We start from the raw sequence: 144,179 nt of genomic DNA, 5'->3' as shown, positions 1-144,179 counted from the left end.
ACAAGATTCGAACTTGCAACTTCCAGCTTGGGAGATCAATTCTTTAACAACTGTGCCAGTCAGCTGAACTGAGGCATATCGGTGCTACTTTATTCTCAGTGCGTTATCCTTAGTCTGTAGTCTTTGTTTGGCTCACCTGACAATCTCTCACATTACATGAAACTCACTGCCAGGTTCCAGCGTAATACGCATTGTCTGCATATGTAATATGCATGTAATATGCTCACCTATATATGTATATATGCGCTCATACATATACATGTATGTAGGTATACAAGCCTTGCAGTGTGACTCAAGTTCTTCGTGTATTAGAAACAATGATTTAATGCGCTTGCTGAATTCGTACTTATACATATATACATAGGTATATATGCCATGCAACGTAAATCATCATTAATAAGAAATGATGATGCAATGCCCTCGATGACTTTGGGAAAGATGAATCATTCAAAGAATGAGTCTGAGAACAATGAGTATAATAATACACATTCTCTATACAGTAGACGCGCCTACAATGTAAATAACTCCTAGCAATGTTTACGTTGTGGGGATTTTACATTATGCAAACAGTAAAATACATTAAAATTGCTTAATCCTTTCCAAAAATTTCTGAACTAATCCTTTTGACAATACAGAAGTAAAAACTAGACTTGGCTCTTTAAATTGTCTGAATTGTAACCGTAATATTATTAGTTTGTATCGACAACTTGCCTTCTTTTCCTGATCAAAATCCATGCTTTTATAGACTATGATTGTTGTAAATTTAATATAAGTTGATGGGAATGCACATATCCGACGTTCATTTACAACGATTTGTGTGTTTTTTCAAAACATCAAAGTATACTCTGCCAAATAAAGCTAATAACGGTTATTTTGTATGTCTACAATAAAGCAAAACACTAAGATATTTTACTATAAAAATAGTGGGCTCTACCTGTTTGTTGTCTACCTGAATCCAGGGGTCAACGTTAAAATAAAAAATAAATTTTAGCTACACTCCCAACTCATGACATTCAGATTGGTAGACCGACGCTGTAACACCTGCAATAGCGATTGCCTTTAAGTATTTTTTAACAACTTTGCAGCTACTTATTCTCAGTTTTATCGACACATTTGACGATCTATCACGACAAACTAAATGTCACAGAAGTTGTGTATATAATAGACTAGTGGAATGCTCGGTGCTAAACAGGCCTTAAAAATCAGCTTACCCACAGTGACAGGTGATGTAGTTGCCAGGCACTTGCCATCAGCCTGGCACATTGCTAATGGCTAAATTGGGTGAGCTGATACTTTAAGAACTTCCAAATAAAATCTGTGAGAACAAGCATGAAATCATGTTGCGCCGCCCAGACCGGTATGCGTATCTTTACTCACGTAGCAACATATATAACTATATGTGGGTGTGGATATATATAGATCAAGTCTTCTGCGATACAGATTCTTCTTTCCAATATTTTAATAGCTATAGCGGGACCAACTAAAGCGCGCGCACACGCACACGCACGCGCACGCGCACGCGCGCGGACACGCACACAAACTCTGAGATTTCTATATATAGATATAATGCTATATGTATATTGGTTTCTTCTCACAAGTTCTTCTCATATGTCACTATTCAAATAGATTTTGAGAAGTTGCCCCTACTGGACGTTTAAGTTATATAGAATTTTCTACGTAGTTCAAAACAGAAACTGCATATTTTTTCTCATTATCTGGAATTTACGTTATAGAAGGTATATATTATAGGAGTGTCTACTCTACGCTTTATTAGTATTAGTCAAATAATTATCTGTTAGATAACTATTTTCTACATCAGCATATATACATACAAATACAAAAAGAATATATAATTTATAATTTTATGGTATTAATCTTCTAGTTATCGCCTGATGAGACAATCTATATATATCTTAAACAAATTTGACTGACTGATTGACTAACAGAATAGAATATATTTAAAGTAACAAAATATCAACCTAAAAGTCTATGACTTTATAGAAATGACCTAACTAAAGGAATGGAGATTTCAAAATTTAAGCAGACAATCTCCGTGCACTCTGAATACACATAATATATGCATACATACATTCTAAATGCCCTTAATGCTGATGAGCTATCCGTGTTAATAGATATTTGCTATCCATAATACTCAATTCATATTTTCAATCTATCTGACCACCCAATGCATCTTACATTAAAACACCAAAAATTGCAAATTTACATTACATAACAGCATTATATAAAACAAACTTTTAACCAATACCTATCATTTTATTTTACCATGTTATTTTCTTTTATCTTTTGTCTCCTGTAATTTGCTTTAAACAGCATTGACTAGTGGCAGTACTGGTAATTGACCGTTTCATAACTACCTATTTATACTATTGAGGTACTCTACACAAATCCATATTTCTTTCTGCAGAAGTTCTACCCATAGACGCCGGTGGAATTTATGATAGAAAAGCTTTAGCCATCACTCCTTTGTACATCTCGACCCATAAAAACTATCCACACAAGTACAGTAACAACCTTAACTCAATGCTTACCTTGAATAACATTTTTCAACACAGCCTCATCAGATTGAAATTCACTGCTACAAGTAATATTGCCTTAGAAAACAACTGTGGTGATTATTTAAACATCACTGGAGTGAGTGGATATGACAACAACACAGTACAGATCTGTGGCACTGAGGCTTTCCAACCAACGCTCTACCTTCAGCCAATAAGAGAAAGTCTAACATTTACATTCGTCACAGACTACAGTGAAGATTATGCAGGGTTTGTCATGGAATATTCCGGTAAGTTTCTGTTTTCATTTAATTCTGCAAATATTTGTATCAGATCAGATAATTCAAGATAATAATAAATATTTAAATGCTATATACCAATAATATTGATCTATTATATAATAATAATACTGATTTACTATATATTACTAATATTGATGTACTATATATATTAATAATATTGATTTACTAAATATTGATAATTTTTATTGGCCATATATTAATAAGATTGATCGACCATATTTTGATAATATTGATTTAACATAGATTCACTTGGAATTATTGAACTACTGTTCATAAGAAGGTTGCTCCGACATGTCATTTGGGTTATTTATGCCATTTTACACTTTCATTGATTTCAGAAGTTGAAGGGATACCAAATGATGGGTACGATCCCGCTGCAGATATTGGTATGTGCTTTTTCGCCTTCTAATTAGAGCCTTATGCCTATGAATTATACATGGATGGAGTCAACTTGGTATATAATGAGTTCAGCACCTACTGTAGCTCGTCATCCTCAGAGCAGCAAGCTACAAAATTTTTTATGTCTATTGCTGTAATGTTGTTTGTGGGATGGTACACCTTAGTTTGTTTTATAGTGAGCATATGTGAGCATGTAAGCATCCGCAGAAGTAGCTTGCAGCTTAAAATGCACGTTTTCTTGTTAAAAATGAGGCAAGTCATTTGTTATTGACCATTTCTGGTGACCAGAAGAGAGAAGGGGCAATAAAACGGAGATGGAAAGTTCTTTATTTCATTTAATATACCCGGGAGTAAAAATATTTGTTTCAACGATATTAACAACATTTGTGTTATTAACATGTATATATATATTTATATATATTTATATATATACTAATAAATTATTTAAAAGCAGTACTTATCTTTTTTTCTCGGCTACTGTCAGTTTCATGACTTGCTCATTCATCAGGCTGTGTTGAAAAACACAGCCTGATGAATGAGCAAGTCATGAAACTGACAGTAGCTGAGAAAAAAGATAAGTATTGCTTTTAAATAGTTTATTAGTATATAGCTGCTCCAATATATTGTTGAGCGCTCTAATTTTAGTAATACTAGTTCATAATTCTTAAGAATTTATAGTTTATATTTATATATATATATATATACGTGTATATATATATGCACATATATATATATATATACATATGTATATATATACGTGTATATATATATATATATATATATAGATATATATATATATATATACATATATATATATATATATATATATATATATATATATATATATATATATATATATATATATATATATATATATATATATATATATAGATATATATATATACATATATATATATATATATATATATATATATGTTAATAACACAAATGTTGTTAATATCGTTGAAACAAATATTTTTACTCCCGGGTATATTAAATGAAATAAAGAACTTTCCATCTCCGTTTTATTGCCCCTTCTCTCTTCTGGTCACCAGAAATGGTGACAAGAAGAGAGAAGGGGCAATAAAACAGAGATGAAAAATAAATATATATATATATATTTATATATATTTTTATATATTTATTTATATATATATTTTACCGGTGTATATTTTAACCATATAGATGTTAATTATATATGTTACCAATACATATGTTAACAATATATATTAACTGTATAAATGTTAACAATATATATATATATATTTATATATACCTAATATATATGATAACTATGTGTATGTGAACTATATATACATTTTAACAATACACATGCTAACTGTAACCGTGAAAAGTAATGTAAAAATAATAAATGAATTTTTTGTTACACAGAGGTGATTCCCATAGAACGAGGTAGCAACTCCTACAGTACAGTTCCATCGAGACACATCATGCACATTGTTACCCACAAAGGCTACCCACTCTTACCTTATGGCCGCCACCTCGTTAGTTACCTCAAACTGACTGGTGTGTCAGCTTACCCTCTCTACAGAATTGACTTGACAGCGAGGTCAGGCATTGAGTTGGGCAGCAACTGCAGTGCCTATCTTGATGTGTCAGATACCACCTATGATAACTTGTTTAAAATCTGTGGAGGTGATTTGGAAGATTTGACATACTACGTAAAACCCAGATTAGAAAGTATGAATTTTTTCTTTGCTACAACCCTAGAACAAACCTATCAAGGATTTCTGCTTGTTTACTCAGGTAAGAATTGTTGTCACATAGCTCCCAAAATAAATTTCAATACCAATGTATAGCCTTTCTTAAAAATGAGGGTGATACGACAAAGAAAAACTAAAATAAAAAGGAAAAATGTTTCCCTAAAAATGCAAAGATCTAGATCAGGGGTGTCAAACTCATTTTCACCGAGGGCCACATCAGCGTAATGGCTGTCCTCAAAGGGCCAGATGTAACTTATAATTGTAATGAAATGTAATCGAATAATGTAAAATAACTTAAACTAGTCTTTGATATTAAATAACTCTGACTTTATTACTTAAAGTTGCAAACAGAACAGTTGCACAGCAAAACATGCAGAACACTTGTTTTCGAAAAAAAAAATCAGAAAAGTTACACAATACCCATCAACATGGGCATACTTTCAGTAAAATCAAAAATTGTGAGCTGCTAAAAACATGGATTTGTTGGCATACACACATTAAATCTGCAAACACTAAATAATTGCAACCGCAGCAACACAAAATCAATATGTAAGCAGCAAAAAATCCAAAAAATTATTTGCTATTTGCTGAAACAAAGTTAGACTTGCACCAAAAAAATTACAAAATATACAGTGTTTGACTAAAATTAGTAATTTATTTCATGCAATACAAAGTTATGAATATTATTTATACATGTACAGTTAGTCATGAACATGAAAATCACGAAACTATAATTTCGAATTTTTCCTCGCGAGTATTATCTTCATAGCAAATCTACATCCCAATATAACTCAGATAAACTGTCATTAACATGTTTCAAACAATGAAATTATGTTCAGTAACTCTGTTCTTGACTTTTCAGACTTCAGGGGCCGCTCTAAGAATGAATATGATCCTATCGAGATTGAATGATAACTTTTGTCTGACTACGGTTGACAGACTAAAAAGTGCATTTTTATTCGAGTGTAACGATGCAAATTGACAAAATTAAAAGTTAGTAAAAACTTTGAAACATTAAAAATAATGTTTCAATTTAATTTATGCAGTCTTTCACTGTCTTACCCCTTCTGAATCTGCATATTTACTTCTGGAGTTGAAAAAAATTGATCGCGAACGATAAATTTTAAAGTGACAGCGACGATTTTCGGTTCGGTAGATGTCGCAACGGGCGTAGTAATTTAGTTATAACTTTTGCCAGAGAGATAATTGAGGTATATATGTACGTTTGTTTGATTGGCCAGAAAATTTTTTTTACTGACTAATCGAAATTATTCTAATGTAATGTAAAAATAACAACACAAGGAATAGACAACTTTCAGAGGCAAGATAACTCGCGTTGGTGTGCCTAGCAACGTTATAAATACGGGAGAATGAGTCTCGGGCGAATGAGTAATGAAGCCCTCGCGGGCCACATAAAATGAGGTGGCGGGCCACATGTGGCCCGCGGCCCACATGTGGCCCACATGTGGGCCACATGTGGGCCACATGTGGCCCACATGTGGCCCGCGGGCCATGTGTTTGACACCTGTGATCTAGATTAATAAATCTTACTTGCAATTGTGTCTGTCTGTTAGTGTGTGTGAGTTTGAGGGTGTGGCATGCCTGTGGTGTGTGGTGCGCACATATGATGTCTGTTTGAGGGTGTGGCATGCCTGTGGTGTGTGGTGCGCACATATGATGTGTGTTTGTGTGGTGCGCACATATGATGTGTGTTTGTGTGGTGTGCGCATATGATGTGTGCGTGCGTGCGTGCATGCATGTGCGTGTGTGGGTGTGTGTGGGTGTGTGTGTGTGTGTGTGGGGCACGCATGTGTGTAGTGTGTGCGGCATTAGTGAGGGAGTGTGTATGCATGTGCGCACATGTGCGAGTGTGTGAGCCTGTATGTGTCTGTGCGAGTGCATGCGCCAGAAATGGTGTCTGTTTTTTGGGTTAAACGCTAACTATTACTCAATTTTGCTATAAATGCACATGTTCAGGGGTGTGTAAATGAGTATAGGTGTATTTTCATGACAAATATAGTTCTATCTTAAATAAAAGTAAAGAAACCTTGTTTGGGAAATTTGTAAAAACATGTTTAAACAAACGGTACTTCAATTCATTTGACTTACAATTCGATTGTATTACAATTCAATTGTAATACAATTCAATTGTAATATCATTCTTTTGACTTGCAGCAGATCTGATATTGCAGCATTTGCAAAAGCTTCGTGGGCAATTGTTTATATGGCAAGAAATAAAATGCTGAAAGTAGCTATTGCTTAACTTTTGTGAAAAATAAACAGTGTGTATCTGAAATTAGAAATGTAATAATTAAGTTATATGAGTGCAAAGTAGACAAAATATATAGAAAAAAAGCGAAATGGATTAAATGAATATCATAGAAAGCGTTCAAAAAGTTCTATGGATGATTAGGCCCAAGTACTTAACAGCATCATAGGCCTAAATTGGCATATGTAAGGCTTAAAAATATTTGTTTTTTATTTTCATCATTACATTTTCAATGATTTCATTGCCAAGGTCATCCGCGTATGTCTTTCATTAAAACACATCAGCTCTAAGCTTATGAATTCAATGAATTAACTCAAATTTGCTGCAAATTTTTTCCAAAATAGGAAACTTTAAATTCTCAAAATCCTCTTTTGAAGGTTTTTATTAATCCTTGTTGTTTTATTATTTTAAACCAAAAGCTAATCCACATTTTTCTGACAAATAAAGGTTTTTGGTATTTTTCATTTTGCATATATTGTACTGTATCATTACTACTGATTAACATGTTGGATGCCTTTCCTGACTTCTGATAACAGGTGTTAAATTGCAGACCTACTCCTTGCTAACCGCTACTCTTCTTTCTTCAGCTGTTTTTACTTTTCCAGCGGTGCTCCCCATACATTTTGGAAACCACTTAAACCGTAGAGCCTCATCACAAAATCTCAGGTACATCGCGACTCACCAAGGCTACCCATCCCAGTACAGTGATGATATAAACTCTGCTTTGACCATAACTGATATCCCACCAAAGTCTCAAATCAGACTAGATTTTACAGCTCAAGCTAACATAGCCTTAGAGTACACATGCCTGGACTATGTGAACATCACTGGAGTGATTGGATATGAGAATAACACAGTACAGATCTGTGGTATCGAGGCTCCTCAGTCGATGCTTTACCTAAACCCGATAAACCAGAGTCTGACCTTCACCTTTATAACCGATCACAAAAACAGCTACTATGGGTTCGTCATGGAATATTCCGGTAAGAGAAATGTAAAAAAGAAAGTGTAAAAATTGAGAAAGAGTAACAGAGTAAGTGTTTCTTGCAAGTAGGTGTGATGCCTTTAGGTAATATAAAAGTTTCTAAAGAGTTCTGATTAGTTCTTGACCTTATGACCTTGTTGGAGATACTAAATTTAGCAAGTAGCAAATACAGTTATATTTGACGTATGAGCTCAATGTGTTTTAGTCCTGAGCTTGTATGTTAATGTTTTTGTATTTCTATGCATAATTTCTATACAAAATAACTAAATACAAATAAGTTCGTTCTCATTATATGAAAGAACCACCAAAAACAGGATGTTACTTTATTAAATTAAGATAACATTTTAAAAGGTTGTAATTTAGTACTTACGCTCTAGACTCTAGAGTACTAAATTCCTAGTTAGTTGTTATATAATAAAATGCAAAATTAATGCAATAAAGTGTAACAATACTATTTACAATATTTCACAGAGTTCTCCAAAACAGACGTAGTTGCTAGCAGCAGTATGAGAAGCTGAATAAAATAACATTGGCATTAACTTGAATAAATTTAGCAAAAAAAACACTTGAAGCCAAGTTTTCATTTTTTACTAAATTTTAATTTTATCTTTATTACAATTTTTATTATTTGATTTTGGTTTAGCCTTTTTTTGCTTCACTTTCCCTGTAAATTCAAAGTGACCTCGATAAAAATTTATAAAATTGATTTTATCTCAGACTGAGTGATGTTTTTTTCAAAAATATCCTCCCGCATACCTGGCCATTTATTGCCCATCAAAAACTGGCTTGTATGCTCATATCCCAACTGTTTCTATAAGTCAAGACGGAAACTTGTTCGAAATCTTAATCGTGTTTCGATTTGCTCATTGCGTTGATTGAGGCACTCATACGTCAAGGTATGATTGTATATATATACATATATATATATACATATATATATACATATATACATATATATATATAAATTTGTTTCTTCACCCCGGATACCCCGTATGGGTGGTAATTTCTGCTCTAACTCGGGTCTGCTACCAGAGACCTGGGAGTTTAAGCACTCGCCTCAAGATCTTAGCTGTTCCCAATAGCACACTTTTCTGCAACTCACCTGAGTTGATTGCTGTTGGTGATTGGGCAAGCCACACTTTATGCGCCAGTGTTCTTGCCCCCAGTGCCCCAATGACTACTGGAATTACAGTTGTTCTTACATTCCAGCATTTTTCAATCTCTTCTCCAAGAGGGAGATATTTGTCTACCTTTTTTTTTCTTTGCTGGCTATATTGTAGTCATTAGGTACTGCTATATCTATTATAGTAGCTCTCTTGTTCTCCTTGTCCACCACCACTATATCTGGTTGGTTTGCTAGGACATGCTTGTCAGTCCGGATGTAAAAGTCCCAGAGGATCTTAACGCAGTAATTTTCATTGACCTTACCAGGAGCTTCCCACCAGTGTTGTGGTTTATTAAGGCCAAACTCATCACATAGACTTCTATACACAACACCTGCGACATGACTATATGCCACTCAGTGTATGCGTTTTCTGCGAGCTGATTGCATCCACTGATGATGTGTTGGATAGTCTCAGGTGCATCTTTGCACAGTCTGCATCTAGGATTGTCTCTAGTGTGATAGATTTTTGTTTGGAGTTGCCTTGTTGGGAGCACTTGCTCCTGGGCTGCCATGATTAGCGACTCTGTATTGGTCGTTAGGTTTCCTTTGTTCAGCCACATATATGTCTGGTGAAGATCGCCAACCTTAGATATTTGTCGGTAGTAAGCACCATGAACAGGTTTCGTGTGCCAGTCATCTTCCTCATCATCAGAGCGTAGGTCCGTTGTAATAGCAGCCGATTGAAATTCAGCTAGCAACTTATCTGAAGTGGCCATGGAGGCTGCATATGCTTTGATGCTTTGCTCTTCCTCTTTCACTGTCTGCTTTACACTTTTGAGTCCCCTACCGCCATCTTTCCTATCTTTCCTATCCTATGAACTGGGAATACACTTTAGATGGATCATTGATGAACAGTTTGTTCATTCTCTTGTTATCCCACTCTTTGGTGTACCGCTTCAGTCGTGCCGAGAGTGCTACTAGCTGCTGTTTGGCAGATTCTAAAGCTTCTATTGTGGCTTCCCTTTCTTGACGCTCCAAACTGTGGTTAGATCTCTCACTGAGCCTACTAACTTTCTTGCGCAAGTTCTTGATCTTATTTTGTAGCCTCAGCTGCCAGGATAGAATGGCTTGAAGCCTTGTTGGCAGTGGCTTAATACCCATCTCCTCCAAGATGACGATTGCTGTACTGTGTAGATTAGGGCATTAGTCTCACTGATCGATCCAGTTGAGATCGACTCCAGTGCCAATTTAATGTCTTCTAACAGCTTCTTAAGTATGGCCTTGCTAACTCTTCGTAGTGGTACCCTGCTTCCATAATCATTAGCAGCTAGCATCTTGTTGATGATATTTTCCGCAATTGCTCTTTCACACTTGGGTCAAGGTCCAAGTGCATGTCTTCTTCAACCCGTGAGTCAACACACGATTGTGTATGTGTGACAGTGTGTGTTGATATGCACTCCTCGTTGGTTGAGGTTACTTGGGTGAACTGTTCCCTAATTTCATCTACCTCAAGTTCCGATATGAGGTGCCGCTTGATTATGTTACTCCTCTGAGCTACAAGTTGCTTAGCGGTTAGTGGCAATTCAAGGCGCATGTTTATTCACAGTTGACGCATCCTTCCCATGTAGCCCCACTTTTGAGGTTCACTCATAAAGTAGCACTGCATGAGGTCCGTGTTATCAGTCCGAGTCCATTTCATCCGTTTTGAACCAGTAGCCCATTTTTCACTGCATTGTCCTGGTTCAGCTATAGGCAGTGCGGACCTTGTTTGACCGGGCGACGTCCGAGCCGGCATGGCTTTAGTTATTGCACACTTCCTAGAGGTTGTAGAATTTATACAAGCAAGGGTCTTATCTAAGGACCATCAGAAAAGTTCAGTTGTTGGGGCTTGAACCGAGGACCTAATGATCACTGTCTCAATACTTTACAAACTGCATTATCTGTCCTGCCTATGGACAGATATATTATATATATATATATCGTAAAACCTCTAATGGAATGCCATGGTGCTCTATTTCTCAAGACATTCTCTATGGTGGTGGTCAATTGGAGGCGGCGTTCAAACAGAGGCTGGCGAGGTATTTTTCCAATGGTTTATCAGAATTTTCTGAAGATAAATTTAGCCCTGTTACGGATGAAGCTAATGCCACTTATATTTTGCTCTCGTTTTTAGGAGAGCAATATTAAACCTTTTGGATGAAATAAATCTGCTAATTTACTTCCAATTTGTCAAATATCTCTTGATAAATATGCATCAGAAAACTGAAAAATATTTTTACTAGTTAATATCTATTGCTTGCAATTGACCTGCAATAATATGATAGACTGTTTTTTTTTCAATTTGTTGGCATTTTCAGTTTTTATTTCATTCTTAATTTGAAAACATATTTTTATTTTGTATCTATAGTTAATAATTTTGCATATAGACTCATTGCACTCATTGGTATGTTTGCTATAGCTTGCAGCCAAAACTAGCTTTATATGTGCAATAGAAGTGGAGTTATGAGCATCGATCCATTGTAAGCCGTGTCAAGAGAACCGCAAAGATGCTATTAAATAACACGCTATGAATCTGCACGTTTCAAAGTTATATAATCATAATTTACCAAATGATACAAATATATACTCATGAACAGGTGACATAAACGAACCATACATATATTACATGCAAAAACAAAAGTTTACATTTTTCAACAAAAATATGTCTTTCGATTGCTCAGATAGCTGGGTTCTGATTGTTGCTCCAAACATATTTTAGTTGTCCAATACCTTCCACAATATCTTCTAGCCTCAACTCTTCTTCTGCACTGCTGAGCTAGTTGATATTGGCATCAAAACAAATTTTTGAGAAAGAAAAACTTTTACGCGCTGCATTCAACGCAAATGCTAAGCGTAAAAGTTTGCACTCTGAGCGTAGACTTTGGCCCAAAACTTGCAAACTGTTTTTGTACGCGTGTTCTTCGAAGTATTAAGACAGCGTTAAACGAGGGACTACTATTAGCCTGAGACAGTAATTATTTCTATGGCGTTGCTTCAAAAGTTCATCTACAGTACCATCATAAATTTGAACCATTTTTCATACATGTAGGCTACTTTGAAATTGAAAAACCACATTATACAAGGAAATATTATTAGGCTGAGACAGATATTAATTATCTTTATGGTGTTGCTTTCAAAACTCATCTACCAATGTAAATTTGAATCCTTTGTTATATAGGTACATGTACTTAGAAGTATCAAGACCGCCTTAAACAAGGAACTAGTATTAGCCTGAGACCGTTATTGAATATTTCTATGGTGTTGATTTCAAAGATTTAAAAAAAAAAAGCGAAAAGCTCTGGAGTTGGACAACGAGAGAATTAATTGTTACTAATGTACATGTAAACAATAGATTATTAATATTATTTGGTAGACAATTCTGTAATGATGACCTGATATAAAATTAAAGATAATTAAAGTTGCGGTCACATGAAGGTGACGGTCATATAGAGAGTGGCGCTTTATTTTTCAAATTTCTCTCGTAGTGGGTTCAAATAAAGGTGACGCTCAAGTAGAGATTTTACGGTATATTTTTCGTATATATATTTTGTATATATTTCTCATATCTTCATATATTTTGTACACATATAACTCGAATATATGTATCTCCATATATATATATGCATACATATATATATATAAATATGTATATATACATATATATATATATGTGTATATATGTATATACATGTATATATATATATATATATATATATATGTATATATATATATATATACAGTGAAACTTGGATAACTCGCCCTCGGATAACTCAAAAACACGGTTAACTCAACGTATTTGTTTGGTCCGTTCCCACGCAATGATAAATGGCTTTAGATAACTTGACCAAAATTCCGCTAACTCGAACAGTTTTTTGCCAAACGGCTACCGAGATGGTTGTTACTATTGCTTTAAAATATCACGTTATTCCAAGCCATAGAGATAAACATTGACTTTTAGTAGTTTTTAGGCCTCGTTATTACCGACATCGGCAAAATATTTTCATTAACGACTTTTCTAAAGGTTTGCAAAAATCAAATTTTACCAAATATACGCTTAGCGATAGCCTTCCGAAAGCAAGAAAAGCGAGGTAAAATTTGGATAAATTTAAAGTAAAATCGTCAAAATTGATAATGGGTTTTTAATAGTAAAGCAGTTTTGTAATAACTGACTTACTGCAAAACTGATCTTAGTTAAAACGCTCGGTAGAAAAATACGTATGTATTTTTTCTGAGCGTTTTAACCGCAATCAAGTTTTGCCAATTTTAATCTGAGATTGTCCTGACAGTCACATCACCTAAAACAACAAACAAATCTCAAGTGATAAAAAATTATTTATACTTTCTGATTAAAAATATCTAAAACTTTACACGAGAGACCCTTTCACTTGCAACAAGCAATCTATGCTTTTGATTGATACATAGTTTGTATATGTACATGTATCTATTGATAAATACGTGCACGTATGACTGTCCTGATAACTTGAACGCTCTAATAACTGGAACACTTTTGCTCGCTCCCTTGAAGTTTGAGTTATCCGAGTTTCACTGTATATGTATATATATATATATATATATATATATATATATATATATATATATATATATATATATATATATATATATATATATATATATATATATTTATATGTGTGTTATCTAATCTCAATGCAATATTTCTTATATAAAACGACTAAATACTAGTTAATCCGTTCTCATACTAAAAACAACCACCTAAAACAGAATATTATGTTGGGAAGCATGCTTTTAATTGTTCTACTTTAACAGCTACACTCAAAAGTTAACAAATACCTATCTAATACTTATGTTATGATCTGTATTAAAATGTGACATTATAAGGTACAGTACTTTATGGGGTTCTTACCTTTGAGACAGACAGTAATGGCTAACGTTGGTGTGAGAAAGACTTCACAGCGACATGTTTCGGGAAGAGTGTACATTAGCTCAGATGGAGTGTACATTAGTTCAGAAGGAGTGTACAATAGCTCAGATGAAGTGTAAAATAATCTAGAAGAAGTTTACCGTGGCCTAGAGAGAATGTTGATTCAACTAAGCATGTGTACCAATTAAATAGTAGCTAATAATCTTCGTTAACTTTTAATAGATATGGTTTTATTGATCGGTCTAGCTTATTTTGTGAGCTAAATACATCTAAGCTATACATGCAAGCTATATACGTCTTTGTTGTAGTAATTCCACAAGCAGACACTGCAGAACTAGTGAGCACAACAGTTGTCACTTCTGATTCATCTTCCCTTGTCTCTATAGATCGAACAGCGTCAGCAACCTCTATAGAGACCACAAAGGTTGATCCAGTTGTAACTTCTGAGTCATTTCCCCTTGTCTCTATAGAGCCAACAGCCTCAGCAGCCTCTATAGAGACAAAAACGGTTGTTTTAGTTGTAACTTCTGAGTCATCTCCCCTTGTCTCTATAGATCCAACAGCTTCAGCAACCTCTATAGAGACAACAACGGTTGTTCTCATTGCAGTTGTCTGTGCTCTCACAATTGTCATCATTGTCCTGGTTGTCATTCTGGTGAAATACAAAAGAAAATCTGCTCCGTAAGTGCCTATAACAACCTGACATACATGTATAATACAGCAGCGAGTAGCAATTACATAGCAACATTATAACTTCTGCTGTTTCTACTTGAAGATCAGCCTCCCAGGCCATGGCTGTTGCATTGCCAGAAGTTAACGCACCACCAAATGTCGAGTCACAAGCCATAGAAAGTGAGTTATTTCAAACTCTAGCTGAGTTTTGTCAACCATTAGACATATGAAGTTAATCTGTTCAGATATTAGCTTCACTAGTTAGAGTCGAATATCTTGAAACAAAGAAATATGGACAAAGTATTTTAACAATGCGCTGCGGGTGTTTAATTCATTTCACAGATGAAAAACTTCAATAGATACTCCAAGAAATAAAATTCCAGCATTAAAAGGAATAGATTGTATTATGATATATTTAATAAAATATATTATGCAAAAATACATCAAAGTTTGGAAGAGTAAGCTAAGTATTATGTAGATACAGTAGTAGACTTAAAATCTTAGTGCAACTTGCTCTAACTTCCTTTAACTTACAGTAAATATAGCTAAAATTAGGTACATATTTTTAATGTTGTTGCATTTTATCTATAACTTTAGTGTTTTAATTTAAACTTACGGAGCTGTGATGCTTTGCGAAAATTCAGCCATCACCTGCTGAAAATTACTTTTATGTCAAAGCAAACATTTGCTCAAATTTTATCAGGTAACATGAAAGACTTGTAAGTAGAGGCTTGACTGTACTCATAAGTAGAGGTTTGACTGTACTCATAAGCAGATGTTTGACTGTACTCATAAGCAGATGTTTAACTGTACTCATAAGTAGAGGCTTGACTGTACTCATAAGTAGAGGTTTGACTGTACTCATAAGCAGATGCTTGACTGTACTCAAAAGTAGAGGTTTGACTGTACTCATAAGTAGAGGTTTGACTGTACTCATAAGCAGATGTTTGACTGTACTCATAAGCAGATGTTTAACTGTACTCATAAGTAGAGGCTTGACTGTACTCATAAGCAGATGTTTGACTGTACTCATAAGTAGAGGTTTGACTGTACTCATAAGTAGAGGTTTGACTGTACTCATAAGCAGATGTTTGACTGTACTCATAAGCAGATGTTTGACTGGACTCATAAGTAGAGGTTTGACTGTACTCATAAGTAGAGGTTTGACTGTACTCATAAGCAGATGTTTGACTGTACTCAAAAGCAGATGCTTGACTGTACTCATAAGCAGATGTTTGATTGTACTCATAAGCAGATGTTTAACTGTACTCATAAGTAGAGGCTTGACTGTACTCATAAGTAGAGGCTTGACTGTACTCATAAGTAGAGGCTTGACTGTACTCATAAGCAGATGTTTGACTGGACTCATAAGTAGAGGTTTGACTGTACTCATAAGTAGAGGTTTGACTGTACTCATAAGCAGATGTTTGACTGTACTCAAAAGCAGATGCTTGACTGTACTCATAAGCAGATGTTTGATTGTACTCATAAGCAGATGTTTAACTGTACTCATAAGTAGAGGCTTGACTGTACTCATAAGTAGAGGCTTGACTGTACTCATAAGTAGAGGTTTGACTGTACTCATAAGCAGATGTTTGACTGTACTCATAAGCAGATGTTTAACTGTACTCATAAGTAGAGGCTTGACTGTACTCATAAGCAGATGTTTGACTGTACTCATAAGTAGAGGTTTGACTGTACTCATAGGTAGATGTTTGACTGTACTCATAAGCAGATGTTTGACTGTACTCATAAGTAGAGGTTTGACTGTACTCATAAGTAGAGGTTTGACTGTACTCATAAGCAGATGTTTGACTGTACTCAAAAGCAGATGCTTGACTGTACTCATAAGCAGATGTTTGATTGTACTCATAAGCAGATGTTTAACTGTACTCATAAGTAGAGGCTTGACTGTACTCATAAGTAGAGGCTTGACTGTACTCATAAGTAGAGGCTTGACTGTACTCATAAGCAGATGTTTGACTGGACTCATAAGTAGAGGTTTGACTGTACTCATAGGTAGAGGTTTGACGGTACTCATAAGCAGATGTTTGACTGGACTCATAAGTAGAGGTTTGACTGTACTCATAAGTAGAGGTTTGACTGTACTCATAAGCAGATGTTTGACTGTACTCAAAAGCAGATGCTTGACTGTACTCATAAGCAGATGTTTGATTGTACTCATAAGCAGATGTTTAACTGTACTCATAAGTAGAGGCTTGACTGTACTCATAAGTAGAGGCTTGACTGTACTCATAAGTAGAGGCTTGACTGTACTCATAAGCAGATGTTTGACTGGACTCATAAGTAGAGGTTTGACTGTACTCATAAGTAGAGGTTTGACTGTACTCATAAGCAGATGTTTGACTGTACTCAAAAGCAGATGCTTGACTGTACTCATAAGCAGATGTTTGATTGTACTCATAAGCAGATGTTTAACTGTACTCATAAGTAGAGGCTTGACTGTACTCATAAGTAGAGGCTTGACTGTACTCATAAGCAGATGTTTGACTGGACTCATAAGTAGAGGTTTGACTGTACTCATAGGTAGAGGTTTGACGGTACTCATAAGCAGATGTTTGACTGGACTCATAAGTAGAGGTTTGACTGTACTCATAAGTAGAGGTTTGACTGTACTCATAAGCAGATGTTTGACTGTACTCAAAAGCAGATGCTTGACTGTACTCATAAGCAGATGTTTGATTGTACTCATAAGCAGATGTTTAACTGTACTCATAAGCAGATGTTTGACTGTACTCATAAGCAGATGTTTAACTGTACTCATAAGTAGAGGCTTGACTGTACTCATAAGCAGATGTTTGACTGTACTCATAAGTAGAGGTTTGACTGTACTCATAAGTAGAGGTTTGACTGTACTCATAAGCAGATGTTTGACTGTACTCATAAGCAGATGTTTGACTGGACTCATAAGTAGAGGTTTGACTGTACTCATAAGTAGAGGTTCGACTGTACTCATAAGCAGATGTTTGACTGTACTCAAAAGCAGATGCTTGACTGTACTCATAAGCAGATGTTTGATTGTACTCATAAGCAGATGTTTAACTGTACTCATAAGTAGAGGCTTGACTGTACTCATAAGTAGAGGCTTGACTGTACTCATAAGCAGATGTTTGACTGTACTCATAAGCAGATGTTTGACTGTACTCATAAGTAGAGGTTTGACTGTACTCATAAGCAGATGTTTGACTGTACTCATAAGCAGAGGCTTGAAGTTTTACCCTCACAAGTGAAGGTTATATTGTTTGACTTTTTAGTGATAACTCATACAATTTATATAAGAATGTAATGAATCATTTGAAAATAAGTTGACGAAGCCAAAAGGTTTTAATAAAAAGAACTGTCAGAGTGACATTCTAAGGATCAGAACCCACAAGCCTTATCAGTTTCTTAAAATGCTTGAGACCTTGACCCTCGAATTGTATAATAACTGGTGGATAAACAGAGCAAGTTAGTTCAAGTGGAAAAAATAAACAGCGAGGCACAATAGAAACACTTTTATCTTTTAGTTATATTTGTCTTTTTAAATGAACTTTTAGATTAAAACTCTTCGAAACTAAGTCTTTTAGATTAATCTTTTCAAACAATTTTTTTAGTGATATAAATAATAAAACACTGCTTAATGTTGTTCAAATTCCGTAAAACCCAACTATATGAAAAACTGTTGCATATCGGCCGATTATGAATTATAATTATAACTTATATTTTTGTAAGGCTTATTCTAATTTATGAAATTGTTATTGCACTTTTAGAGGTTATATTATTCCTATAAATATTATAATTTATAAAATTATAATAATTATATACTATTATAATTATAAATTATATTAGATTATAAAACTGTTTTAATTTTTGGAAACTCCAGATGTTGTAGATTACATTTACTTTGAATGTTATGACAAATAATTACTCAAATCTATGTCGAAGAGTTAGCATGATAAAGTAAATTCAAGTGCGCCCATGTTTTGAAAAACCTTAAATTTTAGCTTTTTATCATCGATTAGGTTAAAATAATTGCCAAAAACTCAAAAGGTAACAGAAGGTTGTGGTAGAATTTTAATTTATTTCAGTAAAATATTGTAAATTGGCTGATAATTATGGAAAATTTTCAAAAATTCGGGTCGATCAAAATTTTCCTTATTTTACCAATGACACTAAGAAAGAATTCGCATTAAAAAATGTTATATTCAAATTTTAATCTAGAACAAACTCTAAAATCATTTCATACTTGCCGGTAATTGTCCTCCCTCTATTACAGCGGACAGGGAACACTTGGAGTTACTCTCTGATACATACAGTCAACGAGGAGGTGGGTATTTGAAGATAAGAACATTTGCATGACATTGTTACTGTTAGTTCCTAGTAAAATGACAGGCATGAACAAATTGTTATAATAATTGTTTCATAGTAGGAGTTGTGACAAACTTCATCAGTAAATATAGGACAACTACAAACAATATCCAGTTTTCAGCCTATTTTGTCATGAACAGTAATTTCTGAGGTACAAAACTTTGGTAAAAAATTACTGTTTTACCAAAGATTCTTCAATTTAGTTCAAAGATCAGAAGGGGAGAAGAAAAAAAAAGCGAACAAGTTTGTGAGGCGTCCAGTGCATGACATTGATCAGGAGTACACCATTGTTTCAAATGTAGACAGGTATGCAAGTGTTTAACAGTAGACTTAAAAGCAAACTTTCATTTTAAATTTAACGTAATTAAAATTTTTGTGGTGTTCTTAGTTTTAACTTTTTTCTCACGGCTTAGCTAAGTTTTTTTCCATTTCGCTTTCACGATCGGCCTTTCGTTTTAGGAAAAGCTTTAACAAAAGACATTTGCATTTGTCGCTCTTCAACATGTTGCGAAAATGACAAACACAGGTGTTGTCGCAAAAGGCTAATGCATGACCACTAGCTAACTTGTCAGAATGTTTATTTTTATAGTCTTGATAGATAGCATTGGTCTTCTCACATAACATACTATCATTTCAGTTCCACTGTCAGTGGCCAATTGTTTGTCTTTTATCCAAAGCATGAGCAGTCTCTCCATCTCGTTGTGAAGATCGTTGCGCCATTTGGATGTCATGGTTAGTTCGTTTGCAGGCTTAACGCCCTTAATATTATCTTTCTGCTTGGTAATGTGCATATTTCAGATGTATTTCTGTCATATTGGCAAGCCAGTTCAATCACGCATACACCTTTTCGATATTTTTCAACAATTTTACGCCTAATACCAATTGTTATCATTTGCTTTTATTGCATTAATCTTCATATTACTGGTCGGCTTTTGGTCTACGCACAGTACTTTTAATTCAACTATTTCTGATCCGATAAACGCGCACAAAAAGCACGTTACAAAAGTATAACCTGAACAGTTGGAAAATAGCAGAGTGATGCTGTTCCCATAAGACACCTCCGACATACTTGGCCACTGAATTGCGTGCTCATATCTCAAAAGTGGCTCGTATGTTAATGCTACAACTTGCTTAAAAACTAGATCGTATCTAAAACTTCTCATATGTCTGGACACTCATAAGACGAAGTATGACTGTATATAGACTGCAGGTAGATGCAGGTAAAGGTAATATAAATCATTTCTTTTTAGGGTCAATAACCAGGATGACTCACAGACTTATGAAGATAGTTCTGTCTGAAGATTTTGGTCACCAGATGTTTTAATATTTTAATATTCTAAAGATTTGGTAGCGACACTTCATAAGCTACCAACCGTTACTTGAGACTAATTCTACTTTCTTGTTCCATATTTTACTGATTTTTGTCTATTATATTTTTTCCAAAAAACTAGACAGAGATCAGTACCTTTGTAGAGATAAAATCCTGCTGGTGTTTTTCAATATCAGTCAAGGAAAGACAACTTGGCGTTTAAGTATTTGCATTGAAGTTTTACCATTTTTTGTTGGTTATCTGTTAGATTCTTGCTTAAAAATTAATTGACTAAAGTGCATTTAATCGCATCTCCTGGTCATAAGAACTATTTAGAAATCGCTTGTCTCTGGTCTGCCGCAACAGATAGACAAATCCTAATAAAGTTAAGATAACGCCTTTTTTTCTTTTATCAAGCTTATTTATGCTGAATAAAAACAGTTCGTCAAAAATAATGCAAAGCAGCAAGTTTTTAGTTATGTTTGTGCTTATACTGAGAACAAACCTCACTACAACATCAATATACTTATATGTTTATGTTATAATGATGATACATCTCACTACTACATCGATGTACTTGTATGTCTATGTTATAAAGAGTATACACCTTAATATTACATCGATATACTTGTATGTCTATGTTACAAAGAGGATAAACCTTACTATTACGTCAATATAGATGTATGTATAAGTTATATAAAGGATACATCCCATCACAACATCAATGTACTTGTATGTCTATAATTATTATAATGAGGATACATCTCACTACTACCCCGATATACTTGTACGTCTATGTTATATTGAGAATACACGTCACTACATCATCAATGTAATTGTATGTATATGTTATAAAGAGGATACATCTTAATACTACATCAGTATAGATGTATATATAAGTTATAATGAGGATACATCTTAATACTACATAAATCTACTAGTATGTCTATGTTATCATGAGGATACATCTCACTACTACATCAGTGTACTTGTATGTTTATGCTATAGAAAGGATACACCAACTACTACATCAATGTACTTGTATGTGTATGTTATAATGATGATGCATCTCACTACTACATGTAAATCTGAGGGCGATTGCATCGATGAAGCAACGTGGGTACTTCGGAAATGTTTGTAACTGTCAAACTCTTCCGATATTTCATCGAGCATCGATGACAGCCTGTATAATGGAAACTATTTTGGCGATAGTAACTCATGGTCACATATAGCGTGATTTATTTATTTCCATTTATGAAAGTTGCTGCCGCCCCAGTATGTGATTCGAGCACTCGAAAACAAAGAGGTTTTTTCACAAAAAATTAACAAGAAAAATTATAGCAAAAAGTAACAGAGTATGTGCTGATACAAACATAGATTAGTTTGTTATAGGGTGAAAATTGTTATCATTAAAGATCGCTGAAATATTGTGGAATCAATGTTGAAATACGGCAATATTGTGTAACTTTATTTAAGCGGACGTCCAATATTTCCTTAAAGTTGGTTGCTTACAAATTTGTTATATTAACTACGTATGTGTTATTGCTTAATGATTTATTGATTTACAAACAGATCCTTTCATGTCACATCTTCAAGTTTTACAAAGTGTCAGCAGCTCTGCAATAGAGCTCAACAACTACATATATTTGCATCTGCGTCACAAGGTCAAAGTGCTCTGTTATACTGATTTAGGAATTTGCAATTTAAATTTAGATTCTTTTTTATTTTCTCTGATGTTTGCATTGCAAGCAAGTAGAAAAATTATGGTAGTTTTTGCAATGATTAAGGTACTTGAAAATGGGTCGAAGAAGCCAAATAAGAGAAATATGCCTATCCGTATATCATCCGATACAGCGGCCTGAAAATTTTAGAAATAGCTAATGCTTGCAGAGTTCAATAACTGATCGGTTGCTGTAACATAGACGTGCTCCATTAAACAAAAATGATTTATTCAAGTGATCAAATAAATGTATTTTTACATCGTTGAAAGGATAACTCCTAGTTTACAGATGCTTAAAGACCTTAATGATTGTTCATTGCTTACCGCTAATGTGTGTTATTTCATTGGCAGTATTGAACAATAGATATCTGTGCATGTAGACCTCAATGGTGATAGTAAGTCTGAAAGTACAGCAAAATTATATAAAAATGAGCTCAGAGGATAAAGAGGTAAATCATTGATTTTATTTCTAAAAAAAATAGATGTAGATATATAAATACATGTACATAATATATATATATATATATATATATATATATATTTGGATAATATATATATATATATATATATATATATATATATATATATATATATATATATATATATATATATATATATATATATATATATATATATATCTACCGTATATAAATATAAAACAGATAAGTAGTCAGGCCTACTGCTAACAGCAATTTACGCATTGAAATGTGTCGAGTGTTATAACTAACTAGTGTTGGAATAGATTAATGTTACTTATTTTAAAATCCAGGTTCTTGTTTCTTTCTTTGGTCATAGCAGGTCTGTTTTGTGCTTCTGCACTCATCAGGTAAATTGTATTATGTGGCTGTTAGAATTACCTCTCCTGGTGTTGCTGGTGTTGTTCATAGCTCCGCCTCTGCCTTGATCATATTGGTTAAGGAGATATTTCTTAGAGTGTCTGCATATATTGTTGATCTCATTTCTTTTCTTTAAATAAAGTAAATACATTTCTGTCTCTCTTTTATTGCACCTGCTGTCTGGCTGACACAAGAATTGGTTAATAGCAAATGAATTGCCTCATTTTAACAAATAAACCTAGACTGTTTTTCGCCCTTTCAAGCTGAAAGTTACTTTTGGCAATGTTCACATTTTTCTCTTGATAACATAGACCACCGATTGGCGATCATCAAAATTTAAGAAGATGACCCTATAAGTCAAATTAAGATGTACCATCTCACATGACAACAATAGCTAAATATCATTCTCCTGACTATGCCCTGAATGTGCCTATCCGTATATCCTCCGATACAGCGGCCTGAAAATTTTAGAAATAGCTAATGCTTGCAGAGTTCAATAACTGATCGGTTGCTGTAACATAGACGTGCTTCATTAAACCAAAAGGGTTTAATTAAGTGAGCAAATACATGTACTTTTACATCGTTGAAAGGATAACTCCTAGTTTACAGATGCTTCAAGACCTTATTGATTGCTCATTGCTTACCGCTAACAAATGTTACTTTATTGACAACATTTAACAATAGATATCTGTGCATGCAGACCTCAATGGTAATAGTAAGTCTGAAAGTACAACAAAATTATATAAAAATGAGCTTTTATATGTCGAAAATTAATATGTCGAATTTTAATAGGGACTATCACCATAAAACACTTTGTAAGTAGTTGTTCTGAAAATGATCAACTACCGTAGATGCTGATTTGAATCAGTAGAGCATTCCATTATACATCAGTTTTTAGTTTGTCTACAATCTAGCGTCGAAACCTCATTCTTTAAAAATTCAATCTATTCATTTATAATTCATACGCATAAGGTTCTAATCAGAAGGTCAAAAAGCACATACCAATCTCAGCTGCAGGATTATACCCATCACTTAGTATCTCGTCAACTTCTGAAATCAGTGAAAGTGTAAAATGGCAGAAGTAACCCAAATGACACGTTGAAGCAACTTTCTTATGAGCAGTAATTCAATAGTTTCAAGTTAATATTAATATATTAGTATACAGTAGATCAATATTATTGATATAAAGTAGATAAACATTATCAATATAATATAGTAGATGAGTGCTATTAATATATATAGTAGATGAGCATTGTTAATATGGTAGTAAATCAATATTATTAAATTAAAGTAGATCAATATTATTAATATATAATATACCAACATTATTAATATCTGGTAAATAAATACTATTAATATATTGTAGATCAGTACTACTAATACATAGTACATTAATATTACTAATATATGGCTGATCAATATTTATTGTTATCCTGAACTTCTTATTTGATACAAATAATTGCGAAGTTAAATTAAGACAGGAACTTACCGGAATATTCCATGACAAACCCTGCATAATTTTCACTGTAGTCTGTGACGAATGTAAATGTTAAAATTTATCTTGTTGGCTGAAGGTAAAGCGTTGTTTTCGAAACCACAATGCCACAGATCAGTACTGTGTTGCTGTCATATCCACTCACTACAGTGATGTTCAAATAATCATGACAGGTCTTTTTAACCCTTTCACTTCCGTAGACGCATGAATGCATTTTCGTGGAACGACCGCCATAAACGTTTTTTTTTTGCGACTTTCCCAGCAATTGTGTATTTACCTAATTTTATTATTCGTTGACAACATAACGTTCTTTAAGACTTTTATGAAATTGACAGTGTTGTTCGAAGATTTGTCTATAGAATTAGCCTAAAATAACGAACCAATTTTAAACTTTTGTTTGAGCAATTCTAGTTTAAAAACGGACATTTTTTGTGTGAGTTCATAAATTGACGCGCGCGAGTAAGAAAACAGGTAATTAGTTATGTTGATAACATTATAGCCAATTCAGATTCAGATTTTTGTGATTATACAGATAATTAAAGCAGCAACACTGTCTCTGATAATGGTGAAAGCAATAAGTCTGTAAGAGTAAGGAACATTATGGAGAATCGTTTTAGCTTCACATCGATCATAGCTTCACATAGCTTTATCATCGCACAAAGTATAGATCCATTGAATTTTTGCATAGCAATGTTGGTTAAAATTTTGGCAAAATATGTTACAAAAATGTTCTAGATAGAGATTGAAATTGGAAAAAACACTGCTTACATATCATGAATATCGGCAATTTTCGGTAAAATGGCTGGCACTTGGCAGATACCCAAATTTGTATATGGCTGGCAGTGAAAGGGCTAATACCACTTCTAGCAGCAAATTTAGCCTTTCACAAGACACTCTCAGTGATGAGAGTGTCTTGTGAAATGTCAGTCAAAGTAAGCACTGAGTTACAATTTTTGCCGAACATTTGCGAATAGTTTTTATGGGTTGAGATGTACAAAGGAGTTATGGCTAAAGCTCTTCTATCATAGATCCCTCTGACGTTTATGGGGAGAACTGCGGCAGAAAGAAATATAGATTTGTGTAGAATGTCTCAACAGTATAATTAGGTAGTTATGATCCGGTCAATTCGCTGGTATGTTTGTGGCTCAATGCCGTTCAAAACAAATTAGAGATTGAGACAGAAGTTAAATAAAAAAGTAAAAAGAAAGCCTTTTTTGCATAATACTGCTCTACAATGTGGATTGCCAAGATACAAGGTGTATTAGGTTTTATGAGAAAGTAAGAATGTAATGGATGGTCAGATAGATTGGAGATAGGAATTGAGTATTTTAAGCAGCAAATATCTACATAATAGCACGGATAGCTCATCAGCATTAAGGGCATTTAGAATGTATGTATGCATATATTATGTGTATTCAGAGTGCACGGAGATTGTCTGCTTAAAATCTAAAATCTCAATTTCTTTAGTTCATTCTTCTTTATGAAGTCATTGAATCTAAGGTTGATATTCTGCTAAATATATTGTCAAAGTGTGACAACCATTTATAAATTGTGATGATCTGTTGAAGATGCAGTTTTAAATTTTATAAAACCTTGGAATCCCATCATTAGCCTTATATTCTTAGCTCAGAGTAAAACATGAAAATAAGCCTTAAACTCTAACAATAATGTATTAAAATCTAAAGGTTGTTGTGCTTTAATGCTTTCACTAATTGTAAAAAACATTCTCAATCATACATGTATGCATTTAAATACGGATGTATCTTCACTATACATGTATATACACCTATACATACACCTAAATATACACCTACTTATATATATTATATATTTTATGCAGATGTATTGCATAATATTTATTATTGTCAGAAGTATTAATTTTATACAGAATAATAACAAATGAGCACTCAATAATGTAAGTGTAGAGTAAATTATACTTTAATATAAAATATAAAAATCACCTAACTGTTAATCAATTAATGCAAGTTTTTCTAAATGAATATAGATCTGTCTGATCAGGTGATAACTTGGAAATAATAGTGTTGTAAATTATAAATAATATTTTATTTACATATCTATATATCTTGCTGTAAAAATAATTGTCTAAAATATAATTACTTGACTAAAACTAATAAAGAAAATAATGATTGTTTATTAATATTAATATAATATATAATATAATTTAATATAATTAATATGATCATTTCTCTCAGGCTCGACTATAAAACGAGTTACCTCTCTGCTAAATTATCAAGCACATTGCATCATTATTTCTAATACACAGTGATCTTGAGTCGTGGTGCTTGGCACGTGCATCAGTTTACAGTTTGCTAGGCCTTCGGTGTTATTATTACATGATTGGTTGGTGTGAATGAACCTTACGTGTTAGTCAGTGATATGTGATTCATGAACTCGTCATTGACCTATATACGCTGTTTTAGCAGGCGAACAAGCAGTTAGTTTTCCTACTCAAAATGAGCAAGTCCGCCTTATTTGCAGGTAGTTATTGAAAAAATTCTTGTTATACAAAGTCTCAAAGTTATTTACCAGAAGGCAACAGGTACTAGTTATGATCTTTTATAATATATTTTTATCTGTTGAATACATACCTGCCAACTCTCACGCATTGGGCGTGAAACTCACGCAATCACCCCAAAGAAAAAATGAAAATGCATGAGAAATGCGTGAGATTTTTGCCCAATTTTCATAATGTTATATATACTATCATTGATACATCAATTGCCCCAAAAACAAATCTCACGCATTGCCCCAGGCTTGGGTCGGCAGGCCTGGTTGAATATGTTCTTGCTCTTTCATTTTCTAATGGTTGTACTGTGTAAACCTGGTCGCTATTCATTCAACTAGTTCTAGTTTTGAACCTTTGCATCGATTACCTACATTTGTGTTCAGACTTCACGGCGGTTTTGCAGTTGAAAACCAAAGTTTAAAGTCAATAAAGTTTTTTCAACCACGCGCATCAGTAAAGTCACAACCTCTTTAACAGTCCAATTCATTCCATTTTGCTAAAAAGAGCACTCACCACAATTTGTCTGAGTATAGACCAGATCCTTGAAACTAACATTAGTTGAGAGCTAAGTACACACTATTCCTAAAACACATTGATTTTTATATGTGTGTAGAATATACGTGCTTATATAAATACATAAGTTTATACACGTTTATCGGTATATACGTATGAAAAACATATGTATAGGTAAATACATTTAATACATATATACCTTTATATAACTATATATCAATATATGCCTATGTATGAGCAGGAATATACACATATACATGTAATTATGCATATTACAAGCATATTGTACATGCAGCATAGGCAAGTTGTTGATGCAAACTCATAATATTACAGTTAGAATACTGCCAACCGATTAAAAAGTCAAGTCTAGTTTTTTTAATTTTGTATGACCAAAGGGCTCAGTGGTTTGAGTAATTCATATGTGTGTTTCTAGTTTGTGTCTAGTTTGTGTCTCTAAAAATAATTTAATACTGTGTAGGAATATCTGATAAACAATACCAATACTACATAATTATGTCAGTTAGGTATGATTAGTCAAAGGAAGATGTCATAAATACCTCTCTCTGTTAATAGAACTAATATTAAGTAGAACATTGTTAAAGGATATAATGATAGTATTTTATTTACATGTATGTATAAACAGTTGGCTGAAGTAAGAAAAAGTAAAAGGAACATATTTCCCATTTTATTTTATCGTAAACAAAAACATTTTAATCTTTGTAGAAGTTTGGCAATTGCATTTATGCAATCTTTTGCATTTGAATTCTACTATGTCCTTCATCTTATTTATTAACTATGACTAGCATATCGACAGACTAGAGTAGGTGCTTTGATTAATTCATATGTGTCTCCAGTTTGACCTCTCACCTCTGACCAAACAATATATAGGTGGCATTAAAGATGTGAGTGCGTAAAATTTTAGTTAATTCTACCAAAAAGTATTGACTTTCTTCTATCAGTTGGTATGTTGTTTTTTGTTATAGACAATCTCATTGTCAAGCTATTTGAAGATTCAAACCGAGAAAAATTGATCACGGTAAAAATATGCAGAAAAAAAGATGTGCCCAGACTTGCCCAAAAAGATATATATAGTGAAACAATCGGTCTCTATCTCTCGTAATCACAACGGCTAATGCAATAAACGTCTACTCCTTCGTGGCTTTATTGGCATATATTTTTTTTGTTTTTGCTCATGATTGCTAGGCTAAACATTGAAATCTAGCAACAGATACATTATTATAAATGTCTCAAACACCTGAAATAATTGAAATCAAAAATTTTTCATTTTAGTTTTCTCCAAATGCTGTGTAAACATTTGAGTACCGACTACGATTCTGCCGGTCTACAGTAATTAGGTCGTCAACTTAACTTATTTCATCGCAGCTTTTGTATCAGCGAAGTTCTCAGTTGCTACCCACACTAGAAACTAAATGAAATAAGCAAGCCCCATCTTTGAAAAGACTATGCTCGAGAATATGGCGAAACCAACAGCATCCCTAAAAAAGTCATGTATAGTCAAAGTTAACTAGTCATTATTTGTATCAGTTGTAGAAAAAAATTTACTGGTCGCATTTGATTAGTTGATTCAAGTACAAAACAATTGGTTTTATGAGTTGACCAAAATAGTAAACACAACATCAATTTCTGTAAAATCAATTAACCTATTGATGCTGGGCTAATAAAGCCATTATTGCACCTGGTTGGTGGTTTGTGGACTTCAATGTTTTTACTTAGTAGTGTGGAGCATAAAAACTTTTGAGCTTTTAATTTTTCTTGCGTTGGAATTTAGTCAAGCTATGCAAAAGTACCTGTCGATACAGCTCTAATTACACTTAATAGAACCATAGACAAGATTTCAGAGGAGGTGGCAATGGAGCTATGATGTATTCAATATGTTCTGTAAATCAAGGTTGCATTGCCTTCAACATTTTTGTTTTACTATATAATTTTCACAAGCCAAAAATTTTTCATCTTGGCATAAAGTTTTTATTAGAAACATTCATTCAAGTCATAGCCACTCATGTAGTTTCAGTTCATATTGTAAAGGTTTGTGCGACCTTCACTTTTCTCCACTAGTACAAGACACGTGCATGAGTACAATACATATATTTCTGCTTAGTTCATCAAGGTGTACAAGAAAGAATCAAGTAACAGGCAATGAACAGACCCAGAACAGCTCTGCTCTTCTACACAAATGTTCGAGCTTATATAGCTAGTAAGCTTTGCCTCCGTTCTACTTGGCTGGACCCGGCATGGCTCTGGCTTGGCTTGGCTGAAATCTGACCTCGTTAACACGCCTGACTGAACACAGCTTGGCTCAGCTTAACTCAGCCCTATGCTCAGCTCCCAGTGGACCACATTCCACAACAATATAATAGGACAAATTAATATACTGCAGCAAACTCAAACAAAACGTATCATGGTTTGTGAAGCACACATTCGTGTCTCTCTTTCCCATATATGGCATTTTCCAGACTGAGGTAACTGCTCCGCTGGTGCCCTCACATAAACATTTTGTAATCAATAAAACAAATGTCACAAATATATGTCATGTATATATATATATATATATGACATATATATAGTAGATACGTGGTAGAACAACATATATATATATATATATATATATATATATATATATATATATATATATATATATGTTGTTCTACCCCGTATCTACTGAACGCTTTCAGTTTGGGAGTTGGATAGATTGCGAGTGTAATTGAAAATGAATAAATGTTTAAAAAAGCTTAAGTACGCCAAGCTAACAATTCAAAGCTTTGTTTCTGGGAGTTAAAGATGAGCATTGATCAATAAATTTTTTTCACTTTCTACAAGACTAGTGAGAAGTGAGAAATGAACATAAATTCTAATTGTAAATCTAATTTACTAGCTATAACTGCCAAAGGCAATTTGAAGCAAATATTATAGCTAGATAAAACGGTAAAAGAAATAATGAAACGATGATTGTTGATAGCAAAATTTATAATTTCATTAATTCGTAAAAGTATTCATGAGTACTAAAGTTATTACCTTTAGTATATTTAACAGTTGTTCATCAATCTAAGCCATTACATTGCTAGATGCTATAGATTGATTAGGAAGCCATAAATTTAACAATCAACAGAATTTATTTTGTAGCAAGAACTCACTGCGCATCGATATTACGCACTCGTGAACAGAAAGTTACATTATTGTCTCAAACAGGAAAATATAATCCGAATGTCAACACAACAGTATTTAGGAGACTCAAAGTTAAAGATAAATTTACCTCGATTCACCTATCTTCTTCTGCAGCATAATGCTGCTGATGCCTGTCAGCTCTAACCATAAGCTGTCTGCCCCAAACTTTAACCTCCTGATGCTCAAAGAACTGTTGAGTCACCTTGGCAGGAACTGGTAGCATTGTTACAATTCTATTGTTCATCAATAATACGTGTCGATCCAGTAATTCAGTGAATTAACGATGTCAATTAATTCAGTAAATATTGATGTCGATGTGCGATATAGTAATTGAGTAAAATCCTTAACTTTGAGATCACAGACAACGTGTTTTGCTAGCAATAACATTTATTATGAGCTATATAAAAATTTCGTGCTAATGATTGGCTAAATAAGAGATCTTATATTTATCACTCGTGGACTCTTTTCTGGTGTAAACAAACCTACAAATGTATGTGAGCTTTTACAAAGCATTTGAAATGTGTCAATGTATAAAAACTTTAGAAAAAGTTTAGATTAATTTTTTGAAAATAGATATAGAAATGATAATGATGAAAGTGCTTATGATGTTTAATTATAATGACTTTCTTACTGGTAATATATATTTTTATTACTGTTATGTAATTTAATTGTGTTGTAGAAATTTATTTGGAAGCATGACACCCATTTTTGTGAAAGTTAAAAGAAATGACTAAAAGTAACTAAAAATAGTTTAAAACTAAAGTTGCTTAAAAACATATTAAGAATTTTAAAAGTTTTAATGAATGTAACTAAAAAAATAAACACTTGGCTTACTGCCAAGTGTACTGGATTGCGCAAGCGCTTTTTGATAACACATGCAGACTCTATAAAACTTTGATCTTGTAATTCTGTTTGATGCTAAATAATCAACATAGTTGTATGTTAGTTATTTGGTTATTATAGGTGTTTACTAAACGCTTCATATAACGTTGTTTGGCACAGGACTCAAGCTTGTAACTAACACCCTACCAACTTTGCCAAACTGACCAACTTAAATCTGACCAATTGACTACTGATAGTTTTACATCAAATTATTTCCATAAACTTTTATAACTCTGAATTTGTAAACTCAGAATTTGTAAATAATAACAATAATTCATATATAAACATAAGTGTTTGCTTGTTGGTCTGTAGTCTGTATGTCCAGGTATAATGATAAGGTTTTAGAGATGAAAAAGAAATTGCTTTTCATTGGAATTGAACTCGGACACCCCATTTGTGTGTATCAGCTATTGACCCTTGTTTATCCTATCCTAGCCCAATATCAGCACAACTTTTTGTCATAATATGGAATAATTGTTTGGCTATACCTACTCGCACACATGAAGATCATGATTGCGTGTAGATCTTGAAACCTAACAATTAAAGTACAACTATTTGTGCCATTGCAAGACCTCACAATTACCAATTTACTGAAATGATTCTGTAAAAAAAAAGATAAATTGATTTTCAGGGCACCGAAGAGGCTAAAATTTATAATATTACTTCACTCACGCTTGAATACTCGCAATATTTAACAGCATGAAGTAGTGTGGCTGAGCGGTCTAAGGCGCTGGTTTAAGGCACCAGTCTCTTTAGAGGTGTGGGTTTGAATTCCTTCGTCGCGAGTCATTTTTAACTTAGTTTCATTTGCTGTAGTAATAAGAATGGAAATTCTATGATGCTAAAAGATTTATGTGTAAGGAAAGGTTTATAAAAGTGGACTGTCAAAGCTTCACACACTATCTACATGTATAACTTTTTTAATGTTAGAAAGTGGGCCTACACCAAGCAATGCCAGGCTATATCGGCAATCGTAATATTTATCTATTTATATTTATTATTTATATGTTGATCTATCTGAATACATACTCAACAATCTGTTTTTGCTGCATACTATAAGGACAATTGTCCTCAGTTAATACGTTTTAAATTTTTGTCGCAAAACAATTTGCGTTACCGCTTGAAAGCTTGGGCTCGAGATAATTTGGAGAGCTGCTTCCTTCTGATCTTATATCCGAGAAAATCAGAAACATGTATTAGCAACTTAAAAATGTGTTTTCACACACATTAAGGGCAGTCGCCCTCAGTGAAGGCATTCATGAATTTTCTTGTAAAAGCAGTTTACCAACTTGTGTAGCAAATGAAAAAGTTCTGAGCATACTTCTGATTCAATATATAATGCTCAATTCTCTGTACTCACAACAAAAAGGCATACAAAAAAGGCATAACAATTTTTGGTAATCCTAAGATACCCAACTGAAGATTAAGAATTAATAGCTGATATCTATCTGCTGCTCACTCAGACAGACTAATTGTGAGTAGAGAGAAGAGTATATACAATACAGAGACAAAACTAGACAACAGTATGTCACCTGATACAATTTAAGTTCTACAATAAAACTCTATAACAAAGTTTAAAAGAGTGAATTCAAATTTGTAGTTATTATTATAGTTACTAGTAATCCGGTAGTCTAGTGTACAGAGAAAGACTGTCAGATGTGATGATTAAGTACAGATAATAAGTATGTGCACATTTATTCTGAAATGTTATATTTTATCTCAACCTTTTACCATGGCTCTGGATCAACAGATATGGCTTTTACTATAGCTGGAATTCTCCTCATGTATGATTAATTTTTCAGAAAGATTTTGAAATGCTTGTAAACGAATGACTAGTGCAGGTGTTAGACTGTCCATCTGCCAAGCTGAATGTGACGAGTCGTATCTTCTGTGAAGTAATACTTTATTCCAGCCTCTAACTATGACTTCAAACAGACAGACACGGCTCGTCCAATAGTAAGTATTTTTCTCCAGTTTGATCAAAAGAAGTTACTTTGCTTTAAATTCAAATTTTTAAACAAGATATGAATAGGCAGAGACACGCACTCATCGCTACTCGTTTTTAGTACAAAAAGATCTCTAATAAGATTTATAGTAACAAATGAAAAATTAACTTTATCATACCTCAAAACTAATATCTGTTTGAAAACTTGTAAATGATTAAACACCAGGGTTGCAAGATTAAAATCTTAGTGGATTACAGTGTTTCACAAGTTAGTAAATACTGACATGAACTAGCTTGCTTTAGTGACTGTTTGAAGTTTTGAAGTCACCCCTTTTTCAAAGAGACTGCAACTCATAGGATCTGTCCAAAGATGGCATCAAAATGGCTTAGGCTTTATTTTTACTACTCTTAAAGCAAAGAGTTTTCCTACTAGTGCAGTTGTTGTTGAATATAACTTTCCATCTCATGAGCTTTCACACGTTCTAATTGGATAGCGCTGACAATAAGCTAGGCTTACAACTGATGGCTATTGACTGGTAAACACAAAGATTACCAGAGCTACAGAACATAGCTCAGGCTAATGATATACCCTCAATATCCAATGAGTGCTGTTATGAGTAAAAGATGAAACTGCTGTGATAGTTACTTGACTAACAAAGTTAGATTTAATATTTATAACTAAACAGAGTACCATTTAGTTCACTACTAGCTACTAGTATGTATAATAGTGACATTATTATATCACTTGTGAGTGCGCACCTCATGTCATCTGCTCAAAGGTAGACAAAATTTAGAGTGTATACATGGCTTCTAGAACAATCTATTTTGGTTGATAGTGTTTATAGTTTTTACCAAAGTTTTTGTCACCTTATCAAATTTGAGTGAATAGAGTGAAATCCTTAAGTGGACCTAAAAATATAGATGTTTAACTTATATATTTAGTATAAAATATATATAAATATTAATTGCTCAAAGTGATATTTAAAAAAATATATGATAAAATTTCTAATTGTTATAATAGCGTTATTTTGTAGGGCATCTTGACCATGATTATGGTACCAGTAGTTGCGGTTTATCAGTTTTTTGGGTAAATTTTGACACAATTTCAAACAGACGAGCTTCTAAATAATAGGTTGCAAAAAACTTTTTTAAATGCTTTTTGCGATTACTATAAAAATGTTGCACGAGAAGGTAGAAGCGGCAACTCATATTTAATAGCACTTTAGAAATTTTAAAACAAATTTCAACCTCTTTGTTTGCAAGACGCAATTAAAAAATTTTCTTTAAATCTTTTATTGCAACTATTTTCCATCAAAGATTGTTAAAAATAGATGTGGTTGACTGGATTTGAAAAATTAAAAGGTTTTACAAACTTTTTCACCACTAACACTTAAATTATTTCTAGATTTAATGATACATGCTTGCGACCTACATGTAGCAGCAACTTATCAAATTAGAAACAATTTAGCTAGTGCTGATAATAGCAAATGTCCATAGCTTCCATACTAACAATATCAGATGTGTATATTAAAAATGTTGGAAAAATATAAGATTATAAATAATTAATTCACTTTAGTTGAGATTATAACATACTCAGGGATGTCATATATGAGAAGGTGGAGTGCGAAGGTCATTTTTAACAGCTGACCTAATTAATGATTTTTGTAGCCTACTCCACAGTAGCCTATGTTTATGTCGGCAGGTAGACAAACAAAGAAGGTTGATGTGAAATAACAGTCGATTAAATCCATATATAAGGTGTTACTTACTCGATGCACAAAATCCTCCAAACTAGGTGTATTTAAGATAATATAGTACAGTTTTCCAGCACACATTTTTATTTATATAATTTATCTGAAAATACATAAAACTTAATTCGCAGTTGTAGTATATTTTTTGAATTGGGATTATCATAAAGTTGTGCTACCATTTAACAAAAAAGTTGGTTACCTTGGTTTTATATTAAAAGGCTGGTATATACATCCTATGGAATTTTTATATTGGCATAATAACCACCCCAATAGTTTATATGTTAGTATTTAGCCACCAATAAGTTACCAGTCCAAAGTATTTCTAATTATTTTTTTTATTAAATTAATTACCCAAATCATTGGCTACGATTTGCACAAAAAAGAGAAGACAACTACCAAGAATATTAACTAAATTTTGATACAGTTGTTACAACTAATGACTGGCAAAAAATAATGATACTGAAAATTTTCTTTCAACATCACTTTTATTACACTGCTTTTCATAAAAGTTAACAGAATAAAAGTGAAACTGCTCTAAGCTGTATTTACTGTACTTGGGTTAATAATACACTTCACTGATCAATTAATGTGGTTTTGATGAGTCTTTGAGAAAACTAAATAACATTAGTTTGACATAAAAGTATCTTTTTTAATCCAAATGCTGTTAAGTTGTAAAAGACTCTAGATGAAGATAGAATCGGTTTTTAAAAATTTATTGCTTTTTTGCAAAATCTGTAAAGCAGCCTAACCAAACATTACTATTCAAATTACTAGAGTCAAAACATGTTTGCTTGGTTACTACAGGCTGTTTAAAATAGTTTACATCAAATGCCCTTAATAAAAATTACAACAAATGGTTTAATAAAAAATTTACGTATTAATGTGGTTTTGCTGAGTTATTGGAGAAAACCAAGATAGCATTAGTTTGATATACAAAAATATATTTTTAATCTAAATGGTAATGAGCTGTAAAAGGCTCTAGATCACGATAAATTTGGTTGTTAAAATCTAATCTTTTTTTGTAAAAATCTGCCACACAGGCTAATCAAACATTACTATTCAAATTGTATTTTACTAGAAAGTCAAAACGTTTTTGCTTAGTTAGTACTTCTAGTAACTAATTGAAAATAATGTATGACAAATGTTACTATTGTAAGCAGTACTTTTATTGCCTACAGTATTACCTAAATACAACTGAAATACAATAATCTCTAGAAAGTAAAAAGTTGTCATGTGACGAAAACCAGCATTACAGAAGGAATACTAACTACAAACAAGAGATTATGAATGGACATCACTCTGCTGTTAATTGTTACTCTGTTTAGATAACCCATCTTTTTATAAAAATTTTATTGATTAATCTTACAGTAATTTGAGTAAAGTTGTCAGCAAATTAAAGGTTATTGATGAGGAGTGCAAGTATGTAGAACAATATTTGACTACCTTGAAAACCATCTTTACTAACAGAAGACGCAAAGGAGAACATGAGCTCTGGTTGTAAACCCTAAATCCTTGGTAATATATGTTGTATATAAAATGGCTACAGCAGAACAATAGGAACTATTAAAAAGGGAAAAGAGATAAACCAACTGAATATAATACAAGACAACAATGAGCCAAAAACAAGTATTTATTTGAAATAAACTCGAGAGAAATTGATAAGGTAAAGAACATTCTAAGCTGTTTAAAAGAGGTGATAAAAACATTGCAAATTAAAGAAGAACATTAGCTAGTAAGTTGTTAAATAGATCAAATAGACAGAATAGAAAACCTATGATTCAAGTGTAGGAAAAATCAAAAGCTAAAGCTGAAAAACTAAAGTTTACGAAAAAATAACTAGGAGTCACACACAGTCTTCATAGAGTTATTTTCTTTAGGTAGGACATCACCCTCTGGTGCTGCATGGAGAATGAAGGACGGTACTATATGCCCATGTGAAAGCTCTAGTTATGGTTATTGTATCCAGTTCATATCTCCAGTACCCGCTACTCAAATTACACATGTTAGTTCTTTTCAGAACACTGACACACTCTGAGACTGGTTGACAGCTTCATGACCCACCACATTCCGAATGGTGGCGGTTGCCTTGACACAATGATTCGGCTTCCAAAATGTATTTAGGAAATCTTCGACGATCGTAGTTATAGACATAGTTCCTAGAGGAAAGAAATATAAGAAAACTGGATTAAGTAGTTATTAGTGACTTTAGGGTTTAGCAACATTAACAAGATAGAGACTGTGTAAAACTAGTGTTACACAGTTTCAAAATTGCTCATTTAACAGAGAGTTTTAGACAATCTTAGCCTTAGGTTATTTACTGCATTGGGAAAACATATAGAACTTTTGACTAGTCTAATAACAAACTAGCTAAGGTGAAGGAAGTATTGTATTTTCTTTGGGTATATTTTATTAAATTTATTGCAATTATTTATTTGAGCTTTCTATGAATATCACAATTATGTCGCTAGATATCTTGGTCTATTGTGAATCCTCTAGTAGAATCAGTAAACTTGAGTACTTGTTGAGACTATATATAATCTTTCATAAACAGGAGTCAAAATATGTTATTTTCTGAATAAAATATTGATTATCATCTTAAAAATATCCAATGATGTCATCTTAAGAGGATCTAAACATCTCAACATTTAGAAGTTTAGCTGTGATTTAAAACAAACGATACAACGCATAGACATTATTATCTAACAACAGTGCCAACTTTTAGATAATAAAATATATATTGAGACTGTACCAGGGGCAGGTTGCTAAGTGTTGTATTCTGTTTCCTTTGTCTATTCTTGGACCACATTGAGTTGAATTGTCAAAAATTTTTGGATGGGTAGTCCTTATAGATGAGGGCATCACTCAATTGCTGATTTGTATATCTTAAACAGCAAAATATAATACAATACAAGGAGTTCCCCTGTCATACAGCCCATGAACAAAGTGTTATTGGAAAAAAGAAAGAGTATTTGTGGTTGAGAAATGCAATATTAGCAGTTAAATGGCACTGTGGTGCAATAAGATAACTGCAATGGTAGCTGTAATGTACTGGGTGTGGGTATATACAACAGCAATAATGAAAGGAAAATATTATATGTTTATATCTCTCTTCCTGCATTAGGAGAAATGCAATATTGGCCAATATTAAAATTAAAATGCACTGATATTATTAGAATAACCAATATTATTAATATAGTAATAATAGAAAACCAATGCAAAATTTTGTTTAATTTCCAAACGTCATAGCTAACAATATCAAGAAGTTGTGATATTTATATAGAGTTTTAGAAAATCTATTTAAAAAGTTTTTGGTCATGACAAACATCAATAATGAAAAGAAAAGATTATATGTTTATATCTCTTCTCCTGCAATAGGAGAAATGCAATATTAGAAGTAAAATCCATTAATATTTTTAGAATAACCAATATTATTAATATAGTAAGACAGTAATAATAGAAAACTAATGCAAAATTTTGTTTACATTTTACAACGTCATAGCTAACAATATCAAGAAGTTGTGATATTTATACAGATTTAAAAAAAATCTATTTAACAAAACTATTTCGAAAAAAATAATAACAGTAACATACTGCCCATCATTGATGTTGTTAGTGTGACTATAAGACTTCAATAGTCATCCAAACTTATAATTAAATATTGTAACAATCTCACAGGAATCGTTAGAAAAAAATATCATCGTCATTTCCTTTACTTCCACTGCTTTGGACATCAGTTAGAATACTAAAGTACTAAAAAAGTTTCCAAAATGTCAGTTACTTTGAAATCAGCTAAAAAGAAACAATTTCTGTACATCTACGTTAATTACAGAAACCTTCGGCAATTCGACAATGCTATAGACTGGTGAAATGTGCACGTTATTTTTTTGTGAAATGCGCACGACTCAATGGTTCTATTCTCTGTCGCTCGGTGTTTCGTTTGCCGGTCTTAATTTTGATAAAAGTAAGGCTTGGCCAGTTTTAATAAAGATTTTTGGCCGAATTAATCTTTCTATTTATGCATAATCCGATCAGGTGGGTTAGTTTTAAGATATGGCGGTAACCTTTCAAAGACTTGGTAGCATATTTAAATAGGTTTATATGTGTTTTGTATCATTATTATACTTTAACGACTCTACAAAAAAATGGTTAAATTTGTTGATGAGATTTCGATACAAGGGTTTCAGACGTTGTTGATGAATAATTTTCGTAAGTTATGAGCACATGCATTTATTACAAAAACTCTCAAACTTCGCTCCGCTCGTTTGGTCATGGGACAATTTAATATAATATACTACAAGAAAATACAATGTAATATGATATAATAGATTTATAAAAAATATGATATGATATAGCAGAAAACAATATACAAAACATAGCATAATTTAGTGTACTACAATATACATGTAGTACCAATTATGATGATAAAATATCACATTGTATGATATAAAATATAGTATAAGGTAATATAATACAATACTAAATAATACAAAGGAAGTTTATAGAAAGTTATAATATGATATTAATAACTTGCTAGAACATATTAAAATATGCAATGACAATACAGAAACATGTAATATAAAACAACATGACAACATATATTAAAGGGTCATAACACAAAATAAAGAATATAACATCGAAGTGCAACACAATATAGTTCATATCAAAATTGAAAGGTTGTGTCAGGACTGTTAGTATTGGGTTCTATTGAACTATTGACTATATTAGATTTTGTATAACATCTACACTAATTGTATGTACTAAATAAATCGCAAGCATACATAAAAATTGTAAATTATATCCAATATATTACATGATATGAATAATCACACACTTGTATGTAACACTTCACAACATGAAAACAATTTTTATGTAATTATTATAAATCATTTTAAATGATAACTGATTCGAATATAATTATATTAATTTTTTTAAGTTCTACAATTCTGATTCAGTATCAGATTCTGTAGAACAAAAAAAAATTTTTTCAGCTCTATAGATTATAAAATATATAAATTATTTTTTCAAATTCGTAAAAATTGTTTAATATTTTATAGACAACATAATGTAATAATACTCGCCACACTTACCAAGCATAGCAGGTGCTGAATGACTGGAATCATTTTTTATTTTCTGCAGCAGAATCTGAGTCAATTGAGTATCTGATCTGCTACTACATCTACCAGTAGCCTCTGTCCATGAATTCACCAAACATACAAACACTAAAACTGCTAATATAGAACTTAGGCTACACATAATTTATTCTAATCCACAAGTTCGCACAACAATTAAAGTTATAATATGGTGGTTGAGCGTTTTTCCTGGCTACTTATATATACAGATGGTACATCCCTGCTTTTCTATTGGTTAAGCGATACTTAATACGCTGTCTGATCTGGTGAATACAATATGATTTGCTAAGACTGGTTAAATAACTTGTAATAATACTAGAGGAAGAGATTAAACAAAACCTATTTTTGATTGACTGAGCTGCACAGTAACTAAACAACATCAGGATTGGACAAAACAATTTTTGAAATCAAAATCTAGCAAATATTATTTCATATTTTGAATCATCTTTGTTAGTTGAACGATAAATTATTTTTGTCAAATGCCCACTATTCAGAAATCAATAGATATTGATTCTAGAATATTAACTAACAGTAAACTCAAGGATAATCTAGTAATTCAGCTTTTTGTAATGATTACCAAGGATAAGAGAATTTAAATAATTTTAGGGTGAGTAAATATGTACAGTAGATGAACCAACAACATAGATAATCAGTTCTATGAACATTTACGTTATCGGGATTTTACGTTGTACAAACAGTAAAATGCATGTAAACTGCTTAATCCGTTCCATGATCTTTCCAAACTTACTCTTTGGCCATACAAAAAGAAAAATGAAACATAACCTTTAATTTGTTGGCTACATATTAAATGCATTATTATTAGCTTGCATCAACAAATTTCCTCTTTGTCTGATTAAGGCCACTGGTTGTATAAACTATGATTGCAGTAATTTTACAATGAGTTGATGGGAAACGCACATCGTCGGCACCCATTTAAAATTATTTGTTCATTTTTTATAGACTGCAATGTCTATTCTGCAAAGTAAGGCTAATAACAAGTATTTAATATGTTTACAATAAATCAGAGCAAAACCTTTTTAGTACAAAGAGTCGTTTCCACGTGTTTGCAGTCTATCTGTATGCAGGTGTCAATTTTCGAATAAAATATAACCTATACTGATACTCTAACTTGTGACATTAAGATTGGTAGGCCAACATTGTAACACCTGTGCCAATCACCACGTTCAACTGTGTATGAACAATTGGGCTGCTAACTAATATGTTCCATGTTCCCTTGACACATCTGATGATCTATCCTAAAGAACTAAAACTTCATGGAAATTGCGCGTATAGTAGGTACAGCACATCATTTTTTCTCTCTCACAATTGCGAAGAGATATGTTACCATTTAAACTAAATTTGAGACCTTGCCCTGTCTTGGCTGGCACTTTACATTTTATGAAATATTTTATGTATTACAAAGCTAAGTCTTTGTATAACTTTGTACATCATATGGACTTTACTTTATCGTGGGTATACCCTATAGCAGCGTCTAATTTACATGAAATATATTTTATAATATGCTACAAAAGCGTCTACTGTCTCTGATTTTTAGAAAACATTTGCCTGCAAAAAATGCTTTGGCCACAGATTGCAAACTTTAAATTATGCATATCTAATACCTCACAAACGCTATTGTTAATGTATTTTTCTTACAGACCTGATACACTTATAACCTTAGCTTTACCCTTAGTAAGTATTTGACCCCTTTTAATTTGACGACCTAAATACAAATTATTTTATGACATCTACGCAGTACCACTGGCATACATATCTGTCACCAATTTTTTTAATATTATGGAGATCTGTGTTTATGACATATAACTGGCATTTTATTATACCAGGAAACGTTTCTTAGAGACAGAATGTCAGAGTTGATATGTTTCTAGATCCTATCACCAATGAACAATAAAATGTGAGCCAAACTGATTTTACTCCTTTAAAAATGTTTTACCAGAAAAGTTACTTGTGAGACAAAAAATACCTTTGTTAAGGTAACTGACCCAATTAATTAAATATTATATTTACTCTTTGGTCTAATATACATGTAGTTTATAGAAGGCTATTACAGCTACTAACAAAAATGCTTTCTTGTAGTAATCAGCCAATGATGTAATTATATCATTCATTTGAAATAAACCAATACAATTGCATCAGTGAGATCTTTAATAGAAATATGTTTGTTGAGGATTGATTATTATTATTATTCATAATATTGTTATATAACTGTATTATTCATAATATTGTTATGTAACTGTATTATTCATACAGCTAGTAAAGCACTTACAACAATTTCTTCTTATTATATTAAACAAATAATAAGCTTGCATTATTAGCCTAAAACAGACCAGAATTTAGAATTGTTTCATTCAGCTGATGTTGCCTGGCCTACTTGACAAACTTTAAGATCAGTGAAGACCACAGGAAGCTTTTTAACAGTCCTTAAACTTGTTTAATAATCATTCCAAAGTTTCATATGTTAAAATGAATGTTAAATGGAACCAATTCTAAATTGTCATAACAGTCATTGAGTTTTCCTTTCATTGAAAGTAGTTCCTTGACGTAAACTGTTAGCTTTAGACTAATTTCTGCATAAGCCCATTATGCCGCTTTAAGGCTGTAAGCAAATAGCTCTTAAACATAAGTTTCTGGTCTAATGTGAACACGTGTCTAGCTGCATTCATCTTTTGAATATTGACATTGTTTTTATCTTTTTTGCAGCTTCTAAACAGTGATTTAATGTTGTTTGAGATATATGTAAGTCTTTTGATAAATGTCCTTCTGATATACTTTCCATACAGTTTCACATCAGTAGGCATCAGTAAAAATATTGTTCTGCCAATAGGAGTGCTGCTATAATTGTGAATCATTGCTTAGCCTTATTTTAGGGTTAACAATCCGATTAGGATAAAGTGTATCTATTTGTTGAAGTAGCTACATCATCAAAACTAGATGTCAGTTCACTTTCCTTTTCTTCTGATATCGTATTCTTTATTATTCTGCTGCAAAGCAAAAACTTTGATATTAACATAACGACATAACCTGACATATCAGCATAACAATATTTTTGTTATGTTACAGGTTATAATTTATTATGCTAATGTATAACAACTTATAAACTAAATTATAATTAAAGCTATAATAGTCATCAAAAGACTTCAAAAGTTGACCTGTTAATATTCCTTTAAATACATATATGCTGATTTATTAACTTTTTGAATGTGAGTAATTATAACTAAAATAATTAATTATGTGATTAAATATATACATTGTAATTAAATGTGTAGGTAATTAAAGCTAATTTAGAAAGCTTTAAAAACTTTACAAATATAATAACTTGGAAAACTAAAAATTCAAACTCCTTTGAAAAACCTTATAAATATTACAACTAAAATGCCCATGAATCAAGGCTAGCTTGTGCTTTTTTCACTATTATTCCATTTTTAATATAATTAGGGATATCTTATCTTTGAGAGTTGTCTTCTTTTGTTGAAAATACACTGGTGTATAGATCAACAATTATTTGTGGGTTCTTTCAGTGCCTCTAATGAGTGTCAATTTGTTAAAAATTTTAATAGATTTCAGAATAATTTCTTGAAAATAAATAGAAAAAGTTATAATCCTGAAAGTGCATGTGGTGTTTAATTACAACAATTACCTTATCGGTAAGATAATTATATTTTCCTTAATGTTAGATTTTTTAATTATTTTTGATAGTTATTTTCATTTAGTTAACAGATTTATTGCATACCAAGTTTAAAATCATTCCACCGGACTGAGATGGTAAACTATAGGCAACATTTGCTTCGCTCGTAAAAGGGTTATATTAATCTTCCCAAAATTCTGACAATCCATTTGAAAAATACAACGCCAAGCTATATTTGAATACCTCCTGCAATGGACTGCCACTATAGAAAAAGGGTTAAAAAGTAGAGTGCCATGGTGTTCAATTAGAGGTTTTGCGGTACATATAAATAGGAATGTTTGCTTGTTAGTTTGAAGTCTGTATGTTCAGTTATAACTATAACGTTATAGGGACAAAAACTGCTTTGCATTATAATTGAACTCGGACACCCCAAGTTATGTAGAACAGCTATTGACCTAATCTATCCTACCCAACCCCAACCAAATGCCCACCACAGCTAAGCGCTGCGTCATGCAACATTTTTGCTATACTATGGAATAATTGTTTGGTAATAACTACTCGCACACTTGAAAATCATGATTGTCTGTGGATCTTGACCTGCAAAAGTTTCAATTAAAATTATACTGTGCCTTTACCAAACCTTGCAATTACTAGTTTCCTGAAAAGATTCTGCAAAAAACAAGATGAATTAATTATCAAGGCGCCAAGAAGGCTAAATCTAATGATATCACTAAACTAGTGATTGAACACTCACGTTATTTTTTGGCATGAGGTAGTGTGGCCGAGCGGTCTAAGGCGCTGGTTTAAGGCATCAGTCTCTTTGGAGGCGTGGGTTCGAATCCCACCACTGCCAATCTTTTACAATTTTTAATTCTTTTACTATATTAATAAGAGCGGAATATCTATGATGCTAGAAGATTCTTGCATAAGGACAGGTTTATAAGAGCAGACTGCCAGAGCTCCAGATATTATCTACGATGTTAGAAATTAGGCCTACCCCAAGCACTGCCGGGCTATATTGGCAGTCTTAGAACTGTTGTTCACTGCATAAATGTTTCATGATCTACCTGATTAGAAATTCAAGGATGCGTCTTCACTGCATACAATAAGGACAATTGCCCTCAGTTAATGCATTCATAGATTTTGGTTGTTAAATGATACGCGTTACCACTTTAAAGCTTGGGGCCCGAGATGAATTGAGGAGTTGCTTTTTCGCCTGATCTTACGTCTGAGTTAATCTTAAACATGGATTGGAAACTCAAGTCTGTCTGTACATAGATTAAGAACAGTCGACCTCAGTGACAGCATTCATGGGTTTTATCGTTGAAACAGTTTACCAATTTGTGTTACAAATGTACAAATTCTGAGTGTACTGCTGATTGAATATATTATGCTCAGTGTTTTGTACTTACAACAAAGAAAGACTTAACAATGTTTTGAAATTCCCAAAATACCCCAACTGAGGAGTGAGAATAAATAGTTGATATTTACTATTCGCTGCTTACTCAGACATAAACTAATTGTGAGTAGAGAGAAGAGTACATAAAGAGTAGAGAAAAACTGGACAGTATTTCACGTGATAAGATTTAAGTTCTACAATACAACTTAATAAATATAACAAAGTTTTAAAAAGTTTTAATGCTTTAAAAAAGTTTTAAAGCATTTCCCGAAGAAAAGGTTTTCCTCCAGTAGGACTGAATAAGCTTTGTTTGGTTTAAGCTCAAATTTTTGAACAAAATCTGAATAGGTAAAGGCTGGATCTCATTGTGATTCGTTTTTATTAAAAAAGATTTCTCATAATATTCACTTTATTATATTTATTTTATTTATAGTCACACATGAAAATTTCACCTTTTCACAACCCAAAACTAATCTCGGTTTAAAAGCTTGTAAATCATTACTTACTAAGGCTACTAAAATTCAAATCTTTAAGGATTATATAGTTTCACAAGTTAGTAAATACTGACATGAACTAGCTAGTGTTTGCGTGTATTTGAAGTTATTACCAATTTCTCAAAGAAGGCACAACTCATGAGAGATGTATACGGATATGACCTCTAACTTCTTTTGACTCTAGTTGTTGCTAGTCTCAGAGCAAAAAGTTTTTACTACTGCAGTAGTTGTTGAATATAAAGCTCAACCTAATGATCTTCCATGGGTGCTACTTTCATAGCTCTGACAGTAAGCTGGTCTTAGAACTTAGGCTATTGACTCCCAAACACCAAGATTACCAGAGCTACAGAACATAGCTCAGGCTAGTGATTTCCTTTCAATATCCAATGAGTGCTGAAGCACTTGAACGGTGAAACTGCTCTGATGGTTACTTGACTAACAAAGCTGTATAAAATATTTATAACTAAACAGAGAACTATTTAGTTTACCACTAGCTACTAGTATGTATAAAGGTGACATCATTATAACACACGTGAGTGTACAGCTCATGACACATGTGTAAAGGTAAATAAATTGAAATTGCATAAAAAGCTTCTAGAACTTTCTAATCTGTTTTTTTTGTTTACAGTTTCATAACCTACTAAAGTTAATGTTAATCTTACTAAATTTAAGCGATTAGACTGAAATTTGATGTGAACTTGAATATATGGATTAATTAAATTATATATTTAATATAAAAATAATCATATTGCTCATCGTTATATTTTTAAAAGATATATGATATAATTTATAGTTGTTATAATAGTGTTATTTTGTAAAGCATTTTGACCATAATTCTGGTATCAGTAGTTGCAAGAGTTTGTCAGTTTTATGAGTAAATTTTGAGACAATTTTCGACAAATGAATTTCCAAATTACAGGTTGAAAAAATACTTCCTGACATAAAAATATCTTTTCAATCTAAATGATGATGAGTTGTAACAGGCTTTAGATGAAAATAAATTTAGTTTTTTAAGTCTAATCATTTTTTGTAAAAATCTGCCACGGTGGCTAACAAAACATTACTCTTCAAATTGCTTTTTACTAGAAAGTCACAAAATGTTTACTTGCTTACTAGAAGCTGTTTAAAAATAATTTATGACAAATTCCACCATTGCAAGCAGTATTTTTTGCAAAAAATTTTGGATTTATGTGTCAATTATGAACTAATGATTTAATGAGTGTAGCTCAGAATAAATCAACAAATTTAATTTTATTTTTGTTTTTCTAACAAACTAATAAAAATTATTTTTGTGAACTACAAACTGCTGATGTAATTACAGTGACTGAAAACTTTGGGAATAATACATTGTTTACTGCAAAATATGGCATTTATTGCAGGTGCTTGAGCAATGATGCTACCAATGCGCAAAACAGCTAGCAGTTGTCAGTGGCATGGGTAAAGTGTTTGCCAAATAGACTACCTATGTCTTCCACATTATGAAAACTGCTAAAACCAAAGATTTTGCTGGATTGCATAATATGACTGTATCAGATACTAGAGCACCAGCTAGTAGTGATTCTTTCTCATCAACCTTTCCTGATGTCAAATATTGTTTTAATACCATCTGCAAAGCTGAAGTATTTTGCCTAAATATAACTGAAATCCAATAATTTTTAATGATTGAAAAGTTTTCATGTAACAGAAACCAGCTTTACCAAAAATAGATCCAATTAGAACAAAAGATTACCAAATTGCATAACATTGTTGTTATTCGTTACTCTGTTCAGATAGCCTGTCATTACATAAAATACTAATGATTAACGATTAAACTTACAGTAATTAGAGTAAAGTTGTCAGAACATTAAAACCTATTGATGAGAAGTGCAAGTATGTAGAACACTATTTTATTACCTTGAGAATCATTTTTACTAACATCAGACGAAAAGGAGAACATGAGTTTTGATTGTGAACCCTAAAATTTTGGTAATATATATTGTATGCAAAATGGCTACAGCAGAACAATAGGAACTATTAAAAAGGAAAAAGAGAGTAACTAGCTGAATAAAATAAAAGACCAAAATAAGCTAGAAACACGTGTTTATTTTGAATTAAACTTTAGAGTAATTGATAAAGTAAAGAAAGTTCTAAGCTTTGTTTAATAGAAAGTGATAGAAAGATTTTAAATGAAAGAAGAACATTAGCTAGTAAATTGTTAAGTTGAAAAACTAGACAGAAATAGACACCCTGTGATTCAAGCGTAAGAAAAATCAAAAGTTAAGGCTGAAAAACTAAAGTTTACTGAAAAAAACTAGCATTCACAAACATTATTCATAGAGTTATTCTTTCTAAATAGCACATCACCCTCTGGTGCTGCATGGAGAATGAAGGACAGTACTGTATGCACATGTGAAAGCTCTAGTTATGGTTATTGTATCCAGTTCATATCTCCAGTACCCGCTACTCATATTACAGATGTTAGTTCTTTTCAGAACACTGACACACTCTGAGACTGGCTGACAGCTTCGTGATCCACCACATTCCGAATAATGACGGTTGCCTTGACACAGTGATTCGGCTTCCAAAATGTATTTAGGAAATCTTCGACGATCGTAGTTATAGACATATTTCCTAGAGAAAAGAAATATAAGAAAACTGGATTAAGTAGTTTTTAATGACTTCAGGGTTTAGGAACATTAACAAGGTAGAGATTGTGTAAAACTTGAGTTACACAGTTTTAAAAGTGCTAATTTAACAGAGAGTTTTAGACAATTTTAGCCTTAGGTTATTTATTGCATTGGGACACCATATAGAACTTTTGACTAGTCTATTAACAAACTAGCTAAGGTGAAGGAAGTATTGTATTTTCTTTGTGTATATTTTATTAAATTTATTGTATTTATTTATTTGAGCTTTCTATGAGTATCACAATTATGTTGCTGTATAGCTTGGTCTGTTTTGAATCCTTTAGTAAAATCAGTAAACTTAAGCACTTGTTGAGACTATATATAATCTTTCATAAACAGGAGTCAAAATATGTTATTTTCTGAATAAAATATTGATTATCAACAAAAGAATATCTAATGATGTCATCTTAAGAGGACCTAAACATCTCAGCATTGCGAAGTTTAGCTGTGATTTTAAACAAACATTACAACACATAGACATTATTATCTGGCAACATTGTCAACTTTTAGATGATAAAATATATATTGGGACTGTACCAGGGGCAGGTTGATAAATGTTGTATCCTGTTTCCTTTGTCTATTCTTGGACCACATTGAGTAGAATTGTCAAAGATATCTGGATAGGTAGTCATTATAGATGAGGGCATCACTCCATTGCTGATTTGTATATCTTAAACAGCAAAATATAATATAATACAATTTAATATAATATACCACAAGAAAATACAATGAAATATAATACAGTAGATCTATAACAAAATATGATATAGCAGAAACAATATACAAAACATAGCATAATTTAGTGTACTACAATATAGTACCAATTATGATAATAAAATATCACATTGTAATATATAAAATATAGTATAAGGTAATATAATAAAATACTAAGTAGTAAAAAAGAAGTATATAGAAATCCATAATATGATAATATGATATTAATAACTTGGTATAACATAATAAAATATGCAATGGAAATGTTTAAACATAAAATATAAAACGATATGATAACATATATTCAAGGGTCAAAACACACAATAAAGAATATAACATTGCAGTGCAACACAAAATAGTTCATATCAAAATTGAAAGGTTGTTTCAGGACTGTTAGTACTGAGTTCTATTGAACTATTGACTATATTAGATTTTTTATAACATCTACACTAATTGTATGTACTAAATAAATCACAAGCATACATAAAAATTATAAATTATATCCAATATATTACATGATATAAATAATCGCACATTTGTATGTAACACTTTACAGCATGAAAACTTTTTTTATGTAATTATTATAAATCATTTTAAATGATAACTGATTCGAATAGAATTATATTAATTTTTTAAATTCTACAATTCTGATTCAGTATCAGGCTTTGTAAAAAAAAAATTTTTTTCAGCTCAACAGATTATAAGATTAAGAAATTATTTTTTCAAATTTATAAAAACTGTTCAATATTTTATAGACAAGATAATGTAATAATACTCGCCACACTTACCAAGCATAGCAGGTGCTGGATGACTGGAATCATTTTTTATCTTCTGCAGCAGAATCTGAGCTAATTGAGTATCTGATCTGCTACTACATCTACCAGTAGCCTCTGTCCATGAATTCAATGAACATGCAAACACTAAAACTACCACTATAGAACTTAGGCTACACATAATTTATTTTACTCTAAGTTCACACATGAACAGTTAAAGTTATAATATGGTGGTTGAGTGTTTTTCCTGGCTACTTATATATACAGATGGTACATCTCTGCTTTTCTATTGGTTAAGCGATGCTTAATACGCTGTCTGATCTGGTGAATACAATATGATTTGTTAAGATTGCTTAAGTAACTTGTAATAATACTAGAGGAAGAGATTAAAAAAAACCTATTTTTGATTGACTGAGCTGCACAGTAACTAAACAACATCAGGATTGGACAAAACAATGTTTGAAATCAAAATCTAGCGAATATTATTTCATATTTTGAATCATCTTTGTTAGTTGAACGATAAAGTATTTTTGTCAAGTGCCCACTATTCAGAAATCAATAGATATTGATTCTAGAATATTAACTAACAGTAAACTCATGGATAATCTAGTAATTCAGCTATGTGTAATGATTACCAAGGATAAGGAAATTTAAATAATTTTAGGGTGAGTAAATATGTACAGTAGATGAACCTACAAGATAGATAATCAGTTATATGAACATTTACAAAATAGGGATTTTATGTTGTACAAACAGCAAAATGCATGTAAACTGCTTAATCCGTTCCATGATTTTTTCAAGCTCACTCTTTGGCCAAACAAAAAGAAAAAAATGAAACATAATCTTTAATTTGTTGGCTACATATTAAATGCAGTATTATTGGCTTGCATCAACAAATTTTCTCTTTCTTGGATTAATTTCCATGGTTGCATAAACTATGATTGCAGTAATTTTACAATGAGTTGATGGGAAACGCACATCGTCAGTACCCATTTAAAACAATTTGCTTAATTCTATAGACAACAAAGTCTATTCTGCAAAGAAGGGTAATAACAAGTATTTAAAATGTTTACAATAAATCAAAGCAAAACTTTTTTAGTACAAAGAGTCGTTTCCATGTGTTTGCCGTCTATATGTATGCAGGTGTCAATGTTAGGATAAAAGATAACTTATGCTGATTCTCCAACTAGTGACATTGATAAACCAACATTGTAACATCTGCGGCAACCGGTCACTTTCAAGTGCGTATGAACAATTGGGCAGCTAACTAATATGATCTATGTTCCCTTGACACATCTGACGATCTATCATAAAGAACTAAAACGTTTGGAATTTGCGCGTATAATAGATACAGCGCTGTATGTACCTCATCTTTTTTCTCACATTTGTGACGAGATGTGTTACCATTTAAACTGAATTTGAGACCTTGCCCCGACTTGGCTGACACTTTACGTTATATGAAATATTTTATGTAATGCAAAGCTAATACATTTTATAACTTTTACGTTATATGGATTTTACTTTATCGTATGCATACCCTTTAGGAGAGTCGACTGTACTTGCTTTTTGGAAAAATTTGCCTGCAAAAGAAATGCTTTGGCAACATACTGCAAGCTCTAAATTATACATATCTAATACCTCACAAATGCTATTAGTAATGTATTTTTCTTACAGACTTGATACACTTATAACCTTAACTTTATCTCTTGTAAGTATTTGACCCCTTTTACTTTGACGACCTAAATACAAACTACTATATGACATCTACACAGTACCACTGGCATACATATCTGTCACCAATTTTTTTAATATTATGGAAATCTGTGTTTATGACATATTACTGGCATATTATTATACCAGGAAATATTTCTCAGAGACAGAATGCCAAAGTTGATGTTTCTAGATCCTGTCACCAATGAACAATAAAATGTGAGCAAAACTGAATTTTACTCCTTTAAAAATGTTTTACCAGAAAAGTTACTTGTGAAACAAAAAATACCTTTTTTAAGGTAACTGACCAAATTAATTAAATATCACATTTACTGTTAGGTCTGATATAGTTTATAGAAGGCTATTACAGCTATTATCAGGAATGCTTTCTTGTAATAATCAGCCAAGGATTCAATTATATCATTCACTTGATGTAAACCAATACATCTGCATCAGGGGATATTTAATAGAAATATGTATGTTGAGGATTATATATCTGTTTACTCAGAAACAATAGATTGTGAGGAAATATGAGGAATTAATTGTTTAAATAGCTAAATCAGATCTCATACAACTAGCACTAAAATGTTTACTTATTTACCTAATATATTATTCATTTAGATAGTACAGCGATTACAACAGTTTATTTTATTATAATAGACTACTAATAAGCTTGTATTATTAGCTTAAAGCAGACCAGAATTGACCAATACTATTGCAACAGTAAAGATCTTCAACAGAAAGATGTTTGTAGAGGATGAAGTATCCGTTTTCTCTACTATAATAGTTTATGTATACTAACAGTTGAGAAACAAGGAAGTTTTTTAAAAGCTGGATGTTGGAATTCAATACATGTTGACTCTGGTAAATTTGCTAATACATAAGCCAATAGGAATATAAAAATTATGAAGTAATTCTATGATTTGCAACAAATACAAAGCTTAAGTAAATGCTTTCGAATGTCCAAGAATTAATAAAGATGTTTGCTTGTTAAGCACCATTACCTGGTGAGGATTGTTTTGCCTTAAATGATTTCAACTGATACACCATGTTGCTGATATCATACAATAATTATTTTAACTGATATTTATATGTATGCTTAATAGAATTACTGATAAACCTTTTATTGAGCTTTTGATGAGAAACTTACTGATCATTAACCATGGTAAAAAGATAAGATCATATATTATTTATGCATAAAAAATTTTTAATACTTTAAAAATTAGCATAACCAAAATATTATGACATTTATGTGCTAAACTTTAAACTCGATGGATTAATAAGATTACATTACATTAAAACCTAAAGATTAATAAGCTATAGTACATTTTAGGGCTACACACTAAAGATTAAAGGAATTGCTACCTAATTCACCAGACTTTCAGACTAGACAACCTTTTAAGTATGTAAGTTTGTTGAGTGTAAATAAACTAAAAGGGTGCAATAATAAATGATACTTAATCTCTTTATAAAAAACCTTTTTTCTGTGAACATTTTAACATATATTATTAGACATGAATGCTTTACATTATGTAAGTAGTTAAACTCTACTACTTTTGTTATCTAAATATCAATTGTTGTATAACATCTTTACAGTACCACTGACATACATATTTGGCTCTTCTCTTTAAAAGACTTTAGGAATTAGTGTATATTATGTATAACTTATTGATAACAGTTATTTAACATTATAGTCAGTGCGACAAACTCCTCGGATTCATAATTGATTATTTTCTTCTAGTTAACCTTAGTGCAGCCACCTGATTGTTGTCTTTATACTGTCTACATGTTTTCGTATCTACTACCATTCCTGGTAATTTCCACTGTTATATCCAGTAAGACCAGGTTTGATGTCCTGCTACTACTACTCAGTATCCTCTGTTTTTGCCTTTTCTTGTTAGTCAGTTGAGGCTTAGTCGAACTACAGATTGGTTATATAATAAATGCTTTATTATATCACATGAAATATCTCAAATAATAATATAACTAACATATTATTACAGCCAACTTCTTATTTCAATTCTGATAAACTGGGGTTACAACCAACCGCGTTTTATTCCCTTTCCCACTTTACTTCACTTTCCCAAAACTTCAATTGTTTGCGCAAAGTCCAAAGTCCAACAATGAGTCCTTTTCTGTCAGAAAAATCCCATATTTAATTCAAAGGTGGCTCTCGCAACAGATGACGCAAGCAATGCATTCGCATGAATTTTTTTCTAGATTGTCGTACAGTAATTTCTGTTTGCTATTATTACAGTTATTATTACAAGTAGCTGCTCAAGTATTTAGAGTAATTGTTAGAGTGTCGGTATAGCAATTAGACCTAAATGTTCCTAGTTAGAGTATCATCAAAATCTATCTTTTACTATTACTTTGAACCTTTTCAATGAATAGGCAAGTGAACAGATAGACAGCACCTTTATTATAGTAAAGTTATTTCTTGGTTTTACCTAATTTTAGACATATAAAAACTTTCACAGTTTTCCTTTATCAAAATAGCCTTTGCTGTCTAGAATGAAAAAAACCTGAAGTAAATTGATATTGAAGGTTGCATTCTCCTTAACCCATTGTAAAATTGTTGCTATCATGGACAATGAACTGAGCGAAATTGATTTGAAAAAAGGAAAGTTTGTTGATAGAAACCAATATTACTACAGTTATAATACAGTTAATAAACTAAAAAGTTAAGTCTAGGTTTTTTAAAGGCTCTTTTTTGAGGTAAGTTTAGGAGGATCTTGGAATGAATTAGCAAACTTACATGTATCTTACTGTCCGTATAACATCAAATCCCTATAACGTAAACATTACAGGTATTAACCCACACAGTAGTCTACAACAACACTCCTGTACAACATATCCTCCAACAATGTATACGTTATTATGTGTTTATGTTGTAGGAGCCTATACTGTACTATATTGTATCATAATTCATGCATAACCATGTTTTACTGTTCCTCTATACTGCATATGGGTATTGTAGCATATTGTACTTTGGAGTGCATGTACAAGTGCAAGACAATGACTGCTTTTGATGCTTTAAACAGGTTTGAAGTTACTTCCACTTCGAATCATAGAAATGGTATAACCCAAAAACACTCAACATAATTTTACTTTGCAAAATTTGTGTAAATGCATTCGCAGTGAGAGAACATCGGCACCATAACAATTCTCACTGCTAATAGATCTCAATTGATAACACTTGGCTAAGTTTTCCAAAGTGAGATAAATAATCTCTGCTCACAACCATGTGAGTTTATAAAAAAAGTTCAACTGCTGCGCTGTACTCTTTCTGCTTAAAGCTTTTAATATCACATCAACATCCACATGTGAGAGTAGTTGACTATGCATGAATTGAAAACTGACTGCAACACGACAGCGAGTTTCCTTTACCAAGTTTTGTTTTGAGGGTGCGTCTCAAATCTTGGAAAGATTTATAGAGCTGCCCAGAATGGTTGAAACGTTAGGGCGCAAATTATTGAGTTGTCGGAAACTCCGAACCCATTTGAAACATGGATATGCAGTGCTTTACATAACGTTCAATGTACAGTACTTGATTGTAAATGTCTGGACTTTTAGGTTGTTCTTTTTGCAAACTCCATTCTATATTAGTCTGAACAAACCAGGCTTGCCTCTACACCAAAAATATATTTTCAAAAACAAAGGGTAACAAGCTCATGTATCTTCAGATTCTTACATCACTTTTACCATATTTCTAAGTAGACTCTCAAATTTATGCAAAAAATTAATGTCTTGTATAAGGTTTGAAAATATTTTAAGCGTTTGACAAACCTGACTGCAAAGAACATTCATTATAAACTGTTATTTAATATTTAGAAAATAAAGCTAGACTTGATGACTAGATTAATCTGTTGCAGGAGAAATAACTCTTGGTCATTGTTACACTGTACTTGTATGAATATTATAAATGAAAAAGTTACTTAAAGGTTGACTTGCAACAAAATTCACATTACAATTATTTGGTATCAAAACATTCACTATGTTTTACTTTGCTGTGTTGTAGGTCCAAAATATGTGGAGATGAATTACAATTTCTTAAAAGCTCAAAAACGAACCGTTAATCGCCGTCATCATAAGAACGCTGAATGATGGAATCCCTTTCCAAAACGGCTCAAATGGGGTGTAACTGAACACCATGGCTTCTGTTTACACTTTCATGCAACCTCATTTGTCGAATATTTTCACCGATATCTGTTTTACTGGTATCAGTTAGAAGTCTCTTAAATATAACATAATCTAAGCCAGAGATATAAAGTAAAATGTTAGCAAAACTGAATTTTATTGCTTTGAAATTGTTTTAATCGGAAAGGTTCCATGTGAGACAAGGAAAGGCTTTGGTTTAGGTAACTGATAATGAAATATCACATTTACTGTTTGGGCTGATATACGTAGTTTATAGAAGGCTATTACAAGAATACTTTTCTGGAATAATTAGCCAATGATGTAATTCTATTATTCACTTGAAATAAACCAGACTTAGCCAATATGGCGACAACAGTGGGATCTTTAATAGAAAGATGTTTGTTGAGGATTAAATATCTGTTTACTCAGAAACAATAAATTATGAGAAAAAATGAGGAAATAATTGTTTAAATAGCTGAATCAGATCTCATACAAATAGCACTAAAGTGTATACTTATTTACCTAATTTATCATTCATATAACTAGCACAGTTATTGCAACACTTTCTTTTCGTTATAATAAACCTATAACAAGCTTGTATTATTAGCTTAAAACAGACCAGAATTAACCAATACAGGCGTAACAGTATGTTCTTCAATAGAAACATGTTTGTGGAGGAATGAGTATCTCTTTTCTCTATGACAATAGTTTCTGTATACAAACAGTTGAGAAACAGATAAGCCTTTTTTATGAAGATTCTATCAACAAAATTATTGTTACCGCACTCAAGGAAGCGCCTCACAGTTGATGTCAGTTATTGAAGGATGATATACAATTGTTCATAGAATTTTATTATAATAAGTGATCACTGTCGCTAGGGAAAATGTGACAGAAAATTGAGATATGCAATTTTTGACACAATATCTAATGGCAAAAAGCTGATCACTATTTAAATAATAATTTGAAGTTAAAATTAGCTTTGGATATTTTACAACATTACACAGGTCATTAGTTGATTACCATGTTACACAGGTAACTAGTAGCAAAATGATACATACAGAAACCTGGTGATTTAATACATGTACATGTACATGTACATGTATATAAAACCATTGACCCAATGCGTCATCTTTTTCTTCCATAAGTCATTGTTATAGATGGTTTATGTAATAATTTATTTTGGATGTAAAAAAATATTTTTCCCCAAATTTTTTCTAAATCAAAATTGTAAGAAAATAAATATATTCTATTTGCGATAATATATATTTTAGAGCAAGATAGTCTATCCAACTCCAAGGCAGGTATCCAACTCAATATTGAGTTATGTGTATCAGCAAATAAAAGTATCTGTTAGGTAGCTTCATTACGTATACCTGTTTTCTATATTTTCTGTACACACTATTTTTTCTATTCAATTTTTTCACAAACCTGAAACTGCAAGTATATAAATATATTCAAGTTGTAATAATTGCTATATGCTATTTGAAGGTTGTCTGAATTCAACTCAATACAGAGTTACCTTTAACAGCAATATTTACTCTATAGATTTTTATAACACTTGCAAAAGAATTCTCTGTCAGCCTGTATAAATGTTTGGTAGCGGTTAGTCAAACTGAAAATAGCATAAAAAACCCCTAGCAATGAACCAAACTACAACTATAACTGTAACTAAGATAAAATTATGACCTATTCAAAGTAGACTATATAAAGATGTTTTCTTCTTTTACCTTAAGCTGGTACAATTTCATTACTAATATTACTAATATTAAATATATTTATTAATTTTAGGATTCATGCTAAAAATTTAATAAACAAATTACTTCAAATATGTTCTTAGCAGATCAATTGTTAAAACAATCTTTACCGAAAAATGCGTAAATCAAAATAGAACATCAGCACTGAGAAACAGAAAAGGTTGGTATAAAAGTTTTAAAGTAGTTATGTGATACATTTTATACATATTCATAAAATTAAGCTGAAATATTTTGCTAAATTCTGGTAAAATCTATGCCGACAAACCTTATTGGTTTAAATAAAAAAATATGTAATTCTCATTGAAATTATAAAAAAATGCCCATTATATATGTTTAACAGAACATTACCTTGTTTAGAATCTTGTTATTCTACCTAGTGTTTTGAAATTTTGATTTTTGTGAAGCATTTTCAATTGAACGCTTCAATTTCAAGCACACCTGCTTCAAAATAAAAAAAATGTTGAATCATTTGTAACAACCAACATAATGAAATGATTTTTAGTAGTGTATTGTACAAAGGAATCCGTTTGAAAGTTTTAAAACAAACACTTTGCAGTAGGAATATAATATGAGGCAACGGTGATTGTTATTGGTTGATCAGTCTGTGTAGCTAAAACAAACTTCCTCCTATGTGTTACATAGAGTTGTAAAGAACACCCAAGTTGAGGCATGGATGCCATTAGTTATAAATCAACTTCCTTGTTTTTTGCACAAGTCAGAATAGCTTTTACTTGTGTCTGTTTGAAATATTTAATTAATACCGTCTAGTCAACCAAGTTTCATAGAAAGTAAATGACTTCAACTTGCATCAAAAGTAAATGCTTATTTACAGAATATCTAATGATTAGGTACAAATCTACTATATGCGTATACTTCTAGTGAATCCTGCATGCATTTTTACACTTTTAGAACTGTACATATTAAATAAATACATATATTCTGCATATGTACGCATCTAGAGCATTTATTCTTGTACTTTTACATATATACACAAATAAATAGATAAGTATATATCTTTCACGTTACATTCACGTCTAATTTACTTACTAATTTCACGTCAACCGCATCTACTTCTGCTATTAGTAGCTAATATAACAGGCAGTTTAGATATAGCAAGTATCCTTGATGTAGTAACACTATTGATACTATAAATAATGTTGGCTTATTTTAGCTCACATATTTTATATTTATATTAGGTATAGTTTTATTACTTTATTTTATTCTGTCATATCACAATTTATCATAATTTACAATATTCCATCATATCATAGCAAAATATGTTAAATTATGACATATTATATCATATTATATGGGTGTTATATCAATTCGTACTAAATTAAGATTAATTAGCTTATGCTGTATTATGGTATATTAAACCATAACCAGTTGTATCGTATGATATGCCATTGTATTAGGTTGAAATATCTTATATCTACAAGTATTTGGATCTGTCATGCATAAAGCTACACTGTATCTTAGTTGACAAAAATTAAAAGTAGTGTTTATATCAGCACTATTACATATAAAACTAACTATCAAAGATAGATAATCAATTATGCAATCTTCAGCTACGAATGACAGATTTATTTACTTGGTTACCTAGCAACCTACATTGATTTAAACTAGCTGTACAAAGATCAAAAGGTTGCTCTATTTTCTATAGATTTACAATTGATAATTAAAAAAAGGTAACATATATCAAGTTATCCTATAATTAGAATTCACAAAAAATCACTTCTAAAAATTGATCCTTTATTAAATTGTATTAAAACAGCTAGTCTTAAGGTATTTTATCAACCAAGGGTTAAAATCATTGCAGCTTTGCTAATTGTTTGTAGTCTACGAGAATATAATCCATGATTAGTGTCGCAATGTTAGCAGGTTTTAGTAAAATATTCTGTAAGACTGATTGACCAGAAAGACATCAAATAGCATCCTTCTCTGATTTGACTAATACACTACTGCAAACAGTGATCTTTTTATGGTGAATCAAAAGTAAAGAGAGAGACCGTGTCAAACCATTGAAATCTTATTAAGCAAGAATTTACTCGTTTTGTTTCTCAAGTATTTCAAAATTGTAATAATAGAATTATGACAAATTATAATATTTGTTGTAGATTATTTATGATGAAACTACAAATAAAAGCATTAATACTGGAATGTCAAAAGTGCTGAATCATGTGAAGCATTCATTACAACATACTATATTAGGAAACTACTCATAATAAACAATACTTTGTACAATTTTATAGCACATTATAGAGAATTAAATAGAATATTCAGTAACAAAGGGTGTGATTGGTTAAAGGAAGCTTGTATGGCTAAGATGAACTTCCTTCAAATGTTCATAAGATTTGCTAAGAACATTCATTCATTGTAAATCAACTTCCTTGTCCCATGACCAAACACGAGTGAAGCGATTGTTTGAGAGATTTATAATAAATGCATGTGCACACAACTCATGAAAATTATTCATCAACACCATCGCAAACCCTTGCACCGAAATCTCATCAACAAATTTAACCATTTTTCGATGGAGTCATTTAATTATAATAACGATACAAAACACATATCAACCTATTTAAATATGTTACCAAGTCTTTGAGAATTGTCGACAATATCCTAAAACTTACCCATCTGATCGGATTATACACAAATAGACTAATTAATTTGGCCTGAAATCGTTATTAAAACTTGACAAGCCTTATTTATATCAAAATTAGGACCGGCAAATAAAACGCCGAGAGACAGAAAATAGAGCGATTAAGTCGTGCGCATTCCACAAAAAAAACCGTGCCGATTTCATTAGTCTATAGCATTGTCGAATTGCCTAAGGTTTCTAATATATTTCCGTTTTTAATATCTTGCAAAAATATTTAATTATAAAAATAATTATTTGAGTTAATAAAATTACATAAGAATAGTTGTTCAAATTTATTTGTCTGAAAGTTTCTGTCATAAACGTAGACCGTTTGAGGCGTAGACCGATTAACAGGTACGAAATTGTGGTACACAGTTTTGTACCTGCTTTTAATAGTTTCGTAGTTGCTTTTAATATCTTGCCTAAATTTTTAATTCCTCTGTTTTAACCAAAATTCAATTAATAATCCTAATCTAAATTATTTTATTATAAAAAAACATTATATAAGATTTAATTATAAAAATAGTCACTCAAATTTATTTGGTCGAAGGTTTCTGTAATAAAGGTAGACCGTTTGAGACATAGACCAATTTACAGGTACATAATTGTGGTACACAGTTTATCAGCCTATGTTTTATTTGTCCAATTATCAAAGGTTTCACTAAATTATTTAGAATATTAGCCAAAATCCTTTACAACTAATGTACAAGCTAGGGCCGAACTACAATACTAATTTATGACGAGAAATTGTTTTTATTTTGTTCCAATTTGCTTAAAACGTCCAGACATGTGAATTCTGATGCTCGCTTTCTGGTAAAGATCGCTATCAAAACCATTCTTCATTCAACACAACCAACTTTCGAACTGTTTACATAACACGGCAGCTTGCCATTTTACTTCTAATATTGCATTTCAGATATATAATAAACATATTTCCTTATTGCAGTTGTTAAATTACATAAATTACAGTAGGTTAGGCCTACAGCTTTAATTAATATTCATTTTATTGTTGTAAAACATAGGTTTGAGATAGTAGTAGATTAGGTGTAAATTTTTTACAACCTTTTGTTTTGCATAATTGACTTTTTGAATTTAATTTCTAAGCAACTTGCAACTACCATGGACATACAACATCCCAAAACACCATGTCGTGGCCGACGCAGTGGCCATCCACATGTCTCTCAATTATTACAGCTCAATAGGAGGATAAACAGAAGGTCCTCACAGCAACCATCAACATCAAATGCTAATGTTCAGCAACACGCTACTCAAATTAATAACAACAACTCATCTGATTCAGAGAATTCTTTAGTAGATGTTGTAGGCGATGTAAATGACATCGACTTGGCAGCCCTTTTGTTTCCAGATGATGATCATGATTTTATGGACATCATTGACCATGAAAATATTGCACAAAACAATATTGCTTCTCCCAATGCTGCCCCCCTTCATCACATTTCTCATTTTCAATCTTTAGATTGTCCTGATTTTTAAGAACTGGGTAAAAACTTTTTAGGCAGACTTGACAACAACATATCACAGCTCCTGAGCTGTAATATGTTGAATGTAATGGATGTAATGAGAAACATTTCATTACATACAATGCTCAAATGCAACTATGTCATACGTGCCGACAAGTTCCCCTGTCAAGTTCCTAGATTACTAGAATTTCCTTTTTGAAGTCGTGGTCCCACAAATTTATTTTATATCATGTCAAACAAATCTCATTTACACTATACTCTGTCAATTCCTGCTGACAACTACTTTTTCAACAACCAGCACTACCTTTTCTTTTTTCCATTATCACTTATTCCATTATCAGGTCGTCGGCTGTATGACAGGGGAATTTCTAGTTATATATTATGCAAGTAAGATAGTTTTTTGTCTGTTTGCAATGTTTAATCACCCTCACAGGAATCAAGAAAGTTCAATACCAAACCTATGAAATGTGAATTCATTTAAAAATCTGGTAAACATATATTTTCTGGTAAAAACTTTGGTAACACAAATAATTTCTGGCATGGTCACAAATATAAAGAATTTTCAAGCTTCTACTATGTCATCTGTATCAATGGCATATGTAGATAATTACATTACATGCTCGTATCTCACACATATATTTTTGTCCAATGTATTAAATACTCTATTAAATTCAAATCTATTAAATAGCATATATACATCTGTACAAAAATTCACATGAAAAATAATAACTACAGTTCTTTTATCACCAGGTTACGTTTATAAATAATGAGTGGTAATGAGAGTTGCCTGCCACTTGCAATTAGCCTGGTACATTGCCAATTGATTACTTGAGTAAGCGTACTAATAAGAACTACTTGTATCCATGATGTTACACCATCACTTTGCGTCATGATCAAAAGCGGGAGCCTATTTGCTCCCACATAGCAACACATATAGCCTAGCAAATCTGTTATGCTCGTGTGGCTGAATTGGTAAGGCATATGGACCGGCGAACTGGAATATCCGAGATCAAATCTTCTGTGCGACAGATTCTTTATTTTAAGATTTTAAGAGCTATCGATGGACACATACAACGACGTATGACCAACTTTGTGAAATATATATATATACATGTAGAAGATAAACAGTTATACCATGCTGAGATTAGTCAGACTACAATTAACTCTGTCTACTTTCTCGCTGACTTTACAAAGTATGCCAGGTATGAAAATAGTCATCTCATAGCTAAATGATCAATTAAACAGAGGTATTACATAGTTTCTAGTAAATTCTGAAGGAAACAGTTTGTGATATTACAATAATTTGGGTAAGTACATGCCAGACTTCGACTCACAATTGGAAGGTTTTAGCTTTTACCCTAAAGATCACTAGAAACACCCAATGTAATAAGAAATAACTAGATAGTTATCAATAAAGTAACATGATTATGGTCCGGCCACACGTAACGAATTATTCGTTCAATCTGACTGAATTCACGAATTTCACAGAATTCACAGATTTATTTGACCGAATATCACAGAATCGCCTGAGCTGTGCATGTACACCGAATTCATCAACGAAACGCTTTTAATTGGCTAACCAATTATTTTAGCGAGCAGGGTTCTAGTAGCTTTGACAAGTGGTATAGTCCAAGACACGTACGACGACACACAATAAAAGTATCACCGCAATATGACTTGATATATACGATGCAACGGCCTATATGCGCTATTGTTGGTTCTCTTTCGTTGGTTCACCATGGCAGGAATTTCTCATCGTGTATCCAGACCTTTCTTTTAGATGTTTTAGAAGCTATGAATTACTTCTTTTTCAGTAATAATAATTTCTTTTTATGCAGCAAAAGTGATTCACAGCTGCTAATCAATACTATGGAATATTCACAAACTATAAAGAATGCAAGAGGGAAATTAATAAGGTATACCCTACAAGATGAAATTATTTGATGGATTTAATAATTCACAAATTCGAGTACAGTCAAATCTGAGAATTATTAAAATCCGGGAATAACTAGTTTTATTTTTAATACAAGGGAGAACAACTACTACCTCAAATAAAAAACTAGCCACTAGGCAGAGTTAGTTAAACTATAGCTGAGTTCCAAACTCTTTTAAAATCATCGCTGGGGCTTTGAATTAAGCCCATTGCCAATGCATCACACTTTTTAAAAAAATTATTCAAAGTTGTCACAAGTTATTCAGAATTCGGCACGGCATCATCATCGCAAAAATCTCTCCTGCAGTTCTTGAGGTTTAAACAACTCATAAATTACCACAAAGTGTATGTTCACCAAGGGCCTCCAAATTGATGATTGTTCATGAATGCAGCCAGAAATTTATAGCTTAGCAAGACCGGCATACGCTTCTCAACTACATGTAAATAGACACCTAAACACGTGGTTTACCTATGGGTTGGTTGTAGCTGCATTCATTTGCGAATGTGTTCATCCGCGAATAAGTTATTTCAAGAATAGGCATGAAAAGAAGATTTTCGTGAAACTTAACTCCGCGAATAATTTCATCCTGTAGGGTATAATAGGTAAGAGTTTGAAAGTAATCTCAAAAAATTTTGGGTAGCAAGGTGTGGACTCTGAGTTCATTAGTGTATTTATGGTAATATTTAGTGTGAAAGCTTAAATTTTTCATTTGGAAGACTGCTGGTCAGATGTTTTACATGTACCTAGACCTCCTTCTTTTACCAAAAACTCTAAATCAATGGTTCAATCAATGCAAGGTTACTAACATTATTAGGTAAGCGGTATGTTTTTTGATATGTAACTAGAAAAATTATATTAAAAAGTAATAAATTTTGATACTTATGGTGTGATCTAAATATCTGATTAACAGTGTCTATAATTTCACCATGCTAATTCAGCTACTTTACACATACCTTACAATGACCTTGACCCTTTGCATTTGGGCCACCACTTATTACAAGATTTCTTCACATTATTTTGCAATAATATCACAAAATTAATTTGCTGAGAATACAATCAGCCAATGACTAGGCTATCTTTTAATGTTTGTCTGTTCATAAAAACATTAAAAAATTTGTATGCAACTGAACAGAACATTGATAATGTTCTGAAACTCATTCTATATTTATTTAACAAAAATTCAGCACTTAATGGTATAGGGCTTGTGGTAGTTCCTACAAAATTAAACCAATAAATCATCACTACTAGAAAATGTATATCGAAATTTGAGGTGAATTCTTATGCGACTTCTGATGACACTGTAGCTACAGCCCTACGGTTTCATTCCCAGCTTTCATCCCCAAGGGCTTGACAAAAAAAAACACGCTTCAGAAGTGTTTTTGGTGGCCAGACACTCTAGAGTGTTTTCATAAAAAAGTGTTTTTTTTAGCTTGGCGCAGTGTATAGTGGTCAAACCTGTCTCATTGAGTTCCACACAGTAGGAAGGGCAGTGATTGAGCCAAAAAAGGCGGTACTTAGTGGGTGGTTTTTTACTATTGTGTACGTAAGTGGAAAGGGTGCATTTTATAACATCTCAGACTAGCCCTTGGGGATGAGTAGAAGAGAGTGAAACCCATTGGAGCTGTAGATACATTCACGATTATAGCACGGAGTAAAGCCTGGTTTCAATATGACAGCGCAAGGCGCGCAACAAGGCGCACGACGTCGTGCGTAAGCCAGTTGTGATATGGAAACATCAACGCACGACGGTCGCGCGACGTGTGTACGCTGATCGCAAGTATCCAACAGAATGGATCCTTGCGATGGGTGCGTGCGATTATTTATCCCACAATACACCGCTAGACCTTTTCAACCTATCCCACAATTCCAGCGAAGGGCTTTGTTCCGAAGAAATCGGTCTCCCGTACAAAAGAGTAAGCCCGATTTTTATATGACAGCGTAATTGCGCAACGGAGGTCTGTTTTTCCGAAGAAATATGTCTCTCCTACGAAAAAGTAAGGAAAATATCCACCCTGTCCAATGCAAGCATGGAGCTTACGCGCGATATGGAAACGCTGCCTCGCGGCCCAAGAAATGCATTGCGTATGATCACTGGGCCGCGCGCGACCATTGCGCTGTCATATGGAAACCAGGCTAAGCAGCACATATATTCTAATCACAGGCATATCGACATTATTTCAGGATATATCTTTCTCATCAAATGGCAGCCAGCTGTAGAAACAATAATTCTAAGTGCATCATGTAATATCTAAGACTTTGACTTATTATTTTAAAGTGATTTTTATACACCCTGATTGTCCATTCACAGACTAGCGATCAAAGCAGTTATTTGACTATACCCTTTCATATGTCTTTCAGGATACGATCTGTTGCAATGGCTAATCCATAACGGAGAAACTCTCACTACTCCATTCAACTTGTGCATTCACACTTGCTGAATATTAGTCATCTTTTAGATGGTACGGTGAGACATACATGTACATACAGTACATACATACATGTAACTGCATATTGTGTGCCTGTGTTCTATCACTGCTGCAGTTTAATGGCTGTATACATTAAGATTACTTTTGGTCTGATCTCCACTTTGTATGCCGAACTGAGAGAAATTGGTCATCCTATCCCCTTTAAGCATTTTGAGACAGTTTTCAGCAAACAGAATATTAGCATCTTTGTTACTTCAAAGTACGTAATAAGCCGACCGACTACCAAATTTGAACTCTGGCAAAGATTTTGTTTAGTTCTTATAGTGCAATAAGCCTCAAATGGCGAGTTAGAGAAATCACCTCGTTCCACTTATTAAAACAAAAAGATCCTACCACCAGGTAATTGTATCCCGAGGGTGGACGGTATAATCATGTGTTGAAGGTGAAGCCTGTTGGCTGCTACCTACAGATCATTGTAACTGTTTACTCTCTTGAGCTTGCTAAGGCCTGTCCTTTAGGAGATACCAATGCCTCTGCTATGTAGAGTTATATTCATTATTGTGCCCAATACAAGACATACTATGACTTCTTGTGGTTTTTCTACAAGCACCAACTAACTAGAAATCATTTGCAATGCACAAACATTCACAGTACACCCGCAAACGTTACCGTCTCTAAGTGACTAGGTTGGTAATATCCCAAATTGCACCAGCAAACATCATTTTTAACAAGCAACTAGGCTGGCAATTTCCTAAATTGTACTAGCCTCACAGTGCACCAGCAGGAGAGTTATATCTCCTTGGCCATTTCAACTTGTCAAAACAGAGGAAGTGTCATTTTTCTTTCAAAAACAGCATCAAGTTTGAAGTTGCGATTCCTGCGAACAGAGGGTCGGGATTGGACAACTTCCATTCGACTCCTAAACAAAATTTACTTCAGTAGGCTAGACTAAATCTCTTAAACTATTACTATATTGTCTAGTCATATCCACAAACAAAAACCTTCATTATTTATACTAGTACCCTGACAGTCTATGAGAGATCATCATGTGTAATCAGTATGTGCACAATTATTCCACACTACAACAATATGGTTCAATTGGTTGTCTGCAAAGTCAGATATCCGAGTACAATTCCTGTGCTATGCATTTCTTTTCCTAACCTCCAAGCGTTGCTTAGTGATAAGGAGAATTATCAATAGTAATTATTATGTATTATTATATACATGTATATATTATTATAGTAAAGATTGTTATAGTATTATTATAGCAAATTATAGTTTTATTATTGTGCTCTTATTATAGTAAACATGATTAAATCCCAGTTTGTCCATCAGTCGGCATAAATGATGTTTACACATCTTTTGATCGATTTCATTCAGACTTAACACATATACTCTCTGCCTTCTCTGAGATTGCTGGAAGTATTTGGTTTTAAAACACCTCCTGGTCCCCATGTCTTAAACACCTTTTTGCAGTCCACCTGATTGAAAAAGGAAAAAATCTCAGACAATCAGTAAATCATCAGGCTTACTGATAGTTCTTTTTTGTGAAATTAAACACCTTATTTTCAAACAGAGAACTCAAATATTTCTTTTGCCTTATGCTTGATTATTCACTTTGAAAATATTTTCTCAAAAGCTTGTTGAAACGCATTGTCTCAAATATATCTATTTCTTTCTGTTTAAAAAAAAATTCTTATTTTAATTTATTAACGCACAACCTTTGAGTGACAGCTATAAGATTCTTGGACAGATCAACAAATAATTATTTCAAGACATTAATGGGTATGGTCTACAAAAACAAGAAATAACAAAGTAAAAATAGTAGGACCCAGCAAGAAAAAACTTTTCTCCAAAGTATCTAGCGTGATTTTCACAGCTTGGACAACTCGATTTGGAACTATCGAGATATATATGTAAAGATCCAGATAGATATCAATATCATCCAGATATACATAAGCATTACCTAGATATACATAATAATTATCTGTTTATAAATCTGTTATTTATATTTGTATTATTTATTTATATATATATCTGTTTATATTATCTGTTTGTTTATTATCGTTTATAAATATAATCGGTGTCTAGCCATACATAAATATTATCCAGATATATATAAACTAGAAATTCCACTGTCATACAGCCCACGACCAAAGTGATATTGGGAAAAAGAAAGGGTACTGCTGGTTGAGAAATGTAATATTAGCAGTCAAATGGCACTGCAGTGCAATTGGATAACTGCAATGGTAGCTGTAATGTACTGGGTGTGGGTGTTATTATATACAACAAATAGCAATAATGAAAGGAAAATATTATATGTTTATATCTCTCCTCCTGCAAAAAGAGAAATGCAATATTGGCCAATATTAGAAGTAAAATGCACTGATATTATTAGAATAACCAATTGTTTTTAGTTTTTAATTGTTTACAATTAAAAACGTCCTAGCTAAAAATATCACGAAGTTGTGATACTTATATAGATTTTTAGAAAAGCTGTACTACGTTGTCATTGTTCGGTAGTCATCCAAACTTATAATTAATTATTGTAATAATCTCATTAGAACCGTTAGAAAAAATATCATCGAATATCCCTTTACTTACAGTGCGTTAGATTTTTAGAAAATCTGTACTACGTAGCCATTGTTCCGTAGTCATCCAAACTTATAATTAATTATTGTAATCATCTCATAAGAACCGTTAAAAATATCATCATTTCCTTTACTTATACTGCGTTGGACATCAGTTAGAACACGAAAGTACTCAAATGTGTCAGCGAATGAAATTGAAAATGAAAAAATTGAAATCGGCAAGAATGAAATGATTTCTGTACTGCTATGTTAATTGCCGAAACCTTCGGTTATTCGACAATGCTATAGACTGGTGTTAAGTGCACATTTTTTTTTCGTGAAATGCGCAAGACTTTATCGTTCTATTCTCTGTCCCTCGGCGTTTCAATTTCCGGTCTTAACTTTTATTAAACCAAGCTTTTCAAGCGTTTTGCGACGATTTTCGTCGTAATAAATCTGTTTATTTATATATAATCCGATCAGATGGGTTAGTTTTAGGAATTTGCGGTAACCTTTCAAAGGCTTGGTAACATATTTAAATAGGTTTATATGCGTTTTGTATCATTATTATATTTAAACGACTTTACTGAAAAATAGTTAAATTTGTTGATAGGATTTCGTTGCAAGGGTTTGGTGACGGCCATTAACGAATAATTTTTTGGGAGTTGTGTGCACATGCGCATTTATCATAATTCTCCCAATCAATTGTTTCACTCTTGTTTGGTCGTGGGATTATATAGACTTATATTGACATTATCCAGATATATACGTTTATATACACACCTACATGTAGATACATGTAAACACTATTCAGATGGGCAATCATTGCATAAATTGTCCAATCCAGCTGGAAAACAAACAGCAAAGGTAACCAGAAAGAGGAATTTGGAACCAAACATGGTCGAAATCGTCACTTGAGCAACTGCAAACATGCTAGTTCAGAAAAGCAGACATCTTCACTAAAGATTTTATTAATGAATCATCTGAGGTAATGTAAATTTTGTCCTACACCATATTCAGTACAAACATTAAAAATGTTTAAAAAATGTAAAAACAGTAAAAAGATTACAAATGTATAAGGAGACCTTATAAACACAAGAAAATAATAGCATAAAAACCCTTGTATCTGATGAGACCAAAATAAGTGTTGGTCTTGACCCAAGGTTAAATCTGCAGGTCAAGCAGAGACCCTATAAACCTCTGCACCATCACTCCTTGTCATTTGAAATGTGGATACAGCACTTCTAACTGCTGACTGATCAGCATCCAAATGTGACATGAGAGGTCTGGCTTCTTCACTGGCAACTGATTGGGCGTTTATTTCCTGACTTGGAGGAGCAACCTCCGCGCTAGGAACCACTAAGTTCTGCTGCTCACTGTAGACAGTCGACAAGGTGTCACATGTAAGAACGCTGCTGGGCACTGTAATGACGCTACATTGGTCTGCTGAAAGTGTGTTTAAATACTGCATTTCCTCCGCTCGGGGCTGAATAGTTGGAAATCTTTGTATTTCCCCAACTACAAGTCAAACATACAGATAACAACTAGAATTCGTTCTAACACACACGAAAACTGAAATGCCAAATGAAAATTAAAATATTTACATTGTAAGTACCCTACGCATTTTATTCAAAAAATTATACTATCAAATTTTTGCATTTAACTCTTTTACATGTTTATTTTATGCAATTATAAGGTTCACAATCTTTCATGGTTGGTGTCCTTGATTTTTACACGAATGTAGAATGAATCAATATCAGAATGACAATACGTCAGTTTGTTTTACAATGAAACAAGAGCACACAACAACCAACTCCACTCAACCTATTCAACACCAACACTAACTACTTCACGGTGTTCTTAACGTAATACATAGTGTCAAGCCTGACCTTGTATAATGGAAAAGCAAAAAGCAACAAATGTCACATAAACAATTGTGAAAAGCCTTAAAATGTGCAATATAAAATATTCCAAAATAACAATTGCAGGTTTTCAACTCATTTCTGCTTACATATCATCAAATTGCATACAACCACTAACAATTATTGTTAAAATATCATTGCTAGCTTCTTTCACAATGTTATATCTAATATCCATTTTTTAGCAGAAAAAAGTATTTGAAACACTTTATTGGCTAACTTTTGCCCTTTTTTTAATGTTTTATGATTCTGGTATGGCATAATTTAGGAAACATTTCTGTTTGAAATAATGGTATTGCCAATTAAGTAATATACACACCATAAAACCTCAATTTGGAAGCCTCCCCTATTTAACCGCCGCTATAGGAGAAGGGTTGAAAAATACAGCTCCACCCTTTAATTGAACGCCACCTCCATTTGACCACCACTTTAAAATTCTTTGATCGTTACGAACCCATAATAGCAAGTGATCAGTAGGAAAGTGCCGACAAATAGTACTAATAATTAGACTCAGTTACATTGATAACAATTATTTCTTTCGTTGTTGCCGCAGTGCCTGCCATGGTTTTAGTGACGCTGTACCTGAGAAGATCGATTGTCATAATTATCAGAACTACAAACTAATTCAAAATCACTAAGGTCTAAATCCAATATGCCTTCAGATTCCTCCATAAGGTGGTTTACAGACACCTGAAGGCTTTCAAACAAGTTGATGAATGATGGGAATACTCTTCAAGAAAAGCGTGCAACGTAATACCAGCCATTGTTACAGCGTAGTGCAGTCCGTTTTCAAACTCGAAAAGCGTTTCCATTTTTTTTCTTAAAACTTTGTAAGCAATAAGTAACCATCGCCATAAGCAATAACTGTATCCGGCTAATATTTCACTCCGAGTAGTTCCTTGTTTCACTCGGTCTGATACTTCCATGTATATGAACATGGCTCAGGAAACATGCTGGGCCGATGGCATTTAATCTTGCTCCACCCGATAGAGAGTGTTAAATTTAAGAGATATATGCCTTGCTTCACCCATAAAACGGTTTTATTTATCTTCCGAATATTCTGAGCAGCTAGTCAGAAGTTTGATAAATACTGCACCAAGGCACTCAAATAGAGGTTTTACGGTATATATATATTTAGATTACCAGTTTCCGTACCAAAACTGGCTAAATTGGGGTGAGCAACCATGCCCAATCTACCAATCTTGCCGCTGCCAAGGTGAATTCACTTTTCGACAGATCTTTTCAAAATGCTTTGATTTATTTAAAAAAATTTGTTCCATAACCTTTAAAATATAACCATTGGCTTCAGTAATTACGTTAGGATATGTAAACTATTTTAAAGCTAATATGTTTGTTTAGCACACCGGTGCAGCCTTACAGCTTGCTAAAAGGCTCCTTTTACGTACAAGTTCTTACTTTGCTAAAAAATGTTTAGACGCTAACATCGAGAGGTCAGAACACACTGAAGAAACTGAACAACCAAAAACTGAAATGAGTCCAAATAAAAGTATAGCTAATAGCCCAAGATCTGACATTGGGTGGTCCGTGTAAAACAGCAAATGACAACTCTATGGTTATTAAAAGGTAGTCTTGTAATGCACTCGCCTCTATGAACTGGTAGTGTTCCTGCATTCTGCTGATTTTGCAGTACTTGAATTTCCTGGTCTACATTGGTCTGATTCAATCTAAGGATCTGCTGATCTGTAGTCACTGTTGCTGTATCTAGACAATATAAAAAACTTTGTCCAGAAATTTCGTTCTTCACCAACAAAGTATCACTAAACACGAGGGACACAATAACCACGGATTCTCGCTCATACAAATATCTTAATTGATTTACATACTCCGTGTTCAGTTAGCAAGACACGCTTTATCATTGACCAATAACTCTTTCGCTACGGAATGTTTTGCTCATCCTGACAGAATTAATTCATGCTGAAAGATTTTTGCCGACGTAGACTCAGTATTTTTGCTGTAAATGCTAGAGTTTCTGTCAAAAAGGTTTAACACTTTAAACCCTGGCCATTCTTGTCCATGCGAGTCAGTAACCCTTTGGTATTTCTCCAGCGGTCCAAAGTTTTAAAACTTTTGTTATATCTAAATGTGCTCATAATACAATGATATTTGGTTAAACACTAGTAAAAGAGTCGGGCAACCCACAGCAAATGTCATAAAAAAAAAAACAGTATTTCACCATTATTTGGGCCAAAAAATTAAAAATTTCGTATGGTTCTAAAAACTCATTAAGTATTTACAGCAGTATCATATCCATCGAGCAAATGTTAATTAACATTTCATGACTCATAATACGCTGGAAAATTGTAATTAGTATTATAAGCTTCTTTATTTGAATCACGGTCATCCATGAACGAGTTCTATCGATTTTTTCGCGATATCGTTCTAATAAAATTTGTTATTTTAACGAAGGAAGTAGATAAATACATTAGAAAACTAACAAGTGCAAGTGAAAATTAGGATCTAACATCGTGTGCAAGGACTAATTTGATTGTTTTATGCGTCTACTTAAATACAGCTTTTGTAAGCAGAGCCATCTGAATGCCAGTATTCCGATCGCTAGGGTTTCTGACAAACCACAGCGCAAAGCTGGAATAATGGCGGTTAGGGTTCAAAGGGTGAATCTAAATTTTTTTGGAATCAGCAAAAATGTCTGCACAACAACCAATGCATTTGACAAACAAAAACCATGTGTAATATTTTTTTAATTAAATGAAACTAGGTGCAAAAAAAGTTTTCACTGTCGTTTTTGCAGTTTGACCAAAACGCAGAGCCCATTATCTAATATAAAATTACAGCCATCAGAAATACCTAAGCTCAATATTAAAGAATTTCAATAGCAGCAATACGTTTAGGTCGCTGTTTACAATTATTCGTTTCAAAATCCTACCCCGCAAATTAAAAAAATTTGTAAACCATGATGTTACGCCGTGAATTCTGAAAAAAAGAAAATTTCCTGGTTCATGCTTTTTGGCAAAATGATCACCCTATATCACCCCACAAATTTACTGTGATAAAATTAAGGTTGGCTCTGTTTACTCTGGGATCAATGTGTTTGTATGGGTAGTAAGGCAAGCCAATATAAAGGCTCTCCGGCAGAATAAACAATATACGCGAGCCATTATAAAGGCTGTCCGAAGGAAAAGGGTTAAAGAAGGCATTAGAGTCCTCACCATAGCCTGACTCCCCATAGAAAGCACCGATAGCTTCTATCTTTGCCACCAGTTCTTTCCTCTGTAAAATGGAGGACAGAGAGCATATCAATAAATACTTTGACCCAAGGTTGGCATTTTTCCCGGGAAAAACTGTTTTTCCCAGGGCAGCGGGATAAGCTGGTAAAAATCGGTAACAACCGGTAAAAATGGGAAATACTGGGAAATAGTATGACGCCAAAATTCTTTATCCAAATATTTTGCTAAACAATGTTAAATCTGATAAGAATTGAAAACTGGACTATACAATTAGTTGTGTGGCTCCATATTTACAGTATATCACTCAATCGCAATGGAAATAAAAGTGTTTGAAAGTGGGAAAATTGGGAAAAAAATCAACTCCCAAGATACGGACCAACGGTAAATAACGATGAGCCTTGGACAGTCCAATAATAGAACCATTTTGACATGCATTGGCGCTTTGAATTTGAATAGAATGGGTATTTATCAAATTCCTCAACTCAAATATCTTTGGACGATGCAGTGTTTATTTAACTTGTTCCTCAGATATCGAAGTGGTAAACTTATACATCCTCTAATTGGAAATGATGAAACTTTCAGACAGTCCGGAGCAACGTTGATTTTATTGTTCTACATATAAGAGGCAAGTGAATGGAGTTGAGACAATTGATGCCAAGTTATTTAACAAGTGAGTAAATCTCTATGAACTCAACTAATAACTCTATGAAAGTCCAAGTTTTACCATCATGATAAGCTCCACGATCTCCTTATCTGTTAGTTGATTACCAAATGAACTGTATGATAAAATAATTTAGATGTCTAAGAATTCTCTACTCAACAACTTTATGCTTTGTTAACTATGGTCTGTTGAATGACTGTATACATCTATTGTATGGAGGGTGCAATCTATAGCATAGCAATTGTACTTTTGTTGTATGACATATGTACATCTATTGTACAACAGGTGTACACGTGTTATACAACAGGTGTACACTCTATTGTATGAGAGATGTACATCTATCAATTGTACGACATGTGTACAATCTATTGTATAATTGGTATACATCTATTATATGACAGCTGTACATCTATTGTGTAACCGATGCATATCTATTGTATAGCAGGTGTACACTCTATTGTATGGCAAGTGTACATCCATTGTATGACAGGTTTTCATCCATTGTACCACAGGTGTAATCTAGTTTATGAGAGGTGTACACTTTATCATTTGGCAGGTGTACACTCAATGGTATAGCAGGTGTACATATATTGTACAAAAGTGGCCCACCCTAACCTATAGCAAGTGCACACCTAATGTACAACAAGCCTATACTGATTTTATGGAGGGTGCGCATCGATGACATGTGGGTGTTCATCTAGTAAGCTAATGTTCTCAAATCCTGTCAATATGCCATCAGCCGAGAACCTAAACTACACAGGAGGTCTAGGCTAAATAGCACTCAAGCAAAGCAACCTCCAAGTAAAATGAGGCAAGAGCGATAACTTCTAAGCTATTCTATGACAATACACATGAACTTACCAACAGTTTTCCTTTACTAGAAAAGATTCCCCAGGAAGATACTTCAGTATCATTGCCAGCGCTGTACATGGTCAGCACCTGTACAGACAAAGACAAACACCTGATAGCTAGATTAGCCACAACCATTATAACATAACAACGACCATAATAATGACATACTAGCTGTGCTACCCGGCGTTGCCCGGGCATTAAAAATCAGCTTATAAACAGTGACAGGTAATGAGAGTTGCCTGCCACTGGCTATGAGTCTGGCATATCGCCAATGGATAGTTGGAGTAAGCTTACTAATAAGAGTTACGGCATCTCATGACGTTACGCCATCACATTACGTCGTGACAGGGTACTAGCGTATTTGCTCTCATATATGACATGTATTGCCAAATGAATACATCAAGCTTGTGTGGCTGAATTGGTAAAGCATCAGACTGCTGATTCAGAGGGTCTGAGATCAAATTTCTGTGAAACAGATTCTTTCTTCCAAGATTTTAATAACTATAGCTGGAACTACACACATCTACACACGCAAACTTTGAGAAATATTTATATATATATATATACATATATATGTATATATATATAGATTGATGGTTTACATTTAATGGTAAATGCTAACAATTGAGTTTTTATGATTGTGTTCTCTAGATGAGCCCTATCTATCATAAACATGTACAATGTCACAAACATCTGCTAGTAATCGTAATTTACATGTATATATATATATAAATCTTATATATAATCTTCGGTATGTCCAGCTATAACTATTAAAATTCAGGAATGAAATATCCGTTTCATGCTGGGTTTGAACTTTTTGATGTGATGGATAAAGTTTTTGGTGTCTGATTTCATGCAAACTTCACACAAATTTTCTCCTTTGAGACAGACGCAGTAGCTAACGGCGATGAAAGAGACTCGACAAAAACAACATTTGGTACGCTACACTTTTGTGATGCATAACATGAACTTGAAATTTAACCTAAATGAACTTAGCTTACCAACCGCACCCAATAATAATTTTTAATCTTACACAAAAAATTAATTATATTTTCGTCCTTGTTTTAGTCTTGTTATTATCTTTTTTCTGGATTGGCTTTTTTTGACTCACATTATCTAAAAAATTTTTTAAACTGGTTCGACGAAAATGACCGAGCGATGCCGTGTTCTCTACTCGGCCACCTAACGGTCGCACTAAGAACTGTCATTATTGCTGTCAAAAGCTTGCTCACAATTTTTCTCGTATCCTAAAATTCTTGTATGTTTAGGCATTCGTATGTCGAAGTATGACTGTACTACTACGCTTATGGTCTATGTAGAACTGTGGTGCCATAGACATAGCAATCCTTACCAGTTCCTTCAACTGTGAGGGGAGGCTGAGAGTAATAAGTCTATTTGGAAGGTCTCTGGTCAGCTCGTCAACATTACTACGAGGAATGTGGTCAAATGTCACCTGGTAACAACATAATTAAACAGTGTCAATCATGAAGACTGTTAGTGCATTGAGAAGATAACTACAATGTTTAATAAATGACTGCAAAAGCACTGATTTAATGGCTGGGGTGTTGGGGTTGGAATGTTTTAAAGATGGACTTACACAAAAATTTTATAGTTTTCATCAGAAAGTATCAGGAATTTTCTACCATTTGCAATTGTTTTTGATGTTTTAGGTGGTCTGCCGGCCAGAGTGTTTCAAGATTAAAATTGACAAAACTTGATCAAAATTAGAACACTTAGAAGAAAAAATGTGCAAAATGATGTCACTAGTTGTCATTGTTGTGACAGTGCTATTGCAGTCAAGTTGAAACGTTATGCGTCTCTATTCTGTTGGTCCCTTTTCAATTATAGACGCTATGATCGCACTTTTGCTCGATCTGAGCAATTTAATCTCAATCAGGTTTAACCAAGTTTAATCTTGAAACATTTTAGAGCACCTCAAACATGGAAAACAATTGCAAATGATAAAAAAATACCAATACTTTCTGCTAAAGTTTACTAAAAACTTTGTGCGGGTTCATCTTTAACTCTGTCGCTACAGTAAGTCGACGTATCGGCATCCGCGGTAGTTTAAGTACAGACCGTAAGCTGATGTATCGGCTTACCAATAGGGTTTCCTTTTATTTTCATTATGAAGTCCACACATTAGCTAAACCAATCAAATTTTGTCTCCAATGAAACAACTTTGTCGCTAATCTTGTGCAACCAATAGAAAATCTTCTGGCTCAACAATTCCATTTCTAATTATTTTTCAAAACGGGAAAACCAGATCATTATCGTCATTGCAATAAGAAACACGCCGTGCTCATACAACGCAAAGAAAGCGTCAGAAATGGGAATTGGGAATTGCGTCAGACAGGGATTCACTAAACAATTTTATATTTATCTTGTAGAAAATTTTGTTTTAAATAAGATGCATTTTACAGTAAAACGAAACCTGCATTGATTCACCAGATATCGCATAAATACTAGCGGTATATTGGTTTTTCGGAAATCTGTTTGAATTAATTTGGGCAGGACAATAATTCGGTCAGAACTTAGTGCAGTAGTGAAGGAGGAAACCAAACTTATGATAACGCAATTATTAATATCTATTTAGGTTCAATGACTTAGGGTTTGACAGTAATGACAAAGCGGCAGGGCTCAATTTCTGAGTAATAAATCATCGAAGGGCATCTACAAGAATTAATATCAGCGACTTGTACTATGTATCAATAAAAAAATAAAAAAAATATCAATGCAGATGAAAAAATCACAAACCGTTATCTAATTGTTTTTATTCTAGTTATTGTTAATAACACCCTGGCGGTGATCTGTGAGAGATTGTCAAGCGCACTAATAAATCACAGAAAATATATACATATATATATATATATATATATAGGCACAACTATCTTAAAATATGGGACATGAAATATTTGAGCAGTGATTTGAGCGCAAGTTTTCCAAGCCAATGGTTGCGAGTTCAAATACAATATGGTGCAATATTTTTCCCAACATCCACCCTAGCTTCTGACAAACACAAACTGCTCTTATTATAGTAAATATCACAACCGGCAGTTCCGTTTGCTGTAAGATATCATCATGTGTAATAAATATGGGCATAATTATTTCAAAATATGGTAAGGTGGGCAATTAGTATAGTTGTTAGCGTGTCGCTCTTCCAAGCCGAGGACTCGAACTCACTTAAAGCTGCGATGCACTTTTTTCCTAATGCGCGAAGCGTAGCTTTTGTGAAACAAATAAACACAACTCTTATTATAGTAAGTATTGTTGTACGCAGAAACCAAGTGGTTTGGGCTTCAATACATAAACGAGCACACCTTTAAAAACACACTTCGGGAATTCAATGACAAGTCATCGGCATGATGATTGGTTGACTCCTTTTTGGCTCCACCACTTCTGTGTTTAACAGTGTTAAGTATGGCACAACTGTCAGGAGTAACAAACACACTATCTCACAATGTCAAGAAGGTAATTTGACAGACACCACAGGTGTTTGCCAGACACAGAAGGTGCTTGACAAACACATCAGTTGTTTGCCAGGCATAACATGTGTTTGCCAGGCACAGCAGGTGTTTGCCAGGCACAGCAGGTGTTTGCCAGGTACAGCAGGTGTTTGCCAATTACAGCAGGTGTTTGCCAGGCACAGCAGGTGTTTGCCAGGTACAGCAGTTGTTTTTAACGAACAGTTTAAATAACTAACGAGTATTTTTTTGAATGGAGGAGATGGCGGAGCTAGAAGAAGATTCATAACTTTTAGATGATAGAGCATGTCCTGAGGTAGTGCATCTGGCTTAGTGAGGAACTTAACACGCTGATGAAACTCGCACAGCTCTGGGGTGCAAATGATGAGGGCTGAATTGTAAATCTGAAGTTGGAATGAATTTCTGAAAAGATATCATCGCAATAATAATAATATAAGGATACCATAGAAATAATATAAATACATCATCACAATAATATAAATATATTATCCAAAAACATTATGAAGATACCACAACATTAATGATAATAGCATTGAGATACCACCACAAACTATATATATATATATATATCTCAAAGTTTGTCGTCTGTACTTCGGTATGTCCAGCTATAGCTATTAAAATCTTGGAATTAAAATACTATGTCCTGATGAATTTGAACTCACGGTGACTGCGTCCCCAAGTTTTCTAACCACGAACTCTACCACTGAACTACGCAAGGCACTATGATAAAAGACATTATCTTAAACTGTATAGGATATGCACATGCTAAGTGACGGATTATTTAAAACTATGGATTTTATCAATTCGATGCTCTTTTGCGTTTTCATCAACTTTCATTTCTGTCTTGTCGTAAGGTTTGATTGCTAAGTCGTGGTGAAGGTCAATACTTTTCATGCGGACAATTGTATTATCTTCAGTAGGAAAGCCCTCTACATTCTCTCAGTATTCGGTCAGACAAAGACAGTCCGATATCCCATTTTTTCATTTGTACCAGAGTCGAGAGGTACAAGTGTAGTCGTATTCAAAGTTTTGATGTATAGCTTATAATTGTGGAACGGTACAATTTTTTATACAAACACACACAGGCACACGCACGCACACACTTCTATGCACGAATATTTATTATTAATTGAACTTATTCAGAATTGTTATTTTGTTTTCTCATTTTGTATTAATTGTATCATTACCAAATCATCTTTTATTGTAATCGTAGAAAAACAGACTTAATTTAGCTATCACTTGCTAATCATTTCACATTTACATTTAAACCTTTTCATAGTCGTTTATTTTTTAATTGCTTGACATTCAAACATTTTTTTTCTTAATGATATGAAGTTTGAAAGTTACAGTTGTTTGACAAAGTTCGAAAACCTTCACATTTGTTTTTATTTTCTCTCTTAATTTATTTCAATTACACAAAACAATTTTCTCATGATATGTAGTTAGAAAGTTAGAATAGCACATGTTGTATATGTTAAATACAAATTAAATTTTTGTCCAAAAATTTCATTATTATCCGGGCAATGCCGGGCATTCACCAAATAATAATAATATAGGGATACCATAAAAACTATATATACTGATATCGCCACAATAATATAAAAATACCACAATAATAGTAATATAATAATACCGCGTAAATAACATAAATATATTGTGATATATTATCACAATAATAATATAAAGATACCACCACATTAATAATAATATAAAAACATCACATTATTAATAACAATATAAAAATATCATCACATTAATAATAACAATATAAAAATATCATCACATTAATAATACTATAAAAATACCAGCACATTATTAATATATAGATAGCAGCACCTACTACTACAAGTGCTAGTAGCCATTAACTCATGACTCAAGTTAAATTAACTCAAGACAAGTATACAAGCGGCGACTGACCTGAAACAGTTTACATGTACAATACGTACATCAATACAAGATACTAGAGTCAGTAACGAGCACTCTCAATGATGAGAGCGACACAAACCCTCGATATATATCCGAGTGACGATGTACTGTGCAGCTGAAGTATTTTGAGAGGATATCACTAAGTACCAGGTAGAGATCTTCATAGTGGCTCTTCGACCGCTCGTTTGCAGCAAATGCCAAGAAGCTTTCTGGAGTTGTTGGGCCAAACACCATCACGCTCTCATCACGTCCCGAAAATGTCGCTGCAAATATACATAATTAGAGACAAATTCTAAAATAATAGTTTTAAGAGAATATGGTCCACCATACATTAGCAAACTAAGAGAAGTACAGAGATGTCAAAAAGACAAGTGACTTAGCCAATAGCTATCTGTATCCTAAGCGTATCTTGCTATCTGATATATATATATATATAAATATATATCTATATATACAGGACAGATAGCGCAGTTGGTAAGGTATCGGGACCGTGATCATTCGGTCCTCTGTTCAAACCCCAACAACTGCACTTTTCTGGTGGTCCTTAGACAAGACCCTTGCTTGTATAACATCTACAACATCTATGAGGAGTGCAATAAAGAAAGCCGTGAAACTCCAGAAAGCTTCTTGGCATTTGCTGCAAACGAGCGGTCGAAGAGCCACTATGAAGATCTCTACTGGCTCGGATGTCGCCCGATCAAACAAGGTCCGCGCTGCCTGTAGCTAAAAAAGGCAAGGCAGTGAAAAATGGACTACTGGTTCAAAACGGATGAAATGGACTTGGACTGATAACACGGACCTTATGCAGTGCTACTTTATGAGTGAACCTCAAAAGTGGGGCTATTTGGGAAGGATGCGTCAACTGTGGATAAACATGCGCCTTGAATTGCCACTATCCGCTAAGCAACTTGTAGCTCAGAGGAGTAACAAAATCAAGCGGCACCTCATATCGGAACTTGAGGTAGATAAAATTAAGGAACAGTTCACCCAAGTAACCTCAACCAACGAGGAGTACATATCAACACACACTGTCACGCATACACGATCATGTGTTGACTCACGGGTTGAATAAGACATGCACTTGAACCAAGGGTGAGAGAGCTTGCGGAAAATATCATCAACAAGATGTCAGCTGCTAATGATTATGGAAGCAGGGTACCATAATCATTAGCAGAGTTACCATATTCAACTACGAAGAGTTAGCAAGGCCATAACTAAGAAGCTATTAGAAGACATTAACTTGGCACTGGAGTCGATCTCAACTGAATCAATCAGTGAAACTAATGCCTTAATCTACAGTACAGCAACCGTCGTCTTGGAGGAGATGGATATTAAGCTACTGCGAACAAGGCTTCAAGCCAATCCATCCTGGCAACTGAGGCTACAAAATAAGATCAAGGACTTGCGCAAGAAAGTTTGTAGGCTTAGTGAGAGATCTAACCACAATTTGGAGCGTCCAAAAATGAAAGCTACAATAAAAGCTCTAGAATCTGCCAAACAGCAGCTAGTAGCACTCTCGGCACGACTGAAGCGGTACACCAAAGAGCGGGATAACAAGAGAATCAACAAACTGTTCATCAATAATCCATCTAGAGTGTATTCCCAGTTCAAAGGTGAACTGCAGAGGCCAATGTCTGAGCCTCCCCAATCTAGCACTTCAAAGTTCTGGAAGGACATCTGGGAGAAAGAGACTACTCATAACACACCTGCAAATTGGCTGAAGAGGCTTAAAGAGAGCCATCAACACACTGTGGCTCAGCAAGGACTCACCATCAGCAAAGAGGACATCAAGTGCAGAGTGCAGCAGTATGAAGAACTGGGCAGCACCTGGCCATGACATGATTCAAGCCTTCTGGTTGAAGAGATTAACATCACTTCACACTAGAATGGCTAAGCAGATGGAATGCCTAATAGAACAAGGTGACCATCCAGAATGGCTGACCAAAGGACGAACTGTACTTCTGATAAAAGATCCAAAGCAGGGGCCGATTCCAAAAAACTATCGACCAATAACGTGCTTGCCCACCAATTGGAAACTGCTCTCAGGAATAGTTGCAGACAAACTGGAAGAACACATGAGTCACTATATGACCAGTGCTCAGAAAGGAATTGGGCGCAACACCCGAGGAGCCAAACATCAGTTACTGGTGGATCGGACGGTCTGTCAAGACAGCAGGAGAAGGCAAACCAATCTTGCCATGGCTTGGATTGACTACAAAAAGGCCTATGACTCAATTCCCCATAGTTGGATACTTGAGTGCCTCAGTATGTACAATGTTCACCCTGCTCTTGTGGCATTCATCAAGATGTCAATGACCAAATGGAAGACGGAACTGGAGGCTAATGGCCAAAAGCTGGCGAGTGTCAAAATTAAGCGAGGCATCTATCAAGGTGACTCCTTATCACCGCTGCTCTTCTGCATATGCCTAAACCCTCTAAGCAATATGCTGGAGGAAACTCAATATGGGTACCAGTTTAAGAGTGGAACCAAGATAGACCAGCTCTTCTACATGGATGACATCAAGCTGTACGCTAACAAAGAAAGGGACATTGATTCGCTAATACACCTCACTCAGGTATACAGCAAGGACATCGGAATGACCTTCGGTATTGAGAAATGTGGAAGGCTAATTCTTAAGAAAGGCCATTCTATGCTCACAGAGGGCCTAAGAATGCCAAATGGTACCATCAAAGATATAGAAGAAGGGTACAAGTACTTGGAGATTATGCAAAGCAACATCAACCACGAAGCCGAGGTACGTCACAAAGCCATTACCGAATACAAGAAACGCCTTCGGCAGGTCTTACGGAGCCAGCTCAATGCCAAGAACCAAGTCATGGCAATAAATACCTACGCACTGCCAGTAAAAAGATATCCAGCAGGCATAATAAAGTGGACTGAGGAAGCCATCAAGGAAACAGATATAGCAACTCGTAAACTTCTGACCATGCATGGAGCACTCCACCCAAAATCTGATACTACTAGATTGTATCTTGATAGGAAAGATGGCGGTAGGGGACTCAAAAGTGCACATCAGACAGTGAAAGAGGAGGAGCAAAGCATCAAAGCATATGCAGTTTCCATGGCCATTTCAGATAAGTTGCTAGCTGAATTTCAATCGGTTGCTCTTACAACGGACCTACGCCCTGATGATGAGGAAATTGACTGGCACACGAAACCTCTTCATGGTGCTTACCACCGACAAATATCTAAGGTTGGCGATCTTCACCAGACATATATGTGGCTGAACAAAGGAAACCTAACGGTCAATACAGAGTCGCTAATCATGGCAGCCCAGGAGCAAGTGCTCCCAACAAGGCAACTCCAAACGAAAATCTATCACACTAGAGACGATCCTAGATGCAGACTGTGCAAAGATGCACCTGAGACCATCCAACACATTATCAGTGGATGCAAGCAGCTAGCAGGAAACGCATACACTGAGCGGCATAATCATGTCGCAGGTGTTGTGTATAGAAGTCTATGTGATGAGTATGGCCTTAATAAACGACAACACTGGTGGGAAGCTCCTGGTAAGATCAATGAAAATGACGGCGGCTAAGATCCTCTGGGACTTCTACATCCGAACTGACAAGCATGTCCTAGCAAACCAACCAGATATAGTCGTGGTGGACATGGAAAACAAGAGGGCTACTATAATAGATATAGCAGTACCCAATGACTACAATATAGCCAGCAAAGAAAAAGAAAAGGTAGACAAATATCTCCCTCTTGGAGAAGAGATTGAAAAATGCTGGAATGTAAGAACAACTGTAATCCCACTAGTCATTGGGGCACTGGGCGCAATAACACCAGCGCATAAAATGTGGCTTGCCCAAATACCAACAACAATCAACTCAGGTGAGTTGCAGAAAAGTGCGCTATTGGGAACAGCTAAGATCTTGAGGCGAGTGCTCAAACTCCCAGGTCTCTGGTAGGAGACCCGAGTTAGAGCAGAATTTACCACCCATACGGGGTATCCGGGGTGAGGGAACAATTTTTTTTTATGTATATTCTATATATATTCTATATAGATATATATCTATATATATATATGAATCATCAATTCATTTATATAAATATACATATAAGATATACATATATATACTTACTGTCTATCATTTACATATACTTGCTATCTGTCATATACATATACTTAACATCTGTCATATACAAATACTTGCTCTCTATCATATACATATACTTGCTATCTGTCATGTAAATATACATGCTATCTGTCATATGCATATACTTACTATCTGTCCTATATATACTAATTTACTTACTTCTTGCCTTATACATATACAGTCAAGCATGGATAACTCAAACTTCACGGGACCGAGCAAAAGTGTTCGAATTACCAGAGCGTTCAAGTTATCAGAGCACTGTCAAGAGTCCATGTATTTACTTATTTATTAGTAGATACATGTACATATACAAACTATAATATAAATCAAAAGCACAAATGGCTTGTTTCAAATTAAATGCTTCTAATGTAAAGTTTAAAACGTTTTTATCAAAAAGTATAGAGATTTTTTCTATCACTTGAGATAGAAAAAAGAATACTTGTTGTTTGAGGTGATGTTATTGGCAGGACGTTTTTTTAGATTCACATTGGCAAAACTTGACCGTTGTTGAAATGCTCAAAAGAAAAGACATCTTTTTCTTTTGAGCGTTTTACCCACGATCAATTTTGCCGATTTTTCTTGAAGTTTATGCAAAGATTACCTTACTTTACCTGGGATTCGTTAAGAGCAACACTCCGAGGCAGTTCAATTAAAAGTTTTACGAGGTTTTACGGTACATTGTATATCGCTCACGCTTTTTGAATGAATACTTATTGAATGTATACACGTATTCTGTGTTTAGGTCAAACGTTGAATAGTTTTTTTTAGCTAAGACAACGTATACGTTTAATTACAACAATTTTTAAGACGTTTTAAACATTCAACATTCCGACGTTGATTCAACACGGAATCAACGTCGGAAAACTATTCGTCACGGGCTAGCCGGGTCACGCACTCAAGGATTTTCGTCACGCACATACAAAGCAAAAACAACATGCTGCTTTTGTTTTGTATGTGCGTGGCGAAAATTCTTGCGCGCGTGACCCGGCTAGCCCGCGCTATTCATCGTATAGCAGTATATATCAAATTTCACCGAACCTTTAGAAAAGTCGTTGACAAAAATATTTTGCCGATGGTGGTAATAACGACGCTTATGAATTACGAAAAGATGAGGTTTACCTCTATGGCTTTGAATAAAGTGATTTTCTAAAGCGATAACAACCATTTCGGTAGTCGTTGGGCAAAAAACAGTTCGAATTAACAGTGTTGAGTTCGAGTTATCTATAGCAATTTATCATTACGTGGGAATGGACCAAAGAAACCGTTCGAATTAACCATGTGTTCGAGCTATCCGTGGGCGAGTTATCCATGTTTGACTGTACTTACTACCAGTCATGTATATATACTTGCCATCTGTCATATACATCTACTTGCTATCTATCATATACATATACTTACTGTCTGTCATACACACATACTTACTATCTATCATATACATATACATGCTATCGGTCATATACATATACTTACTATCTGTCATATACATATACTTACTATCTGTCATATACATATACTTACTATCTCTCTCATATACATATACTTACTATCTGTCATATACATATACTTATTATCTGTCATATACATATACTTACTATCTGTCATATACATATACTTACTATCTCTCATTTACATATACTTACTTTCTATCATATACATATACCTACTATCTATCATATACATATACTTACTATCTCTCATATACATATACTTACTATCCGTCATATACATACACTTACTATCTGTCATATACATACACTTAGTATTTGAGATATACATATACTTACTGCTATGATCATCGAACGGTGCCGTACTGCCACTTTTCCCATTCTCCTTTCTTCTTTTCCAGATGCAGTAGTAAACAGTTATTACAATGATTAAAACAACTATTATAGGTGGAAGTGATTTTCCAATGATCGGCCACATAAATACTACAAAAGTACAACATAAAAATCATCAATTCCTAAGTCATCCATTCAAAATAAACATAAACTACAAAAGGGAAATAGATGGTTTGTGTCACCGACTAGCTCTGAAATTATAAGGTCATAATGAGAGTTCTCTCTATGATGCAACATGTTAGTCGATATTATACAGATCGTAAAAGATAACATCTCTAGTCTTTACTACAATAAGAGTTGTGTTTGTCCGTTCAAAGCCACTGTTGAAAAAAGATTGCATGAGATGAAATTTGAACTGGGGCTCTCCGTTTAACTACCAGGCACACTACCATCCGAGCTAATAATCCGTACTAGAACAAGGGTGCACATTCTTACTTACTCTGTGCGCTTTTATTGCCACACCTAATGATCTCTCACAGTGCACTGAGCTGTCAAGATACTAGTTTTTTTTTGTACAAGGTGAACTATAACAATAGTAAATGGCACAGGTAAATTCAAAACACAGCAAATATGAGATTGCATAAGCAGATTCATTAGAAACCACAGGTGTCCTTTAGTGGGATATTACCGTAGCCGGGCCGTAGTCTACACACAAAAAAAACAACAAAGGTTCACGCAGTTATGAGCAAAAACAAAATTATCCATCCAAATATCTCACCAATCCGATGAGCAGCACACGCAACAACTAAACCAATCGACAGCACCACCCATCATGTCAAAATATTTCAAGTTTCAAGTCATGTCTTGTACAACTCACTTTATGGTTTCTCAAAACTTGCCTCCAAGTCCCTATTAATTTGAGACTGTCCGATTACTGTTTTCTAAATGGTCGCTGCTAGCCTAGCCTGGCGTCCTGCTTCAACGCCTCAGTAGCTATCGGGGCATCGCTGCGTGCTCCCAAACGTTTCCCGATAGTTACTGAGGTGTTGAAGCAGGACGCTAAGATAGCAGCGACCATTTAGAAAACAGTAACCAGACAGTCTCAAATTAAAAGGGACTTGGAGACAAGTTTTGAGAAACCATAAAGTGGGTTGTACAAGACATGACTCGAAACTTGGAATATTTTGACATAATGGGTGGTGCTGTCGTTTGGTTTAGTTTTTGTGTGTGCTGCTCATCAGATTGGCGAGATATTTTGATGGATAATTTTGTTTTTGCTCATAACTACGTGAACCTTTTTTTTGTGTGTAGACTACGGCCCGGCCTCGGCGATATCCCACTAAGGGACGCCTGTATTAAAAACATAATTTTAGTTGAATTTCATCGTAAATGATAAAGTGTATTTGCGATCCTGGTGCCATTGATTGGGTGAGGCATATGAATTCCAATCACATACCTCACCATTTTAGAAACACAGTAGTTTTGGATAGTTTTGTCTAGCAGTAGGACGGGTGATATCCAAGACTTGGTTCAATTTCAACCAGACAGCTAGAAGACGCACACACAATAGCAATGTAGGAATTATAGACTAGTACTCTAACAGTACTAACAGTATGGAATGTCATGGGAGATCATCAAGTGTAATAACTATGTGCATAATTTTCCCGAATGCAACAAGGTGGTCGAGTAGCACAGATGCTAGTGGGCTTAGTTACTAAGCTGAATGGTCAAGTTCAAGACCTGTGCAATGCAATCTTTTTTTACAACATCTGCCCATGGCTTCAGACAGTCAGACCCATGTCTTATTATAGCAAAGATTACAGTAAACCTCGACATTTGAGTGTCCAAACGAAACGAAAAATCTGAGATAAGAGGAAAATTGCAAGCAAAGCTTTGCCTGGAGATTAGCCGAGTACTTGGTGATCAACTGAGTTACTAACAAATTAACTGAATAACTAACAAGTTAAATGAGTAACTAACACAATAGTTGAGCAACTAACAAACTAACTAACAAATTCCATTATCAAATACACGATAAATGACTCGGATCAGCTGTATGAGCCAATCCCTTACAAATCTTTACATACATATGAATCTAGCAAATCAGTGTACAGTGAAACCTTGACCTTCTTGTTTTTATGAGAGCTTATGATGACTTTGATATAAAAGGCAAATATCAAAAAGGGTCAGGTCAATCAAGGTTTATCTGCATTTTGTATTTGATGTTAGCCCTTAAACCATAACTGTCACGAACAACTGTCACGAGCCCTTAAATCGTATTACTACCATAATAACGTCTGCGACCTGATCAGAGGGTAACTTGAAAAAATAGCAAATACGTGGAGGCTGGAAATAACCAGTATACATGGATGGGTTTGGTACGATTAGTCTAAAGACCATTCGTCTAATAACAATTGATCTGAAACCATACTGTTCAATAGACCAACTTGTTCAATAGACCAACTCACTCACAAGATCAACTCAATCAATGGACCAACTCATTTGATACACCTATTTGTTCAATAGACCAATTCATCCAATAGACCAACTCATTCATAAGACCAGTTCGTGCAATAGATCTACTTGTTCAATACACCAATTCATTCAATAGACCAATTCGTTTACTAGGCCAATTCGTTCAATAGACCACTTCGTTCAATAGACCAATTCATTCAACAGATCAATTCATTCAATAGACCAATTCATCCAATAGACAAATTCGTCCAATAAACCAATTCGTCCGATAGACCAATTCGTCCGATAGACCAATTCGGGCAAAGAATTTAAGTCTAAAATCGATTCACCCAATATATAATTTATGATATTAGTCTAAAATTAATGTGAAGACATATATATATATATATATATATATATATACATATATATATATAATAAAGTATAGGCTAAAAGTCAGCATAAAGTGCTCGATACTAAAGTAGAGCTTACTATAAATTTGGTGAGAAATTTATTAAAATTTGACTAAGCAAAAAATTACTAAAAGTTTCATATTACACAAAAGATGTGTAACACTCATCAGATAAAATGCTTAGTGAGGACTATACACAAAATTCTGCATTAGCTGGTAAGCTGAAATAAAAGATCAGGTATTAAAAGCTAGATGGATAGGGTCTATTATGTAATGCTATTTCGTAAAAGATGTTTCTTAGAATGTCTACAAGTAAATATTAGTTCACTACGTTTGTTTAGAGTTGTCTTCTCAGGTCTGTAAATGATGAAATAATTTTCCAAAGTACATAATTTGCAATTTCCGCTGTTTTTAGAGTAAGGCTTGGCGTGTGATAAAATCTTCCAGGCTATGTTGTAGTCAGTGCTGCTTTCTTTGAGGTCCCATATGTAGCTGCTTAGCTCGGTAGAGTAGCATTTAGAAATGTCCTTGAATGTCGATTTGTGAAGTTTATATCTAGTATATATATATATATATATATATATATATACGAAAACATAAGTCAAAAACTCATATTTAGTACACACAAGTTAAAATGGTGCTCCAAACATACAATTGGATGAGTGGTTTTACACAAACTAGGTTTGGACCAAATTGAATTGGATCTATCGACGTTAGACAAAGATGACTGACCTGGATAGAGTGGAAGTTCGACAGAAGCTGAGAAGCTCTTTGTACAGTTGGTGCAAGTTCCGTTGAGATTACAGCGTCCAGGACGATCACATAACTCTGAGTCAGATACAGACACTATCTAAAAACATGGCAGCAAGTCCAATATCAAGGTTGAGAGTACAGCTGCAGGAATCATACATAAGAAAAGGAAAAACCGGTTATCGGATCATATGGACAAAAATAGAACTGGCAGAGTTGCGTTTACAGTTTGGAGTTGCTTCCACGCTAACCAAGTCAGTTTGGTGTAGAATGGAAAATGGTTGTAAAAAAGGCTTGTTCTAGTCCCCGGATATCGGGGAAACGCTGCATACTACTATGTTTGTAAGTTTTTGTCCGATAGTTTTAATAGAGTACAACATAAATTTGACCAACCATCTCACAATAATGCCAGGAATACAATGGTAGTATATTCTGCTCCCCAAAGGATCAGTTAAAAATAGCATTAAGTGCTCAAGACCAGGACAATTTAAAACCAATATTAACTAACAATTACTAATTACTGAAAATGATTAGGTATACATGTACATGGCATGTAGCAGCCGAGTGACTCTCTTTTGTGTTTATGCTGATAAGCATAAGTGGTCAAAATACAAGCTCATATTGAAGCTGTATTTCATTGGCTAAAGCGGTGACACATTTATTATAGTTGGAGTTTGAGATGGTTTAGTGTGAATTCTTTACAAAAATGTGTTTCAAATCGTAAAAACACTAGAAGCTTTTCCGACTTTCCAAGGAATATATTGAAAATGTAATCCAAATGATATTAAATAGATATATTAATATATAATATTATAATAAATATATTAATATTATATAATTATATATATTAATATTAAATACATATTATTATATAATATATTAATATATTTCAAATAGATATTAATAATGCATTTCAAATCATAAACAGTCTTGAAGCTTTTCCGACTCTGCCTGGTGTAAACGCGCTTTGATGGATAGAAAAAATTACAATGGATAAAAATAGATCTCTAGCGGGTTCAACCAATAACCGCGGGTCTGGAAAATGAGACCACTCACTCTTTTAAAAGGTCATCCAGCAAAAACTTCTAATTTTAACCAAATTCCAAAAACTGATGGTTCACTCAACCGGAATATGGAAATGTGTCAGTGAGTGGTCTGTAGATATCCTAATATGCTTCAGGACTGTCTAAATCTGCACTCGCTGTACAATATGTCGCTACAAGCTTAAACCATAGTTCTTCAAACAGAGAGACGCAACGAATAGTGAAGCACTTTATTTACTTTCTCCTGCAGAGTAGCAAAAGCTATACAACTAGTCCTTGACACGACAGCAGTTCTTTCATTTATTGTTAGTTTCGCTTTGATCACATAGCAACCAAATGGCGGTTATTCATCTTAGGTTTGATCAAACCTGTCAACCTGTACTAGTACCCTGGCAGTCTAATACGCTGTGAGAGATCATCATGTGTGCCCATAAAGCGCAGAGAATAAGTACGTACACCATTATTCTGCAATTTGGGAAGGTGCTAGAGTATCAAAGTACGGCCGCACGTGCCGATATTTTTCATTGGTTTCGACCGAAATCCCGAAATGAACGAAAAAAAAAACAGAATTATTTTGCCGAAACTCACAGAATTGTCAGAGCCGTGCATGCACGCCGAAATCTTCGACGGAACACTTTTAATTGGCTAAACAAGTTATTAGCGAGCATGATTCTAGCGGCTTTCGCGATTTATTTAGTTCGAGGCACATAACATGACACGCAAGAAAACTACTAATACAATTCATCATAGTAAATACGATGCAACTGACTTGATTGCGCTGAAGATGGCAATTCTTGCTACAACGAAGCTTTTGTTGCTAAAAGAGAAATTGTTATTATTAAAAAAGAAATGATTGGTGGCCATATTGTCCAAACGATAATGAACCAACAATAGCGCAATCTAAGCAGCTACATCGTATGTACTATGTTGCATTGCACTGGTAGTTTTATTGTGTGTCTTAAAGATGTAGTTGCGTCAAAAAAGTCAATTAGGACCCATAAAAGGCTAAAACATCAGCTACAATTTGATGCCATTTTTGTCTTTGTAGACCAACCCTGTCCAGAGATATATGCGTTTGAATGAGGCCCTCTTTTAAAAAGCTCACGTTCCAGTGGGTGCCTATTTCGTGACGTCACAAGCAAGGTATCTGAAACGAAACCACGAGCGATAAATATGAGGTCGCTTCGTTAGCCAATCATAAGCGCGAAATCTTTATATAGGCCGTAATAAATGTTATCACTCGTAAAACGCGTTGTCTGTGATCTCGAAGAATCTCATCATTTGAGAATTCTCAACGTTACTGGTTCAACGCGTTTCAACAATTACTCGGTTATACATAGTTTTGTATAGCGACTGCGACTCAGAGTGATTTGAGCAACTTTTAGTAAAAGATTGGAGTAGACAGCCTATGGCTGTTGACAGGCGTCAGCAGCGTTTTGTTGCAGAGGAAGACGGAATGGAGGTAAATTAACTTAGAGTCTTCTATACTTGAGTAAATATAATATTTTTATAGTCATAAATACATTTACTAATTAATAAAATGATAATTCTTTGCTATCTCCAATCATCGTTTCATAGCTTATCCGCCGTTTTACCTAGCTTTAATATTTTTTTCGAATTTTCTTTGGTAAATTAGAGTCATGATTACCAATTATTTTCACTCGTAGGAAGTGGGTAAAATCGATTGATCATTGCAAATCTTTAATTTCCAGAACCAAAGCTTCGAATCGTTGGCTTGGCTTGCTTGTGCCTTTATTAACTGTTTATTCGTTTTTAAAATTACACTCGCAATCTATTTAACTCCCAATTTGGAAGCTGTCAATAGATACGCTTTAGAATGACATATTTATGAATGACATATATTTATTGCATTTTTGTACTGATTACAGAATGTTTATGTCGTTCAACCAGCCGAAGAAGCTTTGTCAGTGTGGAAACTGCCATAAAGTGGAAAGAGAGACTTGAATGCGTGCTGCATAAGCCATGATGTTTTGTTTGAGTTTGTTGCAGTAGATGAATTTGTCTTATTGTATCAGCTAATACTATCTGAGTGGCCACGACTTGATGAATATTTTTAATAAAAGTTTTACGCCGAGATGAAAACATTTTTGCTTGTAAAAATTATATAATAAAATAATATTGTTGAAGATAATGCAAAACATGATTTGCAGAATATTGTAGTGAATTGGATATGGTATATGGATGTCCGCAGAACTGGCGAAGGTGAGTTCAAATCCAGTTTGCAGCAGACTTCTCATCCTTAAAACTCTATCCCTGTCTATATTCTTTTCAAAGACGTGGCTTGCTTATTTCGCTTCGGTAGTATTCGGTAAGGATACCACTAGTAAGAAACTAGTACGTAGACGGTGTAGGCAATGATATACCGCCCTGTCCCAAAGATAGGCGACAGGCATAATGTGGGCGGGGCTTATAAGAGGCTGTATATCGTTATTATAATGGGTAGCTGCTGATACAAAGACCGTGTTATACATAGTGACTTGACAGAATTACCGTAGACCGGTAAAATTGGTAGTCGGTACCCAAATGTTTACACAACATTTGGAGAAAGTGAGTAGAACAAATTTGCATTTTTCGTTATTTGAGGCCTTTTAAACATTCATAATAATGCATCTGTAGCAGGATTTAAAATTTTATTCTAGCCAACATGAGCAAATACAAAATAAGATATATGCCAATAGAGCCGCGTAAGACTAGACTTTTATCGCAAATAGCCGATGTGAATACGAGAGATAGAGACAGGTTGCCAAACGCATGACATCATTTTGGGCAAGTCTGGGCACGTTTTTGTGGCCTGAGCGTTTTTACGGCGATCAGATTTTTTCGGTTTTAATCTTCAAATATCTTGGCAATGCGATCGCGTAACACAACAAACAACATATCAACTGATAGAGAAAAAAAAAGCTTTCTTTTTTTTTTTCTCTATCAGTTGACGCAACTACATCTTTAATACGTATCTTGGACTATACCAATCGCGAAAGCTGTTAAAATCGCGCTTGCTAATAATTTGTTTAGCCAATTAAAAGCGTTTCACCGACGATTTCGGTGTACATGCACAGCTCTGACAATTTTGTGAATTTCGGCCAAAATATTCTGTTTTTTGTTCATTTCGTGATTTCCATCGAAACTAACAAAAAAATCAGCACGCGTGGTCGTACCTTCAGGCTGCTACGCCAAATGTTGTAAGTTCGAATACTGCATGAAGCGTTTTTTTATCCGAGCCTCTGAACCCTGATTTTACACAGACTGAGGGACGGATGGACACCCCCCTTACTATGGTACAGATTATGTATTTTATAAGTAAAAAGGAAGCAATGTGAGCGTAAATGCTTGTTCGCTGGAGCAAACCCTTGCCATGAATTTTAAAGAAACTAGGTAAGTTCTCTCCTCACAACAAACCATTTTGCACCCACTCAAACTCTCATGGTCCTATACCTGACTGACCTCAACATAGACTGTATCTTTGATGTCATTAAATTCTTCTATCACTTTGCCGATGTTAAATGTATACTCGTAGGTGTACCAGTCGTTTGCAGCAGGCGGTCTCACTTCCTGTAAGGTAATAAAACAAAGAGCAAGTAGGCGCTGGTCAGGTTGAAGATGTAAACTAAAGAGTTACTCACATCTAATTTTAAAAGATTAGATCAGACAGCTATTTTTCTATCATTCGAAAGTTTATTTGTTGTTTTAGTTGATCTGACTGCCAGGATGTTTAAAGATTGAAATTGATAAAACTTAAATGTAGTTAAATCACTCAGTAGAAAAATATTCTCCAAAAATGACAAATATAATCGCACTTCCTGTTTCTCCCTCTGGTTATGACATCGGCTACTGCGTTCAAGTTGCAGTGTTATGCGCCTCTATTGGCATATACTATATTTTGCATTTGTTCATGATTGTTGGAATAAAACTGTAGATATAGTCGCAGACATTGCTATCGATGTTTCAAATGATTTAAAGATAAACTAGTTAAAATTTGTCCCACCGTTTCTTCTAAACGCTGTGTAAACATATGAGTACCAATGTTGACGAAACCGTATATATATATCACATATCTATATAATTATATATTAATCTCAGTGTTTTTGTGGGTACTTTTTTTAATCAAAGTAACTACTAGACATGCATTATTAGAGACACTGGGTTTAACGTTATGCTTATGCATAATGTTAAACGTTACGTTTATGCTATTGCATAACATAAAAGAGTGTAAATACATCGAGGTCTTACCTGGTCTGTAAATATGGCGCGACCGTGTGATCGCCAGAGTACAACCTCATACCGTACGATGTAGAGGTATGAGGGAGCCACTTGAAAACTGACAATAGCTTCAGTATTGCTCATTATATTTAGCGTTGGATCTACCGCAGGAACATAATCATAGCCTGTGGAAAGTTTATATCTATAGTTGTGAAATTATTCGCAACTCAAAGTCAAGTAGTTGTACATAGAAATGTGCAGAGACTACAAATACCATAAACATCAGCAATGAGTATACCCATCGTAGACATCAGCGACGACTACACAAATCGTAGACATATATAATAACTACGCACATAATAGACATTTGTAATGACTACACAGATCACGGACATCTACAATGACTAAACACATCATAGACATCTACAATGACTACACACATCACAGACATCTACAATGACTAAACACATCATAGACATCTACAATGACTAGACACATCATAGACATCTACATGTAAAATGACTACACAAATCATAGACAGCTTATGTTCAGCTTTTGCAGCTTCAGTACTTTGCCGAGTAAATAAAGGTAATTAAAAATTTGAAAAAATACAAAAAACTAAAATACATAAACCTCTCTCATAATCTGGCCTAGTGAGATCTCTCTTTGAGCAGCATTGTGATAGCAGTCATCACAGTTCGCTGTTGACCCGTTACGTTTTATAAAGTTTAAAATTAAGTTTAAGAACAAAAGTATTTCAATAATAATAATTTTGTTAATAATAATTTTAATACTATTAATTTTAACAATAACAACTTTAATAATAATAATTTTAATAATAATAATTTTGGTAATATTAATTTTAATAATAGTTTTAATAATAATTTTAACAATATTAATTTTGAAAATAGTTTTAATAATAATACTACTAATTTTAACAATAATAATTTTAATAATAATAATTTTAATAATATTAATTTTAACAATAATAATTTTAACAATAATAATTTTAATAATAGTAATTTTAATAATATTAATTTTAACAATAATAATTTTAACAATAATCATTTAAATATTAACAATTTTAATAGTAATATATTTAATAATATTAATCAAAATATAATTTAAATGTTTTATTCTAATAAATAATGTAATAATTTTAATAATAACATTTCAATAATATTATTATTTAAATATTAATGATAAAGTGACTTTACTAGATATAAGTTTATTAGTTTCAATTTCATGGAATTTTACTGTTGTGGGGACCTGGTCCCGATTAATTGTGAAAATTAAGGAACTGCAGTATATTATCAACACTTCAACAGTACTGAAACTATAGTACTAGTTAGCAAAATACTTACCTGCTACTGAAGCTCTAAAAAAGCTGAGCTGGTGAATGTCAACTGTGGTGTCACAGAGAAATGGACAGGGAGTTTCCCTGATATACGGCCGTACCTATGGTATGTAAGTGAAGGGTATTTATCATCCCGACAGTAAACAGGTATATCATGGTAGATCTGTACGGCCATGCATAGAGCCACACTTGGTTCCTATCAAATCTAAGGCAAAGCATTACAATACTCTATGTATTATAACTCTATGTATTCTATGTCACATAAATTCATGCATTATAACATTTCATGCAATGGGATTCTATGCCTTAAACAATCCAATGTTATATAAACTGAACATTCTACTTGTTATAACTTTATGCGGTGTACCCTCAGGTTACGACCTCCCTGTTTTACAGTTTTATTCGCCTTACGATGTGAAACACAATGTTTTTTGTCCCTTCAATATGGCAATTTATCGCCATACAACATCAACAAAAATGAACCTCGAAATTCAAATTTGGCAGTTGGTGTGCTGCATACGTCAGAATAACAAAGATTCTAATTTGCTATTTGCTAAAAAACCTCCCACAATACGTGAAAAAGATACGACCCTCACGCTATCTCAATTAATCATTCTTCGTGTTTCGTAAAAGCTTGATATTGCATGGGTGAAACGAATATAAGTGAAAAGTAAGAGAAAATGAAACTTTATTGTGCATTTTAGCGTTTAATATACTAATTACTATAAACTCTAATTCATTATGCGTATATAACTACATATAACTTTAATTTATTAGCCATGAATCCTAAGATTAGTAATGACGTTAAAGGAAGAAATACCAATCACAACCACAGCCATAAGCAGATCATAACCACTACATACACTAAAGTTACTGTAGATAATTGTATTTACTAAGGTTAATATATACCATTTTTCATACTAACATAATATGTATATTTTAATATACTAACTTTTAACATGCACAGTACTCATATAAAATTCTGATGTTTCTACCAAGGTTGTTTGTATTAGATAACTACCATAGGTTTCTATTACCCTCTATACGATATTTTCACCTTACAATGCCAACACCGGAACATGGCATGGCGGGCCCACTGTATCACTTTATCTAGATGTGAAGGACATTTAATTTTTCACAAGTAAACCAGCATGTCTCAGCATTTATGTATGACAATGTGTTGCGATTCATAGAGCTACACTTGTATAACAATGTGTTGTGTTCCATAGAGCTACATTTGTATGACAATGTGTTGTGTTCCATAGAACTACATTATGTTATGTTTCATATAGCTACACTTGTATGACAATGTGTTGCGATTTATAGAGCTACACTTGTATAACAATGAGTTGTGTTCCATAGAGCTACATTTGTATGACAATGTGTTGTGTTCCATAGAGCTACATTATGTTATGTTTCATATAGCTACACTTGTATGACAATGTGTTGCGATTTATAGAGCTACACTTGTATAACAATGAGTTGTGTTCCATAGAGCTACATTTGTATGACAATGTGTTGTGTTCCATAGAGCTACATTATGTTATGTTTCATATAGCTACACTTGTATGAAAATGTGTTGTTTCCTAGAGCTACACTTGAATGATCCAGACTACATATCACTACTGACTTGTTCAATCACCAACCAGTAAAACTGGCACAAGGCACTCTAAGCACCAAGAATACACTAAGCACTAAGTCAATACATTGCAGTACTCTATGCAACACAGTTCTATGTCACATAAATTCATGCATTGTAATATTTTATCTTCTTCTATATATATATACAATGTATATATATTTTGTTTTTAATCTCAAAGTCCGTCATGTGCTGTGTCCAGCTATAGCTATTAAAATTTAGGAAAGAAATATTCGCTTCGTGCTGGATTTCATCTCGGAACCTCTCAATCGCCAGGTGATAATCTTGCTGATTACATGTAGGCTACGCGAGATGCAATGATTTAATTGCATTGTGTCAAATAATATACGCAACGTCACTAAAGCTTGCTCTCAGGGCTCTTATTAGTAAGTTTAGCAATACAGATACTAGTTTAATCACATTAGCCGATGGCAATGTGCCAATAACTAATGTTAATACGCGTGCATTACTGGGCATTCTGCTAAAACGATTTGATGCGTTGAAACTATCAATGCAACATGAATCTATGTATTAGAAAATTTTATGTTGCATCAAGATAAATATTATACACTTCTAAGTGTTAAATTTCCTATGTTAGAACTCTTTATGTAAAACAATACATAGCTGCTACATGCTATCCAATACAACACCACGAGTAAAAAAACCATTTAACTTTGTGTCCTAAAGAATTATCTGGTCATGCCCATTTATGTCACCTACCTGTACCACATAAGGACCTGGCTTGAGGGAATAAAATGTAACTTCGGCGTACTCAGTGTCTTTGTCCTACAGTCAATGACCAAATTTTAACAATAATAACAGTATACACGGTGTTTTACAACAAAACAAAAAAGCATACACTGTGCATTACAACAGATAAAGCACATAGTATCATTGTTGCCCTTCGAGAGGCTTGAGATCCATGCTCTAACATACAAATAAAACAGTGTCTCAACTAATGTATTGCGAATCAGACAAGTACTATTTACACTAAAAAGATTCTAGCATAAATGCTGAATATAATATTTATATGCAATGTTACTGTATTACACCTTTTCCACTTCCACTATTAGGTACAGTGAGGGAAAAGAAAGGTGAATCCTTGCGCTGACAACATTGCGAGACCTCCTATGATTTTTATGTCAGACTGAAGCATCCAGTTTGTTGATTGTAGGCTAAAGAATTAGCAAAAATTTTATTAGCTACAGTCAAAGGTTGATCAAACCTTTCTCAGCTACAGTAGACCTCGGTTATTTACAGTCAAACCTCTACTAGCTACAGTCAAAACTCTGTTATTTACATTCAAACCTTGATTAGCTACATTCAAACCATTATTAGGTATATACAACAGAGTTCTATCAACTACAGTCAAACCTCTATTAACTGTACAGTCAAACTTTTATTAGCTACAGTCAAACCTGTTATATACAGTCAAACCTCTATGAACTACAGCGAAACTTCTACTTACGATCTCCTCAATAGGCAAATCTTTCAACATGGGACATAAAATACCAACAAATATTTGACTATACGTTTGCCACAATTTCCAGCCTATTCTGTTCGAAAGTTCTTGAAAAGTCACAGTTTTGCAAGTGAGAGTAACAAGTCTAGTGAACATTCAGAGCAAAGAAACATATAAACATAATAAAAACACATGAAGATAAAGTAGCTTAGTATAAATTAAAGCTCTGCATAATCTAAACTGGAACAAGTTATACCAATTCTGTCAGCATCTCTACCTCCCAACCTACGGCATCACCAAACCTCCAGCATGCCTGTGTGTTCTTTAATATGTCATCCTTTTATTAATTTAGTTTTTACATATATATTAGATATATATATATATATATTTCTTCAACTCCGTAGGTCTGTCTGCATTCCAGCTATACATGTAACTATTAAAGTCTTGGCATAAAGAATCCGTAACGAAGAAGATTTGATCTCGGAACCTCCCAATCACTAATCCGACGCTGTACCCATTAAGCCATAGAGAGTGATTTGTTCATTAGCTGATACATGTCGCTATATGGGAGCAAATACCCAATGGCTTCGCGTACTATGCAGGGAGGTAGGATAATGTCACGAGAAGCTGATAGCTCTCATTAGTGAGCGTACCAAAATTTTCCATTGGCAATGTGCCAGGCTGATAGCAAGTGGCAGACAGCTCTAATAACTTCTCATTGTTTATAAGCTGATTGTTAATACTCGAGTAACGCCATGAAGCCCAGCTAGTAGTCTTTATTTAATTCAAATAATTCAACGCTGTGTGTAACTACTTGGAATGTTTGTTAAGGGGTTATCATAAGCTGCGAACAAGTTAAACAAATTACACAAAGTTTAAGAGCTGCATTTTCTCAAATATAATTAAATTGTGTTAAAACTCAGAAAAGCATTTCTTTAGTTTACTTCATTGGTGGTAGCAGTAGAATTTCAACTGTGAAAAACAACAGCAAGCATAATCAATGCCTAAAAGGAGAGGACACACCCACACACAAAAGTCACCGGAAGCGCTGCATCATAAGTTAGAGAGAGAGCAAAGCAACTCCACACTTGACAGATCGGAGCCAACTAACTTGGATAACATTATGGATGAATACATCAACACCACAGTTCAAACCTGCTGAGGAATGTTCGAGATACAGTGCTCTGATGTTGAAATGCAACCGTTTCAACTTATGAAATACAGCTTCAACTTACAATGTACAGTTTCAGCTTACAAAGTGTACCTCTAAACAACTTACATATGCAGAGATTTCGTATGCACACAAATGATTCAAAATAAACAAATGAAAATATATGTGGTGTGATCATATCTGTACAGATTGTTATCTACAGCCATTAAAAATGAAATGTTAAGACCTTAGTCTACAAAATTATTCAAAAAAGACAGAAATCAGGAATTATTGAGTGAGTTGAACAGACGTGTTTTAAAAGTTGATAATCTAATAGCTCTGTGGAGGAGTGAGGACAGTGAATTGTAGGTGAAATGAATTGAAAGTTCATAAACTAACACAATCATTGGTTAAATTTGTGCAACGATTAAATACCTTGAAAAGGTTATACTGAAAAGGTGATATATACACAAGTAAACAAACACAGGGAAATAACACATAACCAATTTTCTCACTGTTACCTCTAGATTTAAAAGATACTCACAGGGGGGATTGAAATGGAATCCACAATGGAGTCATTGATGTGCTTTACAACGGTAGTATCTAGGTGAGCCAGAAGTATGTCATACTTGGTGGCGTTGTACAGCACCCGTGTGTCAGTCGGATAGCTTGAGAGCCTAAACCGCACTGTCGCTGTGTAAGGCAGACTTGATGCAGCCACCGACCCATTAAGTTGAAACTTGTCTACAGCAAAACATTAAGACAGTTTTAGGTATAAAATTAGCCTAACATACAATAGAAAAGTAAAGCTTAATTGCAAGTACAACGCATTCGTATCATGTGTAACCACTATACCAATAACTATTTCGCAATGCGGTATGGTAATTGTGGTAGTGCGCTGGACTTTGAATCTGAGGCCCTGGGTTCAATTCTCATGGGAGGAAGATTTTTTCTACCACTCTTGGCGTGACTTCAGACGGACAGACAGACACGAATCTTATTATAGCAAAGACTAGCCGAATGACTGGCGTTGCACAGGTACTAAAAATGGGTTATAAACAAAGGTGGGCAGTGTAGTTGCCATGGGCTAATTTGATTAAGCTAGTATCGGCATCGATAAACTTACTAATAAAAGCTATGAGAGCAAGCTTTAGTGACGTTGCGCTTAATGCAAGGTCGCTATGCATATTTTAACCCAGATGAGGACTCGTATCACCCAATGAAGACATTGCATCTCATGTAGGCTAATGGGTTAGCGTCTTACCTCGAGAATGGGAGACTCTATATCTCGCCTTGCAAACAGGAGGCTCTATGGTCAAATCTAGTGCAATTTTCATTTTCATTGCTAGACTTTAATCGTTACAGCTAGACAGACGAATGACAAACTTTGAGACTTATGTGAATTGTAATTAAGAATAGCTGCAAAGTACATCACCGTCAAAAACACATTAGCTACTATAACCAGCGGTTAGAATATCATTACGTCAAATGAATTAAAATGAATTTGCACACACAATCTTTGCAGATTTTATCAGAAATTATTAGAATTTTTTTATCATTTATGATTGTTTTTGATATTTGAAGTGGTCTGACTGCCAGGATGTTTCAAAATTAAAATCAACAAAACTTGATCGCGATCAAAATGCTGACATAAAGCGAAAGTGTGATTATGTCTATAATTGCAAAGAGACCGACAGGATAGAAGCCTGTAATTCTGAAGATGTGTAAAGCTGCAACTTGAACGCAATAGCTGATATCAACTGGTGACATAATTTCAGTCATATTTTGCTTCGGAGCGTTTTAACCGCAATAAAATTATGTCGATTTTAATCTTGAAACATCCTGACAGCCAGATACTAAAACATCAACAAAAAATGATAAAAATATACTGATACTTTCCGATAAAATCTACAAAAATCTCTTGTAAGTTTATCTTTAACAGATAGTAGAAGCACTCCTAATGACTAATAAGTATGACCAGGTCGTTGAACTTGACAGTTTAATAGACCAGCATCGATAAACAGATCAGATGCCTACCACCACTCTATTTATATTACTAGTTGTGCTACCCCGGGTATTAAAAATCAGCTTATAAATAGCGAAATGAGAGGTAATGAGTGTTGCCTGCCGCTTGCTATTAGCTTGACACATTGCCAATGGATAATTTGAGTAAGCTTACTAATGAGAGCTACGACTTCTTATGACATTACGCCATGATCTTGCGTCATGACCAAAAGCGTAGGTATTTGCTCCCATATAGCGACATATATCGCCTGGTAAATCTATCAAGCTCGTGTGGCTAAATTGGTGTGGCAGTCAGACTGGTGAATGAGAAGGTCCAGGATCAAATCTTCTGTGGTATAGATTCTTATTTCCAAGATTTTAATAGCTATAGCTGGCCATACGCAACGACGAAAAACTCCAAGATATAGATTGAGTTATGTTTGTTGCAGATCCCAGCGAATTTGTGAAAAGACGGGAAGTTCATCTTTGTGTTTAGACAAAAATAATATATTATTTTAGTTCAGTGAGATGACGAATCCGCAACATTCTTATTGTAGCAGTGGTTGCACTCCGCTGTTTTCCGGTTGTCTTGTAAAAAGTAAGTGCAATTCGTTTGCGATGCCTTTGATCACGTCTCTTAGACACCTTCAAAATTGTCTATTGAGACTGAGAAAAAGAGGAAAATGTTTACAATTAATAAAAAGTTACTTTATTAGTTTCTCTGAACGCCTGTCTCACTAAACTATAAAAAATGAATAATTACTGAAGTAGGAAATTAACATTGTAATTATTGAAATGCTGAAAACCTCATATGTACCTTTGTTCTATATAATTATATTATATTCGTAATATACAATATATAGAATAATGGGATTATGAATATATTCATAATATATATTATAAGCAATAGATATGTAAATATATATTCACATATGAATTATATATAATATATATTATGTAAAATATATCGCATATGTGTATTATATATAATTATAACATGATATATTAATATATTATATTGTAGTATAAATTATAATATTATATAATATGTTATACTAATACATAATAGTAGATATATATTATATAATATACAATATATATATATATATATATGAGGTTTTGATCTTTCGAACAATCACATATTAGTGTACTGTGTAAATTTGAATGACCCCAAATTTATCATACACTATTCAGAATTTTTCGTTTAAATAAAGATATTTAACAGATTTCAATACCCTATTTCAGCAGGATATACAAAAAATGTCAACTGGATAAATGCAGTGGCAATAAAAATAATACAAATAGCCTTAGGAGTTCAAAGAGAACATAGAATAACTCACCAACAGGATTGCCATAAGTAGTAAATGAGGAGAGAGAGCTAGCAGGACTGTAGAGTGATGGCTGTGCAGGAAGTGTGGTGAGTTCGACATCAATGTCAGTGTTATAATAAGGAATAGCAGTTTGCATGTATGCAAACTTATGGGAAGCATCTTTTTGCGTTGCAATCTCCCTCTTAGATCGTATACGGAAGCGCCGACAGTGAAGTAATTCCTACAAAAATTAAATTGCTTAAGGGTTCCTCACGCCCATATTTATTACCTGTCTGTTGCATTACACTAATTCCAGTTTTTTGTTTTGTATAATTTTATTTATATTATTTATAGTATTTTATTATACTAAATATAAAATATATTATATATTATAACATATATTAAAATATATAATATATAGTATATTATTATTTGTATTATTCAATGCTGAAAAGTTAAAAGACACATAAGACCTTCTCTAATAAAAAATAATAAATGTATAAAAAGTTTTAATACTGCGGCTATTTTTTCATACCTGAAAACAATTAATAATTCTTTGCAATAAAACTGTTTGTAAAAGAGTATGTATTGCTTCTGATGTTTTATAAAATATATGTTTGAAAAATGGTATTAATAATTTTCAGATTTCAATACAACAGAAAGCATTATTTCTCTGAAACATTATTTTGTTGCTGAAATCCATACTAAAATTAATAACATGCTTAAAATTATCAAATTGAATCTCTCTATAGTGAGTTATATAGGCTTAAAGGATTACTCACGCCAAATTAAAAACATTTCATTAGAAAGTATAGATTTTTTTTTCTCATTTGAGATTCTGTTTATTATTGCAGGTGATTTGTCTGCCACAAACAGGAAGTGCGACTATTCACATAATTTGCGAGGAGTCTTTTCCTTCTGACAATTTTAACTGCGGTCAAATTTTGTCGATTTTGTTTCGAAACATCCTGGCAGCCAAAACACAAAAAATAACTAACAAAATTTCAAATGATAGAAGAATACCTATATGCTAGTTATGGTGAAGTCTGTGAAATCATTCGCAATATAAAATGGGGGTTTGAACAAACCTTATACATAATTTTTAATAGAGATGCCCGTTTCTAAAATCATCAGCCGATTCAGATACCGATCCGATATACCGATTTTTATTGAAAAATAACCTGATTCAGATCTTTTATGTTGCATAGAAAATTGTTCATTTTATTGCAGAAAATACAAATATTAATACATCAATTTGTTTGTATTTATTTATGAAAACAAGATATATAAATTCACATACTGTCAGACCGTGCGTGTAGTAACAAAACAGTCCATGTTTTTTGTAATTTATAATTAATAATAGTAATTACTGTTAGTGGTACAGCTCTCTCTGTGATAATGAAGTCCATCTTCTATTGCTGAACGAACTGTGAATGTCAGGATCAATAGAGAAATAGATAACTTCATGCATTGTCTACTCAAATTACTTTCGCATTGGCTGCAATAAATCTCATCGCTGTAATTGCGGAAATACGACACTTTGTGATCACGTCCTAACTAAAGCAAAAAGGTTCCTTAGCTGTGTTGATGTTCACCAGGCTATCGACGTGAAATAAATAGTGTGACAGACCTGGAGTTCATTAGGTAAAAATAAGGAACTTGCAGCTGATGAACTTTATTTGTGTAGCAGGTTAAAATACTGTTTTCTGCTAAATAGTTGATCTGCAAAAGTATCTGGAGTTTCAGATTTTTCAAGAAAAAATCAACCAATACCGATTCAGATACTTAATACCCATAGCGACACCGATACCAAAATCAGGGCAACATTAATATTTAAAATGTAATAGTTTTAACACTAGAAGTAACAAAAACAACTTCAAGCCATTTCTAATTCTTGAATGAGGTTCCTTTAGGACTCCAAAATTATACCTTGCGACAAAATGTCAACAAAAATATATTTCGTGAAATATTTTACGTAATCAGCAATAGTTTAGTTCAAGGTATATCCATCAATTGGGAGTTATCTTCTCCATGACCCTTTAACCGATAATTTATGTGAATGACAATCACTCTATAATAGATGAGCAGAACAGACTTAGCAGATATCAAACACATTTGGTATAAAGCAAACGTCTGGTTATTGTATCCTACAAACTATTTATTAAATCTAAAGCTATAAATAGCTATTAATGTTAATGTTATTAATTAATTCCACATAAATTCACAGTAATTGTTCAGAAATTTGTCTATAACTTTGAAGTTATCTTCTAAACGCTAACTTTGTCTGTATGTGACCGAGAGGATAACTTCTTCAAAGACCTCAATTGAATGCAATAAATCAAATGAGTCGTTATGAGACAATTCTTTCTTATCGCAGCCTTCGAAAATTTAAATATGTATAAATAAATCAGGCTATAGATTTTGCTGATGCATTGCCATGGAAGCGCTTGTACCATAACGGACTCGATTTTCTTGACCCCGAATAAATTTAAAATCTACAGTAATTCTTCTAGAATTAGGAGTAGGACACATGATTGCCTATGAGGATGCCAATGAAAGAGAAGTACCTATGGCAACTATTTCACAATATCCAATGAAACAGAAGGAAAGGTAAGCCTACGAAAGGGCCACGAGTTCGTACAACATATAATCATATCACTGCACTAGAAACTAATATGACCATGCAATTTAAGGAATAGTGTTTACCATTTGCTGACTATCTGATCTAGAAACAAGGCAAACGTTGTTGATGAACAAGATTATAGTCATCACGATGGTAAAGACAATAAGAGAAAAATGAGACGCAGAAACATACAATAAAGCCTTAATTTATGCAGCCAACCCCCATATTTATACAGTCAAACCCCATATTTATACAGTCAAACACCTTACTTATAAATACAGTAAAACCCCATATTTGTACAGTCAAACCTCATATTTGTACAGTCAAACACCATATTTATACAGTTAAACTCCATAGTTTTGCTGTAAAACCCCATATTAATACAGCAAAACTTCAGATTATTACAGTAAACCTCCATGTTTATACAGTCAAACACCATACTTCAGTCAAACCTCTGTTTACTGAGTCCAGCTTATATGTACTACCGAATTTTAACTCTCTCTACTGTAAGTTACAAGTTGCAACACTCAGTTACTACTGAACTTACGCAGAGCTCAGCTTACACAACTGTTCACACATTCAAAGCTACATGCATGTAACAATAAACACATTTTAGTTGATTGTTACTTTATCAATGTCTTTTTTACTCATAATTTTATTTCTTCAGTCTATATAATGCTTCTGTATTAATGCATGTCTTAATCACTTCAAGTACTTATTGATGTTTTTGGGCTTTGGAATAAATTAAATGAAACTTTTTTTATAATATCTGCTACAGTGTATGATAGTTTCAAATTTGGAGAAAATATCATAATGGATTAACTTTGTATGTCAAAGTTCGACTGTACTTTATTACTAGTGGTTGTAGCATGTTGGTAAAATCGATTGAGACAAAAGCTGTAAAGGGAAAAAGCAAAGAGCAGACAACTACCTACTTAACAAAAATTGCATTAGTAAGCTAGTTATTTCCGGCTCAATGTTAGGAACAGCTAATTATAGCTAAAGTATTCTGTCATAGAATTTTTAACTGGAATAAAAAAAACTGATTTTCCCTTTACAATAGAATGGTTAGGTATTTCTTTGTATTCGGAGAATTTTCAGAAACTTTGCAGGCGACCAAAATTTATAACAAAGCCATGATTGACTCTTAAAGTGTAGTAAACTTAATATCACTACCAGTACCATGTCAGTCCAGTGTGCTGTGAGAAATTGTCAGGTGCGACAATAAAACAGAGATTAAATACAAGCTATCGAAAAATGTCTGAAAGTGAATGGTTAGTGCCAATTGCTAAGCTGAGTGTTGCGAGTTCTAATATTGTATAATGCAATCTTTTTCCAATTTCCATCAGTGGTTTCAGACAGACAGACACAGTTCTTATTATAGTAAACCTTGATTTGCTTCAACTTTTATTTTTCTCAAACTCTGTACTCGAGAGTTAAAACCGAATCTACAAAATTAGGAGTTGTCACCCTTGTCTACTACAGTCTGTTTATAGCAAGAAAGAGCTATCTTATAGTTTATGGCAAAAAGTGTTTTCCATATGTAGAATAAGTAAACACATATTAATATAGAATCATATTCATTAACCCAAGATCCTACCTTACTTCCGTTATAATAGGTGGCATATAGACTGAGAGCATAGCCGGCAGTTGCATTGAGAGCTGAAAGACATAAATACAAGGAACTATCAATTATAGAACAAAGCAGGAAAATGGCAGAGCTGTTTGTTCAATATAATTTGTTAAATTTATCAGCTACTGCACCCTTACTAGATAGTTATGAGCTAGTAGTGCATACCAGTGTTCTATACTGTATACTAGTTACTACTGCGCGGACTAGTCCATAATAGTTGATCGATTGAATATTGAATTATCAGGACCAGGTGTAAAAGATTTCTTCTATAAAAACGATTATGGACTGCCTGACAGAATTATATCTACATATAATTATGATATGCCCATCATTTTTATGTCTACCAAGGTAAACCATCACGTTGGTTATTACTGTAGGGGTTTTCATTAGCGCAGATGAGTGCTGGTCTCCGAAGCCGAATGTCATGAGTTCAAACCTCGTTCCAAGCAATATTTTATCCTAACCTTAAACTCTGGATTCGAACAGATGAACACAGGCAGATATAGCACTTATTATAACAAAGACCAGTACACTCGCAGTATATTGCTCTGTGTAACATCATTAGGTATGCCAAAAGAGCACTGAAAGTAAGAATATATACAGAACTATTTTAATAAACTGGAAGTTGAATGATTAGCTGAAGCGTAAGGGTGAGGAGTTGATAAGCCGAATGTCACTGGTTCAAATCCTGCACCATGAAATATTTTTCCCAACGTCAAATCTTCAGATTTCGGACATGAATGGAAACGGCTCTCATTATAGTAAGAATTGTAACAAAAATCTAAGCAGTACTGAAGGTGGAAGAAATAAAGTGTAAGACAACTTCTAAAAACATACCGGCAGCGGTAGGGGAGCTCCATGAGATCTTAGCTCCAGTGTAGTTCACAACATTGTTGAAGTACTTGTAGATCTCGATGTCATCTACAGGCTGGAGGAGCGGACGAGATACCAGAGCAGCGTTTTTCTTATTTTTCGGACAATGTTCTAGTAACAGAATAGAACTGTGAGTAAATCAACAAAATGGATGAAAGCAAGTGTTCGCGCCTGCTAATTTGACGGAACATACCAATGTCCGACAATGACTTATTTGTCGTAATGTACCGTTTGTTACTTTGTGTATATATAAATGTATATTTTATTATTATACTCAGTAATACTATTCTCCAAATTTATTTTGTATGTTACTCCTTCCTCAAAGTCGAAACTTTGAGAAATACATACTAACACCTACCTTTAAATATGTGCTTAGTAAATAAGCTGAGCTAAATTCAGCATTTATGTTATCCGTCTGTCTAGGTAAGAACTCCCTACGTTACGTACTGCGCGTAGTACATCGTAATGTTACATTTTATTGCAGATCATAATCGCTAAATACACTAAACTTACTGCATGTAACTAGATAGTTACTGAAATTAACATATTATTTTGTTAATAATTTTAATATATACAGTATAATTTCGATGATTTTCAACAGTGAGTGCTTGCATTAGATAATTGCTATGGACAAGAATGTCCAAGTCTAGAAATCATGTAATAAATAATAGTTATCCACTGAGACAGAATATGAGCTATGGGTTCTATACCTCATACCAATTCATCAGTCACCTCTGTAACATCACTTATTTGAAAACTAAAAAAACTGTTTACTCTATTTAATTGCCACTTATTTTATTGAGTTGTGAAAGTTTGAAGCTTCAAAATAATATTCAGTTCAAAGGAAATGTGCTATTCAAGTCTTAAAAAGTTGATGGAAAGTTATTAATATGGTCTTTGATCAGAGGACTTGCTTGTATATATACAAGAATATGTATGAAAGTATTGAAAATTTGCAGTAATGACAACTCCTGATATTCCAGTTGAAAAAAACTAATTGATTGGCAAGCAAACTTGGAGGCTTTGCTTAAAATTATTATTTTAAATTTATGGCCAGTTGGGCATATCCCTTCATCGCTTTCATTATAACTCCAAAGCTTCTAGTCGCTTTGACCATTAATTCTTGAGATATATATATGCATATATATTTCTACATACAAACTATATAAACAGTATATAATATATATATTTATATATATATATATCTATATACATACTATATAAACAGTATGTATATACATACTATATAAACAGTATATATATATAAACAGTATATATATATGAACAGTATATATATATATACATACTATATAAACAGTATATATATATAAACAGTATATATATATGAACAGTATATATATACATACTATATAAACAGTATATATATAAACAGTATATATATATATACATATACAAACAGTATATATATACATATATAAACTACATATATAAATATAGAAACAGTACATATATATATATATATATATATATGTATATATATATATATATATATATATATAGACTATATATTTTTTCTATTCATAACAAATATACAGACTCTATCAGACTCGGCTGTCTGCAATCATTATATTTGTCACCTCCAATACATCACTTCTTTTAAAAATGTGAGAAAAAGCTATAAAGCCACTTTATGTATTTTATTTTTTTCATTGACGTTGAAAGTTTGAAGCTTCAAAATTATATTCAGTTCAAAAAGAATTGAGCCATCTTAAGTGCTTTTACAGTTGATGGGAAGCTGTTAATACGGTCTAGGATCATGGGACTTGCTTGTACATACAAGATTAGGCTTCCATGTGTTACTGATATGAGTAATCATCTGCCACAGTAGATTATAGAAATATACCACTGATAGGTGCTTGTGTTGACTAAGGGCAGGCTAAGTTGTTGAACCTTTGAAGAACTATCAGGAAAGTGCAACTCTGTGCAGTTGGAGATCATGTATGTATTTAACTTGAAGTTCTTAACATAAATATGATCGTATTGATCATACATCAAAATCACAGGCTAAGTAAATGCCGAGCACTTACACTTTAATTATTAACTAGCTGTGCGACCCGGCGTTGCCTGGATATTGAAACTCAGCTAAAAACAATGAGAGGTACTGAGAGTTGCCAGCTACTTGTTATTAGCCTGGCACAGTGCCAATGAATAATTTGAGTAAGCTTACTAATAAGAGCTACGGCTTCTCATGCTTGTCATGGCGTAACGCCATGACATTGCGTCGTGACCGGAAGCATAGCGTATTTGCTCTGACATGACGACATAAACCGCCTAGCAAATTTGTTGAGCTCGTGTGGCTAAATTGGGATGGTATCAGGCTGGTCAATGGAAGGTTTTGAGATCAAATCTTCTGCGATACGGATTCTTTATTCTAAGATTTTAATAGCTATAGCTGGACACATACAACGACGACCAACTTTGAGAAATATACATCCACTAGGCTAGGTACGCCAGTTACTACCAGTTAGCCATTTTGGGTTTATTGTTCAACATTGATCATGTTTTCCGCACAATTTATAAATTTCACTAAAATGAACAGTTCAAGGGTCAACAGTTACACAGTATGTTCTAGAATTAATATGAACTGTTGGGTCAGCAATCGGAAATTATGGTCATAAAATAAACAACTGATATTTCTGGTAGCAGTTAAAATCTTTAAATGTTTTTCAACCATCCAATAAATAGCCTGCTAGCATGAATTTATTCGTTCATGTGTGAAGTAATAGAGAAAAGTTTCACAAAAAGCTTTAATCACGGTACATTAATATGAGGTCACTTTGCCAAATATGGAACAGACACAAGTTTTAAACACTGCACATAGTTTATACACTATGGCTCTATAGAGCGGATGATAAAAATTTGGAATTGCGTGCGCTTGAAGTTACCGTTTAATACGTGATGGATACGGGTGACGGGGACCAGGGTCACCCACATTCGACCAAGGCCAGATGACAGCCCGCCCTGCCAGACCGGAGGTAAAAAGAAACTAAGCCAGGCCATGAAGAGATCGAGCCGGCCGGAAATATGCCCGGTCGGCTGCCAGCCAGCAAAAGGACCACCCTGCTGCCGGGCTAGTAGAAACCGGCCATGCGGCCACTAAAGAAGAAAGAAAGAGCTTACGCTCCTCAAAAAATGTACAAGGAGCTATACAATTGAAATAAACCAGAGCAAGGGGAAGCCATTGCAGTTACTTGTATTTGCTCATATATATTTTATATTAATCATTTCTTTTTGTAAAAGTTGTTTAGTTCCTTGTGGAGCAGTTGAAAGTTTACATTCTTCATAGATAAGCGTTTCCATGGACATTTGCATGTTCTGTGTTAGCGCGAGCACTTTATTAAAAATATATGAATTATAGGCCAGGGACAGTCGCAGCGCACTCCTGTCTCACTTAGCCACACACTTTCGCAAAAGAAAACGACTTCCTGTATCAAAAATATTTAAAATGGAAAAGTTTCCATATCTTTCGCAACTATGAAACACATGGTAAAAAATTGCGAGTAACAAAATTCACTTGACTTGTGGGTTTTTACTGTTTCTATCTTGTAACCAGCGCAAACATGTAGTTTAATCAATTTCGTGTAAACGTGATGATATGTATGACTAACAATGCATAGAAGCCATGGCAGTCCCAAATTATCTCTTGGCATTTATTCCATCCTTATCAGCAAATTGCTACGGAATTTAGATAAGTAACAACGCTGCCTTGTTTGTATAAAGACAGATTTTAATTTATCATCCAAACTTATCTGTGATTAGTAGCTAAGAGAGAAGAATGTGGGAGGTAAAGTGCATGAAGTAAACTAAATGCGTACACCATAACAGCTGATCAAACACCATTTGCTAGCAACCATCTGCTATCATGTATGTCATTTGCATGGATATATTGCGCCCACCTGTGTCAGATATTGAAATGGTGCTAAAAGCAGGTAAACCAAGTCATGTGTACAAATTAGCATGCACAACGCAATGAGCCAGTAACTCACAGCAACTTGCAAAATCATATTAACTTAACATTTGTTAAGTTAACAAGATGTTAACATGTTGTTAACTTAACTAATGGATGTTAATTGCAAGGTCTAGAAACCAGCATGATTTAAATAGAGGTTGAGTCAGGAAGGAGTATAAAATACAGCCTCTAGTAACTCGTGAGACTATAACATGTAACCTGTTTTTGTATTTAAGTCTAGTGAATGTTTTGTTAGCACAAAGTCTATTAACCCCAAAGCGTTACGGTTTTTCTTCAAAACTTTGAAAGCATTGCCATTAAAATTGTTAATAACGGTAGGCCTATCCGGCTAATGTTTTACTCAAAGTAGTTCCTTGGTCAACACTTGGTCTGATACTTAGACGTACATGAAAAACGGTTTAGCAAAAAAGCTGAGGCCGACGGCATCAATGTTGCTCCTCCCGAAGAAGGCAGCAAAATATAGGCGACACTAGCATCGCTTCACCCGTAAAAGGGGTTAAATTTATCTTCCCAAAAATCTGACGAAGCAATCAAAGATACAGCGCCACACTCTATTTGTATATCACCTCTAATAAAACGCCATTATAGGGTTTTGATGAAAAATATAACGCCATGGTGTTCAAATAGAGGTTTTACAGTACTTTTCTGTGCTTCCTCAATTAGTGCGCAATGCACCCTATACCCTTCATATGGCACCAAAGAACAGAACTCAACAATGGAAATATATTATCTTTACTAATATGCTGCTTATCAGGCCAGCGACTGACATATTTAGGAACTATGGTATAATGAAGGAATAATAAGAGAATCAATAAGCCAGAGGTCACATGACTATAAAACAAACAGTGAGTACTAATCAGTACTAACTGTTCAGTTCATTTGAACAATTGTGAGAACTATTGTTCCTTAGTGATACACTTGTCAACAACTGCCTACTATTTGTCCAATCTTACAGCTCTTTGAACATAAGCTTGCATAAGATGTTAGTAAATTTCATCAGAACGTATCAGTATTTTTCTATTATTTGCGATCGTTGTTGATGTTTGATGTGATCCGCTGACCGCCAGGATGTTTCAAGATTAAAATCGACAAAACCTTTTCGTGCATAAAATGCTCAGAAGAAAAATATAAGCAAATTGACATCACTAGTTGCTATCGTTGAAATAGTTGATATCGGCTATTGCGTTCAAGTTGCAGTGTTGTGAGTCTCTATTCTGTCGGTGTCTTTGCAACTACAGACATCATAATATTTTCATTTGATCTGAACATTTTAACCATGAGTGAAACATCCTGGCACTCAGATCACCTCGAACATCAAAAACAATCGCAAATGATAAAAAATATCAATAATTTCTGATAAAATCCACTAAAATCCAATGTAAGTTTATTTTTACCACCTCATTCTAGTCATGTACTGCAATTCGCAGATAGGGTCAACCTTGAAGCAGACTCGCCCAGGTGGAACCAAGTTAGTTGACAATTGATCTATGGGCTCATGCACTGTGTTTCCATGTTAGGCATAATTCGCATCTTTGAGTCAATCTGCAAGTTATCCGCGTCAGGGAAACGGCATAAATCCGTAAGCCAAGCGAGTTTTGCAATCCGCAAAATTTTATCGAATCCATCATGCTTGCGAATCATGGAAACGACCCTTGTGAATTATGCGCATTAAAATATCGCTGGCTATTCCATTCTAAACATTTTCACGCTTCAGTCATTTTTATTTCGATTTTAGCAGTATAAATGCACCAATTTTTCGAAAAATTGCTGCTAAGCTTAGCATGACCAGACTGTGTAGCTAATTATAGTCATCAATTAGGCTAAAGGTCCGGCCACACGTAATGAATTATTCGTTCAATCTGAGCGAATTCACGAATTTCACATAATTCACAGGTTTATTCGGCCGAATATCACAGAATCGTCTGAGCTGTGCATGCACACCGAATTCGTCAACGGAACGCTTTTAATTGGCTTACCAATTTTTTTAGCGAGCACGATTCTAGTAGCTTTGACAAGTGGTATAGTCCAAGACATGTACGACGACACAATAAAAGTATCACCGCGATATGATTTTATACATACGATGCAACTGCCTAAATGCGGTAGAGATAGCGACTGTTTTTGCGACGGAGCTTTTGCTGCATAAAAAGAAATTATTATTATTGAAAAAGAAGCAACTTAGAGCTTCTAAAACATCTAAAAGAAAATACTGGATACACGATGAGAAGTTTCTGCCATGGTGAACCAACGAGAGAGAACCAACAATAGCGCATATAGGCAGTTGCATCGTATGTATAAAGTCATATCGCGGTGATACTCTTATTGTGTGTCGTCGTACATGTCTTGGACTATACCACTTGTCAAAGCTACTAGAATCGTGCTCGCTAAAAACATCGGTAAGCCAATTAAAAGCGTTTTGTTGACGAATTCGGTGTGCATGCACAGCTCAGACAAATTCTGTGATATTCGGCCGAATAAATCTGTGAATTCTGTGAAATTCGTGAATTCGGTCAGATTGAACGAATAGTTCGTTACGTGTGGCCGGACCTTAATACTTGACCTATGGGGTCAAGCACTCATGCGGAATTATGTGTGTCATGGTAACACAGTGATTGCACCAATTTAGACAAATAATTTGTCACTTACCCGTCTTCGTCGAGTATTCGCAGATTAGTATTTCAGGCTGCAAAATATGAGAAACATATGATAATAGAGCCTACTAAGTATGCAAGGTAGAGGAATGACCAATGAATGTACATTAATCCTTGCTAGTTCAAGGTATAATAAATATAAATATATTCATCGGAAAAATTATAAATGAATAAAAATAAAGAGACTTAAATACATAAATCTCTCTCATATTCTTGGTCACTGCAATCCCTCCAAGAGAACCACTGTGATAGTTCGATGTTTTTCCTGTCACGTTTTATAAAGGATAAAAGTGCAAAGGGCTTGCGACAGATTTGTTGCTAGGAAAGATTTATTGCATCCAAAAGTGTTAATGTTGCTCTGCCCGAAGGAGAGTGCAAAATATAGGCAACATTCGCTTCGCCCGTGAAAGGGTTTTAATTAATATCCCCAAAATTCTGACGAGCTATTTGAAAAATACAACGCTAGTCTCTATTGAACGCCACCTCTATTTGAGCGCCACTAAAGGGGAGGGGTTGAAAAATAGAGTGTCATGGCGTTCAAATAGAGGTTTTACGGTATGCATCTTGTACATGTCCACTATTCCTATTTACCAAATACTTTATTTTTAGAAGATGAGCTGTCCTTGTGTTTCTCGTAAGCTGTGATTGATGAAAGGGTCCCCGAAATGGTGCATAGAATATCTAGTACATTTTGTGATTTGGGATTTGCTTCACCTATAGTTATTTCATTTGAGGCACACCAATGGAAAAGGGCCCATTTGATACTTTTGTTGATTTTGTCGATAGGCTTCCAAATGTGGAAAACCATTTCACGTACTGTTTTTGTATTCTTACACTAAAAGGTTCTTTGACATGTTCTCTTCAAATTTCTGCATAAAAAAATGTTCAAAAGTAAGAATTAATGACATTTTATGGGTCTTAATATTTTAGTATTTCATCGCAACATTTTAGGTCCACTTCAAATAGCTGTATCTTGAAAACTACTCGTTTTAGAGCTTTTTAACTGAGAGCAATAAACTCAGCATAGTCTAATTGGTCTCGGTGACTTTTTCCTGTTTTGCTAGCAGTGACTAGATGTCTCGTTGCTATGATGAGGCTAAACGGTGTAGGAGTTATGAAGCTTGTTGGTTTTCAGCGGTCGATTTCTCAAATCATTGTTTTACTGAAATACCTAGTCTTGTGGCCGTTTTCCTGCAATAAACTCACTCATAACTGTCAGAAGAATAAAATGTTATATATAATTGGAATCAGCAGAAAATTCTCTATCAGATGGTAACAAAACCTAAAATCCTCAAAAAGTATCAAATGGGCTCTTTTTCCTTGGTGTGCCTCATTTACTATTTGCAGAATCAGTTATTATCTACACAAGCTCAAACCCTGTAAGATGTAACTTTTTTCCCAATCTCTAACTGTTGCCTTGGAGAGACACGGTTCTTATTATAGTGAAGACTAGTTCCTGACAGCCTAGTGCAGGGGTGTCAAACTCATTTTCACCGAGGGCCACATCAGCGTAATGGATGTCCTCAAAGGGCCAGATGTAACTTATAATTGTAATGAAATGTAATCGAATAATATAAAATAACTTAAACTAGTCTTTGATATTAAATAACTCTTGACTTTATTACTTAAAGTTGCAAACAGAACAGTTGCACAGCAAAATATGCATAACACTTGTTTTCGAAAAAAAATCAGAAAAGTTACACAATACCCATCAACATGGGCATACTTTCAATAAAATCAAAAATTGTGAGCTGCTAAGAACATGAATTTGTTGGCATACACACATTAAATCTGCAAACACTAAATAATTGCAACAGCAGCAACACAAAATCAATATGTAAGCAGCAAAAAATCAAAAAATTATTTGCTATTTGCTGAAACAAAGTTAGACTTGCACCAAAGAAATTACAAAATATACAGAGTTTGACTAAAATTAGTGATTTATTACATACAGTACAAAGTTATGAATAATAGTTAGTCATGAACATGAAAATCACGAAACTATAATTTCGAATTTTTCCTCGCGAGTATTATCTTCATAGCATAGCAAATTTACATCCTAATATAACTCAAATAAACTGTCATAAACATGTTTCAAAGAATAAAATTAAGTTCAGTAACTCTGTTCTTGACTTTTCAGACTTCAGGGGCCGCTCTAAGAATGACTATGATCCTATCGAGATTGAATAACTTTTGTCTGACTACGGTTGACAGCCTAAAAAGTGAATTTTTATTCGAGTGTAACGATGCAAATTGACAAAATTAAAAGTTAGTAAAAACTTCGAAACATTAAAAATAATGTTTCAGTTTGATTTATGCAGTCTTTCACTGTCTTACCCCTTCTGAATCTGCATATTTACTTCTCGAGTTGAAAAAAATTGATCGCGAACGATAAATTTTAAAGTGACAGCGATGATTTTCGGTTCAGTAGATGTCGAAATGGGCGTAGTAATTTAGTTATAACTTTTGCCAGAGAGATCATTGAGGTATATATGTACGTTTGTTTGATTCGCCAGAAAAAAGTTTTTCTGACTAATCAAAATTATTCTCATGTAATGTAAAAATAACAACACAAGGAATAGACAAAGTTTAGAGGCAAGATAACTCGCGTTGGTGTGCCTAGCAACGTTATAAATGGGATTAGTGAAAGGATGGGATAAAATGAAGCATTATGGGATTTGTAGTATTAGCGGCACAGTATATACCGCGGGCCAGCTCTAATGCACATTTGATATGATCTCGCGGGCCAATTATGATCACACTGCGGGCCAAATTTGGCCCGCGGGCCTGAGTTTGACACATATGGCCTAGTGTATTATAAGAGATTGTCAAGTGTTCTGATAATGTACAGGAACTAATTATAGGCACAACTATTCAGGAATGTTGAAAGGCAAATTGACACAAGTTGATTGACACAAGTTTTAGGACTTTACGGACACAGTGTTACAATAAACAATGCTCACAGAATTCTAAACATTTTTTCCAGTGTTTTCAGATTTCATTGCAGTTTGCAAGAATATCAAATAGGTAAGTATTAAATACTGTGAATCAAAAGTTAATAGATCATCACACTGAATACAATCAGAAATAAATGCTGGCCTACAAGCTTGACGTATTTGTAAAAGTTTAGTAACAGAACCAGAGAGTTGTGAGGGAGTACCAGAGAGTGGTGAGGGAGTACCAGAGAGTTGTGAGGGAGTACCAGAGAGTTGTGAGGGAGTACCAGAGAGTTGTGAGGGAGTACCAGAGAGTTGTGAGGGAGTACCAGAGAGTTGTGAGGGAGTACCAGAGAGTTGTGAGGGAGTACCAGAGAGTTGTGAGGGAGTACCATAGAGTTGTAAAAGAGTACCAGGAAACTATGAATGATAGTTCTGAGTAAGCACTAATAAATCATCTCAGCTAAAAATACTCTAGCCATAAATTTTGTGTGGAGGAAATAGTTGCTGCATGTTGTAACAAAGGCATTCCACTTTGAAAGTAACAGATCAGTATCAGTGTCTCTACCTACGACATTCTTACAAGACACTACATGTAGTAGCAGTTGGATGTCAAGTGACCCTTAAGCCTGGTTTCCATATCGATTGCGAGACCTCTTCGGTAACTTGCGCAGCAAAACACTTGCGACGCTAGGCGGCTTCTGTTCCCATATAAAGCTGCATTGCTGATAATCGCATAAAAGGTTCGCTCGCCATGCCGTTTCGATAATGGTGTGTGTCCTTCACCTGTACAGTGCATTCCGGAAATGTTTTGCCTGCAGCTTTTTGTGAAATTTGAACAACGGTAAACTCTTGCGTTGACCGCCGGCAACTACCGGTGGTACTCGGCGGTACCCGGTGTGTTGGTTCACATTTCACTGCAATAGCCTGCGGTGCTGTCGCTGGTGCTTTGCGACGTATATGGGAACCAGGCTTAAAGGTCTTAGAATAACATAGAGTTATTCATACTCTAGGTGCAATACAAATATATAAGGGAGACCTTAACATATTTACTTTCGCAATAACATAGTGGCATTCTTTTCAGCACTTTTTGGTAGCCAAAAATTTGTCTTTTTAAAAATTATTTTGAACTAGAAATACTCTGTGAGTATATATACAAAACCAGCTTATAACAAAAATTTCCACCCCTCACATCCCAAACAGAGTAAATGATTTGCAATTCTCCCTTCCAGCTTGTTGAAAGCATACCAGACACGTTTATGATGCTCACATAGCATAAACTGCAAGTGCTTCATGTAGCAGCCACGAATCAATCGTTGTAACTAAACACTCTATGTACAGCAATGTTTTACAACTGCAATAAAAATGTTCATTACAAATCTTGGACAAAGCTGCAAAATATCAAAAACGTGACAACACAGATTTCAGTACTAACGTTCTGGTCACCAGGAGTACAGCTTCGCCACGCTGCCTGTGTCAGAGGGATCAGAGACAGCAGTATAAGTGAGCATGGATGACATATCATCATCACCACTCAGCTTAGTACCCTTCATCTGTTTCTCTCACCTGCCAACAATATTCAATAGAATGCTTTAGCTAAAACAACAACTGCCACAATCCCATGAGCAGAAATTTCAAATAGCAAATCAACTATGCTGACCACTATGGTTACACTATTTTTCATATTTATTGCCTCGTTGAAAAAATTCCAAACAGTTTTGAGATTAATTTGCATTTCTTTCTCCAAAACGATGTCATTTTGAAGACGCTAGCTATATAACGCATATCGCTAATTTTGTAGCATAACCTAGCTTACAATTGACCCCAATAACAACGCTATCATGTGATAAAATCAGGCGCTTTTTTGAGCTCATTTTTCTCGACGTTCAGCCTATTAAACATCCTGTAACAAGCTAAAAGCAATGCTAAATAGCTTATCAACCTTTCAGAAAAACAGATTATTTCGAAGGCTGAATTTAGAGAGTAATGGGTTTTAAGACACCCATCTCTCTAATTCTAGATCGGACTAAACATCCCCAACTTCTGTCCCTAAAAAGCTAGGTTACATCACATATTTATGGGCAGGGCCTGTTGTGTCGTTTGCGACACATTGAATCGTTGTAGAAAGCCTTCAAAAACAAAAATAACTTTAAAAATTAGTGGACCAATCTTTAATTTGAGTACAAAATCGGAATCAGCGCGTCTGATTTATCTATGAACTAGCTGTGCCGCCCGGCATTGCCCGGGTAATAGAAGAGTCTTTGGACAGAAAATTGATTTGTATTTAACATATTACAACAGTTGCCAGTATAACTTTCAAACTACATATCATGAGAGAAGTGTGTCGTGTAGTTGAAATAAATTAAGAGAAAAATAAAAACAACTGTAAAGGTTTTAAAACGTTGTCAAACAACTGTACCTTTCAAGCTAGTAGCCTGGCATATTGCCAATGGAAAACTCCACTAAGCTAGTTAATAAGGTTAGGCTTCCAATGACAGTAAGCCATCACTTTGAGCCTGTATTGTTGTCCAGCTCACGCTGTTCTAATAATAGCTATAGCCGGATTTCCAACAGACGGACTTTGAGAAATATATATATAGACAAACAATGAGAGCTGTTCATGGAAGTTATTGTTTAAAGTTGACTTGCAACAAAATTCACATTACAGTTATTTGGTATCAAAAGATTCACCATGTCTTACTCTGCTGCGTTGTAAGTGAAAAATATGTGGAAATGTAGTTACAAACTCTTTAAAGTTTAAAAACGAACAGTTAATCGCAGCCATCACGAAAATGCTGTAGATTGGAATCTCTTTATTTCAATGACATACTCAAACATTGTGGTTATTTTTTTGACACATGATGTTGTCCCATGAAATTAAAGGCCAATAAAAGGCGCAATATAAAACATCTCGTAGCACTAGTTCATAGATATGCATAGAGTGCATAGTTCACTAGTAGCACTTCGGGTTCTACCAGAAAGTTTATCAAATATAGATGCTCGCTACTTTACAGTTTCACTTTAGTTTGGTCAAATTATCTAGTCGTGAGCTGATCATGTAACCCATACTTCCTGCCAAATAGCGCGAACAATTTCTGAGTATTTTTCGACTATCACGGGTCATCAACAGGCTACTATAGCACGTCAGAGAGTATTCCATGGTGACTTACTGTTCATACATGTAAATACATTAGAATACTGCAAATTCGTCTGAAGTCAACCAGATTAAAAACGATAGTTCTACAGTGGCTTCTATTACTTAACAATCCTTCATTAAAATAAAATTATGAGGTATATTTTGCTAAACAAGGAATTGTTTTCAAATTTGACTAAATGTAAGGACTATTTACTGATCATAGGATGAGGATTTCTTGTTAAAATCTACCAAACACAAAACCATGGTTACCTCGGCGGTATGTACAAATCTGCAGTATGTACACATCTACAGTATGTACACATCTATGGTATGTGCTTCTATGCACTATGTACATACCTGCAGTATGTAAATGTCTGTGGTATGTACATATCTGCAGAATGTACACCTCGGCAGTATGTATACTTGTAAATAGACATGTTAAATAGACATGTAAAAATAACCAAACACAGGCCATCAGTACTACAATAGGAAAGATGTAGTCAATGTAGAAGCTAAGTTGGCTTCAAGCACTGCATACTATTACAACTAGTGTCTATAGATACAACTACTACTAAAGTGCCCATCTAGGGAGCATATAGACTTGCAGCCCAAGTCTAAACCGCGGTTTAGACTTGGGTTTAGAAGTTTAGACTCTTAAGTCTAAACCGTGGTTCCCACATTAGCTGCAAGACTCCAGCAGTAATCTCGTGCAGCAAAACAATTGCGACGCTACCCTCGGCGACATATGTTCACATAAAGCAACGTCGTAGGTGATCACATAAAAATGGCCGCTTGTCATGCCGTTTCGAAAGTGATGACCTTCACCTGAACAGTGCATTTTGGGGAGGTTTTGCTTGTGGCTCTACCGCGAAGGTTGAATAGCGCTGAACTTTTGCGTTTACTGCGGGCAAGTACCGGCGGTACTCGAAGCGTAGGTTCCCATTTCACCGCCGACAGTCCTGCGGTCCTGTCACCAGCGCTTGGGGTGCATATGAGAACCAGGTTCAAAAAGTCCCTGGATGGACTCATGTGGATACATGAAGTCCTCATGAATTTGAACAACGCGTACAACACAATAATATATTTTAGAATCACAAATAGCACTGACTGATGATTTAGAGTCATGCGTCTGCCTTTTTAGTTTGAGTCCTCACTGCTCACCTACTAACAATAACTATAGAAGGTGAAATCAATTTCAATGCACTGATGAAACTCATATTATGAATGATTGCATAAAGTTTTTTCAGCTCAATTTATAATAGCTAGTTGAGTACTTTCTGTAAAGCCTGGATTCCATGTACGTCACAAGCAACGGTGGCTGATATGGGAACCAGGATTATCTTGAAGCCTGGTTTCCACATGACAGCGCAAGGCGCGCAACAAGGCGCACGACGTCGTGCGTAGGCCAGTTGTGATGTGGAAACGTCAATCACGCGACGTACGTACGCTGATCGCAATGATCCAACAGAATGGATCCTTGAGACAGGTGCGCGAGATAATGTATCCCACAATACACCGCTCGACATTTTCAACCTATTCCACAATTCAAATGGAGAGCTGTTTTCCGCAGAAATAGATCTCCCGCACAAAAGAGTAAGCCTGGTTTTCCTATGACAGCGCAAAGTCGCAACGACTGGCTGTTTTCCGAAGAAATCGGTCACTCGTACGAAAAAGTAAGGAAATTACCCACCCTGTCCAATGCAAGCGTGGCGCCTACACGCGTTATGGAAACACTGCGTCGCAGCCCAAGAAATGCATTGCGCACGATCACTGGGCCGCACACGATCATTGCGCTATCATATGGGAACCAGGCTTATCTTTAATGGCCTGAACGATGGTACATAACAACTATCTCTGTTTCCATAACGCGCATGATTCGCAAATTTGAGCTAATCTGCAAGTTAACCGCATCATGGTAACAGCATAAATCCGCAAGCTAAACGAGTTTTGCGATATACAAAACTTTACCGAACCCATCTTGCTTGCAAATAATGGAAAGCGCACTTGCGAATGATGCGCATTAAAATACCGCGCCAGCTATTCTATTTGAAACATTTTCAATACTTTCATACGCCCTTTTTTGATTGAGTTTTACGCGTTTGCGTCGCTAACACATTTGTCGCTAATTATTAATATGTAGCATACAATTCCTTACTTTTTTCAACAAGGTGCCGGAGTCAATCAGCATCATGTCAATGTCCATAGAAACACTTAATTCGCACGGTAACACAACTTACACACAACTTCGAACCCGCATGATGCGCATAGTGATGGAAACATAGTGATTGTAGGTAAGGCAGTGCTGAACAGTAACAGCGCGATGAGTGAGTGTCATTTGTAGCAAGTATCAACCAAATGAGCAAAATATTGATGTACAAATAATACTAATAATATAATGAAATGATGTGGGAAAAATGAAACAAAACCTGAAAGCAGTAAAAGTTTCTAAGGAAAATGTGTGTTGTGTAAACTAGAACACTTCAACAGAGCACTTAATCTATATAGATATAAATATATACTAAATCTCAGTGGTTGTCGTTTTGTTACACCCTGTGTCCAGTCACAGAAATTAAAATCAAGATATGAAAAATCCACGGGCAGCTGAATTTGATCTCAGGACCTCCAGATCTAGAGACGGCAAACTTGACCATTAAGCTACACAGTATACAATGATTTCATTGGGCAAATAATCATTACATTGGTTAAGATGTTGATGCTTGAAGCGCTTGCTTGGGGCTAATAACTAGCACTGTTAACGTTACATGTAACGATTGTTAAAATGGCCCAAAACGTGGGTATCGTTTTAGTAACGATTTTAGTAACGAGCTAGCTTTCCAGGTAAGTTACTCATATTAATTAGGTAATTATTAAATTGTGCAACGTCTGGCATTCTGCTAGTCTTATTACAAATGTGTTAACTGGAAAATCATCTCTATCTCAATCACTGCCTTATGTGTTTGAATAACTTTTACTTGGTTGTTAAAAATTTAAAGCATTCTATGATGCCGTAACTTACAAATCCATATAATCTAGCCTTAAAGTGAGCGATTGATGCAGTAAAGGTCGATGTGAAAAACATTTGGCTACCCTGATTAGCTTTTCAATCAAAAAGCTCTTAGTCACTGCAATGAGCACAATAAAATCGTTGCTAATTACATGTACATTCATAATGATATATAAATAGATAAGAAATAAGTTTATCATTATTTGAGGCCAACTAAAATAAGAACAAAAAAATTCAGATATAAAAATATAAAAAGTTCATGTTGAAACATGTGTTTATAAAAACATAGCCTTTGCTATGGAAGCTGATAAATGTGGTCAACAACAATTGCTAAATACTCTATGAAAAAATGACTGAATGACCGCTGTACGGGCACTCCCGCCAATTCCCCTCTGGGTTTTGGGGATAATTCTTGTGACCAATTTAGGTCTGATGAAATAAAACATTATTGAGAGGCTCTTTATACAAAAAACAAAGATGCATATACACTGTCATGGTTAGATGACATCCTGAAGAACGACTCATTTAAAGAGTGGTCAAAATGTAATAGTTCGAATGGAAATTGAATGCTCAATGGAGTCCATTCCATATTAACGAAGCATTCTTTCGAATTCTCACTGGCATATACACATTGTATAGTGCGGTGATCACCTTTAGGATTTGAATCCTAAAATAGTCATTAAATCGTAGGGATAGACACACTTTTACTCCTAAATAGAAAAAGCTTTCTGAATTTAATAGTGGAGTACTCTAAAATGATATGTCGTATGAGTAGTTATGGGTAGCAGTTAAGTTTGTGTGCATGTACCTATATTAAAGCTCAGTAAACAGTACACAAACCGAATGACAGTTTACTAGGACTGATTTGGTGTTTGAATAAATTTCAATAAAGTATTAAAATGAAATTTACATAAAATAATGATTAAAATAGAATTTACAATCACAATTCTTGTAATGTTACGTCTTGTATTTAACAAATTGATACCTAAACTGCTAAAAACCGTTGTCGAATAGATTTATTAATTGTTTTTGTACAACGTTGATGGGTTGGTTGCCCGATAACGCAATTCTCTAGTGAGTCATTGATTTCATCAATGAATTGTCGAAAAAGTTATGCACTAACGTACTTAGATAGGTGGTGGCATAATAACCAATTTACGATTAGCATACTAAAGTACTAAATTTACCTTCAGAAAGTAGTCATGCAGAGTAAAAATAAACATGGTGTTTTCATGAGCCACAAAAACACCAACGATACTCAGATAATAACACAGAATACCCAGAATAATAAAAGATTCCGTATAAAAATGATTTCATCCGTTAGCTAACATATACATATATGGTCAAATAGATTGATTTGAAAATACAATATATATACAACTTGTAACGGAATAATAAGTCTACTCACGAGGTGCTGCGTAAACATAGCGTAAACAAAGCGTAAACAAAACGCCACGACAATCTTCAGTAGTAGCGCGACAACGAACGGGATGTAACGGTAACTGTAGCTTATCCCTAAAATTCTACCCGTCTATTTATTCTTATTTATTCTTATCTATTCTACCCGTCTAATTATTATCCTTAAAATTCTTCCTCGAGTTAACTAATCTCTAAAAAAACATCTACCGTAATACTTTGTCTAACCGATACAAATCGCCTAACATATTTTACCGTTGCGCTTAATAATCTTACCGACATCCTTAGCTAAAATTTCGCCCAAGTTTTATAAAGAGGAGTAGGCTTTAAAAAACTCGGCCACGCAAAGAAATTTGTTGTGCGCATCAACTATCGACGAGAGTACTCAAATTTTATTTATTCAGCTTTTCTCATATTTCGGTTAAATGGTCTTTTAAACTGTAATTACATTTGGCATTTTTTAACCTTGCATTTTGTACCAAATGCTCTCTTACCAATAGAATCAACAGCTTAATCTATATTACCCTAGTTTGATTTCATTAGATGTAAGGTTTCTGATTAACTGAGAGTTATCTACTTCTTAAGCATTTATTTAAGGAAAGTGCAACTCCAAATTACTTAGTTACTTCATTCAAAATGACACCGCATCCTTTGAGTTTCAATAAGTGATGACGATGAACTCTTTATTGATTAAAAATAATACAAAAACAAAATATACCCCTTTTGCAGGCCAAGATGAAAGGTTAATACTTGAAAGTGTATAAATACAATCTACAGCGTAGTTGTTCCTGTGCAGACTTTAACAGTGTTATAATGATACATATAATATTGTAAAGATAATATAATAATATATACAGAATGATACTTGAAAATAAAGATTGCAGGAGTATTAGATTGGCAATTTTTGAGGTTTATATTCTATCATCTGGATTGAGTGTTGTTAGAACATCAGTCTTCTTGTGAGATTAAGGAGCAAGATGACTGATTTACAGTTTTCTGCCGAGGGGTTAGTACAGGCTCTGGTGGCATCATAGTCTGCACAGAGGTTCATGTAGTGATTCGCTATTTCTTCTTCTATCAAACAAATGTTTCGGAGCCAGAGTAGGGAGTAGGCCATAAGGGCATATACTATTCGCGAGCTGTGCATTCCATTGCCGTATCCATTCATTGTGAATGCAGTCGTTGATCTTGCTTCTTGAAAGATCTTGTGGTTTTGATAGTATGAAGTATAAAGTAGTTGAAGTAATTGAAGTATAGATGGCTGTTGGTAATTTGGTAACATAACATAATATCTGACAAAATGAAAACAGTAACAAACTGTGTATTTATAAAACCATAGTATAATTGCAGGAAAAACTGCACCACACTAGCGTAGCAAACATAATGCATCAGCGGCAAAGTTAGATCCCTGTTGGTAATTTGGTAACATAACATAATATCTGACAAAATGAAAAAATAACAAACCGTGTATTTATAAAATCATAGTATAATTGCAGAAAAAACTCCACCACACTATCGTAACAAACATAATGCACCAGTGGCAAAGTTAGATACCTGTTGGTAATTTGGTAACATAACATAATATCTGACAAAATGAAAAAATAACAAACCGTGTATTTATAAAACCATAGTATAATTGCAGAAAAAATTGCACCACACTAGCGTAACAAACATGATGCATCAGTGGCAAAGTTAGATATCTGGAACAACTGCTATGCAAATGATATACGACTAGCACCGAGTGAATAGCATCAAAATAGCATGAGAGTTGTTTCAAGGAGAACATATAAATAAAAACAGCACAAAAAGCTGTCTAAATATGGATTAATGACTATCAGGAATATTATACATAAATTTAATCATGTATTGATTTATTACTTTGTTATTAATGGATACCATGTGAAACAAACATCTTTACATTAAGACAAGTACAACTAGACCTATGTGTAGTGGTTACCCTCAACATGGCGAGAGCCAGCAGGGTTTACAATTTACCAAAACATTGCGGCAGTCAACAAGGCCTACATAGAATCAACAGTCATCTAAAAACAAAAACAGCATTTGTGATACTTTTACTACACATTTTAGAAAATAGATTTTACTAGAAATTCACATATAGCTCAAGCACTGCTTTATTATAGACAATATTGCATTATATGACCATAGACTTGTATGGTAATATTATTTTTTGTTAGTATACATAGATAACATATTTGACTAAAAAATGTCAATTAAATAGTTTGAGAAAGGAGCATATAAAACAGAAATATTTTTTGGCATGTAGTAGTTATATAGCGAGAAGCATCATGGAGTGTGAGGCGCTAGAAAGGAATTCCATAATCTCACTGTTATTAGTTTTTAGTTATGGCCACTTTTGTGAAACTATTTGCTGGACCAACTATTTTGCAAATATTATTATGGGAATTCCAAATAGCAAACTCCAATTCAACACGTCTAAAAGTTTACATGTAATAAGATTTGTAGAATAGTTTGGAAATCAACCAAAAATAAACGTAGGCAACAGTCACAAACAAGGAAAGCATTAATTGACTTGGTTTAGTCATCAGAAAAAGGGCTAATTATGTGGAAGAAAAATCCATCTCCACATATTAAACTTTTAAATAACATTAAAATGACACAACGCTTTACAAGGTGAAACTGAAAAGTATTTTATGACGTTTATTGCAAGACAGCTAGAGCATCTTACCATAAGGCAAAGCAATAACATGAGAATATTTTCTATCAATTTAATTGTTATAACTGCAATTAATTATTAAATTGCCGGTCTTAATTTTGATAAAAGTAAGGCTTAGCAAGTTTTAATAGCGATTTTCGGCCAAATTAATCTGTCTATTTATGTATAATCCGATCAGATGGGTTGGTTTTAACATATTGCACTAACCTTTCAAAGACTTGGTAACATATTTAAATAGGTTTCTATGTGTTTTGTATCGTTATCATACTTTAACGAATCTTCAAAAAAATGGTTAAATTTGTTGATGAGATTTCGATGCAAGGGTTTCGACGTTGTAGATGAATAATTTTTGTAAGTTGGGTGCACATGCATTTATCATAAAAACTCTCAAACGTTCATTCCGCGCTTGTTCGTGGGATAACTGCATTGAGAGCAAAAAATGTGAAATGCACATTTAATTGGTTGTTTTGTTTCTTGAGCAGAAATAAGGAGTCAAATAAATTCTAACATAAAATGGCTAATACCTCAAAAATAAACCACAATAAAAATACACTAGTAGATGCAAATGTCTGGCTGGGATATTTTGTTGTTATTTATCAAAGATATTTTAATTTACACCGGAAAATAGTTTTTTAATTTTAAATTTTAATATTTTAATTTACACCAGTCTATACATGCTTGCTAAGGTTTTCTTATAGTTTTCTAATTTTGTTACAATCTCCAGTTCAGCGCATAGCCAAAAAACCTGACCATAATGTACAGATAAATAAATAAACTAGAAATAAAGAAATGAGCAAACAAAATAAATAAACTTTAAAATAAAATAAATAAAAATAACGATACAAACAAGGCCAGAATATTTTTTATGAAAAGAGCCGGGTCAATCTGTCTTTCCGTCTGTACAGAGACATGCCAAGAGCGTTAGGAAAAGTGTAAGTGTACTATTATACAGATTAAACTAGCTCACTAAATAAGTAATTATGTAAATAAAAAAATCAATTATAAAAAGTAATTAAATAGCGACTTATAAACAAATAAACAGATAAATAAAAAATCAATTTAAGACTAATCTTTAATGATTTTGGCAGTTCTCAGAGGTCAAAAACAGTTTTACTTTTTATACATACAAAATAAGTAACTATTACAGATATAACATAATATTTAAGGCTGCAAAAAATCTGAAAACACTAAACTATAGAAGCAAAATGCTGAAAAAGAAAACTAGCAATTTGTTTAGTGAATTGAGCTATTATGGAGATGTGTTAGAGAGAAAGCGAATTTTAACTTTTATTGTCAGGTTAAAGAGCACAACTCCAAAATACACTGATATAACTATAAATAGTGTTATAAACAACAGTTACGGTGAGAAGTATCTTATGTTTTATTTATGCAAGGATCTGAGAGAGTTTTCATGTAATTTATTCAAATAGATTAGCTGATGTGCAATGACCTGTTTCTATGTGTCTCTGACACTTGATAAAGGTTACCCTGGTTTTACAGAAAACTGACAATATAATATTCTATAATTATATAAGTCTAATTAGTCGGGAGTTCTCCATTAACTGAAATGCTAACTAGAACTTTTTCACTCAAGAGCACATTTTTCAAGTTGGTTTTTTAAAGGTTACAAGCCTGTAACAAAACAGAAGGGATTTTTTTTAGTTGTACTCATTTTTGTGGTTAAATATACCAGCATTCATGATGACCATGATCCCTGTAAACCTGCATATAAAGAACTAGTGAGTGAAACTCAGTGATTACTTTTTATACTATCTTTAAATACACTCAAGTTTTATCAATTTTAATCTTAAAGCATCCTGACCCTTGGGTATCTTCAAACATCAAAAACAACGGCAAATAATGGAAAAATATTGATGCTTATTGACAAAATTTCTAAAAATTCTTACAAGTTCATCTTTAAGAAGTAAACATAATGGGTAACCCAGCTCTTCAATAGCTCATGATCAGTGACTGACTGGCAGATAAACAGAGAAAGTCAAGTAGGTAGACAAAGCTGATGGATCATTTTATATTTATGGAGTTATTTGCTCTATCCAGTTGCTCAATCCAATTTCCCAAAGCTATTTATCAGTCCTATAAATATTGATTGCAGTAAGCCTTCTGTTGCTTGGGACTTCTTTTATTTTCAATGCAAACTTCTCCGCAGCTTTCATGACAACAATCCATGAATGCATTCATTGAAGGCAATTGTTCCTAATGCATATACATGTATGTAAATCATAGGGCATTTATATGGACAACTAGCCAAGTCTCCAGCGTTGCAAAGGTATTAAAAACAGCTAATAAACAGTGGCAGGTGATGTAATTGCCTGCCGCTAGACATTCGCCTGGCACATTGCCAACGGCTAATTTGAGTATGCTATGACATTACAACATAGCTGAGTCGCTATGCCCATTGAATTTAAAACCCCTGGAATGGCAATCACGTGACTTTCACGTTGATAATAATACGTAGCGTATGCGCCATATTGGACAGCTAATCGAATGCTAGTTCCGTTTGTAAACAAAGGGTGAAAAATGACAGAAATGTACATGTTGAATAGTTATTTTCCAGCTGGGTGTTAATGAAAACTCCTCCTACACAACGTTTAGAGTGCCTTGATAGAAGAAAACCTATTTATAACATATGGAGTGAGATATATCAAATGATAAGTAGATGTAAAATAGATTTTCGTGGACCATATTATTCATACAAACTGTTGTATTACAAATTCATAAACCCAGCAAATGATATATTCTGGCAAATAACAACTGTTCCATTATATTAAAATTTATATTACATATGCATAAATGCATATGGAAAAACATAGCACATGAAGTATTTCGATAAAAACAACGCATAGGTATGCTGCCAAAACAGAAACTGTTGTCAAGATTTAAGTGATAATAACTTATGAATGTATGATACGTATAATACAGTATCTGTAAAAGATGGAATGAACTACTGCAACAACTAAGCGGAAAATAAAAACAGTTGTAATAGACTAAATAAAGGATAATCAAAATAATGCAAACAAGGCAATGCAGGAACTAGTGTAATCAGATGATTAAACTTATACATACATGTTACAGAAACTGTGTAAAAGAAGATTGGTATAGAACTGGATATTGAGCCAAGGTGCATCAGAGTTTCTTAGATCTAAATCAGATTAGGAATAACAGCACAACAACAGCTGCAGATGAATATTACAGTGATTGCATTGTTACTGGCCTTTAAAGAGTACTACTTTAGTATTGTATGCCACAAAGATGCACCTTGCAGTTTGGGTGTAGGATTTTAGCATAATGATGCTGTCGGAGATCATAAAACGACTGAATAAGGTTTTTCATCAATGACGTAGTGGTTGGATATGCCATCTGCCATATCCGTAAGGTATTTCCCAAAGCATAACACATCACTAGATCTTACACTACTGATAAAATATACCACACAATGCAGTGGATCTGGTTTTGTATTAATACGAAAGTATTGACCTGCTACTAACAGGATCCTGATGACATCGTCTGATGGACGCACCAATCCTCCATTGTTTTGTAGCTTGAGTAGAGTATAGAGATGTCGGTACTGAATACTTGACTTATTGGTAGCCAGCGACTGACGGCCAATGTCACGACAGCACTTTAGTTGGCTTTCGCACAATGTAGCCAGCTATATAGACTATACTGTTACCTATAACAGAAATTTGACATCTGAAATCATTGAGTTCCACAAACTGATCAACTTCTGGAGTAGCCTGTATGATGAGAATCTCGTTTTGAGCAGTAACATTACCTGTCTTACTAGCATCTGATTCTGCATCACATTTGCTGATAAGTTTGCGAAAGGTAGCCATAAACGGAGTAAAAGTAGGATTATTATTCCAACCACCTAAACAAAAGCATCAATTATGACAATTACATAAAATCAACAAAATGAATGTCTTATTCACATAAACATAGTACTCTTAATATACAACAATACATCTAATAAAATAAGCGAAAATAAAACAGCTCAAAATGCTACCATATCGCTATGTAAAATGAAAATGTGGCAATTTTCACTGGACGTCATTCATAACCCATCTTAGGCATAAAGCTTAAAGGTTGACTTGCAACAAAATTCACATTACAGTTATTTGGTGTCAAAAGATTCACCATGTCTTACTCTGTTGTGTTGTAGGCAGAGTTGTTAAAAATCGATGATTTTTTTAAATCAAAAATATCGATTTCTATTGATTTATTTGATTTAAACCGATTATTTTGATTTTTTTTGTTTCAAAAAGATTTTTTGTGTTCTAAATTGCAATTTATTGCTGTCAATTTGAAATTCATGATTTGCAGGGGTATTACGTAGTTTTATTACAACAATTAGAAAATGAAAAAACATTTACACAGTTAACACACGATAAAAAGGACAGCATAATTTATGCTTTGGACATTAAATCCCAGAAAAGAAGATGAAGAATCACAGGGAACAGATCACACAACTGCTAAGCTGCAGACATATTCATAGGCACTTGCTGTGGCAGCTGTCACTGTTTTGCGTGCTGTTTGAGGTTTCTAAATTTTTTTTAGATATATCTACTTTAAGTTGAGCAACCTTGCAGCACTGTGCTTGACAATATGGTTTTAAATTCAATCATCGAAAAGTATCATTCAACATTGAAAAATATTACCTTTAAATGACTTCAGTCGAACGTTTTAACCTGCTGTCAAAACATGGATCGTTGAAATGTTCGTTGCAGATAAGTGCTCAAGGATCCGGCTTATTCACTCTTTTGCGGTTGTGATACCATTGTAAATAACGAGAGTTCTCAGTTGCTTTGTTTGGAAATATAAAAATTAAAATGAAACTGTAGTAGTTATAGTTAGCAACAGTAGTAATAACAGTAGTATTAGTACTCTTATCTCCTTACTGCTAGCTATATCCAAGTACAACAATAAATAATATTATAGCCTAAAGGCATGACAAACATTTTCTTCAAATATAAATATTTAGAAATAACCTAATGGGTTGTAGTTCCAAAATATTAATATAAAAAAATTCTAAATTTAAATAATAAAAAACCTTCATTCTGAAAGAAGAACATTTCACTCACTAGCTTATAAATTTATCTAATCACCGACAAAATACAGTCAAACTCGTACACTCAGTAGTGACAGTGATCGACTTTCACTCACCCAGTGATTAGTGTACTAGAACTAACTAGTGGCAGTACTAACTAGTAGTAGCACAACTAGTAGTAGTCGTAGACTTTTGCAATAGTAATAGAACTAGTATTAGAAGTGACTCACTTGTGAAATGTCATGCCTTTTCCTTTAAAAGTTCATTCTTGAGGTTTTTGCAGTTCATGGAATAGCAATAACACTGTGCACCTACACCCTTCTCTCTCTTACATAAATTATTAGTAGTAATCTCAGTAGTCTGTTCCTTTGATTTAGCGCTGTATTCGTAATCTTCCATAGCTGTTAAATCTGAAATTAGATTTCTTTCTCACATTGAACACAATGAAATTAACTCAAACGCTACCTGAACATGGCGTCTGCTGGATTTCCGTACTCGCAAATGACCTTTGCCCTTCCAGAGGTTTTTAGTGCAATGGCTATGCATATTTTAACCCAGATAATGACTCATATCGCCCAATGAAACTATTGCATCCCATGTAGTTTGACAAGATTATCCCCCTGTGACCGGCAGGTCCGGGATCAGCTTTTTGCGATGCGGACCAAACGACAGACAACAAACTTTGAGGTTGACAATATATAGATAAAAATAGACAAAAAGCTCTGAGACAGCCAGTTGAGTCTGGCATTTTTTAGAGCAGGCCTGATTTTTTTCACATCAACCAAGGTGTAAAAACATCTAGATCTTTGGTAATTTGCGCTCACGACTCTTCACTTGCATTGGAATTTTCTAATGTCATAAAACATTGCTCTTATTATAGTAAAGGTTTGTCTGCTTATTAGGAGCAGTTACTACGCTCTCAGGATCCTACTCCTGATGTCATATAATGATAAACGTTAAAGTATATAGGTGCATTTTAGTGTAAAACTAATAGTAGTTGAGGTGAATTTAAACTACATTGATTAAAAAAGACAGAACTATGTTTGCAAACATGTAGTTTATTTAAATTAATACTATCAAATTCTATTACTCACAGAACAAAGAGTTCAAGTTTTAAAAACAGCTTGCAACTGATATATACCAACACATTGCATACATAATTAAATAACACTAAGAAAAACCCTTAAATAATCAATTTAAATACTTTATCACTTGCTCGTTATGGTGAAATAACAATCATACACTCTTAATAAAGTGCGTGTAATATAGGCTAGTTAAAATACAGATGTAGCTTGCACAAACCAACTCTCTCCATTACGCTAGACGCAACGTTTTTGTTAGCAGATGATTGGTTGCTGCTCAGATTATAGTGGTGCTGGGACGATATCAAAAAATCATTTCGGTGCGATATGGTGGCATAGCCAACCGATATATCGAAATATTAGGTATGTTATTCGGAGTTGTCCTACATGCCATAAAAAACTGCCATGGGAGAACAACTCCCTAATGAATCTATGTACCAGAATAATTCTTTGAAGAGTCGGTTATCAAATCAAGTAGAATATATACATTATCATCGTCGATATCGTCAAACACCGTCGATATCCGGTATTTCAATATGGGCAGAAAGCACTCGGTACGGTCAGTATCAGAAAGTGGTATCGACGGTATACCGAAATATCGTAATATCGTTCCAGCACTAGTTTATAGTCACTTTGCCACTACTTCATTTAGTCTTCTTATTGACATTGTTGAATATTATTAATTTAGTTTTGATGGTATCATGCTTATAATAAAATAAAATAAATATTCAATTGTTCTCCTTTGTTGTGTCACTATTTTGTATTCTATGCCTATAAGCTGCACACTTGGAAGTTGTTAATTGTTGTTACTTTAGGCTTAACAATGACTAAAATAATATCGATTACATCAGTGAAGACCTTTCAAGACTCAGTTCATTGTACTCATGATATAGAATTACCTGCAATTTATTTCTATTTTAGGAAAATATATCAGCTGCTCTTTAACTAATGTTGTTACAATCAGAAATTCTATGAAACAATGCATATTTTGATTTTAAAATAATCTTTGTGGAAATTATTTTTCTTTTCCGGGTTTCGAATGATTGTATTTCCTAATGAGCATTGTTGTTACTCTTTAAAATGTTTTTACCAACTTATTTATTGTGACATGAATAAAAAGATTCGTGGAAAATAAGTTCAATGGCAAAATAGAAACAAACTATGTTAGGACACTCATGTAATCGCCTCATCTAACTTTCGCGTTTTCGCAGAGTCTTCCTCTGGCGAAAATTTGAGGAATCTAATTATGTTTGTTCCACTGCATTTTATTCATTTTTTTCACATCACTATGTTTTCGCACTCATCAGAGCTACGAAATTAAGCTGCATTGAAATTTTACTCTGTATGCTACTCACGAAACTAAATACTAGCGAAATATAAGTGTCCTAGGGTAGATAAATAGCTGGCTAACATGTGCATCGCTGATGACAATGCTCTCTCATCAGCAAATAGCATCTTTCAAACCAGGTATTTGATGGTACGGGATTTACCATTTAAGTGGGATATGTTGAAAAAATCTGCACTATCACTATGTTTTCATGAGACGCATCATGTGGATTCGGAGTGGTGCAAAAGTTGCGTTACTCTGCGAATTAAGTGCTTCTTTGGACATTGGCATGATGCTGATTGACTCCTGCACTTTTTAGCGCCGCAGTTAGCGACGCTGGTGTTAGCATGCGGACACGTGAAATTCGATTGAGAAATGGCAAATGGAAGTATTGAAAATGTTTAAAATTGAATAGCTGGTGCAGTATTTTAATGCGCATCATTTGCAACTGCTGTTTCCATTATTTGCAAGCATGATAAAATCGGTAAAGCTTTGCGAATCGCAAAACTTGCTTTGCTCGCGGATTCATGTCACTCCGATGATGCGGTTAACTTGTGGATTGGCCCACATTGGCGAATCATGCACGTTATGGTAACATAGTGTATGTCTCGTCTGTATGTACTTTGTATGTCTTTAAAATGGGGTATGGTGACAAGATCTGCACTAAGTCTTGTCTGTATGTACACCAGTTGCTGTACATCTTTCAAGGCTACATGAAGCATGGCAGACAGGTAGATAGAAAACAATGTGATAGCTATAGTCCACCAATGTCAGTATAGAAAAAAAGTGCTGCATGTAGTTTTAATTTATTTTCAGTTTATGTGTTGTATTGTAAATAATTAGAGCAATCACAAATTTCCATTTGGCGCTATGCATGTATTTTCACTAATTCTGACTTCAAGAATTAGTTATAGCCACATGGCAAAGGGGGTGTTACATGATACATTACATAATACAATGCAAACCCCATCACCCATTGGCTTATAAATTGAAAAAAGCTCAAGCAAAAAGTATTAATAGATAACAAACTAGCATAACGTATATCTGAACTGAAAATATAGATCATCACAACACAAACACAGCTCTAGTGTTTATAAAATTCTCCATATCTTTCTGGAGGTCGCTGTCTCTAATAAGCCTGATATTGCCCTCTACAGTATTTTCATTGTCATGACCACTGTCAATTTCAGTATCTGTGTCTGCAGAACTATTACCATTTTCACATTTGTTGAGATTATCAAAATCCAATTCTACTTCCACAGCATTGTAACTTGACACCCTATCGCTGCTGGTATCCTCGCTATTACATTACACTATCCATCGTTTTTTTGACGTCATCAAGTCGTTTGCACATGCGCTCGTTCACAAAAAAGCCGCCATTTTTGTAGAAAACGATCGTTTTTCTTTGATTTATTAGTACTTTTAAGTGTTGTTTTGATACTATAATAAAAAATTGCAAACAAGAACATCATTTTCAAATTATCATTGCAAAAGCTTCGTGTTTCTAACGATAAAATTGTTTATAAAGATGGCCGACAACGATAAAATGACGTGACGAAAAAACGAAGGATTGTCATCACTCCCTTGAAGCAAAACAATTTGAGTTCAACACTTTTATTGCATGCTTTTATAGCACACTTTTGTTTCATATTTGTTTGTACTTCAAAAATGCTGAATCATGTGTAACAATCAGCGTAATTACATTTAGTAATGGACTTTATCCGAGTAATATCCAAGGGACTTTGTTGAACAGTTTCAAAACAAACTCTCTGGAGTAGGGAATATGATATGAAGCGAGAACAATTGTGATTGGTTGATCAGTCTGAGCAGCTAATACAAACTTCCTCCTATGTGTTACATAGAGTTGTAGTGAACACCCAAGTTGAAGCATGGATGTCATTCATTATAAGTCAACTTCCTTGTTTTTCTGTACAAGTCAGATTGGCTTTTACTTGTGTTTGTTTGAAATGTGTAATGAATACTCCTAGTCAACCAAGCTTAATAACCACACTAATTGATGATTTCATATTGCGTCAACAGTCATTGCATATTTGTAGAATATCTTAATAATAGGAACAGATATATCACAGCTTGTGATATATTATAATGTATTGTTGTATTGCATTCTATCACATTGTTTGGTATTCTGTTACGATGAATTGGTACATATCATATTACAGTAATATATTTTGTAAATGTTTATTTCTTGGTTTTAGATTGTTTATATGATTTTATTTTACAATACACTATATCTATCTATATATATATACTAGCTGTGCCACCCGGCGTTGCCCGTGTAATAGAAGACTATTTGGACAGAAAATTGATTTGTATTTAACATATTACAACATTTGCCATTCTAACTTTCAAACTACATATCATGAGAAAAGTTTTTTGTCTTATAAACAATGAGAAGTAGTGAGAGTTTTGCTATTAGGCAGTTTAATAATGTGAGCGAACAGCTTCTCGTGACGTTATGCTATGACCCGCCGTCATATATGTAAAGCAGTTAGGTATTGCGCTGATATAATGCCTTATATTGGCAGGCTAGAAATTTGACTTCCATAGTCCAGTGGGCTAGGCGTAAGACTTGTGAACGGCTTGGTCCGAGATCAAACCCTCTTCGATACGGAATATTTGTTTCAAGATTTAAGATCTTTAGCCGGATTCCTGACACACGGACACACGGATTTTGAGAAATATATACATATAGAATAAATCTCAAAGTTTGTCATAAATCTCGAAACGTTCCATTCACCAGGTGATAACCCATTAAGCTACGTAAGATGATCATTGGAGGATATGAGTTGTTATCTGGATTAAAATTCGCATAGGACTCTGCGTTAAGTGCAACATCACTATAGCTTGCTCTCACGGGTCTTGTTTGAAAGTTTAGCAATATGGATAACAGCTTACTCAAATTAACTATTGACAATGTGCTAGGCTAATAACAAGTGGCAGGCGACTACATTACCTGCCACTGTTTATTATCTGTTTTTGATACCCCTGCAATGCCGTACATTTGGCTAGTATTGCATATAACATAATACTACATTATTATATGGTTTTATATTTTATTGTATTATATCAAATTTTACTTTTTTATGGAGTGCATTATATCAATTAGATTTATTGCAGTGCAATAAATTTGTTTTTTCAGTCACCTCTAAAACATAATGTTCACAATGCGAACAATTTCGGCAGCATGTTTTGACCATCACAAGTGACCAACTGGTTCCTTATGTTTATCCGAGGATGATATGCACTCCTCGAGCTAAGGTTAAAAAATTAAACTAATCTTTACGGTAGGTTTTGAGATATCAGTGCTCAGAGTGGCAGCATTACAATAATAATGAAATAGACATGTAAGGACAGTAGACATGATTTTAATGAATGCATTAAGTATATTTGCAAAAATATTTCGACGAATGAGGTTGCGTGAAAGTGTAAACGGACGCACATCCTGTTCAGCTACACCACATTTGAGCCGTTTTGAGAGGGATTCTAACCTACGGCAGTTTCATGATGGCGATGATTAACTGTTCCTTTTTTAGCTTTTAAGAGCTTGTAATCACATTTTCCCATATTTTGCACCTACAACACAGCAGAGTAAGAAATGGTGAACCTTTTGATACCAAATAACTGTAATGTAAATTTTGTTGCAAGTCAGCCTTTAAATTTCAGTTTTCAAGTTCGTTTTTTTTAGCTTAAAGAAGATGTATGAAGTCGTCCAAAGAGTATAATTCACAGAAACATCTCGTCTACAAAAAGTTAACCCATGAAAGCCAATCGATGAGCTGCATAACTTAGTGTGCTGTATTTTTTTCAGAAATATTGATAATAGCATCTTTATTAAGTAATCATTATATTAATCACCATTATAAAATAATGGTTGCGGATAAGCTTGGTTTTAGTTGTTTGGCCTTCGTCCAAAATTGTTAAACTTTTGCTAATGAGTGTGTTCTAAAGAAAGATAATGGACCATCCATATTGCAATGTTGGTATGTTTTAGTTAAATATTGTGGACAGCCAGCTGTCTAATAAGGCGTTAAATAGCATCCTTCTTTGATTTTACTTCTATACTGATGCAATAGAGGTAACTTTATGGTGAATCACAGGCTTGGAGCAAGAATGTTTCAAACCACAAAAATCTTTTAAAGCAAGCATTTTGGCTTTTTGTCTCTCAAGTATGTTGAAATTGTAAATAATACGTGAGGAACTTCAACAGAAAGAATGATTGCTTAAAATTCACAATTGCTGAATCGTGTTAAGCAATCATCACAACATATTAAGAAACTACTCATAATAAACTATTATTTGTTCAATTTTATAGCACATTATAGGGAATTAAATGTAATAATCAGTAACAAAGGCTGTGATTGGTTAAGGCCAACTTGTAGGACTAGACTTCCTTCTGAGTGTTTAGATGATTTGCTAAGAACACGCATTTAATGTTAACCAACTTCCTTGTTCTATTATTCAAGTCAAATAGTCTTGTGTTTGTGTGCAATGTTTAATCCTATGCAAAAAATATCAGTGGATTCAATGCCAAAACTATAGAACGATAAAGAATTCATAACTTGGATGATCTGAATATTGGTTATAAACAGTTTGATAACATATTGTTTATATACTTATATTATATTATTTTGTATATTTATCTATTGTATAATTACACTACATGCATACATTTTTACTACATATCTCTATTGGGTTGGCTACAATTTTATACTGCTACTACAATACTTGCATACTCTCATATCTATATACATATATGTTGTATATATTCTTACTTTTAGTATGTGAACATTTCAAGTAAGTATACATCTACATGTATTTAGTAAAGACATGGGTGCAAGTATCTTACATATACAGACTTAATTAATATGTGATTATATGTTTCAAATGTTAATATGTACTGTATTACGTGTCTCTGGCTATTGTACATACATGTACGTACGCGCACTACATCTTTGCACATGATTCATGTATATTTTACAGTTATTATGTACCTACTGCTAATATAACTGTACAAATTTGCTCTATATGTACATATACACTGCCCGTGTACACATTTATGTGTATGAGAACCTACAATAAACTTTTACTCATGGTCAAGGTTCTAACAATTAGAGAGAAATCTTGCACATTTGCCCATTTTTAGTTTGTCTGTTGATCTACTGTTACTGTACTAATCCACTGTATACATTCTCATTTACTGCACAAATAACATGTATACCAAACCTTATGTATTAAACCTTTAGTTGAACGCCATCTTTATTTGACTAATGCTATAGAAGAAAAGTTAAAAAACACAGCGCCTTTTGTTAGAAAAAAGAGGGTGTTGATCGTCTTTTAAATTTCCCCTCTATAAAACGTCACTATAGGAGAAGGGTTGACAAATAGAGTGACATGGTGTTCAAATACAGTTTTTATGGTATATACACTATTCTTACGTATCTACTGCTGGGGCTTTTATTTTGTACCGTTTATAAGTATACCAGACAGACTTGATCCAACATAAAGATCCAATATCATATTCGATACAAATGAGGCATTTTATACAGTGCACAATTAACTCTCAAAATGAAACTTGTTAATGTGGTTTAGACTTGTGTGAATCTAAGTCATTTCTAACATTTATGAAAATGTAACGTCTGTAGGTTGCTATGACCTTCCTAAACCGTCAACAAATAATACTGTTCAAAATCCAATTCATCATCTTTGAAAACAAATTTTTCAGTTTTTTGTGTTGACTTTATTGACCACATTGATCAACACAACCTTCAATAAAAAACTGTATCTCAATTTAAATCGCTTCAATTTCAATTCCAAAAAACAGTTTTGAAAAGCTGAAAAATTTTTCCGTTATATAAAACTAAAAAGTGATTTTGTGAGCCGGCTTCATTTGTATTTAAGATGATACAAATACCTGCCACAAATATTGCTGATTAGTTATAAATCTGCTTTGAGGATGTCATTGATGATGCAATGTTGTTGTTTTTTACAGTCAACTAACGTATACGCAGCCATTTCAATTTAGCTTATTATTTAAGGAAGGCAATGGGAAGGTACAGCTAATTAGTTGATGTAATAACCAATCAACCCACATAAAACCTCCCTAAGTCTGAATACCAGCTCAAAAATCACATCAGCAAAATCCAGGAAGAACAAGAAGTAGAATTTATGCTGATGATTATAAACACATACAAAAAAGCAAAAGATCCTTGAGCTGTTCATGGTATAGATATAGTTACTTACCATGAAAAAAGTATTTTCACAACAAGCTACATTGCAAATAGGGCAAACTCAGAGAGTATGAGAACGCTAGAGAGTATGTGGGTTTCTCTATTTATGTAGCTATAAATTTTCTTCTACTGTTGATAAATATTACAGTATGTTACTTATAAATAGCTTCTAGTCCTACGGTTATGTCTAAAAGTAATTCTGTGATTACACATAAATAAGATAAAATAAAAGTCAAAGCTAAAATATAATTTTAAACCAACGGTAACAAGTGGAGTAGGTGTTTAGACTAAACTAATTTGGAAAGTTAAATCTTTTAACTACAAATTTGTTTGCGGTGTCACTTGCCAGATGGCTTTGTTTTAGACTTCAAAGATGAACTTGCAAAAAATTTCAATGAATTTTATAAGACAGTAGTGGTTTTTTCCCCATCATTTTCAGTTTCTTTTTATGTTTGAAGTGATCTAATTGCCAAGATGTTTCAAGATAAAAATCAATAAAACTTGATCGCAGTTAAAACGCTCAGATGAAATAAAAGTGCGATGATGACATCTATACTTGCAAAGAGACATGCAAAATAGAGTTGCATAACGCTGCAACTTAAATGAACTAGTCAACATAAACTATGCAAGGATAACAACTAGTGATGTCATTTACACGTATTTATTTTTTTCTGACCGTTCTAATCACGATGAAGTTTTGTCGATTCTATCTTAAAACATCCTGGCAGTCAGATCACCTCAAACATCAGAAGCAATCTCAAGTGATAGAAAAAAAGACCAATATAGTTTGATAAAATCTACTAAAGTTTCGTGCAAGTTTATCTTTTAGGA

The 144,179-nt window shown here is 33.8% G+C and overlaps 1 protein-coding gene and 1 non-coding gene across 4 annotated transcripts; one reads left to right on the top strand and one right to left on the bottom strand.

The window, feature by feature from the left end:
• Window positions 1-44,983: 44,983 nt before the first annotated feature.
• Window positions 44,984-45,065, top strand: Trnal-aag (transfer RNA leucine (anticodon AAG)). The gene has a single exon. It is a non-coding gene; the product is annotated as a tRNA-Leu (tRNA).
• Window positions 45,066-69,651: 24,586 nt separating this feature from the next.
• LOC137398575 (uncharacterized) lies at window positions 69,652-127,051 on the bottom strand. 3 transcript variants are annotated; one of them, XM_068084731.1, is made up of 20 exons: window positions 126,924-127,051; window positions 120,811-120,941; window positions 116,435-116,471; window positions 109,762-109,908; window positions 108,892-108,953; window positions 104,699-104,909; window positions 101,899-102,098; window positions 99,463-99,528; window positions 97,111-97,204; window positions 95,777-95,931; window positions 94,991-95,098; window positions 90,468-90,585; window positions 86,876-87,019; window positions 81,043-81,226; window positions 79,256-79,439; window positions 76,904-77,005; window positions 75,562-75,639; window positions 74,022-74,082; window positions 72,439-72,555; window positions 69,652-70,432 (listed from the first exon to the last, which is right to left on the bottom strand). In XM_068084731.1, the coding sequence occupies exons 2-20, from the start codon at window positions 120,901-120,903 to the stop codon at window positions 70,092-70,094; spliced, it is 2,502 nt and encodes an 833-aa protein (XP_067940832.1). In that variant the 5' UTR covers window positions 120,904-120,941; window positions 126,924-127,051; the 3' UTR covers window positions 69,652-70,091. The 3 variants fall into 3 exon arrangements, with proteins under 3 accessions (XP_067940832.1, XP_067940834.1, XP_067940833.1); XM_068084733.1 differs by having other exon boundaries at window positions 126,920-126,937; XM_068084732.1 differs by lacking the exon at window positions 126,924-127,051 and adding an exon at window positions 126,703-126,793.
• Window positions 127,052-144,179: the final 17,128 nt, after the last annotated feature.

This window comes from Watersipora subatra, chromosome 6 (assembly GCF_963576615.1).
Source record: "Watersipora subatra chromosome 6, tzWatSuba1.1, whole genome shotgun sequence".
NCBI classification, from domain to species: domain Eukaryota; kingdom Metazoa; phylum Bryozoa; class Gymnolaemata; order Cheilostomatida; family Watersiporidae; genus Watersipora; species Watersipora subatra.
This window is presented reverse-complemented; position numbering and strand designations above follow the sequence as displayed.

Excerpts from the sequence above, each read along its gene's own strand:
- LOC137398575 (XM_068084731.1), bottom strand. The coding sequence starts at position 120,903 with ATGATGATATGTCATCCATGCTCACTTATACTGCTGTCTCTGATCCCT. Across the intron at positions 75,640-76,903 it reads CCTCACAGTTGAAGGAACTG|GTGCTGACCATGTACAGCGC; the intron begins GTAAGGATTGCT and ends TTGTCTGTACAG. Across the intron at positions 70,433-72,438 it reads AACACTACCAGTTCATAGAG|TTGGGGAAATACAAAGATTT; the intron begins GCGAGTGCATTA and ends TTTGACTTGTAG.